Source organism: Hyla sarda, chromosome 3 (genome assembly GCF_029499605.1).
Source record: "Hyla sarda isolate aHylSar1 chromosome 3, aHylSar1.hap1, whole genome shotgun sequence".
NCBI lineage: Eukaryota > Metazoa > Chordata > Amphibia > Anura > Hylidae > Hyla > Hyla sarda.
This window is the reverse complement of record NC_079191.1, coordinates 388,966,513-389,110,691: the sequence shown is the minus strand read 5'-3', so window position 1 is coordinate 389,110,691 and position 144,179 is coordinate 388,966,513. Positions and strand designations below refer to the sequence as shown.

At 44.7% G+C, this 144,179-nt stretch overlaps 2 protein-coding genes across 2 annotated transcripts; both read left to right on the top strand.

The window, feature by feature from the left end:
* Positions 1–1,694: 1,694 nt before the first annotated feature.
* Positions 1,695–18,704, top strand: LOC130362862 (pulmonary surfactant-associated protein D-like). Its single transcript, XM_056567957.1, has 4 exons — positions 1,695–2,003; positions 2,990–3,097; positions 5,509–5,592; positions 18,255–18,704. The coding sequence occupies exons 1-4, from the start codon at positions 1,832–1,834 to the stop codon at positions 18,629–18,631; spliced, it is 741 nt and encodes a 246-aa protein (XP_056423932.1). The 5' UTR covers positions 1,695–1,831; the 3' UTR covers positions 18,632–18,704.
* A 47,103-nt stretch (positions 18,705–65,807) lies between these two features.
* On the top strand, positions 65,808–139,625 carry LOC130362863 (pulmonary surfactant-associated protein D-like). Its single transcript, XM_056567958.1, has 5 exons — positions 65,808–65,864; positions 106,155–106,332; positions 106,928–107,035; positions 111,103–111,186; positions 139,114–139,625. The coding sequence occupies exons 2-5, from the start codon at positions 106,173–106,175 to the stop codon at positions 139,497–139,499; spliced, it is 738 nt and encodes a 245-aa protein (XP_056423933.1). The 5' UTR covers positions 65,808–65,864; positions 106,155–106,172; the 3' UTR covers positions 139,500–139,625.
* The last annotated feature ends 4,554 nt before the right edge of the window (positions 139,626–144,179 follow it).

Sequence of the window (144,179 nt, the reverse complement as noted above, 5' to 3'; positions counted from 1 at the left end):
CATATGCAAATTTTCACTTATGCTAATTTTTATATGCTAATTTTCGCATACACGAATGTTTGCATATGCGAAAATAAAACGTTAATATTACGAATATGCGAATTTAAGGAATATATGAAAAATATTCATCCATATATTCGCGAAATATCACGAATTCGAATATGGCCTATGCCGCTCAACACTATTATTTACAGCTGTTTGCAAAAGGCTTGAATGGATTTGAGAACAGGCATGAGTTAGTGGGGACTGGCAGTAATGTGAATGAGCCCTTAGTGGCAATTACTTTATCACATAAGGCCTTGGAGATTTTAGCTTTTTTCCCATAATGAATGAAACACTTGAAAACTGCATTTTGCGTTTACTTGGGTTATCTTTGTGTAATAATAAAATGTATTTGATGATTTGAAACATGTAAGTGTGGGTTCGATATATCTGGTGTCCAGCACAGTGAACCAAGCCTACAACTGACCACAACTGCTGACAAAGTGCATTTAATCTGCATTCATTATTGTGCAGGCCGGACGAGGGAAAGACAGCATGATGCATACCCCATCCGGATCTCGTTCAGCATATCTGACCATTCAGTGTCCAAATTAAAGGATAGGGAATAAGATGTCTAGCCGTGGTGCAGTGTCGGAGGCTCGTGACATTACGGCCATGCCCCGCTCGTGATGTAACGACCACGCCCCCTCAATACAAGTCTGTGGGAGGGGGGTGACCCCCATAGACTTACATTGAGGGGGCATGGCTGTGAAGTCACGAGCGGGGTGTGGCTATGACGTCACTAGCCTCCGTATCACCCCACAATCAGACATCTTATCCTCTATGCTTTGGATAGGGGATAAGATGTCTAGGGGCGGAGTACCCCTTTAAGGAGCTGGATAAATGTGAACTATTTCCTTTGAACGAATGGGAACAATTCTACAATCAGTTTCCCCACCAGCACTTTCCTACAGCATCAGAGGGAAATGCAGATGGATTCCCGGATATATGTGGAGGGGGCCTTAGTGTGACAATTGTGCAAAAAAAAAGAAAAGAAAAAAGAAAACCAGGAAACGGGACAATACTTTTTGACAGTACTGTATATACAATATATTGCTACTGGGTGCATCCATGTTCAATGGTCCATTTAACAGCTATCCCACTAAATATTAGGGACTGGGGTGTAGGAAAGTGTTTTGAAACCTTCTACCAACCATGGTTTTTGCAATGCAATTCCTGGCCAGGTTTTCTCATGCCAAACAGCAAAGCCATATAGCAAACGTTATTATTTACTTTATTACAATGAAACCTCTCCAGAAGACCACCTCCCTGTTCAGACCAGATTTTGTATAATTAATTTTCAGCCCACCACACATCTGTAGAAGACCACTTTTTAATGTAAATTAGAGTAGTTTTTTTGTTTTCGCTTTCATATTTTCAATGGAATTTTTGTATTCTTTGTATTTCTGTGTGTCTCTTATCTTCTACCAAAGGAAGAAAACAGATCCCCCATTCCAGTACACAATTTATTGTCCAGTAACTTTTGACATATATGTGGGCTTGTTATACTGGTTTGTTTTCCCAAACTAACCCTACCTGTTTATTTACTCTAAGATATCCAAAAAGCCATAGCTCTGCCCACAACCATGATGTAACTTTTCCAATATATATAGGGGCACTTTACATTTGGGCAGTAGATCTTTACTTGAGATCTCTGCTAACATCATTTACTTATTCTAAAGAAAAGTAAGTAGGGAAATTATTCTTTTTGAATTGTATAATATATCTTACCTGTATTTAGTCTACATTATATTTAATTTTGTCCTTATAGGGTGAAATTGCTTGGAAGATGCCCGTTCTGCAGGTGTTCAGCGTGGTTCTGCTTGGCATAGCCTTAGTGTACTCCACTGAGATATGTTATGAGACAGACTATACCCTCATCAAGTGTGGAGCTCCAGGAAAAGATGGGCTACCGGGCACACATGGCAAAAATGGGTTAAATGGGGAAAAGGGAGAGCGAGGTAATGTGCAGAATATTTTTAATAGAATTCAGGCTGACATTTGGAAATGCAGTTTGTGAGACATAGGGGGGTATTCAGGAAAAATGGAAACAGTAAATGTCTTTTTACTCCATTAAATCATGTGGTGGAAACTGTGTAACTGCGCCAAGCTACGCCAAATCTGGTGCTGATAGTATTTCTTACTTCAGTACTCCACTTTGTATGAGGATTCCTCTGCAACTTTATGTGCAACTTTTTAACATGTACGACAAATGTGCACTTTTGTATTAATCCTGACTAGTGTGGCTCGCGAATATTCGCAATGCGAAATTTTATTCGCGAATATCGCATATTACGAATATTTTTTTTTTTTTTTATCACAGTGCACATCACAGTGATCATCCCTCCCTGTTTCCAGCTTGTGTGGTGTAAAAAGGCTCTAATAATACTGTGTGAGACCGGTGTGCGAATCTTCGCATATGCTTATTTTTGTATACGCTCATTTTCGCATATGCTAATTTTCGCATATGCGAAATTTTGCATATGCGAAAATAAAACGCAAATATTACGAATATGCGAATTTAGCAAATATATATGACGAATATTTGTCCATATATTCGCGAATATTCGCGAATTCGAATATGTCCTATGCCGCTCAACACTAATCCTGACCACAGTCAGTTTGTAAGCCAACAGAGAACTGGTGTAGAATTGCACCTCAGTTAGCACAGTTGCACCAAAGGATGCGACAAACTGAAAAGTCGTACACGATACATTTCAGAACACTGCATGATATCAACTGAAATCACCATTTGGTATATTCTTTTTTTTTTTTTTTTAAAGTCTCCTAACGTAAGTTGCAATGAAAATTTTCTAAACACCATCTGAAACAGTGTGGCAAATTAACCCCACATAACCAGGGTAAAAACAATAATAACTTCCCCATATTTCCTAAATATATATATATATATATATATATATATATATATATATATATTTTTTTTTAGGTCCAATAGGACCAGCTGGGCCTCCTGGTCTTGATGGACGTCCAGGACCAAAAGGTGAACAGGGACCACAAGGAGTGAAAGGCGAAAGAGGAGATAGTGGAGCTTCAGGTAAGGACAATTTTTCCCTTTTCTGTTGTATAGTAGTTTCTTTTGTCTTTACTTCTCTTTGAATATTATATTTTGGACAAAGTTTATTAAACAATAGTAACAGAAGTATTATTTGCTCAATGATTTATGTCGTAATATTTTGTTTTTGACAGTTACAGTAAAATGGTTTTATACTAAACAGTACACCAGCTCATTAAATGGGTACTCCGCCCCTAGACATCTTGGATAGGGGATAAGATGTCTGATGTCTGATCTCGGCTGCGGCACCCAGACATCCGGTGCACAGAGCAAACTTCGCTCCTTGGTGGATGACTGGGGATGCGGGCGGAGGCTTGTGATGTGACAGTCATGCCCCGCTCGTGTATTGATGACCCCTCCCATAGACTTTCATTGAGGGGTGTGACCATGAAGTCATGAGCCTCCGGCACTGCACTCGATGCTCTAAACGAACGCCGGGTGCAGCAGAGAGATAAGATGTGGGGGATAAGATGTCTAGGGGCAGAGTACCCCTTTAAGGCTATGTTCACACTAAGGAGTTTCTGCTCGGATATTCCAGTGCAGCAGAGACCCATTGTTGTCAAGGGGATTCCACCGCTGACATTCGTCTGATGAAAGTATGAACACGCTCATTCTTATGAAAAAAAAATACTGTGCATAATATATTGTTAATAAAGTAGACAGTTTAAGAAAAAATACCTGTCATTTGGAAAAAAAAAATTGACATGTCCTAGCAGCATAATCTGTGGGGGAGTGAGTGTTTAGACCTCCGCTGATCAGGAGAACAAGCTGGGAGAAGCCTACACTGCCGCTCGCTTCTCTCCCTGATCTGTGTCACATGATCGAGACATGTTACTTAGATTTACATTGCGAGTTTGTCCCGATCATGTGACACAGAGCAGGGAGAGCCTGAACTTCCCCTGGTTTGTTCTCCTGATCGGTGGAGGTCAGAACACTCAGGCTATGTTCACACAATGACATTTTCGTGCAGAATTCCTTTGATTTCAATAAGATTCTGATGCACTGTTCACATAGCAGAATTTCTGTGCTGGAAGGATCTGGCGTGGAAATTCAAATTCCAGTGTCCACAGAAAAAATGGACACGTATTCTTTCTGTGGACTCTGCATGGAAATGCATTGCTGTCTATGAAACGTCGCATTTCGGAGCAGTCCTAGTGCCTGCGTGTTCTGGCAGCACTCCTCTGTCAGGGGAATGTCCACACAGAGATTTTCCATGCAGACATTCCCCCCGTGTGACCATAGCTTCAGAACCCCCAACAGCTCCCAACACCCCCAACTCCCCCCGATCCACACTCTTGATATGTCTCTAGGATATGTCATCAATTTTTTTTTCCAATTGAAAGAGGCTATTTAAAAGAAAATTCTAAAGGTATATATAATTTATTTATTTTTTTTTTTTTTAAATACCAGAATTAGCACTGCTCTTGTTTATGGCTGTATTTGGTATTGCAGAACTTTTCTCAAATTTTTTGCTTAGACTGATATAAATTGATTTGATTCCTGATATGTTTACATTTGGATCAGAATTTTTAATCTGGTTCTACTTCCAGATCTCAATGTTATATATATATATATATATATATATATATATATATATATATATATACACACACACACATATATATATATATATATATATATATATATCTATATATATATATATATAGATATATATATATATATATATATATATATATATATATGTATGTATGTGGGGTCATATAGAATATACATTTTAAAGCATATTAAAAAACCAAAAGTCCTGATATTAAATAAACTGCTGTCTTTATGCACCACTGGGTATGCTATATATTGCATCTGATCTACCAAAGTATTCTTATAAATGGTTTGACTTAAATTGTTTGCCATACATTTACTGCAATAGCTATTCTGAGATTTAAAGGGAACCAGTTGGTTGTTTCAGGCCAGGCAGCCCCGACCGCAGGCTGCATAAAACAACCACAGGTTTCCTCACTAAAAGACAATGATTTACTTGTTGTGTCCGAGAAAATATAGTATTAAAAAATATATGTGAATGTGGTACACAGCCAAGGTGGGGGCTCTATATAGCTGCTCTCTGTCTTGCTTGGCTTGACACGTCTCTCCCTATGTGTGTATAGGGCAGTGTTTCCCACCCAGTTTGCAGAACTACAACTCCCAGCATTCCCAGCAGCCAAAGACTCTCCGGGAATGCTGGGAGTTGTAGTTCTGCAACAGCTGGAGGTACCCTGATTGGGAAACACTGGTGAAGGGAGAGCTGCCTAATTGGCTGTATACCTGCTCGTCCTGCCACTCATAGTGATGGTGTCACTGCCTGTTTCATGCTTCCCCTTTAATATGTTTTAAAAGTAAGAGTATACTATTAACCTTATAATGCATTTGTTTTTTATCAGTGCTTGAAGCTCTTAAACTCCAACTGGGTCTTTTGGATGGAAGAATCATGAAAATGCAGTCCAACCTGGTATCGCTGAGGAAAGGTTAGTAAGAAATGTAGATTCTTGTTTTCTTAGGAACAGTTCTATAAACAGTAAGGGTATGTACACATGGCGGAATTTGTGCGGAATGTCCACACGGAATATTCCACAAGGACATTCCCCTGCAGCAGAGCTCCATCAATTTCAATGGGTTTCTGCCGTACTGTAAACGGCAGAATTTCTGTGCCAAATGTTTCTGCCGTGAAAATTCCCATTCCAACGTCCATAAAAAGAATAGACTTGGCTATTCTTTTTGCAGATTTCGCTTGGTAATACATTGCCATCTATGAAACTGAGCATTTCCAAGCAGTCCTAGTGCCGACGGATTATTCAAATGTATATTTACGCCCTGCTCCGGTTCCAGCGATATAACGCGGGGTCACGCGGTGACCCCGCATCATATCGGGTCGGTGCCAGGACCCGCGGCTAATACCGGACATCACCAATTGCGGTGATGCCCTGTATTAACACTGATAGCCTTCCCGGCAGCTCAGTGTTGCTGTTCGGGACCGCCGCGGTAAAATCGTGGTGTTTCGAACAGCGTTCAGGACGCGAGGAGGATCCCTACCTGCCTCCTCGCTGTCCGATCGCCGAATGACTTCTCCGTGCCTGAGATCCAGGCAGGAGCGATAACACTGATCAATGACATGCTATTGCATGGCAGTGATCAGTGTAGGAAATCAGTGTATGCAATGTTATAGTCTCCTAAGTGAAAATAAAGTGTTAGTAAATGTGATTTAACCCCTTCCCTAATAAAAGTCTGAATCAGCCCCTTTTCCCACAAAAAAAACTATAAATAATGATATAAACATATGTGGTATTGCCGCTTGCGTAAATGTTCGAACTATAAAAAGATATCATTAATTAAACCTCACGATCAATGGCATAAAGGTTAAAAAAATTCTTAAGTCCAAAATAGCGTATTTTTGGTCACTTTTTCCACCATAAAAAAATGAATAAAAAGCGACCAAAAAGTCAGATCAAAACAAAATAGTAACGATAAAAACTTCAGATCACGGCGCAAAAAATGAGCCCTCATACATTCCCACGTGCCTAAAAATAAATAAGTAATGGGGTTCAGAAGATGACATTTTTAAATGTATTAATTTTCATGCATGTAGTTATGATTTTTTCAAGAAGAACGACAAAATCAAACCTACATAAGTAGTGTAATTTCAATCGTATGGACCTACAGAATAAAGAGAATGTGTCATTATTACCGAAAAATGCACTGTGTAGAAACCGAAGCCCCCAAAAGCTATAAAATGGCGTTTTTTTTTTGTTTTTTTGGGGGGGTTTCCCCGTAGATTTTTGGGTAAAATTACTTTACAAATGTCATTACAAAGTAGAATTGGTGCTGCAAAAAATAAGTCCATATATGGACTTTTAGGTGGAAAATTGAAAGAGTTATGATTTTTAACCCCTTAACCCCTTAAGGACCAGGCCATTTTATACCTTAAGGATCGGAGCGTTTTTTGCCATTCTGACCACTGTCACTTTAAACATTAATAACTCTGGAATGCTTTTAGTTATCATTCTGATTCCGAGATTGTTTTTTCGTGACATATTCTACTTTAAGTTAGTGGTAAAATTTTATGGTAACTTGCATCCTTTCTTGGTGAAAAATCCCAAAATTTGATGAAAAAAATGAAAATTTTGAATTTTTCTAACTTTGAAGCTCTCTGCTTGTAAGGAAAATGGATATTCAAAATAAAACATTTTTGGGTTCACATATACAATATGTCTACTTTATGTTTGCATCATAAAATTAATGAGTTTTTACTTTTGGAAGACACCAGAGGGCTTCAAAGTTCAGCAGCAATTTGGAAATTTTTCACAAAATTTTCAAACTCGCTATTTTTCATGGACCAGTTCAGGTTTGAAGTGGATTTGAAGGGTCTTCATATTAGAAATACCCCATAAATGACCCCATTATAAAAACTACACCCCCCAGAGTATTCAAAATGACATTCAATAAGTGTATTAACCCTTTAGGTGTTTCACAGGAATAGCAGAAAAGTGAAGGAGAAAATTCACAATCTTCATTTTTTACACTCGCATGTTCTTGTAGACCCAATTTTTGAATTTTTGCAAGGGGTAAAAAGGAGAAAATTTTTACTTGTATTTGAAACCCAATTTCTCTTGAGTAAGCACATACCGCATATGTCTATGTTAATTGTTCGGCGGGCGCAGTAGAGGGCTCAGAAGGGAAGGAGCGTCAAATGGTTTTTGGGGGGCATGTCACCTTTAGGAAGCCCCTATGGTGCCAGGACAGCAAAAAAAAAAACACATGGCATACCATTTTGGAAACTAGACCCCTCAGGGAACGTAACAAGGGGTAAAGTGAACCTTAATACCCCACAGGTGATTCACGACTTTTGCATATGTAAAAAAAAAAATGTTTTACCTAAAATGCTTGGTTTCCCAAAAATGTTACATTTTTAAAAAGGATAATAGCAGAAAATACCCCCCAAAATTTTAAGCACAATTTCTCCCGATTCAGAAAACACCCCATATGGGGGTGAAAAGGGCTCTGCTGGCGCACTACAGGTCTCAGAAGAGAAGGAGTCACATTTGGCTTTTTGAAAGCAAATTTTGCTCTGGGGGCATGCCGCATTTAGGAAGCCCCTATGGTGCCAGAACCGCAAAAAAAAAACACATGGCATACCATTTTGGAAACCAGACCCCTCGGGGAACGTAAAAAGGGGTAAAGTGAACCTTAATACCCTACAGGTGTTTCACGACTTTTGCATATGTTAAAAAAAAAATAATAATTTTTTACCTAAAATGCTTGGTTTCCCAAAATTTTTACATTTTTAAAAAGGGTAATAGCAGAAAATACCCCCCAAAATTTGAAGCCCAATTTCTCCCGATTCAGAAAACACCCCATATGGGGGTGAGAAGTGCTCTGCTGGCGCACTACAGGTCTCAGAAGAGAAGGAGTCACATTTGGCTTTTTGAAAGCAAATTTTGCTCTGGGGGCATGCCGCATTTAGGAAGCCCCTATGGCGCCAGGACAGCAAAAAAAAAACACATGGCATACCATTTTGGAAACTAGACCCCTCGGGGAACGTAACAAGGGGTAATGTGAACCTTAATACCCCACAGGTGATTCACAACTTTTGCATATGTAAAAAAAAAAAAAAAAAAATTTTTACCTAAAATGTTGGTTTCCCAAAAATTTTAGATTTTTAAAAAGGGTAATAGCAGAAAATACCCCCCATAATTTGTAACACAATTTCTCCCGAGTACGGCGATACCCCATATGTGACCCTAAACTGTTGCCTTGAAATACGACAGGGCTCCTAAGTGAGAGCGCCATGCGCATTTGAGGCCTAAATTAGGGATTGCATAGGGGTGGACATAGGGGAATTCTACGCCAGTGATTCCCAAACAGGGTGCCTCCAGCTGTTGTAAAAGTCCCAGCATGCCTGGACAGTCAACGGCTATCTGGTAATACTGGGAGTAGTTGTTTTGCAAAAGCTGGAGGCTCCGTTTTGGAAACAGTGGCGTACCAGACGTTTTTCATTTTTATTGGGATGGGGAGGGGGGCTGTGTAGGGGTATGTGTATATGTAGTGTTTTTTACTTTTTATTTTATTTTGTGGTAGTGTAGTGTAGTGTTTTTAGGGTACAGTCGCATGGGCGGGGGTTCTCAGTAGTTTCTCGCTGGCAGTTTGAGCAGCGGCAGAAAATTTGCCTCAGCTCAAACTTGCAGCCGGATACTTACTGTAATCATCCGCCCATGTGAGTGTACCCTGTACGTTCACATTGGGGGGGGGGGGGACATCCAGCTGTTGCAAAACTACAACTCCCATCATGTAGGGTCTATAAGTGCATGCTGGGAGTTGTAGTTTTGCAACAGCTGGATGCTCCGTTTTGGAAACGGTGGCATACCAGACGTTTTTCATTTTTATTGTAGGGGTATGTGTATATGTAGTGTTTTTTTACTTTTTATTTTATTTTGTGTTAGTGTAGTGTTTTTAGGGTACAGTCGCACGGGCGGGGGTTCACAGTAGTTTCTCGCTGGCAGTTTGAGCTGCAGCAGAAAATTTGCTGCAGCTCAAACTTGCAGCCGGATACTTACTGTAATCCTCCGCCCATGTGAGTGTACCCTGTACATTCACATTGGGGGGGGGGGGGGGACATCCAGCTGTTGCAAAACTACAACTCCCAGCATGTACGGTCTATCAGTGCATGCTGGGAGTTGTAGTTTTGCCACAGCTGGAGACACACAGGTTGTGAAACACCGAGTTTGGCAACAAACTCAGTGTTTTGCAACCAGTGTGCCTTCAGCTGTTGCAAAAGCTACAACCCCCAGCATATACGGACAGCGGAAGGGCATGCTGGGTGTTGTAGTTATGCAACAGCGGGAGGCATACTACTTTGGCTGGGGATGCTGGGGATTGTAGTTATGCAACAGCTGGAGACACACTGGTTTGCTACTTAACTCAGTGTGCCTTCAGCTGTTGCAAAACTACAACTCTCAGCAGTCACCGACAGCCAACGGGCATGCTGGGAGTTGTAGTTATGCAACCAGCAGATGCACCACTACAACTCCCAGCATGCACTTAAGCTGTTTGTGCAAGCTGGGAGTTGTAGTTACACAACAGCTGAAGGTACACTTTTCCATAGAAAGAATGTGCCTCCAGCTGTTGCAAAACCATAAGTCCCAGCATGCCCATAAGTGCATGCTGGGAGTTGTGGTGGTCTGCCTCCTCCTGTTGCATAACTACAGCTCCCAGCATGCCCTTTTTGCATGCTGGGAGCTGTTGCTAAGCAACAGCAGGAGGCTGTCACTCACCTCCTGCTGCTGCTTGATCGCCGCACAGGTCAGTCCCGCCGCCGCCGCCGTCGTCGCTCCTGGGGCCCCGATCCCAACATTAACGCCGGGGATCGGGGTCCCCAGCACCCGGGGTGCACGTCCCGCACCCGCTCACGTCCTCCGGAAGAGGGGCGGAGCGGGTGCGGGAGTGACACCCGCAGCAGGCGCCCTGATTGGTCGGCCGGTAATCCGGCCGACGAATCAGGGCGATCGTGAGGTGGCACCAGTGCCACCTCACCCCTGCAGGCTCTGGCTGTTCGGGGTCGTCTCTGACGGCCCCGATCAGCCAGTAATTCCGGGTCACCGGGTCACTGGAGACCCGATTGACCCGGAATCGCCGCAGATCGCTGGACTGAATTGTCCAGCGATCTGCGGCCATCGCCGACTTGGGGGGCATAATGACCCCCTGGGCGATATGCCGCGATGCCTGCTGAACGATTTCAGCAGGCATCGGGCACCGGCTCCCCTCCGGCTAACGGCAGGGGGCCGGGAAAGGACAGGACGTACTCCTACGTCCTCGGTCCTTAAGGACTCGGAAACGGGGGCGTAGGAGTACGTCCATTGTCCTTAAGGGGTTAAAGACAGACCCATTTTTTACCTCAATGACCAGGTCCTTTTTTATTTTATTTGACATGTATCTCTTTAAATGGTAAGAACTTTAGAATGCTTTTTATGAGTGGAGCGATTCTGAGATTTTTCATGACATATTGTACTTTATATAAGTGGTGCATTTTTTGTTGACACATGCAGCACTTTTTGTGAAAAACTCCAAAATATTGTGAAAAACTGGAAACTTTGTGGCTTTTTTAAATTTTTATTTTATGGTGTACACTGTGCGGTAAAAGTGAAGTTATATTTATTCTGTGGGTCAGTACGATTATGGCAATACCCATTTTATATAGCTTTCTATGTTCTTTTTCCTTTTCTGAGCAAAATTATTTTTCTGCCATTCATATTCCAACAGCCGTAACATTTTTATTTTTTGTCCGACGCCATTGAGTATGGGCTTATTTTTTGCGGAATGAGCTGTACTTTTCATTGGTATCATTTTTGCGATATGTGTTACCTTTTGATCTTTTTTATTCCGCTATTTGTACCAAAATTGGCAAATTTTGCACATTTTTTTGTAGTTTTATTTTACTGCGTTCACCGTGCGGGATAATTTACATTATAGTTTTATAGTACACGTTATTATGGACGTGGCAATACCAATTGTGTATATGATTTGTGTTTTGATCTTTTTTGGTGATAATACAAGGCTTTTATTGGGAAAGGGGCATTTTTTTTTTACACTTCATCCTTTTATTGAAGAACTTTTTATTTAATTTTTTACACTTTTTACAGGTTATACTATGCTGCAATACATTTGCACTGCAGCACAGTATGCAGCCTGTGGCTGGATCTCACAGTCTTCTGTAGCAAGCAGACAGGAGGTCATGATCTGACCTCCTGCTGCCATAGCAACAAACAGCATAGGTCCCATCGCGCAAATGTGTCAGGTACTGGGATGTATTCATATGTCCTATAGCGGGAAGGGGTTGAAAAGTGAGGAAGAAAAAAACAAAACTGCAAAAACTGAGTCCTTAACCCCTTAAGGACTGAGCCCTTTTTCACCTTAAGGACCAGAGCATTTTTTGAACATCTGACCACTGTCACTTTAAACATTAATAACTCTGGAATGCTTTTAGTTATCATTCTGATTCCGAGAGTGTTTTTTTGTGACATATTCTACTTTAACTTAGTGGTGAACTTTTATGGTAACTTGCATCCTTTCTTGGTGAAAAATCCCCAAATTTGATGAAAAAAATGAAAATTTAGCATTTTTCTAACTTTGAAGCTCTCTGCTTGTAAGGAAAATGGATATTCAAAATATTTTTTTTTTGGGTTCACATATACAATATGTCTACTTTATGTTTGCATCATAAAATGTATGAGTTTTTTCTTTTGGAAGACACCAGAGGGCTTCAAAGTTCAGCAGCAATTTTGAAATTTTTCACAAAATTTTCAAACTCACTATTTTTCAGGGACCAGTTCAGTTTTGAAGTGGATTTGAAGAGTCTTCATATTAGAAATACCCCATAAAAGACCCCATTATAAAAACTAAACCCCCCAAAGTATTCAAAATGACATTCATTAAGTGTATTAACCTTTTAGGTGTTTCACAGGAATAGCAGCAAAGTGAAGGAGAAAATTCAAAATCTTCATTTTTTACACTCGCATGTTCTTGTAGACCAAATTTTTGCAAGGGGTAAAAGGAGAAAATTTTTACTTGTATTTGAAACCCAATTTCTCTTGAGTAAGCACATACCTCATATGTCTATGTTAATTGTTCAGTGGGCGCAGTAGAGGGCTCAGAAGGGAAGGAGCGACAAATGGTTTTTGGGGGGCATGTCACCTTTAGGAAGCCCCTATGGTGCCAGAACAGCAAAAAAAAAAAAAACACATGGCATACCATTTCGGAAACTAGACCCCTCAGGGAACGTAATAAGGGGTAAAGTGAACCTTAATACCCTACAGGTGATTCACGACTTTTGCATATGTAAAAAAAAATATTTTTTTTACCTAAAATGCTTGGTTTCCCAAAAATTTTACATTTTTAAAAAGGGTAATAGCAGAAAATACCCCCCAAAATTTGAAACCCAATTTCTCCCGATTCAGAAAACACCCCATATGGGGGTGAAAATTGCTCTGCTGGCGCACTACAGGTCTCAGAAGAGAAGGAGTCACATTTGGCTTTTTTAAAGCAAATTTTGCTCTGGGGGCATGCCGCATTTAGGAAGCCCCTATGGTGCCAGAACAGCAAAAAAAAAAAAAACATGGCATACCATTTTGGAAACTAGACCCCTCGGGGAACGTAACAAGGGGTTAAGTGAACCTTCATACCCCACAGGTGTTTCATGACTTTTGTATATGTAGAAAAAAAAATGTTTTACCTAAAATTATTGTTTTCCCAAAAATTTTACATTTTTAAAAAGGGTAATAGCAGAAAATACCCCCCAAAATTTGTAACACAATTTCTCCCGAGTACGGCGATACCCCATATGTGGCCCTAAACTGTTGCCTTGAAATACGACAGGGCTCCACAGTGAGAGCGCCATGCGCACTTGAGGCCTAAATTAGGGACTTGCATAGGGGTGGACATAGGGGTATTCTACACCAGTGATTCCCAAACAGGGTGCCTCCAGCTGTTGTAAAACTCCCAGCATGCCTAGACAGTCAGTGGCTATCTGGCAATACTGGGAGTAGTTGTTTTGCAACAGCTGGAGGCTCCATTCTGGAAACAGTGGCATACCAGACGTTTTTCATTTTTATTGGGGAGGGGAGCTGTGTAGGGGTATGTGTATATGTAGTGTTTTTTACTTTTTATTTTATTTTTTGGTAGTGTAGTGTTTTTTGGGTACAGTCGCACGGGCGGGGGTTCACAGTAGTTTCTCGCTGGCAGCTTGAGCTGCAGCAGAAAATTTGCCGCAGCTCAAACTTGCAGCCGGATACTTACTGTAATCCTCCGCCCATGTGAGTGTACCCTGTACGTTCACATTGGGGGGGGGGGGGGACATCCAGCTGGGAGTTGTAGTTTTGCAACAGCTGGAGAAACACAGGTTGTGAAACACCGAGTTTGGTAACAAACTCAGTGTTTTGCAACCAGTGTGCCTTCAGCTGTTGCAAAAGCTACAACCCCCAGCATGTACGGACAGCGGAAGGGCATGCTGGGTCTTGTAGTTATGCAACAGTCGGAGGCATACTACTTTGGCTGGGGATGCTGGGGATTGTAGTTATGCAACAGCTGGAGACACACTGGTTTGCTACTTAACTAAGTGTGCCTTCAGCTGTTGCAAAACTACAACTCTCAGCAGTCACCGACAGCCAACCGGCATGCTGGGAGTTGTAGTTATGCAACCACCAGATGCACCACTACAACTCCCAGCATGCACTTTAGCTGATTGTGCAAGCTGGGAATTGTAGTTATACCACAGCTGAAGGCACACTTTTCCATAGAAAAATGTGCCTCCAGCTGTTGCAAAACTACAAGTCCCAGCATGCCCATAAGGGCATGCTGGGAGTTGTGGTGGTCTGCCTCCTGCTGTTGCATAACTACAGCTCCCAGCATGCCCTTTTTGCATGCTGGGGGCTGTTGCTAAGCAACAGCAGGAGGCTGTCACTCACCTCCTGCTGCTGCTCCACGATGCCGCCGCGCAGGTCAGTCCCTCGCCGCCGCCGTCGCTCCTGGGGCCCCGATCCCAACAGGGACGCCTGGGATCGGGGTTCCAAGCACCAGGGGTCTTCTGCCCGCACCCGCTCACGTCCTCCGGAAGAGGCGCGGAGCGGGTTGCGCGAGTGACACCCGCAGCAGGCGCCCTGATTAGTCGGCCGGGAAAGCTGCCGACGAATCAGGGCGATCGTGAGGTGGCACCAGTGCCACCTCACCCCTGCTGGCAACCCAATAATTCCGGGTCATCGGGTCACTGGAGACCCGATTGACCCGGAATCCGCCGCAAATCGCTGGACTGAATTGTCCAGCGATCTGCGGCAATCGGGATATGGGCGATATGCCGGGATGCCTGCTGAACAATTTCAGCAGGCATCCGGCCCCGGCTCCCCTCCGGCTAGCGGCGGGGGCCGGAATTGCTCAGGGCGTATCCATACGCCCTCGGTCCTTAAGGACTTGGAAACGGGGGCGTATGGATACGCCCTATGTCCTTAAGGGGTTAAGGGGGTTAAGGGTCTGTTCTGATGTAGCAGCTTCTCATTGTCTTCAATGGGATCCTGCTGCACTGTGCACACTGCTGAATTTCAAATTCTTTACTCCACCCGTAGAAATTTTTTTTGGGGGGGGAGGGGGGGGGGGTGGACATTCCATCTGCAGTAATCGCTACCATCATGAATCAGTGCTATGACCGTGTGGACAGGTGTCGTCACCACTGATGGCAATGAAGTTCTGTACTGTATTCGGAAAAGGAACGAATGTTTTCATTCTTTTGATGAATTACTGCACGGAACTGCGCTGCCATCAATAACCACAGAACACGTCAGCACGATCATAGCGCCAAATTATTACACTGGCATCTGCTACACATTGAACGTTCACCCCCCCTGCTGGGAATAAGGATAGTAATTTTTAAGGGGGGAGGGGTCCCAGTAGCTGCCCAGCGCCCACTTCTACAATCATACTTTTAAAAGTGCATTGTCAGATATAAATACTTTCTATATGTTATATATAGATATAGTTTTTCTAATACTCGTCTTTAAAAAATGTTCACATTTTATTAAAGTGTACCTGTCATCAACAAAAACTTTTTATATAACATAGATAATACCATTATTTGTATATATGTAAGATTCATTGGTTCAAAAATGTGTATATTTTGGTCCCTGTAGCTATTGCCTGTGTGTCTCTATGAGGAGTCCAGGAAGTGAGGGTGGACAAGCAGAGCTCTGTACACTGAGGACAAGCAGGGCTTTGTACACTGAGGACAAGCAGGGCTCTGTACACTGAGGACAAGCAGGGCTCTGTACACTGAGGACAAGCAGGGCTTTGTACACTGAGGACAAGCAGGGCTCTGTACACTGAGGACAAGCAGGGCTCTGTACACTGAGGACAAGCAAGGCTTTGTACACTGAGGACAAGCGGGGCTCTGTACACTGAGGACAAGCAGGGCACTGTACACTGAGGACAAGCAAGGCTCTGTGCACTGAGACTCTATGACCTGCTATGGGCTCACACATGAGAATGATTGACAGGCCAGGAGCCTGGACATAGCCCTGATTGTCCTGTCCTTACTTCCTGTATTAGGACTCCTCACAGGCAATAGCTGCAGAGACAGCACTTTTTCACCTATAAATATACACATTTTTTAACTAATGGGTATTACAAATATACATATAATTGTATTATCTTCATTATATAAAAAGTTTTTGTTGACGACAGGTACATTTTAAAGAAAACTGCTTTTGAAAATCCCACCACTAGGGATCCCCATACCTCCGGGACACTGATGACTTCCACAGCACCATGAGTGTGTCTAAGGGTCATGGACATGAGATGGCTGATTGTCAAGGCTGCAGGAGGAACACAGCCTGCAGCAAGACTGCTGTAACATAACATTTTACCAAATATGTGGCTCCAGCTGCTGCAAAACTACAACTTCAAGCTTTCCTGGACAGCCAAAGGATGTCTGGGCATGCTGGGAGTTGTAGTTTTGCAAAAGTTGTAGGCACACAATTGAAGGCAACACTGCTGTAAAAAAGAGTTTTCCAAACACTGTACCTCCAACTATTCCAAAATAACAAGTCCCAACATTACAGGACTGCCAAAGAATGATACACATGAATGACAAAGGAACAATATATAAAAATTTTGCATTAACAAAGACACTGTACTTTTAGCACTAAACCTTTGCATCAATTTAGGAAGATATAAGTTATACACTTACCATATTTTCTTTTGTGGTAGAGTACAGGCAATCTCCAATAATTATTGGGTGTGTGTGTGTATGCAGCATAAAACTAGAGAGGAAAGGGTTACAGAGCAGGGCTGCCAGGCTCAACTCCGAGAACAGTGAGTCAGCGAGTGAGGAAGGGGGTGGAGTCATCACAGTGCAGGCAAGAGAGGGACACGCCCCCTCCCTCTGGGAAGATGAAAAAGACAGTGGGCAGCTGTAATAGACAATTTTTTGTGTGAAATATCAGTGATCGATACATAAAATGTACATGATCAGGAGGAGGTACCGAGTAACATAACAGGTTTTTTTTGTTGGATCTGACAGGTACACTTTAAGTTTTCATGGCTAAATAATAAGATAAAAGTGTTGGTAGTTGGAATACCCCTTTAAAGAAGCACTCCAGGTTTGCATGATATGGGAAAAAAACACACCCACATGTACACACACTATCATTAGTCTTCAAGCTCCATTTATTATATACCTGCACAGCTGCCGCCATACATTTCATGATTGTAACTGGCTCATGTGATTATCAGTCTGACCCACCTTAAATCACAGTGTTTAATGTGTCAGAAGAAATGGTCTGTCCTGGGTCAGCTGACTTGTGAACTACGGGACATATTTATCACCTATCCCACTGTTTCCCTAACAAGGTGTCCCCAACTGTTGCAAAACTACAACTCCCAGCATGCTGGGAGTTGTAGTTTTGCAACAGTTGAAGGCACCCTGGTTTGGAAACACTGACCTATCATGTGGATAGGTTACAGTATAATTGATTATTATGACACATATAAAGATATATGCTCACATGGGGGGAGATTTATCAAAATATGTGCAGAGGAAAAGTTGACCATAGCAGCCCATCAGATCTCTTCTTTCATTTTTGAAAAGGCCTCTGAAAAATGAAAAGGCCCCCTCCCATAGACATGAATGGAGGGGGCTTGGTGTGACGGCACTAGGGGGCATGGCCAACATGTGAAGTCTTGGAGGCAGCGCCTGGCACAGAATGCTAGGGGCTGCACCAATATCGCGGGGGTCCCCAGCGGTGGGACTCCTGCGATCATACATCTTATCCCTTATCCTTTAGATAAGGGATAAGATGTATAAACCCGGAATACTCCTTTAAATCTTCCCGATGAGTTAACTAAGATTTATAAATCAATGGGGGAGATTTATCAAAACCTGTGCAGAGGAAGAGTGGTGCAGTTTTCCATAGCAACCAATCAGATCGCTTCTTTCATTTTTAAAGAGGCCTGGGAAAATAAAAGAAGCAATCTGATTGGTTGCTATGGGCAACTGCACCACTATGCCTCTAGACAGGTTTTGATGAATCTCCCCCAATGGGTATTTGTTGTATAACACTTTTTTTTATTGTTCAATGTGGCTTTTTTTCTGTTTCAGCTTTCGCACTGTACAAAGGTGTAAAGATAGCTGGTGACAAGATCTACATTTCAGATGGTACACAGGCCGTCTATGACGTAGCCAAGTCAACTTGTACCATGGCAGGAGCTCAACTGGCTTCACCACAGAACAGCGACGAGAACCAAGCTGTGCTAGCCATCCGTACCCAGTATGGAGTTTCCCCATTTCTAGGAATAAATGACATCATGACCGAGGGCACATTTAGGTATTCAAATGGTGAAGTCATAAGTTACACAAACTGGGCCCCCAATGAACCCAATCAAAGTGGAGCTGAGAACTGTGTGGAAATGTATGAGACTGGAAAATGGAATGATAGGTCTTGTGGAGAAAAACGTCTCGTCATCTGTGAATTTTAGTCATTTTGTTTCTGTGTTACATATGTAATGATAATATTTCAATCATGAATGTGTCTTTCCATATAATATACGAATTAAATAACTTAGCATAAAGATCTGTATACATCATATGAAAACAAAATTTTTTTGTCCAATAAATACTGTAATACATATATGATAGCTCTTTTGTTTTTAATAGGGTCATTTGGCTCTGATTCACATCTATTTTGCCTTCAATTACCTGAAATCCATCTATGCAGGGAAATAACTTTAGGGAGTGCCAAATCGCCCGAGACTTAGGCCATGTTCACATGTCCGGAATTTCCGTGCAGAATTTCTCATTGGAATCCCGCCGGAAATTCCACAGCAGCAGAGTTCTATTTTATTCAATGGGATTCTGCTGCATTGTGTACATGGCGACATTTCCATGCCACAAACACGATTTTCGTGTACGCAGAAAGAGTGAACTTGTCCATTTTTTCTGCAGAATCCGCACAGAATGCATTGCCGTCTATGAGATTTTCTGTGTGAACTTTCTGAATGTGTGAACATAGCCTTAGAGTTTGAGGGGGTCCAGGAGGTCTCTCTGTCCCAAATTAGAATCTAAGCTAAAATCAGGGTTAGGCCAAGTTCACACAGCCGATTTTCCAAGCAAAATTTCAAGGGAATATTCATCTTGCAAATTTCTCTGCAGCAGAGTCTGATCAATTTCAATGGGATTCTCCTGCACTGTGCACACAGCAAAATTTTCGCGAAAGATGTTTGTGCCATGGTAATCCTGATTTCGGCGTCTAGAAAAAAGGAGGGTTTTTCTTTAGACATTTTAAATGATAAAACTAATGTGTTATTCTGTATTCCTGCCAGCCCTGTGTGGCAGATGCTGCCTCAATGTCTGTCTTGGGCCCACACTCCTCAGGACTCTATATTTCATAGGATAATGCAATGTTGTGCAATGGTTAATATATTGGTATTTTCTATGTATGTACTTGTCACTTTAAACCTTGTTTTTAGGGAAGTATGCATGTGAACCATGTGACTTATCTGCCCAATGGGACTTCTCAAAACCTGCCCCTTATATAGTGAGGTAGGAGTTCAGAGAGCAGTTAATGCTGAGGTACAGTTGAGAGAAGCCTGAGGAGTCTGTGAGGTGATTCTGAAGGAGGCCTGAGGCCTAGTCCAGCAACCACGCATCTTCTACAAGTTGACCCCTGTGCCTGAGTGTAAGTCAAAGCCTGGAGGTAAGCACTAAATTCTTGGGGATTCAAGTCAAGTCAAGTCCAGCAAGTCATTCAGTCAAGTTAGTCCTTCAATTAACTACAGTCCAGCGTGGGTTGCATACAGCAAGAAAGTCACAGTATCATACCACTACAAGTCCCAGAAAGCCGATAAACTTCCCAAAGTTCACCCTGCATCTCCTTCATGCTAATCTGAGCTATAACGGATTGTACCAACTTTCCAACCACAGTAAATCCAGTTATCCGTAACCTTGCATCAGAGTAATTTTTTGCACCATGCCTGGTACCGGAGAAGCTGGTCTACCTCGGGTGGTGTATAGGTCAACCACGCCCTGGCATCATAAAAAGGTTAATTCACACATTACCCTCACCCGACACCGCAGAAGGATTATCTATATGTTACTCAATATGCCCAAATTTCAATTGCCTTCCTATAACATGCATCCTCAAGACCTGAGAAACTTCTTAGGATTTGCTATTAATCCCGCTGCCCTAAGAGAATTTAATGCAGTTTGTTCTTTTGGCAAATTACTCTCCCAGTAGTCCCTGCCCCCCCCTCCCCCCGAAAAAGATTGTTAAAGGAGTACTCCGGCGGAAAACTTTTTTTCCCTTACGTCCTAACCAGCATCACAAGTGGGGTGTTCTGCCCCTGTGAAGCTGGCAGGACGGTGGAATTTTTAATTCTGCCCAAGCAATTTAAATTAATTAGCCCCCCCATAAAAGGCCTCCTCCCCTAGGCCATATCGCTTTTTTTCTGTCCTGTGTAAGGACAGCAGGACGGTGCAGGCTCCTTTGGAGCCTGCCTGGACGTCTCGCCTGTATTTTTGGGGAGATATTTTGGGGCGCAGTACCTTTTTCCAACTGCCCCCTGTTTTTTTCTTTTTATATTATCTGGGTCTCCAGCCTGGTTTATCTTTAAAAAATTTGTTTTTGACTATTTTCTGTTGCTAGAGGGATCCGGTGATCCCTCCTAGCATTAGGGATGCCGCCGCAGGTATTTTCTTACCCGTCCGGCGTCCCACGTGTCCCGCCGCGCTCTCGTTTCCTCTGCGCCTCCATTACACTGTGCGGGCCGTGGACCGGAAGTACGTCATCTGACGAATTCCGGTCCCGGCCTCACTTTTCTTCAGCGCTTTGCGCTGCTTCTAAAGCACATATTTATGTGCAAATTCAGGCGTGAGCCCCTTCCTAGTTAGGGAAGGGCTCAGTGTATAATTTTAATTAAAATTCCCTTCCGTGTGTTTCAGCCTATTGCAGGCTGTTCTTTCTCTGGAGGGGGCGGGACTTCCGGGTCCCTTTCCATATAAAGACAGCTGAGACCTTCACTCGGTCTCTGCTGCCATCATAGCTAGACCTATTTAGTAGCCTAGCATTAGTGGTTAGAGCTCCTATCTGCATTATAGGTATCTCTCCCTCTATTTGGCGCTAGGGCGATAATATTTTTCTTTATTATCCCTAACTTATTTTATTCCTTTCCATAGTCATGTCTACTCTTTCCTCTAGTGACCCACACTCTGGTGGTCGCAAGCCCAGCGCCAAAAAACGCCATTCAACTTGCGCCAACTGCGGCACTCCGCTTCCGGACGCTTATGAATATAACAGATGTCCCGGTTGCCGTCCACCCGCTAATCCAGCTGAACCTACTGTCCAGGACATGTTCATCTGGATGAAAGAGTTTATGGGAAATTCCATCTCTGAAATTAAGAGTGCTCTTGTTCCCAAAAGAGCTAGAACTGAATCCATTCCTCCTTCTTTGGCGGAAGAATCCGTTATGTCGGTCGACGTATTGGACCCGGGATCATCTGTACAGTCTGAACAGCCGGTTGAGGTGAAGATGTTTCCGCCTCTTTTTCCTGCGGAAAAGACGCAGAGATTACTTAGGTCCATCCGGTCAAGGGACCAGGATGTTGACCAAGGGGAAGCCTCTGCATCCACCTCTAGAGAACCTTGGGTTTTCAAGGTGAATGATGCACGCAAAAAAATGATGAAGGCTGAGTGGAAGCACCCAGATAAACCTGCGCTTGTCACCTTCAAGTTGATGTACCCTCTCTCGGATGCGGAATCTGATTCCTGGATGCCACCTCTTAAGGTCAATATGGGGGTAAATAAATTGTCCAAGAGAGTCTTGGTTCCTGCGAATGATGGAAGCAACCTCCAGGACCCGCTTGATAGGAAGGTGGATTCCCTTCTCAGACGCACATATTCAGCAGAATCAGCATCTGCCTCTGTGGCTATTGCCTCGGGAGAAGTGTCTGACTTCGTGAAGGAGCGCGTGAAGCGCATACAAACCGAGATTGACAACAATGTCCCCAGGGAAGACATCTTGGACAGCTTCAAGACACTCCTCCTTGGTATAGACTTCCTCTGCGAGGTCTCCCAGCAACACCTTAAGCTAGCTGCCAAGTCCATGGCACTCGCTTCCGCTAGCAGACGTCCCTTGTGGTTACGCCCTTGGGTAGCGGACAACATCTCCAAGTTTAACTTGTGTGGGATGCCCTTTGAGCCTACTTGGCTATTTGGTTCTGAACTGGATCGCATAATGGAATATGCTGACAAAAAGGGCAAATGGCTTCCTGTTCAGGCCTTTCGGGGTAAAGGTAGAGCCAGAGGGGGGAAGTCCCAGGGCCCTTCTAGATCCCAGAGACGTCAGTCCTCCCAAAAACGTGGTGGAGGTCGCGGCCACGGTAAAGACCGGAAGGCCGAGCTATGACTCTCCACTGACATCCACCAACGTTTTCCCTTTCCCTTCCCCTCAAGTGTTTTTTGCAGAGAATCTATCTGCCCATCCTCCTCCAGTAGGAGGACGTTTAAGTTTATTCCTTACAACCTGGATGCAAGAAATCCAGGATCCCTGGGTTCTGAAGGTTATTCAGTCGGGGTACAGGATAGAATTTATCTCCCCTCCCCAAAGGAAGTTTGTTTTAACAAAGTTACTTCCTCAGCCAAAACAGGCTGTCATAGAAACCTCAGTTCTCCAGTACTTGAAAAAGCAAGCTCTGGAAGAAGTTCCCCCAGATCAAAGAGGATCTGGCGTATACTCCCCGATATTTTTGGTTCCCAAACCAAATGGCGACTGGTGCATGATAATAGACATGCGCTACCTAAACCGATTTATAAGGAAAAGGCTGTTCAGAATGGAAACCATTCGTTCGGTGGTCAGTATCCAGAACCCTCAAGATCTCTTGGTCACTATAGACTTGAAGGATGCATACCTTCATGTCCCTATATTTCCTGCCCACAGGAAGTTCTTAAGAATTGCCGTCACCATAAAAGGTATGGTAAGGCATTTCCAATTTGCTGTTCTACCGTTCGGCATTACCTCCGCTCCTCCACCTTCACAAAGGTGGTGGCTCCAGTGGTCTCTGCTCTAAGACTAAAAGGCCTAGAGATTGTTCCTTATCTAGACGACTGGCTTTTAAAAGCCGCTACTCTAGACATTCTTCAAGCTCATCTTCAGCTGACCCTAGATTTTCTTCAACGCCTAGGGTGGCTCATAAATTGGGAGAAGTCCGAGATCGTTCCATCTACCTCAAGAAGGTTCCTGGGGTTTGTCCTAGACTCCTCTCAAATGACGCTGTCTCTCACCCCAGAAAGGAGAGAGCGCGTCATAAGAGCCGGAGAGTTTTTGTCGGCACATCGCAGAGTGCCCATCAGAACTCTAATGAAGATGTTGTGCCACATATCAGCATCTGCAGAGGCAGTCCCCTGGGCCCAGTGGCACCTCCGACCTCTCCAAGATCAGGTCTTGACTGCCTGGAATCGCAACCCCAGTGGGTTGGACAAAAGGTGCACCCTGTCGTCCGAAGTCCGTGCCTCTCTCAGGTGGTGGACGAACCTGACAGATGGTAAGTCCTTAACTCAACCTCTGTGGATCACTCTGACCACGGACGCCTCCCTTCTAGGGTGGGGAGCCCATCTGGATGACCATCCGGTTCAGGGTACCTGGACCCCTCAGGAAAGGTTACTCTCATCCAACATGAGAGAACTAAGAGCAGTTCGTCTAGCGCTCCTCCACTTTGCTCCCCATATCTTAGGGAAAGCAATAAGAGTCCGGTCAGACACCACCACCTTATATCAACAGACAGGGTGGCACAAAGTTACCAAGTGCTCCTCAAGGAGGCGGACTTATTCTATTGTGGGCAGAGCTCAATCTATCCCACCTTGTTGCAGTCCACATCAAGGGGGATCTCAACGTAGTGGCAGATCGTCTAAGTCACGGGCTTTCAGTCCAGGGAGAATGGTCCCTCAACGAAGAGATCTTCAGGAGGATAACTCTGAAGTGGGGTACACCAGAAATAGACCTCATGGCAACCCAGCTGAATGCGAAGGTGAGCAAATTTTGTTCCCTTTACAAGGAGGACAATCCGGTGGCGATAGACGCTCTGTCCATCCTATGGAGGTTCAGGCTGGCCTACATATTCCCTCCACTTTCCATGATACCCAGGGTATTGATGAAAGTCAGGCAAGACCAGACCTCAGTGATTGCTATCATCCCATTCTGACAGCATGGAGATTGACAGGACCCTACTAAGGAGTGGGCTTCCTGCAGAGGTCTTGAGAACTATTGCACACTCTAGAGCAGAGTCCACAAACAAGGTTTACTCCAGGATAAAGAAGATTTTCCTTCAATGGTGTGCAACGAAAGAGGTGGTTACCTCAGATCCTCCTCTTTCTGCAATCCTGAGTTTTCTCCAGGATGGTCTTGACAAGGGTCTTAGCCCATCCACCTTAAAGGTTCAAGTCGTAGGACTCTCTGCCTTCCTAGGCAGGTCTCTGTCACAAGAATCCCTGGTTAGAAGATTCCTCAAAGGGGCTGAAAGACTTAAACCTACAGTTTAAGTTTAGACCTATTCCCAGCTGGGATTTAACCACTGTTCTCAGGGGGTTATGCGCTCCCCCCTTTGAACCTCTGGAAGAAGTAGACTTTAGGTATTTGTCCCTTAAAGTCACTTTTTTTATTGGCCATAACCTCAGCCAAGAGAGTGGGTGAGCTTCAGGCCCTTTCGGCTTTCGAGCCTTATACTGTTTTTCTATAGGACAGAGTCCTGTTGAGGTTTTTACCTACCTTCCTTCCTAAGATTCTGACTTTCTCCAACACCAACCAGGTCATTTCCCTTCCAGTTCTACTTCCTAATCCATCCTCTCCTGAAGAAGCGGTTGACCACACTCTGGACATCTCTAGAGCTCTCAGAGTCTATATCTCAAGAACTGGAGAATTCAGGAGGTCGGAACACCTCCGTGTTTCTTTTTCTGGAAAGAACAAGGGTTTCAGTCTCTAAACCTACCCTAAGCAGGTGGATTAAGGAGGCAATCCGAGAGACCTTCATAATCCAGGAGCTAACTCCTCCGGCCTTTGTCACTGCCCATTCCACTAGGGCAGTCTCTACTTCTTTTGCTGAGAAAAGGTCTGTTCCCCTGGAACAGATTTGTGCTCCTGCTTCTTGGAGCACCCACAATACTTTTTTGAGTCATTACAGGGTTAATGCCAAACGATCGGAAGAGTTGGCCTTTGGGCAGTCAATCCTAAGTGCCATTCTGCCGTAGTCCCTCCCTATTTGTGTTGTTACTCGCTAAGTCCCCACTTGTGCTGCTGGTTAGGACGTAAGGGAAGCGTTAATTTTTAACGTAAATTTGTTTTCCCTTAGTCCTAACAGCAGCACACAAATTTCCCGCCCTAACCTTTTTTGTTACTTGTTATTAAGCGATATGGCCTAGGGGAGGAGGCCTTTTATGGGGGGGGCTAATTAATTTAAATTGCTTGGGCGGAATTAAAAATTCCACCGTCCTGCCAGCTTCACAGGGGCAGAACACTCCACTTGTGCTGCTGTTAGGACTAAGGGAAAAGAAATTTACGTTAAAAATTAACGCTTTTAAATTAACTGGTGCCAGAAAGTTAAACAGATTTTTAAATTACTTCTATTAAAAAATCTAAATCCTTCGAGTGATTATTAGCTGCTGAATACTACAGAGAAAATTATTTTCTTTTTGGAACACAGAGTTCTCTGCTGACATCATGACCACAGTGCTCTCTGCTGACACCTCTGTCCATTTTAAGAACTGTCCAGAGTAGAAGAAAATCCCCATAGAAAACATATGCTGCTCTGGACAGTTCCTAAAATGGACAGAGATTTGAGCAGAGAGCACTGTGCTCGTGATGTCAGCACAAAGTTCTGTGTTCCAAAAAGAATAGAATTTCCTCTGTAGCATTCAGCAGCTAATAAATACTGGAAGGATTAAGATTTTTTAATAGAAGTCACTTACTAATCTGTTTAACTTTCTGGCACCAGTTGATTTAAAAAAAAAAGTTTTCCACCGGTGTACCCCTGTAATATTGCTTATTGTGGTCAGTTTTACTTCTTAATAGATTTCGATTCCTTGCTTCCTTATTCATACAGCCATATACAGAGCTTAGGTAAAACTCTAGATCTGGTAAACTGCCTGAAGGTAACACTAGGAGGAGCTCCAAACTTGAGGATTTATAAAGCTCACACAGATCTCAAGTAGAACTGTCATGAAAAACAGCTTTTGACATGTTGATAAGACAGGTCTAACGTTGTTGATCGCACCAGATCTCACTCCTGAGCAGTGGCGGATCCAGGGGGGGGCAACGGGGCAATTGCCCCCCCCCCCGAGATTTCTGCCCCCCGATTTCTAACATGGTGGAGCGGGAGCTGTCAGCTCCCGCTCCACCATTCGCTTATTAATTTACCTTTCCCGCCGCTGGAATGTGATCGGCGATCAACGGCAGGCCGGCGCGATGACGTCACATTATCGCGCCGGCACCTGAAGATCCCGTCACCGCAGCTCGCCGCTCACCAGTCTGCACAGTCTGTGCACATAAGAAGAGAGCTGCTCAGCGCGGGGACATAATATAAGTGTATGGATTTTTTTTTTTACTGTTTGCCACATCTATATGGCACTGGGTGGGTTTAGGGGGCAATTAAAAAACGTAGGGGGCACAAAAAAGGATACATTTGATGTGAGGTGCCCATGACAGGGGGGCATTATATGGGAAGAGCACATGACAGGGGGTCCCCTGTCATGTGCTCTTCACATATAATGCCCCCTGTGCTGTGCCCCTCACATATAATGCCCCCATCATCATCATGTGCCCTTCAGATATAATGCTCCAGTCATGTGCCCCTCACATATGATGCCCCCTGTGGGGCAGGACAGGGGGCATTATATGTGAGGGGCACGTCACAGGGAACATTATATGTTAGGGGCACAGGACAGGGGGCAGTATATGTGAGGGGCACATGATGAGAGCATTATATGAGGGACATAGCACAGGGGGCATTAAATGTTAGGGGAGCATGACGGGGGCATTATATGTAAGGGACACAGCACAGGGGGCATTAAATGTTAGGGGAGCATGATGGGGGCATTAGATGTAAGGGACACAAGACAGGAGGCATTATATGTGAGGGGCACAGGACAGAGGGCATTTTTATTATGTGGGGGGGGGCAGGACGGACATTATTAATATGTGGGGGGCGCAGGAGGGGCCATAATTATTATATGTGGGGGAACAGGATGGCGCATTATCACTATATGTGAAGGCACAGAGTGTTTTGCATTTTAGAGGTATGGGGGGAAATTTATCAGAGCCTGTGCAGAGGAAAAGTTACCCAGTTGCCCATAGCAACCAATCAGATCGCTTCTTTCATTTTGCAGAGGCCTTGTTAAAAATGAAAGCAGTGAGATGATTGATTGCTATGGGCAACTGGGCAACTTTTCTTCTGGACAGGTTTTGATAAATCTCCCCCATGGTGTATATTATAAAGGAATTTCCGGGTTGGTACGATTTTTATGGGCCACAATACATTACAGTATTGTATTCAGAGGGTGCAATGCACGGCAAGGTTATATTCAGATGGTACAGTGTGTGGTAGTATTATATTCAGAGAACGCAGTATGTGGCAGTATTATATTCAGAGAGCGCAGTGTGTGGTAGTATATTCAGAGAGTGCAGTGTGTGGTAGTGTTATGTTCAGAAAACGCTGTGTGTGGTAGTATTATATTTAGTGGGTACAGTGTGTGATAGTATTATATTCAGTGGGTACAGTGTGTGATAGTATTATATTCAGAGAGTGCAGTGTGTGGTAGTATTATATTCAGAGGGTGCAGTGTGAGGTATTCAGAGGATACGGTGTTTAGCAATATCATAATAATTATTGTTTTCATATAGAGGATCAGAATCCGCTGACAAATTAAGGAGCCATCTGTGCGTCATTTTCTGCAGAGAGAAGATTTAGCTGACAAAGTAACAGCGGTATGTACCATCAAAGCTGTCTCCTGTAGTCACTGATATCATTGTGTATTCTCCTCACTATGTCCCTTCAGAGCTGTAGTCACTTGTAAGTTTTGCAGTTTTCATGGGTGAAACAACAACTCCCAGCATAAACTTACCACTACTTAGGTCATACTGGGAGCTGTAGTTTTAAATGGTAAAAACTTATTTAGCACTTTCCCATTCTGTGACAATTGGTATATTTGATTATTATGCTGGAAATTATTTTCTGCAACCTGCTACACTGCGGGCATCACAACTATACTGCCAACCTAATGTGGGAAAACTACAACCTAATGTGGGGGAACTATACTGCCAACCTAATGTGGGGGAACTATACTGCAAACTAAATGTGGGGGAACTATACTGCCAACCTAATGTAGGAGGACTATACTGCCAACCTAATGGGGAGGGGGGGGAACTACAACCTAATGTGGGGGAACATACTGCCAACCTAATGTGGGGGAACTACAACCTAATGTGGGGGAACTATACTGCCAACCTAATGTGGGGGAACTACATCCTAATGTGGGGGAAATATACTGCACACCTAATGTGGAGAAACTACAACCTAATGTGGGGGAACTATACTGCAAACTAAATGTGGGGGAACTATACTGCCAACCTAATGTGGGGGGACTATACAGACAACCTAATGTGGGGGAACTATACTGCCTACCTAATGTAGGAGGACTAGAGGACTATACTTCCAACCTAATGGGGGGGGACTACAACCTAATGGGGGGGGGGGACATACTGCCAACCTAATGTGAGGGAACTACAACTTAATGTGGGGGAACTATACTGCCAACCTAATGTGGGGGAACTATACTGCCCCAACCTTATGTGGGGGAACTACAACCTAATGTGGGGGAACTATACTGCCAACCTAATGGGGGGACGGGACTACAACCTAATGTGGGGGAACATGCTGCCCACCTAATGTGGGGGAACTACAACCTAATGTGGGGGAACTACAACCTAATGTGGGGGAACTATACTGCCAACCTAATGGGGGGGGACTACAACCTAATGTGGGGGAACTATGCTGTCTACCTACTGTGGGGGAACTACAACCTAATTTGGGGGAACTACAACCTAATGTGCGGGAACTATGCTGTCTACCTAGTGTGGGGGAACTGGAAACTATGCTGCCTACCTAGTGTGGGGGCACTAGGCTGCATACTTAAAGGGGTGCTCCACTGCCCCAGCGTTCTGAACATTTTGTTCCAAACCCTGCGGGGGTTGTGATGTCATAGCCACGCCCCTTGTGACGTCACACCACACCACCTCAATGCAAGTCTATGGGAGGGGGCGTGTCGACCAGCGCCTGATACTCTAATAGTGCCCCTCCCGAGACAAGACTCTGGATCCGCCCCTGCTCCTGAGCCCTGCTGTAATTGTGAGTAATGGTCTATTCACATGGCAATATTTCCGCTTCCCCACTCCCATTCACACTTCTGAATTTCTGCTTGCGGAATTCCGCCTCAAATGAAAGCCCATAGACTTCTAAAGGATTCTGCACGCAGAAATTCAGAAGTGTGAATGGGAGTGCGGAATCTTATAGAAGTTTATGGGCTTTAATTTGAGGCGGAATTCCGCAAGCGGAATTTCTGCCATGTGAATAGACCCACACTACATTTTTGGTCGGATTAAATGGGGAAATTTAAAAACTTTGCGCTGCCATATCCCAGTTGGACCGGCGCTGCATCCCTTTCATTTTAATGAGCGGACCAAAGTTTTCAGGCAGGCAGCAAAATGGGATATGGTTAAAAAATGAGCCAACTGGAGTCACAATCCACAATGTGAATGTCACAATGTGAATGTAGCCTTCATAGCCAGGAAAGCGAGTGGCATTAAGCTCTGCTCAGAGCACAATGTCGATCACTTCCCCAGCTAATAACTCATGATTGCAGTGGGGCTCAGGAGTAGACATGAGCGAACTTTTAAAAAATTTGATTCAGCTGATTCGCCGAATTTTCCGAAAAAGTTTGTTTCAATACGTTTTTTTTGCATCAAATCTATATTAAAAAGGCTATTTCTAGCCTACAGACAGCCTCAATAGGGGTATAGAACACTTTACTGTGTTCTAAAATGCATATGGAGTGTGCTGGGGTAGTGAAATAATACTGTTATTCAGAATAACATGCAGATTACCGGCATCACTTTTAGAATCACTGTCGCACAGCAGCACAATGACAGAGCCTGGTGGTGGCATCAGTGTCAGGAGACCATATAGTGGCTGAATGACACAGTGTGGAGGTGTTGGCAGCATGAGGAGACCATATAGTGGCTGAATGACACAGTGTGGAGGTGTTGGCAGCATGAGGAGACCATATAGTGGCTGAATGACACAGCTTGGATGAGGTTGAAGCATGAGGACACCATATAGTGGCTGAATGAAACAGTGTGGTTGTGTTGGCAGCATGAGGACACCATATAGTGGCTGAATGGCACAGCTTGGATGAGGCTGAAGCATGAGGACACTATATAGTGGCTGAATGATACATCGTGGTGGTGTTGGCAGCATGAGGACACCATATAGTGGCTGAATGACACAGCGTGGAGGTGTTGACAGCATGAGTAGGCACTAGGCCTTCACAATCCCTAAGATTAAAAGATGAATTTAGAAATTTAAACCGAAGATTTTGCATAGCGGGTGCTACCTATGATAAAATTTGAATTTTCCAGACCCCAGCCCAGCAGCGGCATCAGTAAACAATATATTGCCTGAATGAAACAGCCTGGAGTTGGCAGATGCATGAGTACACACCAGGGCTTCACAATCCCCCCCAAAAAACAGAACAATTTTAAACATTTTTGAAAAAGATTTTGGATAGCAGGTGCTACCTATGAGAAAATTTGAAATTCCCAGACCCTTGCCCAGCAGCGGCATCAGTAAACCCTATATTGCCTGAATGACACAGCTGGAGTGTTACGCCGAGCGCTCCGGGGAGGAGCAGGGCCCCAGAGCGCTCGGCGTAACACTCCAGCTGTGTCATTCGCGGCAGACCCGCTGACCGGGAACGCTGCACTGACATTGCTGGCGGGGAAGCGATTCGCATAGCGGGACGCGCCCGCTCGCGAATCGCATCCCAAGCTACTCACCTGTCCCGGTTCCCGGCTGTCACGTCCTGGCGCGCGCGGCTCCGCTCTCTAGGGCGCGCGCCAGCTCTCTAAGATTTAAAGGGCCAGTGCATCACTGATTGGTGCCTGGCCCAATCACTGTAATTAGCTTCCACCTGCTCCTTGCTCTTATAACCTCACTTCCCCTTCCCAGCATTGCCGGATCTTGTTGCCCTTGTGCCTAGAGAAAGCGTTTCCTGTGTTTGCCATACCAGTGTTCCCGACCTTCTGCTATCACCATTGACTACGAACCTTGCCGTCTGCCCTGACCTTCTGCTACGTCTGACCTCGCCTCTGTCTAGTCCTTCTGTCCCACGCCTTCTCAGCAGTCAGCGAGGTTGAGCCGTTGCCGGTGGATACGAGCTGGTTGCTACCGCCGCAGCAAGACCATCCCGCTTTGCGGCGGGCTCTGGTGAATACCAGTAGCAACCTAGAACCGGTCCACCGGTACGGTCCACGCCTATCCCTCGCTGACACAGAGGATCCACATCCAGCCTGCCGAATCCTAACATGGAGTTGGCTGATGCATGAGGAAACCATTGAAATGTCAGATTTTTTACTTTTTTTAAATTTGAAATTTAAATCAAACTTTGAATGTCCTGGACCCCAGCGTGTGGGTACAAAGGACCAAATTCAACAAGCACCAACAGGGCTCATGTGGCCATGAGATGTAGGCACAACGTCTCCATTGCCCTGACCGACCATTTTTTTTATTTTAACCTTTGTTTAAGAACAAGCGCATATCCAAGAGTCCAGAAGACTCTATAATGCAGGATGGTGGACCGCAAAAAGACATCTAAAGCAATGTTTTCTGAAATAAAGAAGCAGAGTTCATCCATCTCCGTATTATTCATGAAAATTTTAAATAAAAAATCCCACACAACAAGCGTTCAATGGTGTAATGGTTATTATTCTGGAAAATTCAAGTTTATTACTGAGAAAATTATCAGAAAACTGGAAAAAAACAGTACCCAAGAGGGTTTAATAACCCCATACATTGCACCATAAATGTTGAAATTTAAATTAAGCATGTATGTATCTATTTTAAAAATCCTAAAATTAAAGGCCCAAGCCCAGAAGCATCGTGAAGGCAAGTAGTTCCTGAAAGACACAGGATGAGTCAGGAGCAGGCATTCGCAGTACCCAAGAGGGTTTCATAACTCTAATTGATAACCCAAGAGGGTTTCATAACCATAATTGGGAAGTGTTGGTGTAGCAGCATGGTCAATCTACTCTGAGGCATCTGGCATTGGTGGCTGGAAATCCTGGCTGATCCATCCTTGATTTATCTTGACAAAGATCAGTCTCTCCACATTTTTCGTGGACAGACGAGTTCGCCTTGGGGTGGCTATGGCCCGGGCTGCACTAAACACCCACTCTGATGGCACACTACTGGCCAGGCAGGACAGCTTTTCCAGGGCAAAGTCTGCTAGTTGCGGCCATAAATCAAGTTTGGCTGCCCAGAAGTCCAGCGCGTCTTCAATGTTTGTTGGCATGGCCATGTCAAGGTATGCCACCACCTGCTGGTTCAGGTCCTGCTCCATGTCTACCTGCTGCTGATGAGTTGCTTCACTATGCAGGTGAAGAAAGCTACTCATCAGCGACTGTAGACTCAGGCTGCTGCTGATTGAGCTGGTACTGCTCCTGCCACCCCTCCCCTCCCAGGCAGCCGTGGCAGTGGAAGGTGAGCGCAGAGTGCCCCCCGAGTCAGACCTGCGAGTGGATGGACCATGTTGCTGATAGGCATCGGCCAACTGACTACGTAGGATCTCTCTGTAGTAGGTCAGTTTGTTCTCCCTCTCAGTGGGTGTAAAAATGGCCCCCATTCTGGGACGGTAGCATCCAATAAGGTGGAGATCCAGAAGTTATCCCGCTGACGAATTTTGACAATTCAGGGGTCACTACGCAAGCAACTGAGCATGCATCGTGCCATTTGCGCCAGTGACTCGGAGGGACTACCTGCCTCCATCTCCACTGTATACTGCCACGGTGTGTCTGGGTCCTCTGTCTCGCCTTCCTCATAACCCTCTAGCTCCTCTGGCTGCTCCTGCTCCTCCTCTCCTGTCCAATGACTAGGAACACCGGCCATCTCATCCAACCTAAACTGTGCTCCACTCTGCCCCTCATCCTCCTCCTCAGTTCAGCCCCCACAGGGCTCATGTAGCCTTGAGATGTAGGCGCAACGTCTCCATTGCTGTGACCAGCCATTGTTTCAATCATTTGTTGTAGGAAATGTAGGAGTGGAATTACGTCGTTCATGGCGTAATCCAAGCGACTTACAAATAATGTGGCTTCCTCAAAGGGCCTCAGCAAACTGCAGGTGTCACGTATGAGCTGCCACTGGTTCACATTGAAGTTACACAGGGGAGTACTCCTATCTGCTTGGATCATCAAGAAATGGGATATGGCTTTTCTTTGTTCGTATAGTCTGTCCCACATGAAGGGTGGAATTCCAACGTGTGGCAACGTCACAAATAAGGCTATGTTGTGGGATACCGTTCTGACACTGCAGTTCAAGGAGGGTGTGCTCTGCGGTGTACGAGTGGCTGAAGTGCTTGCACAGTTTCCTTGCCATTGTCAGGATGTTTTGCAAATGGGGTGAAGACTTGAGGAAGTGCTTGACAAACAGATTCGACACGTGTGCCATGCAGGGCGCATGTTTCACACTTCCTTGTCGCAGCACGGACACAATGTTCTTCCCATTGTCGGTCACCATGGTTCCCATTTCCAGATTTCATGGAGTATGCCATACTCTGATTTCTTTACTAATGAACTTTAGCAGTTCCTCCCCTGTGTGACTCCGTTCGCCAAGGCAAACCATGTGAACAACAGCTTGACACCGCCGTGCCCTAAACACATGGTACGATGAAGGGCCACCGAGATTTGGACGTGCAGTGGAGGCCGAGGACACGGTGGAAAATGAGGAGTCGTTGTCGCACACTGTAACAGGACAAACTGCCTGGGAGCGAGAGCATGGAGGAGGAAGTGGTGTGACCTGTCCAAGTTGCTGATGAGGCTTTGCAGGAACCACATTTACCCAGTGGGCCGTAAAAGACAAGTATTGTTACAGCTCCGCTAGTCGGCGCTGCCGTGCCCTTTTGAACACACCGACAGGCTCAAGGACTGGCCCACCTTCTCTTGTAAAAACTTATGGTTTTGCCTTCTTCACAAAGAAATGACGGCTTGGGATTCTCCACCTCGGCTCAGCACAAGCCATCAATTTTCTGAAAGGTGCAGAGTCCACCACTTGAAAAGGTGGGACTGCAACACCAGCAACTTGGACAGGAGCACATTCAAATTCTGCGCCGTTGGATGAGTGGGCGCATACTGTTGTCTCTTGGACATGGCTTCGCCGATGGATTGTTGGCGAAATGGCTGACTAAAAGCGGGAGAAGCAGGAGCGACAGAAGGAGGGTTTGACACACAGCTCCCTTCGGCTGAGGTGGTGGAGCCTTGGCTGGATGAAGGAGGGAGTGGATGGCAACTGGGTGATGCAGCAGGCTGGACCACTACATCAGAGCCACGGCTCTCCCAGGCCGCTTTATCGTGGCAAAGCATGTGTTGACGCAGGGCCGTGGTGCCAACATTGGGACCCTGGCCACGCTTCACCTTCTGCCCACAGATCTTGCATGTGGCTACGTGTACCTCCTCCGGATGCCTTATGAAAAACTTCCACACCGCCGGGTAGCTGATTTTCCCACCCGTAGTCCGCACTAATACACTGCTACTGGCGCTGTCTCCAGGAACCCCTGTTCCACTACTTCCCGGAAAGGTAGGCTGCTGGCGAAGCAGATGGTCTCCCCCGGGCATGTTTGGCTCCTGAATTTCAACTACTGCCAACACTCTGACTGCCAACCGTGCTACCACCTTGATGCCTCAAGGGCAACCTGCAACTCTCTTCTCCTGATGATGATGAAGCCCCTTCAGCACCCGACTCCCAATTGCGATCGGCTTCATCATCATCCACAGGTGTGTGCAAATCATTGATGTCCTCCTCAGGTTCCCCAACAGTGTCTGTTTCAGGACCCTGAACCCTTGCAACACCGCCACCCACGTCACTCTCCGCATCACTACTTGGCCGCCTAGCGGAGCAAGCGGCGCATGTCTCCTCTCCTTCTTGGCTGTCCAGTAGCTGCTGACTGTCCTCTATTAGATCGTCCTCAGTAAATAGTGGGGCTGAACCCACAGCATAAGATACTTCTTTAGGAGAGGGAACAGCATAGGACAAAGGCAATAGGAGGACATGGACTGCTCCCGGGCCATGCCAACTGAGGGTTGTGTCTGAGGAACCCACCGACTGTTGACTGGGGGTGTCAGATCTCACTTGTGATGATGTGGATGAGCGTGTTAACCAATCGACGATGGCAGATGGGTTGCTGGTGGAGACACGGCCGCTGGCTGATAACGGGAGCTCAGGCCTCTCGCTGCGACTCCTGCTGCCACTCACCCCAATTTTGCTGCCAACTCTGCCTGAAGTATTTAGGCCTCTGCCACTCCTCTGTGCACATCCTGGCACTTCACTGCCTGACATACTTAGTGCGTTTATGAGGGTATTACAATACGCTACACTACTCTTTAAACAGTATTTGTCTAGAACAGCAGCAGATGATTACTTACGGCTGTCCTTTCACAGGATGTAGGCCCTTGACAGATTAACAGGTACTAAATGGTACAATACTTGGATGTACCTATGCGGTATGCACTGATGAGGGCAGTAATATGCCTAACTATAGGCAGAAAAAAATCTGTATTTTTGTAAAACACCAGCCGGTGGATACTATTGTTTGGACTTTGACGGTATGGAGCACCTTGACAGCTTAACAGGTACTAAATTGTACAATACTTGGATGCACCTATGCGGTATGCACTGATGAGGGAAGTAATATGCCTAACTATACACAGAAAAAAACTCTGTATTTTTGTAAAACACCAGCCGGTGAATACTATTGTTTGGACTTTGACGGTTTGGAGAACCTTGACAGCTTAACAGGTACTAAATGGTACTATACTTGGATGTACCTATGCGGTATGCACTGATGAGGGCAGTAGTATGCCTAACTATATGAAGAAAAAAATCTGTAATTTTGTAAAACACCAGCCGGTGGATACTATTGTTTGGACTTTGACATTATGGAGCACCTTGACAGCTTAACAGGTACTAAATTCTACAATACTTGGATGTACCTCTGCAGTATGCACTGATGAGGGCAGGAATATGCCTAACTATACGCAGAAAAAAATCAGTATTTTTGTAAAACACCAGCCAGTGGATACTATTGTATGGACTTTGACGGTATGGAGCACCTTGACAGCTTAACAGGTACTAAATGGTACAATACTTGGATGTACCTATGCGGTATGCACTGATGAGGGCAGTAATATGCGTAACTATACGCAGAAAAAACTATTTAAAAAAAAAAAAAAAAAAAACAGCCGGTGAATGCTTATGTTTGGACTTGCACAGTATGTAGCCAGCCCCTTGACAGATTAACAGGTACAAAATGGTACAAATGCACTACAGTCCACTGAACAATCACGTATTTCTGAACAGCAGCAGGACCCAACAGTGCAGCACCACAAAAAAAAAATCCAGGGATTAAACCCTAAATTGCACCCTGTCACACAATTCTGAGTAGCAGAAGATTTGTGGAGCAAAAAAAATAAACTCAATTGGGCTGAAAAATAAGGAGATGAGATGCTTCAGAAAGTTCAGGCAGCTTGGAGATCTGTATGAGGCAGCTGACAGCTATCTGCCCCTCTCTGCTGCAATGCTCAATAACGTGAATAGGAGGTTTAGCTGTCAATGATCCTTCTCAGAGTAACAGCACAGCACTCTGCGCTCCTGCCTTTCCCTAATGCTGATGTGACTAGCAGTTGCAGTGTAACGCTGTGGTATGAGCTATTCACACACACGCAGTCCCGTCCACTCTATCTGAGTGCATAGATGAAATGAAGAGAGGCAACATGGCCGCCGATTATATAGGGGCTGTGACATCTCAGGGGTCAGTGAACACTGATAGGCTGCATCTCACATGTGATTCAGGGTCATCCCGCCTACCTTCATTCCCGCCGCTGTTTCCCGCCCTCCCATAATCCCTTGCCCCATGTACTCACATGTGGATTCGCCATCTTAGGTCTCCAATAGCCTGGAACACTGTAAAATGGAGTTTAATGAAGCGATTTGCACGATAGAATCGAAGCGATATTTGTATTCGTTGCAAATCGAATTTTTCATGAAATTCGTAAAGAATTCGAGTTCGTCAACTTCGATTCGCTCATCTCTAATTTTTATTTTAAAAGCAGTACAGTAATAGAAAAACATGTAACCATGGGTATCGTTTCAATCATATTGACCCATAGAATAGAGAGAACATATTGGTTTTACCATGAAGTAAAAAGTTGCAAAATTGCATTTTTTCTTTTCAGTCCCCCCCCCCCCACATATACTATGTTTTTGACGTTGATTATATGGTAAAATGAATGGTGTCACTGCGAAATACAATTGGTTACTCTCTCTGTGAAAAAAATAAACAAATTAGAAAAACAATAATGCAAAAAAAAAATTTGTCTTTGTCTACCGGGGTAAACCTTTTACTTCAACCCTTTAACGACACAGGACGTATATTTACGTCCTGCGCCGGCTCCCGCGATATGAAGCGGGGTCGCGCTGTGACCCCGCATCACATCATGTCGGTCCCGGCGCTCATCAACAGCCGGGACCCGCGGCTAATACCACACATCGCCGATCGCAGTGATGTGCGGTATTAACCCTTTAGAAGCGGCGGTCAAAGTTGACCGCCGCTTCTAAAGCGAAAGTGAAAGTATCCGGGCTAGTCAGTCGGGCTGTTCGGGACCGCCGCGGTGTCCCGAACAGCTTGCAGGACACCGGGAGGGCCCTTACCTGCCTCCTCGGTGTCCGATCGACGAATGACTGCTCCGTGCCTGAGATCCAGGCAGGAGCAGTCAAGCGCCGATAACACTGATGACAGGCATGTTAATACACGCCTGTGATCAGGATGAGAGATCAGTGTGTGCAGTGTTATAGGTCCCTATGGGACCTATAACACTGCAAAAAAAAGTTTAAAAAAAGTGTTAATAATGGTCATTTAACCCCTTCCCTAATAAAAGTTTGAATCACCCCCCTTTTCCCATAAAAAAAATAAAACAGTGTAAATAAAAATAAAAATAAACATATGTGGTATTGCCGCGTGCAGAAATGTCCGAACTATAAAAATATATCATTAATTAAACCGCACAGTCAATGGCGTACACGCAAAAAAATTCAAAATTCCAAAAAAGCGTATTTTGGTCACTTTTTATACCATTAAAAAATGAATAAAAAGTGATAAAATAGTCTGATCAAAACAAAAATTGTACCGATAAAAACTTCAGATCACGGCGCAAAAAATGAGCCCTCATAACGCCCTGTATGTGGAAAAATAAAAAAGTTATAGGGGTCAGAAGAGGACATTTTTAAACGTATACATTTTCCTGCATGTAGTTATGATTTTTTCCAGAAGTACGACAAAATCAAACCTATTTAAGTAGGGTATCATTTTAACCGTATGGACCTACAGAATAATAAGGTGTAATTTTTACCTAAATATGCACTGCGTAGAAACGGACCCCCAAAAGTTACAAAATGGTGTTTTTTCTTCGATTTTGTCGCACAATGATTTTTTTTTCCGTTTCGTCGTGAATTTTTGGCTAAAATGACTAATGTCACTGCAAAGTAGAATTGGTGACGCAAAAAATAAGCCATAATATGGATTTTTAGGTGGAAAATTTAAAGGGTTATGATTTTTAAAAGGTAAGGAGGAAAAAACGAAAGTGCAAAAACAGAAAAACCCTGAGTCCTTAAGGGGTTAAAGTAAAATGGAATACATTGTGTATTTTCTGTTCATCAATGAAATATTTCAAACTTAAATCTTCTGCAGTAATGTTATTGAAATAATTTATGTGTCCAATAAAATACAAATGTTATCAAAACGTTCTTCTCATGGGCATCAAATTTTTAAATGTTTGGAATCAAACAAATCGTTTTCATTATAAGAATGATCACTTAAATGGGCACAGTCACTTTAACCCCTTAAGGACCATTTTCACCTTAAGGACCAGTCCAATTTTATTTTTGCGTTTTTGTTTTTTCCTCCTCGCCTTCTAAAATCCATAACTCCTTTATACTTCTATCTACAGACCCACATAAGGGTTTGTTATTTTGCGTGACCAATTGTACTTTGTAATGAAACCTCTCATTTTACCATAAAATGTATGGCGAACCCCAAAAAAATTTGCGGAATCTGTAGGCGCTATTAAAATAAAAAAATGAAAACCACAATTTTGCGCATTTTGGAGGGTTTTGTTTTCACACTATACTTTTTACAGTAAAAATGACATGTGTTCTTTATTCTGTGGGTCAATACAATTAAAATGATACACATGGCTAGATACTTTTATATTTTTGTACCGCTTAAAAAAAATCTAAAACGTTTTGTACAAAATCAGTAATCTAAAATTTTGACCACCTATAACTTTTTCACTTTTCCATATATATGGCAGTATGATACCACATTTGCATATATAAAACTTTTAGATCATTTTTTATTAGTTTTTTTTTAATAAAATGTGACAAAAAAGCTGCATTTTTGGAGTTTTTAAATTTTTTACGTTTACGCCATTCACCGTACAAGATAATTAACATTATATTTTGATAGTACGAACATTTACGCACGTGGTGATACCAAATATGTTTAAAATTTACGCTTTTTGGGGGTAAAATGGGAAAAACTGACAGGTTTCATTTTTATTGGGGGGAGAGGATTTTTCCCTTTTTTTTATTTTATTTTTTACATTTTTCAACTTTTATTTTACCCTTTTTATGTCCCCATAGGGGACTATCTATAGCAATCCTTTCATTGCTAATACTGTTCAGTGCTATTTATAAGACACAGCACTGATCAGTATTATCGGTCATCTTCTGCTCTGGTCTGCTCGATCTCAGACCAGAGCAGAAGACCCCGGGAGATGTCCGGAGCCAGGTGAGGGGACCTCCATCCGCCATGCTGGATGACAGGATCGCCGCTGCAGCGCTGCGGGCGATCCGATCATCCATTAGAAGTACTGCACTGCCGCAGATGCCGTGATCTGTATTGATCACGGCATCTGAGTTGTTAATGGCGGACATCTGTGCGATCGAGGATGTCGGCAATTACCGGCGGGTCCCCGGCTGCTACTTGCAGCCGGAACCTGCCGTGTATGATCCAAGCACCGTTCCGATTCTCGCGGGCATACACCGGACGTAAATGTACGTCCTGGTGCGGGAAGTCCCGCCAAACCAGGACGGACATTTAAGTTCGTGGTCGTTAAGGGGTTAAAAAACTTTTGACATGTTGAAGAGACATGTCAAAAGTTTTGTTTGGTTGGGGTCTGAGTGTTCGGACTGCGACCAATAGCTAAAATTAGCTGGGAGCAGAGTGTGCTAAGCGAGACAAACATGTAAGTCTAAGGGTTTGTCTTCGTCAGCCACACATTTCTCCACGGTCATTGTAACGATTGGTCGAGGTCTAAACGCTCAAACCCCGACTGATCAAAATTCCTTCCTCACTCCCCTGTCTCCTCTGTTGCCATAGAGCTCCCTTCCCTACTCCCCATCGCTTCCAAGTTTGGGGACATGAGTAAGGGACAATACATGTCCTTTCCGGCTCACTGGGTGAATGTGGTTCCTGCACACCCACAACACCAACTCTGACAGGTCACACCGCTTCCTCCTCCACGCTCTCTGGCCATTGGTCCTGTGACAGTGTGCGACTCTACCTCCTCATCCTCCACCGTGTCCTCAGCCTCCACTGCCCAGACAAGTCTCTGTGGCCCTTCAGCATACCAAGTGTGCAGGGCACAGCGGTGTCACGCTGTTCTTCACATGGTTTGCCTTGGCGAAAAGAGTCACACAGGGGAGGAACTGCTAAAATTAATTCATAAAGAAATCGGAGCATGGCTTACTCCACAAAAACTGGAAATGGGAACCATGGTGACTGACAACGGGAAGAACATCTTGCATGCGCTGCGACTGGGAAGGCTTGCCCTGGCACACGTGTTAAATCGGGTTGTAAAGCAGTTCCTGAAGTGTTCACCCCATTTGCAGGACATACTAACAATGGGAAGGAAACTTTGCATGCACTTCAGCCACCCGTACACCGCAGAGCACACCCTCTGTGAGCTGCATCGTCAGGACGGTATCCCCCAACATAGTTTGATTTGTGATGTTGCTACACATTGGAATTCCACCCTCTATATGTTGGACCGACTGTACAAACTGAGAAAAGCCATCACCGATTTCTTGATGATCCAAGGGGATAGGGGTACTCCCCTGTGTAACTTCAATGTCAACCAATGGCAGCTCATACATGACACCTGCCGTTTGCTCAGGCCCTTTGAGGAAGCCACATTATTATTCACTAGGAGTACGGGATAAACAACGTCATTCCACTGCTACATTTCTTACAACACGTGTTGGAAAAGATGGCTGGTCAGGGCCCTGGAGACATGGTGCCTACATCTCACTGCCACATGAGCCCTGTGGGGGCTGAACTTGAGGAGGAGGGGGAGGGGCACAATGGAGCACAGTTTAGGTTTCGCCAAAGGGGCGGTTTTTCTAGTAATCTGACAGGAGAGAAGGAGCAGGAGCAGCCAGAGGAGCTAGAAGGTTCTGAGGAAGGCGAGACAGAGGACCCAGACACACCATGGCAGCATGCATTGGAGATGGAGGCAGGGTGTCCCTCCGAGTCACTTGCACAAATGGTACGATGCATGCTCACTTGCTTGCATACTGACTAGAGATGAGCGAACTTTTGAAAAATTAGATTTGTCCGATTCGCCGAATTTTTCGAAAAAATTTGTTTCGATACGAATTTATTTGCAGTGAATCTATATTAAAAATGTCTATTTCTGGCCTACAGAGAACCTCAATAGGGGTGTAGAACACTTTGTTGTGTTCCAACACACATATGGACTGTGCTGGGGTAGTGAAATAATACTATTATTAAGAAGAACATGCAGATTACCGGCATCGCGTTTAGAATCACTGCCGCAGAGCGGCACAATGACAGGAGGTGGCATCAGTATGAGGAGACCATATAGTGGCTGAATGACACAGCATGGAAGTGTTGGCAGCGTGAGGAGACCATATAGTGGCTGAATGACACAGCCTGGAGATGACTGAAGCATGAGGAGACCATATAGTGTCTGAATGGCACAGCCTGGAGTTGGCAGAAGCATGAGGAGACCATTGAAATTTAAGATTTTTAAATAGAAATTTAAGATTTTAAAATTGAGTATTTTGAAATTGAAATTTTAACTCCGAAGTTTTAGTGCCCCGGGCCCTGGCGTGTGGGTACAAAAGACCAAATTTAACAAGGAGTCACATGTCACATGGCAGCACAATGACAAAGCCTGGAAATGGCATCAGTATGAGACCATATAGTGGCTGAATGACTGCCTGGAGTTTGTAGCAGCATGAGGAGACCATATAGTGGCTGTATTACAGCCTGGAGTTGGCTGAAGCATGAGGAGACCATTGAAATTTAAGATTTTTACATTTAAAATTTTGAAATTGAAATTGAGGATTTTAAAATTGAAATTTTAACTCCCAAGTTTTAGTGTCCTGGGTCCCGGCATGTAGGTGCAAAGGACCAAATTTAACAAGGAGTCATATATCACATGGCAGCACAATGACAGAGCCTGGAGGTGGCATCAGTATGAGGAGACCATATAGTTGCTGTATGACACAGCCTGGAGCAGCATGAATAGACACTAGGGTTTCACAATCCCTAAGATTAAAAGATGAATTTTGAAATTTAAATTGAAGATTTATGGTAGCTAGTGCTACCATAAAAATGTTTAGGCCCAGGCCCAGCAGCATCAGTAAACCATATATTGGCTGAATGACACAGCTTGGAGTTGGCTGAAGCATGAGGAGACAATATAGTGGCTGAATGAGACAGCCTTGAGGTGGCAGCAGTAGCATCAGGAGTCCTGAAAGTGACCCTAACACAGAGGAATTATTGAAACTGGGGGCCAGAACCTTAAATAAGTTTTGTAGTCTCCATGGCAGCACAGTGAAGAAGCCTGGAGGTGGTAGCATCAGCATTAAAAGATCATAGAGCGGCACAATTAGAGAAGCTAGAGGTGGCAGCATTAACATGAGGAGACCATATGGCGGCACAATGACAGTGCCTGGAGGCGGTAGCATCAGCATGAGGAGACCATAGAGCAGCACATTGAGAGAGCCTGGAGGTGGCTGCATCAGCATGAGTAGACCATAGAGCAGCACAATTACAGAGCTTGGAGGTGGCAGCATCAGCATGAGGAGACCATATGGCGGCATAATGACAGAGATTGGAGGTGGTAGCATCAGCATGAGGAGACCATATGGAGGCATAATGACAGAGATTGGAGGTGGTAGCATCAGCATGAGGAGACCATATGGTGGCACAATGACAGAGCGTGGAGGTGTTAGCATTAGCATGAGGAGACCATAGAGCAGCACAATGACAGAGCCTTGAGGTGGCAGCAGCAGCATGAGGGCCATGCCAACTGAGGGTTGAGTCACAGGAACCCACCCACTGTTGACTGGGGGTATCGGATGTCACTTGGGATGGAGTGGATGACGGAGTGAATGGAATCAATCACGGCTACTCAGTTGCTGGTCGAGACACGACTGCTAGCTGACACAGGGAGCTCAGAACTCTCGCTGCGACTCCGGCTGCCACATGCCCCTACTCTGCTGCGACCTCTGCCTGCGATTGATGAATATAGGCCTCTGCCACTCCACTGTGCACATCCTGGCACTACTCTGCCTGACATACTTATTGCGTATATGAGGGGAGTACAACACGCTTCACTATGCTTAAAACAGTATTTGTCTAGAACAGCAGCAGGTGTGTACTATTGGCTGTCATTTCACAGTATTTAGGCCCTTGACAGATCAACAGGTACAAAATAGTACACTACTTAGATGTAGGTATGTGGTATGCACTTATGAGGGCAGAAAAATGCGGTACAGTACGCTTAAAAAAACGTATTTTAGTTATAAGCCAGCCGGTGATTACTTTTGCCTGGACTTTCACAGTATCTGGGCCCTTGACAGATTAACAGGTAAAAAATAGTATACTAGTTAGATGTACGTATGTGGTATGCATTTATGAGGGCAGAAAAATGCGGTACATTAAACTTAAAAAAACTTATTTTAGTTAAACGCCAGCTGGTGTTTACTTTTGATTGGACTTTCACAGTACGTAGGCCCTTGACACATTAACAGGTACAAAGTAGTACACTACTTAGATGTAGGTATGTGGTATGCACTTATGAGGGCAGAAAAGTGCTCTACAGTACACTTAAAAAAGTATCTGAGTAACAACACCAGCCAGTGAGTACTTACGCCTGGACTTTAAAGTATCTAGGCCCTTGACAGATTAACAGGTTTAAAATAGTGCAGTACTTAGATGTAGGTATGTGGTATGCACTTGTGAGGGCAGAAAAATGCGCTACAGTAGGCTTAATAAAGTTTTAGCTGTCCTTTCACAATATGTAGGCCCTTGACAGATTAACAGGTACAAAATAGACTACTTAGACTTATTTAAGTAAAACACCAGCTGGTGATTACGTTTGTCTGTCCTTTCACAGTATGTAGGCCTTTTACAGATTAACAGGCACGAAATAGCACACCACTTAGATGTAGGTATGTGGTATGCACTTATGAGGGCAGAAAAATGCGGTACAGTACGCTTAAAAAAACGTATTTTAGTAAAACACTATACGGTGAATACTTTTGCCTGGACTTTCACAGTATCCAGGCCCTTGACAGATTAACAGGTACACTACTTGGATGCACGTATGTGGTATGCACTTATGAGGGCAGAAAAATGCGTTACAGTACGTTAAAAAAACATATCTTTGTACAACATCAGCAATACACAACATCGCTGCAGCACAAAAAATCTGTGTACTAAACACAAAATTGCACTCTGTCAAAGACTATTATAGATGGACTGCTGGGTATTATACCGTCTACAGACTAGTATAACCAGCAGATGATTTGTTGTGGCACAAACACACAGAATTGTGCTAAAAAATTATTCCTGCCTCCTCTGCTAAGGATTATGAAATTGAGGCAGCTTGTTGAAATCTATGAGGCAACACACAGCTATCTGCCTCTCTCTGTAATACAATGCTGTAGAAAGTGACTGGGAGGTTAATGGCTGCAATAAAAATCCTTTTCAGTGAAAAAAATACTGCTCTCTGTTCACCAGAACGCTGATGTGACTAGAATGTGAAACGCTGCTGGAATGAGCTTTTCTGTGTAACACACAGCGATGTCTGTCCTATCTCTATGAAGTAATGAATGATATGATGAGCCGCAATATGGCTGCTGAATATATAGGCCTATGACATCACAGGGGTGACTGGCTGCTGACAGGCAGCATCCTGCATGTGATTCAGGGTCATCCCGCCTACTACCCTTCCCGCCTTGCCTTCCCAGCGTTCCTTGCCCCATGTACTGACATGTGGATATGCCATTTTAGATGCCCTGGAGCCTGGACCGCAGTAAATGGAGTTTAATGAAGTGAATTTTGTAACGATTAGGGTTCGTCAGCTTCGATTCGCTCATCTCTAGTAGTGACAGCCGAATTGTCACCATTCGGCAGCGGGATGACTTCTGGCTCTCCACCTTATTGGACCCTCGCTATCGCCACAAAATAGGGGCTGTGGCTAGAGATGTCGCGAATTGTTCGCCGGCGAACAGTTCCCGGCGAACTTAGCACGTTCGCATCGCCGGGCGAACATATGTGAAGTTCGATTTGCCCCCTATACTTTAACATTGCGGTAAACTTTGACCCTGTGAGTCAGAGTCAGCAGACACATTACAGCCAATCAGCAGCAGTCCCTCCCTTCCAGACCCTCCTACCTCCTCCACGGACGCCATTTTACCTTCATTCGGCATGCTGCAGGCTTAGAAAGTGGAGGGACAGAGAAGCTGCTCCTGCTGTAATAGGGAAAGCGATAGCTAGGTTGCTGCTAGGTGGTGTATCCAGGGTCCACTTTACTCCTAAAGCACTAGTCTAACATCTGCTTTAAGGACAGCACCAAAAAAAGCCCTTTTTAGGGCTCAAATATCAGTCCGTGTGTCTTACAACAGCTGGAGGCACCCTGATTGGGAGGGAACCGCTGGTTAAAAGGGGTACTCCAGTGTAAAACTTAAGTTCTTTCAAGCAACTAACTACAGTATTAAAAGGGCTATAAGTTCAGTCTGTGTGTCTTGCAACAGCTGGAGGCACCCTGGTTGGGAGGGAACCACTGGTTAAAATGGGGTACTCCAGTGCAAAACTTAAATGGGCACTGTCATGAAGTAAAAAAAAAATTATATGTTGTAGTACTTAAGTACTACAACATATCTCTAATATACATTAATTTAAAAAAGTGATTTTAAACCAGTTTAAAATCACGTTTAAATTCGGCCACTAGGGGTCGCCCTCCTAGTGGCCGAATGCATTCTGCAGTGACGTCACTACAGAATTTCGACTCATTGAAGACTGGCAACGAGTCGAAATTCAGTCACTGCGGTGCTTGCTCCTGCTTGTCAATCAGACAGGCGGGAGTGAGCGCTTTGCAGGAAGTGGATGCGCGCAGGCTCCCGGGGACAAGGTAAGGTATAATGCCGGGGGGGGGGGTTGAGTGTTCACCTATACAGTATGCCTCCAGTTTCCCCACTACAACTCCCAGCATGCCCTGACAGCCAATAGGTGTCAGGGCAAGCTGGGAGTTGTAGTGGGGAAACAGCTGGAGGGACACTGAATAGGTGAACTAAGGGGGGTGGGGAGGGGGAGTGGGTTGAGGGGAGCGGCGGGGCCGGGGGGGGGGTTGCAGGCTGCGCTGCGGGGAGGGCGTACTCTGAATGGGTGAACTAAGAAGGAGGGGGAGTGAGTTGAGCGACGCGACGGGGAGGGGGGGGGTTGCAGGCTGCTGTCACTGTTCTTTTGCCGGGGAGTGGGTTGAGCGGCGCGACGGGGCCGTAGGGGTTGCGGGCTGTGCAGCGGGGAGCGGTATGTGCGGCCATCACAGATCCGGTGTTCACCTATACAGGGTGCCTCCAGTTGTTTCCCCACTACAACTCCCAGCATGCCCTGACAGCCAATAGATGTCAGGGCAAGCTGGGAGTTGCAGTGGGGAAACAGCTGGAGGCACCCTGTATAGGTGAACTACGGGCGGAAGTGTCGGTCCCAGCAGGCATCAGTGACGTGGTGCCTGCTGGGGAAGTCTGCCTGGTAGTGACCACACTGCCAGGCAGACAAAAGGCATTTTTAATATGTGAAAAAAAAATAAAGACTGGGAGGGGGTTAGGGATAGATGGGTAATAGGCAGGGACAGAAAAAAGAAAAAAAGTGATGGTGGGAGTTACCCTTTAAGTTCCTTCAAGCAACTAACTACAGTATTAAAAGGGCTATAAGTTCAGTATGTGTGTCTTGCAACTACTGGAGGCACCCTGGTTGGGAGGGAACAGCTGGTTAAAAGGGGTACTCCAGTGTAAAACTTAAGTTCCTTCAAGCAACTAATTACAGTATTAAAAGGGCTATAAGTTCAGTCCGTGTGTCTTGCAACTGCTGGAGGCACCCTGGTTGGGGACCTCTGCTTAAAAGGGGAACTCCGCTGGCAACCTTTTTTGCTCATTGTCACACTGGTGCAAATCACATTTGGTGTGACAGTTGTTCAAATAAAAAAAAAATAATAATTTTGGCTGTGAAATAAAACCAGTGCTGCCTAAAGGGGGCTCTAACGATGTGCTGCCTAATATGGGGGAATCTATGTGCTGCCTAAAGGGGGGATCTAAATATGTGCTGCCTAAAGGGGGGGCTCTATGTGCTGCCTAAAGGGGGCTAAAGCACGTTATTCCAAAGAATTTAGGAATAATAGGTGATTTATGCCCTTTATTGATTAAAACCAGACTCTGCATCAACTATGTAATTTTCCATTGGAGTTTTGCCATGGATCCCCCTCCAGCATGCCACAGTCCAGGTGTTAGTCCCCTTGAAACAACTTTTAAATCACTATTGTGGCCAGAAAGAGTCCCTGTGGGTTTTAAAATTCGCCTCCCCATTGAAGTCAATGGCGGTTTGCCCGGTTCGCGAACATTTGCGGAAGTTCGCGTTCGCCGTTCGCGAACCGAAAAATTTATGTTCGCGACATCACCAGCTGTGGAATTGAGGCAGGTTTGATGGCAATGAAAGGGTGTTTTTTCCAGTCCTTTCTCCTAGGTGAGCCAGCAGAGATGCTCATCAGGTGCCTAAATAATGAAGACAGCAGAATTGTGGGAAGTGTAGATATAAGGAAAGGGAACCGGATAGTTTGTGCTCTCCCCGGAAGACAGCAAGGTGGCTTTGGGGGGGAGAAAGGGGCCTGCGAGGAGCACACAGCCAGGGCTGTGAATGACACCCACAGCAGTGAAGTGGACAAGACAAGGACTCTTAGCACACACAGCAAGAGGCTTCAAACGCTGTGTGTGAACAGTGAGTAAAAGGTTGTCAGAAACATATGTTCACACAGTCAAGTAGTGACACATCACCTACCTCAGGAACCATTGTGTGTTATTTCTCTGGCACACTCTCCCTATTCCACAACTGTCAAAAATATGAGAAGTCTCTGCCTAGTAAAAACTCCACATTAAGCTCTGCACACACTTCCAGCTTATGGCGTGCTGTCTCATAACATGTTTCAAAGTCAAGGAAAATAAAATATGCCAGTCCTCAGTACACTAACTCTTCAAAGAATTATTTGGTATCAGTCTGGGAATGCAAAGGAATTCGATAAGATATACCAAAAAATATATACATTTATTATATGTACCTCAACATATATACATGAGATATGGATATCAAGTGACAATTAAAATACAATTAAAAAAATATTAGTGTTAATATTGTGCCTTACGTGGGGCCCCACGTTGGCACCTAAAAATACAGAACGGATGCCACTAAATAACTTGGTAAAACCAATATGTTAATATGGTCACCAATTGACACAAGGAATAGAAAAAACACACAATGGCTCAAATGAAACCTAGAGAAATTGTGTCCCCTATAACGGGGTAAATTGTCCTACAGTGAAAGGAACAACCTGCAAATGAAAATACAACCTACAAATAAAAATATAAATGTAGTGTGAAACCTGCAAATAAAGTACAAATAAATACAGAATATAGCGCTGATGGTATCAAACAACTGTGGTTTCCAGTGATAACCATATGTTCTATCCTGTAAATGAATAAATCGCACTCTTATTATAGTCCTGTGTGAATAGTGGCCACTTTCATATGTCGCGCATATATTGAAGCAGTCTTTCTTTTTTGCCAATTATATCCACTTAAGGATGGTATTAGGTATACTGTATCAGTGTTTCCGTATGCTGTACTCTCTATGGTTGCTGTATTAATGCTGTATTGATATGGAGCGTAATAGCTGTGAATGAAATTGTTGGCACTTTCGTGCCACTCACCGCTCCTATGGTCTAGCTGGCTGTGTCACGCTCGAGCTGGGGTGGCGATGCACGGCCACGTCTCCCTCAGCGAGCTACGAGGATAGTGCTGCTCGGCCGGTCAGCGTGTTTCTCTGTGGCGTCTGAGGTCAGCAGTCAGCTGATTGCAGGTCAGCTGACTGTTTTGTGGTGGACGCTTGTTTTGAGCAGATATTAGAGTCTTTATCTTTTCCAATAGGATTATTCAGCAGACGGTCAGCATACGGTCAGTAATCCTAGGTGGATATAGGGCAATTCTTTCATTCCTGAGGTATTAATGTAAATAAGTCCTCATAGGTGTTAGCGGGTAAAAGATGCACCAGGATAGGTGCTAAGTGTGAATATGGTTCAGTGGGATCCAGCTTCCAATTCAAACACCAGACGCGTTTCGGGATATGGCAAATTAACACCTCTTCTTCAGTGGTGTATATGAGAGGTATCCAGTTAACCTCGTACATTTTATGTTGTAGAGCTACGCATCCACATTTCTATGTTTCAAAGTCAATTAGAACAGTCTTACCAGGCTCTGGTCGAATCTTCACAAAAGGTATTATGTTCGATATGACTCTGTGACTCTGGATACAGCCAGACCAGTTCCACGTACATCGGGATACCACCCACCATCAACTCACAGGTCCTCACATCCATCCTTTCTGGCCTCCTGACCAGAGGATAATCAGGTGCAAAGACGTCCTCTTGCTGAGCTGCAGCCAATTTCATCAAGGTGCTCACCATAGCATCCATCTTGGCGACAACTGGTTGCTGTCCACGTCTGTTGCTCCTAGCAATGGCATTTCGACGTCGACCCATATTTGCAAAACAAATAATCCCACATGGCTTACTGCAGTTGTGCTGCGCAGGTGGCCCGTCCACCTGTCTCCTCCCCAGAGAGAGCACTCTCTCGCTTGATGCGATCCGTTGCCCCTAGCAACTCTTTCACCTCAGGCTCAGTCCTGCTCTTGTACTCAACAGCTGGGCTTGTCCCACTTGCAACATGCACGGTTGGATGCTCCTGGCAACAACTTCACTGCAACTCGACCATTGGTTGCTCTTAGCAACGTGCTGCCTGCATCCTCCACCAATTGTAAGGATTTCACCCTGGGGATAGCTCTGGGATAGTCCTTGACACTGCCACAGGACACCTTGTCTACTTCATTCAGCAGGCAAACAACAGCTCTTTATGCAAGTCTGGCTCCGCTTTATTAGACAGATTGCAGGATAAATAAAAACATAACACAGGAACAAACAAAATCCTAGACCATCCAGTCACTAACTAAACAACTCAGCATGCCCTGCATGTTTCCTGCAACCTTTTACTCACTGTTCACACACAGCGTTTGCAGCCTCTTGCTGTGTGTGCTAAGACTTGTCCACTTCACTGCTGTGGGTGTCACTTACAGCCCTGGCTGTGTGCTCCTTGCAGGACCCCTGCCTCCCCCCCCCCCCAAAGCCACCTTGCTGTCTTCCGGGGAGAGTACAGACTATTCTGTTTCCTTTCCTTATTTCTACACTTCCCACAATTCTGCTGGCCTCATTAAAGGGGTACTCTGGCCCTAAGACATCTTATCCCATATCCAAAGGATAAGGGATAAGATGTCTGACCCCCTCACGACTCCTCCCATAGACTTGCATAACGGTGGCGGGGCGTGACATCACACATTGGCGGAGTCGTGACATCACAATACTCCGGCCCCGTGGTTGTCATACGGCAGATTGTGTGCGGGCAGCGCGGGGTGCAGCTCCCCTTGCTGGGTGCTGAATGCAAGATGAGATGTCTTAGGGTCGGAGTACCCATTTAATTAGGCACCTGGTGAGCATCTCTGCTGGCTCACCTAGGAGAAAGCTCTGGGAAAAACACCCTTTCATTGCCCTTAAACCTGCCTCAATGCCACAGGGCCTTTTTTACACCCACTGAGAGGGCGGACAAACTGACCTACTACAGAGTCAGTTGGCCGATGCCTATCAGCGCCATCGTCCATCCTCTCGCAGGTCTGAATCGGGGGGCCCCCTGCGTTCACCTTCCATTGACATGGCTACTAGGGAGGGGTGGGGTGGCAGGAGCAGTACTAGCTCCATCAGCAGCAGCCTGATTCTACAGTTGCTGATGAGTAGCTTTCTTCACCCACATAGTGAAGCAACTCATCCGCAGCAGGTAGACCTGGAGGAGGACCTGAACCAGCAGGTGGTGGCATACCTTGATATGTCCATGCCAACACACCTTGAAGATCCGCTGGACTTCTGGGCAGCCAAACTTGATTTGTGGCTGCAACTAGCAGAGTTTGCCCTGGAAAAGCTGTCCTGCCAGTAGTGTGCCATAAGAGCGGGTGTTTAGTGCGTCGGGGGCCATAGTCCCCCCAAGGAGAACTCGTCTGTCCACGAAAAATGTGGAGAGACGGCCCTTTGGGAAGATGAATCAGACACAGATCAGCCAGGATTTCCACCCACCAATGCTTGATGCATCAGAGTAGATTGACCATGGTGCCACACCAACACCTCACGGATATGGATAGTGCCAAACAGATTTAAGGTGCTGCTCCCCAGTTACAAACATTCATCTGCATCAGACCTTTTTTCACCCCCCTTCGTCACTGGGTACTGATATTGCCATGCACCGCACCACTCTATCACCGGGTCACCTTCAGGACTCCTGATGCCGCTGCTGCCACCTCCAGGCTGTGCCATACAGCCACTATATGGTCTCCTCATGCTCCAGCCACCTCCAGGCTGTGCCATTCAGCCACTATATGGTCTCCTCATGCTTCAGCCAACTCCAGGCTGTGCCTTTCAGACACTATAAGGTCTCCTCATGCTTCAGCCACCTCCAGGCTGTGCCTTTCAGCCACTATATGGTCTCCTCATGCTTCAGCCAGCTGCAGGCTGTGCCATTCAGACACTATATGGTCTCCTCATGCTTCAGCCAACTCCAGGCTGTGCCATTCAGCCACTATATGGTCTCCTCATGCTTCAGCCTACTCCGAGCTGTGCCATTCAGCCACTATATGGTCTCTTCATGCTTCCACCAACTCCAGGCTGATACATTCAGACACTATATGGTCTCCTCGTGCTGCTGTGATGTCCCAGTACAGGACATGGTCCTGCACTTTACTTAGGCCCTGTCAGGTTGAGTCCCTCAGTGACTTGGGGCTCTCCTGCAGTGTCTCCCCTGCTGTTACTATACTGTCATTTAATTTAATAGAATTGTAGTCAGTGTATCAATGCATAGTCAGTCTAAAGGACCTGTGAGAGGTCATCTAAAGGACCTGTGAGATGTCACATGTTATGTTTATGTCACATGATGTTACCCAGAGGGCACCAACTTAACACATGACCTGCAGCTTGACCAATGGGCTTTGGCTCAGCCCCCCTCTATATAATGGGGCTGAGGAACAGCAAAAACCAGAGATCTTAGTGCTAGTGTCCAGCTGCGAGGTCCTTCTGTGTTCCTGGCCAACTATCTGGGATTCTGGCCTAGCTGTGAAGATGACACCTGTCTTAACTCAGTAAAACCTCTGTTAAACCATAACTTGGTTGTGGACTCTCCTTTCACCACCTAGCCATTGGAATAGTGGAGATATCCATCGTGTGGTTCCGGCACCCAAAAACCACTCTGGCATCCCGAACATCCTAATGTTGCCACTGGGGTTAATACGATCTGCCCCATCCACTTACACCACTACACCCCGTGGTCCCAAGATCACTGTGGGTCACCACACTGCCACAAACTCCAGGCTGTGCCATTCAGCCACTATATGGTCTCTCATGCTTCAGTCACCTCCAGACTGTGCCATTCAGCCACTATATGGTCTCTTCATGCTTCAGCCATAGGCGTGCGCAGCCTATTGCATTAGGGTGTGCACCCTAAAGCACAAACTCACGCTGCGCGCGTGCATATATATATACGCACACAGTTAGTATAGTTCCCCCACATTAGGTGCAGTATAGTTCCCCCACATTAGGTGCAGTATAGTTCCCCCACATTAGGTGCAGTATAGTTCCCCCACATTAGGTGCAGTATAGTTCCCCCACATTAGGTGCAGTATAGCTCCCCCACATTAGGTGCAGTATATAGTCCCCCACATTAGGTGCAGTATAAGTCCCGCCACATTAGGTTGGCAGTATAAGTCCCCGCACATTAGGTTGGCAGTACAGTTCCCCCACATTAGGTTTGCAATACAGTTCCCCCACATTAGGTTGGTAGTACAGTTCCCCCACATTAGGTGCAGTTCAGTTCCCCCACATTAGGTGCCACCTAATGTGGGGGAACTGTACTGCACCTAATGTGGGGGAACTGTACTGCACCTAATGAAGGGGAACTGTACTGCACCTAATGAGGGGGAACTGTACTGCACCTAATGTGGGGGAACTGTACTGCACTTAATGTGGGGGAACTGTACTGCACCTAATGTGGGGGAACTGTACTGCACCTAATGTGGGGGAACTGTACTGCACCTAATGTGGGGGAACTGTACTGCACCAGTACAGTTCCCCTACATTAAGTGCAGTACAGTTCCCCCACATTATGTGCAGTACAGTTCCCCTACATTATGTGCAGAACAGTTCCCCTACATTAGGTGCAGTATAGTTCCCCACATTAGGTGCAGTACAGTTCCCCCACATTAGGTGCAGTATAGTTCCCCCACATTAGGTGCAGTATAGTTCCCCCACATTAGGTGCAGTATAGTTCCCCCACATTAGGTTGGCAGTATAGTTCCCCACATTAGGTGCAGTATAGTTCCCCCACATTAAGTGCAGTATAAGTCCCCGCACATTAGGTTGGCAGTACAGTTCCCCCACATTAGGTTTGCAGTACAGTTCCCCCACATTAGGTTGGCAGTACAGTTCCCCCACATTAGGTTGGCAGTACAGTTCCCCCACATTAGGTTGGCAGTACAGTTCCCCCACATTAGGTGCAGTATAGTTCCCCACATTAGGTGCAGTATAGTTCCCCCACATTAGGTGCAGTATAGTTCCCCACATTAGGTGCAGTATGTTCCCCCACATTAGGTGCGGTATAATTCGCCACATTAGGTGCAGTACAGTTCCCTACAAAAGCAAAATAGACATGGAGGCCACCAGCATGTGGGGGTGCTACCTTCCTACTGGCAGGAAGAGGGGGTTAATTTGAGGGTACTACCTTCTTACTGGGGGGGGTGTTAATCTGGGGGTACAACCATCCTACTGGGGGGGGGGGTTAACCTGGGGGTACTACCTGCCTTCTCGGGGCCCCAGATTAACCCCCTCCCCCCCCGATAGGCCGGTAGTACCGAAGATTAACCCCCTCCCCCCAGCAGGCAGGTAGTACCCCCAGATTAACCCTCTCCCCTCAGCAGGCAGGTAGTAACCCCCAGACTAACCCCCTCCCTCCAGCAGGCAGGTATTACCCCCAGATTAACCCCCCCAGTAGGATGGTAGTACCCCCCAGTTTAACCCCCTCTCCCCCCTGTAGGAATGCAGTACCCCCCAGATTAACCCTATCTCCCCACCCTGTTAGAAGGTAGTACCCCCCTGATGACCCCCCCCCAGTAGGATGGTAGCACCCCCCAGTTTAACCCCCTCTCCCCCCCTGTAGGAATGCAGTACCCCCCAGATTAACCCTATCCCCCCACCCTGTTAGAAGGTAGTACCCCCTGATGACCCCCCCCCCAGTAGGATGGTAGTACCCCCCAGTTTAACCCCCTCTCCCCCCCTGTAGGAATGCAGTACCCCCCAGATTAACCCTATCCCCCCCTGTAGGAAGATAGTACGGTGCCCCAGATTAACCCCCTCCCCCCAGACCCAGTAGGCAGATTGAAATAACATTCACTCACTCAGCGCGGTAATCCTGCGAGCCGCGTACCGTCACGTCACGCTCTGGGGCGGGCGTCCTTGAATACAGCGTGACGTCCTGATGGTCATGTGACGGCAGTAACGCGCCGTCACATGACCGGACCAACTGAAGGTGAGCCGGAGCGGGGCGGGGCACAAACAGGAGCAGGAGACAGCGCTGTGCGGTACGCCTGACGGACAGGCGCACCGCACAGGGGGGGGGGGGTCTGGGCTGGTGAAGGACGGTCGGGCACAGATGGGGGGTGCTGCGGAGCGTCTTGGTGTCACCCGGTGCGGGCCGCACCGTCACTGGATTAGGGTGTGCCTGGGCACACCCGGCACACCCCGTGCGCACGCCTATGGCTTCAGCCAACTTTAGAATGTGCCATTCAGACGCTATATGGTCTCCTGATGCTTCAGCCAACTCCAGGCTGTGCCATTCAGCCACAATATGGTCTCCTCCTGCTTAAAGGAGATGTCCGATGCTCACTTTTCTTATTGTATTCATTCCAGGCTGCAAAAAAAAAGAAAATAAGCTTTCTCTTGCCTGCCTACGCTCCCCCGGTGCTCCGGTACAGGCGTTCGGTCCCCGGGCAGTATTCTTCTTACTTCCTGTTAGCCCGGCACGTCACACGGAGCTTCAGCCTATCACTCGCCGAGGTGAGACGTCGCTGCGGCCGGTGATAGGTTGAAGCTCTGTGTGACGTGTCGGGCTAACAGGAAGTAAGAAGAATACAGCCCGGGGACCGAACACCTGTACTGAAGCACCGGGGGAGCCTAGGCAGGTAAGAGAAAATTTGTTTTCTTTTATTTTTCAGCCCAGAATGGATAAAATAAGAGAAAAGAGCACCAGACATCTCCTTTAACCCCTTAAGGATCGGGTTTTTTCCGTTTTTGCTTTTTCGTTTTTTGCTCCTTGCCTTTAAAAAATCATAACTCTTTCAATTTTGCACCTAAAAATCCATATGATTGCTTATTTTTTGCGCCACCAATTCTACTTTGTTATTATGTCAGTCATTTTGCCCAAAAATCTACGGTGAAACGGGAAAAAAAATCATTGTGCGACAAAAAATTTTTAAAAACGCAGTTTTGTAGCTTTTGGGGGCTTCCGTTTCTACGTAGTACATTTTTCGGTAAAAATGACACCTTATATTTATTCTGTAGGTCCATACGATTAAAATGATACCCTACTTATATATGTTTGATTTTGTTGTACTTCTGGAAAAAATCATAACTACATGCAGGAAAATTAATACGTTTAAAATTGTCATCTTCTGACCCCTATAACTTTTTTATTTTTCCGTGTATGGGGCGGTATGAGGGCTCAGTTTTTGCCCCGTGATCTGAAGTTTTAAACGGTACCATTTTTGTATTGATAGGACTTATTGATATAAAATGTGACCAAAAATGCACTATTTTGGACTTTGGACTAGCGGTTTAATTAACGATATATTTTTATAATTCGGACATTTCCGCACGCGGTGATACCATTTATGTTTATTTTTATTTTTATTTACACTGTTTTTTTTTTTTATGGGAAAAGGGGGGTGATTCAAACATTTAATAGGGGAGGGGTTAAATGATATTCATTCACTTTTTTTTTTCACTTTTTTTTTGCAGTGTTATAACTCCCATAGGGACCTATAACACTGCACACACTGATCTTTATCATTGATCACTGGTTTCTCATAGGAAACCAGTGATCGATGATTCTGCCGCTTGACTGCTCATGTCTGGATCTCAGGCACTGAGCAGTCATTCGGCGATCGGACAGCGAGGAGGCAGGTAGGGGCCCTCCCGCTGTCCTGTAAGCTGTTCGGGATGCCGCGAATTCGCCGTGGCTATCCCGAACAGCCCACTGAGTTAACCGACAGCTTTTACTTTCACTTTTAGCCGCGCGGCTCAGCTCTGAGCACGAGGCTAAAGGGTTAATAGCACGCGGCGCAGCGATCGGCGCTGCGCGCTATTAGCGGCGGGTCCCGGCTTCACTATGACGCCGGGCCCGCCGTGATATGATGCGGGGTTACCGTGTAACCCCGCGTTATATCACGGGAGCAGGACCAAGGACGTACCTGTACGTCCTTGGTCCTTAATGGGTTAAGCCACCTCCAGGCTATGTCATTCAGACACTATATGGTCTATTCATGCTGCCACAAACTCCCGGCTGTGCCATTCAGCCACTACATGGTCTCCTCATGCTTCAGCCACCTCAAGGCTGTGCCATTCAGCCACTATATGTTCTCCTCATGCTTCAGCCACCTCCAGGCTGTGATATTCAGCCACTATATGGTCTCCTCATGCTGCCACAAACTCCAGGCAGTCATTCATGCACTGTATGGTCTCCTCATACTGATGCCACCCCTAGGCTCTGTCATTGTGCTGCCATGTGAAACGCAACTCTTTGTTACATTTAGTCCTTTGTTACCACACGCTGGGGCCCAGGACATTAAAACTTGGGGGTGTAATCTTAATTTTCAAAATCTTAAATTTCAATTTCAAAATCTTACATTTCAATTTGAAAAAATCGATGTAAAATTTTCAAGACTGAAGCCCTATGGTTGTCTACTTCATATTACCTGTGGAAATTTCACAAGAATCCAATGAAACAGCTTGGAGCAATAACAATGAACCAAAACTGATTAAATGAAACATTCGCACTTTCATAGTCAGGAGGACACTGAGAAGCAGGGGCTGGAACAGATGGAATCTCGCCTGGCAGAGTACCCCCAGCTTGATGCTCACCAGAATGGGTACTCCAAAAATGTAAATAAATTCAAATTAAATAAAATAAAATAAAAATTACATTAAAAAATCTCTTTATTCTCTTCAATTTTGACACTATATGGTCTCTCTGCTGCCACATCGACACTCTGCGGCAGTGATTCTAATAGCAATGCCTGTAATCTGCATGTCATACTGAATAACAGCATTATTTCACTAACACAGCACACTCCCTATTCGTGTTAGGACAAGGCAAAGTGCTCTACATCCCTATTGAGCTTCTCTGTAGGCCAGAAATAGCCTTTTTTAATACAGATTTGCTGCAAATAAATTCGGCCTGAAACAAAAAAAATTCTGAAATTTTGGCGAATCGACCGAATCAAATTTTTCACATTTTTTTTTTGTTACTCTTTTTTTATGGTGAATTGGCTGATACACTAATGCAGAATATATATTATAACAAGAACAACTGATGAAAAAGCACGAACACTCAAGTTCGGTTGCAGATCCAATGGTCGAATTTATTCACATATAGCTACATAAATCACAAGTACGTGGCAGGATGTGAAGAGTTACATCCTGCCACGTACCTGTGATTCATGTATATATATGTGAAGAAAGTCGACCATTGGATCTGCAACCGAGCTCAAGTGTTCGTGCTTTTTCATATTGTCTTCAGGTGCAGTCCACATCTTCTCCGTGCTCAATATCTCGGCAACAGGGTGAGCTGATTCTACCTTCTATTGTTAAGAACAACTGATGCATTTAATAGTTAGGAAATGTTTGCCGTTTATTTACTTCCCTTTTTTTTTTGGTTTTTGATTGTCTCACTCTAATGCAGTGTTTTCCAACCAGGGTGCCTCCAGCTGTTGCAAAACTACAACTCCCATCATCCCATCAGGCTGTCCAGGCATGCTGGGAGTTGTAGTTTTGCAACAGCTGGAGGCACCCTGGTTTGGAGACACGGAGCTAAGGAACAGCTTAACAGAATTTTTAACTGGGCGAAGGATAGGTTGACAACCCAGGCTCTACGGTGAAAATGGGTCGTCATAGAAAAATCACAGCATTAATACAAATTGCACCTGACCAAAATGTTTCACTGTGGATTTTAGTCCCAAGCAGAGCTGATCTGGATCTGCCAGAGGACTTAGGGTCTGTTCACATTACGTTTGGCTATCCTGTTGAAACATCCACTTGACTTTTATAATTTTTTATCTGTTTGTTATGGTTAACCCCTTGGGGACCAAGCCCATTTTTACCTTAAAGGGGTACTCCCATGGAAAAAATTTTTTTTAAATCAACTGATGCCAGAAAGTTAAACAGATTTATAAATCACTTCTATTAAAAAATCTTAATCCTTCCAGTACTTTTTAGGGGCTGTATACTAAAGAGAAATCCAAAAAAGAAATGCATTTCCTGTGATATCCTGACCACAGTGCTCTCTGTTGACCTCTGCTGTCTATTTTAGGAACTGTCCAGAGAAGAAGAAAATCCCCATAGCAAACATATGCTTCTCTGGACAGTTTCTAAAATGGACAGCAGAGGTCAGAAGAGAGCACTGTGGTCAGGACATCACAGGAAATGCATTTCTCTTTAGTATACAGTCCCTAAAAAGTACTGGAAGGATTAAGATTTTTTAATAGAAGTGATTTACAAATCTGTTTAACTTTCTGGCACCAGTTGATTTAAAAGAAAAAGTTTTCCACGGGAGTACCCCTTTGAGGACCAAAGCATTTTTTGCAATTCTGACCACTGTCACTTTAAGCATTAATAACTATGGGATGCTTGTATTTATTAATTTCATTCCGAGATTCTTTTTTGTGACGTATTCTACTCTATTTTAGAGGTAAATTTTTGTTGATACTTGCATCAAATTCAAAAATTTCATGAAAAATTTGAAATTTTTGCGTTTTTATAACTTTGAAGCTCTTTGCTTGTGAGGAAAATAGACATACCAAATACATGATATATTAATTCACATATACAATATGTCTACTTTACGTTGACATCATAAAGTTGACATGTTTTTACTTTTGGAAGACATCAGAGGGCTTCAAAGTTCAGCAGCAATTTTAACAATTTTCAAGTAAATTTCTAAATCAGAATTTTTCAGGGACCAGTTCAGTTTTGAAGTGAATTTGAGGGTCTTCATGTTATAAATACCCCATAATGGACCCCATCAATGAAAATCCCGCTATGCGAATCGCATCCCCGTCGGCAGTGTCAGTGCAGCGCTCCCCGTCAGCGGGTCTGACCGGGGTGCTGCAGAGAGGGGAACGCCGCGAGCGCTCCGGGGAGGAGCAGGGACTCGGAGCGCTCGGCGTAACAGTACCCCCCCCCCCCTTAGATCTCCCCCTCTTTTTGTCTGCTTGTCGTTTCACATGAGACGAGGCCATTGGGAGCGACTCTTGAGTTTCTTTCTGGAAGACAGAGAAGTCCTGGGTAAATTCATCAATGGCAGACAGTCCAGAAGAAGTGGGAATGGGGAGGGGGGGCAGAGGGTGAAGCTTGCCACGGGGCAGAGTGTTACCAGGAAGGGGGCTATGAGGAGGCAAAATCTCTGCTTGTTTTTTGCAAAAAACATCGGCATAGTCCTGATAGGCCTTGGGGAGACCTGGTATAGGAGGAGTCACTGAGGTTTGACTGACGGGACTAGGAGCAGACGTGAGGCATTTTTTGTGGCAAGAAGCACCCCAGCTCTTGATCTCCCCGGTGGTCCAGACAAGGGTTGGAGAATGGCGTTGGAGCCATGGCAGACCGAGGAGGACTTCAGAGGTGCAGTTGGGCAGAACAAAAAATTTAATTTTTTCGTGATGCAGTCCAATGCTCATAAGCAGGGGTTCTGTGCGGAAACGCACAGTGCAGTCCAATTTTACTCCGTTGACCGAGGAAAAGTAGAGCGGCTTGACGAGACGGGTCACAGGGATGTTGAACCTATTAACAAAAGAGGCCAAAATAAAATTTCCCGCAGAACCAGAGTCCAAGAAGGCCACAGCTGAGAAGGAGGAGTTGGCAGAAGGAGAAATCCGCACGGGCACAGTGAGACGTGGAGAAGCAGACTTCATACCAAGAGACGCCACTCCCACGTGAGCTGGGTGCGTGCGTTTCCTAGACGTGGAGGACGAATAGGGCAATCCACTAGGAAATGTTCGGTACTGGCGCAATACAGACACAAATTTTTATCTCTGCGGCGAGTCCTCTCTTCATGGGTCAGGCGAGACCGATCCACTTGCATAGCCTCCTCGACGGGAGGCACAGGGGTAGATTGCAAAGGATACTGGGAGAGAGGTGCCCAGAGATCAAGGTCCTTTTCCTGGCAGAGCTCCTGGTGTCTTTCAGAAAAACGCATGTCAATGCGGGTGGCCAAATGGATAAGTTCATGCAGGTTGGCAGGAATTTCTCGTGCGGCCAGCACATCCTTGATGTTACTGGATAGGCCTTTTTTAAAGGTCGCGCAGAGGGCCTCATTGTTCCAAGATAATTCAGAGGCGAGGGTACGAAATTGGATGGCGCATTCGCCTACAGAAGAATTTCCTTGGACCAGGTTCAGCAAGGCTGTTTCGGCAGAAGAGGCTCGGGCTGGTTCCTCGAAGACACTACGAACCTCAGCGAAGAAGGACTGAACAGTGGCAGTGACAGGATCGTTGCGGTCCCAGAGCGGTGTGGCCCATGACAAGGCCTTCCCAGACAGGAGACTAACCATGAAAGCCACCTTTGACCGTTTTGTGGGAAATTGGTCCGACAACATCTTCAAATGTAGGGAACATTGAGACAGGAAACCACGGCAGAGTTTAGAGTCCCCATCATATTTGTCCGGCAGGGACAAGCAGAGGTTAGGAGCGGCCACTTGCTGCGGAGGAGGTGCAGGAGCTGGCGGAGGAGATGGTTGCTGCTGTAGCTGTGGCAGAAGTTGCTGTAGCATGGCGGTCAACTGCGACAGCTGCTGACCTTGTTGGGCGATCTGTTGGGATTGCTGGGCGACCACCATGGATAGGTTAGCGAGAATTGGCAGCGGCACCTCAGTGGGATCCATGGCCAGATCTACTGTTAGCATTCGGCAGGCTGGATGTGGATCCTCTGTGTCAGTGAGGGATTGGCGTGGACCGTACCGGTGGACCGGTTCTAGGTTGCTACTGGTATTCACCAGAGCCCGCCGCAAAACGGGATGGTCTTGCTGTGGCGGTAGCAACCAGGTGATATCCACCGGCAACGGCTCAACCTCGCTGACTGCTGAGAAGGCGTGGGACAGAAGGTCTAGACAGAGGCGAGGTCAGACGTAGCAGAAGGTCAGGGCAGGCGGCAAGGTTCGTAGTCAATGGTGATAGCAAAAGGTCTGGAAACACTGGTATGGCAAACACAGGAAACGCTTTCTCTAGGCACAAGGGCAACAAGATCCGGCAAACCAGGGAAGGGGAAGTGAGGTTATATGGACGTGGAGCAGGTGGAAGCTAATTAGACTGATTGGGCCAGGCACCAATCATTGGTGCACTGGCCCTTTAAATCTTAGAGAGCTGGCGCGCGCGCCCTAAGGAGCGGAGCCGCGCGCGCCAGGACGTGACAGCCGGGGACCGGGACAAGTAAGTGGATTGGGATGCGATCCGCGAGCGGGCGCGTCCCGCTATGCGAATCGCATTCCCGTCGGCAGTGTCAGTGCAGCGCTCCCGGTCAGCGGGTCTGACCGGGGCGCTGCAGAGAGGGGAACGCCGCGAGCGCTCCGGGGAGGAGCAGGGACCCGGAGCGCTCGGCATAACATTAACCCTTTAGGTGTTTCACAGGAATAGCAGCAAAGTGGAGGCGAAAATTCAAAAACTTAATTTTTTACACTAACATGTTCTTATAGACAGATAATTTTTTATTTTTACAAGGGGTAAAAGCAGAAAAAGCCCCCAAAATTTGTAACCCAATTTCTCTCAAGTAAGGGAATACTTCATATGTGGATGTAAAGTGCTCTGTGGGTGCACTAAAGGGCTCAGAAGAGAAGGAGCAACAATTGGATTTTGGAGAGCGAATTTTGCTGAAATGGTTTTTGCAGGGCATGTCGCATTTAGGAAGCCCCCATGGTGCCAGAACTGGGAAAAACACCCCACATGGCAACTATTTGGGAAACTACTACCCCCAAGGAATATAACAAGGGGTACAGTGAGCCTTAACACCCCACAGGTGTTTGACAAATTTTCGATAAAGTTGGACGTTAAAATGAAAAATGCTGATGTTACCCCAAATTTTTAATTTTCACAACTGGTAATAGTTGAAAATGTCCCACAAAATTTGAAACCCTATTTATCTTGAGTAAGGAAATACCTCATATGTGAATGTAAAGTGATCTGTGGATGCACTAGAGGGCTCAGAAGGGAAGGAGCGACATTGGGCTTTTGAAAAGCAAATTTTGCTGAAATTATTTTTGGGGGACATGTCTCATTTAGGAAGCCCCCATGGTGCCAGAACAGCAAAAAACACCCCACATGACAAACTATTTGGGAAACTACACCCCTCAAGGAACATAACAAGGGGTACAGTGAGCCTTAACACCCCACAGGTATTTGACGACTTTGCGTTGAAGTTGGATGTGAAAATGTTCTTTTTTTTTTTTTTTTTACTAAAATGGGTAATAGGTAAAAATGTCCCCCAAAATTTGTAACACCATTTCTCTTGAGTATGGAAATACCCCATGTGTGGACATCAAGTGCTCTGTGGGTTCACTACAATGCTCAGAAGGTAAAGAGCGACAATGGAATTTTGGAGAGAGTATTTGGTTGGAATAGAAGTCGGGGGCCATGTGCGTTTACAGAGCCTGTCAGACACCTGTGGGATGTAAATGCTCACTGTACCCCTTATTACATTAAATTACATGAGGGGTGTAGTTTCCAAAATGGGGTCACATGTGGGTATTTATTTTTTTGCATTTATGTCAGAATTGCTGACACAGCAGCCACCCCTGTGTACCCCTTGCGTAATGTAATAAGAGGTACAGTGAGCATTTAGACCCCCTTAAAACTTGGGAGTGTAATCTTACATTTCAATTTCAAAATCTTAAATTTCAATTTCAAAATCTTAGATTTCAATTTTTTTTTAAATGTTTGTGTACGTCATATTACCTGTGGACTTTTCACAAAAATCCAATGAAACAGCTTGGATCGATAACAATAAACCATAACTGATTAAATGAAACATTTGCACTTTCATAGTCAGGGGGACGCTGAGAGGCAGGGGCTGGAACAGGTGGAATCTTGCCTGGCGGATGACCGCCAGCTCGATGCTCTCTAGAATGGGTACTCCAAAAATGTAAATAAATTAAAATTAAATGAAATTAAAATTACATAAAAATCTCTTTATTCTCTTCAGTTTTGACACTATATGGTCTCCCATCAACGCTCTGCGGAAGTGATTCTAATAGCAATGCCTGTAATCTGCATGTCATACTGAATAACAGTATTATTTCACTAACACAGCACACTCCCTATGCGTGTTAGGACAAGGCAAAATGCTCTACACCCCTATTGAGCCTCTCTGTAGACCCGAAATTGCTGTTTTTAATACAGATTCACCGCAAATAAATTCAGACCGAAACTAATGTTCTTCGGAAATTTCGGCAAATCGGACTTATCTAATATTTTAAAAGTTCGCTCATCTCTAATTACAATGTGCTGCATTGTGATTTTTTGTTACTCTTTTTTTTATGGTGAATTAACTGATACACTAATGCAGAATATATAACAAGAACAACTGATGAAAAAGCACGAACACTCCAGTTCGGTTGCAGAATCAATGGTCGTCATTATTCATATATAACTACATAAATCACAGGTACGTGGCAGGATGTGAAGAGTTACATCCTGCCACGTACCTGTGATTCATGTACAGTGACCCCCCGACCTATGATGGCCCCGACATACGATAATTTCAATATGCGATGGCCTCTCAGAGGCCATCGCATGTTGAAGGTAGCATCAACATACGATGCCTTTTTATGTCGGGGCCATCGCATAAATGGCTATCCGGCAGCGCTGACTGCTTCAGCTGCTGCCGGATAGCCATTTAAGGTGCCCTGTGTGGTCCGGTGTGTGTCACTCACGATCCGGGGACATGGCGATAGCGATGGAGGGCGACATCCAGGGCAGCGTTGAGCAGCAGGGACAGGTGAGTACTGTATAAACTCCTATACCAGTGGTCTTCAACCTGCGGACCTCCAGATGTTGAAAAACTACAATTCCCAGCATGCCCGGACCGCCTGTTTGATGTCCGGGCATGCTGGGAGTTGTAGTTTTGCAACATCTGGAGGTCCGCAGGTTGGAGACCACTGTCCTATACTTTACAATGCACAGATCCCTCAACATATGATGGTTTCAACTAATGATCGTTCATTTGGAACGAATTACCATCGTATGTTGATGGACCACTGTATATATATGTGAATAAAATCGACCATTGGATCTGCAACCGAGTGTTTGTGCTTTTTCATATTGTCTTCAGGTGCAGTCCACATCTTCTCCGTGCTCAATATCTCGGCAACAGGGTGAGCTGATTCTACCTTCTATTGTTAAGAACAACTGATGCATTTAATAATCAGGAAATATTTGCCGTTTATTTACTTTCCTTTTTTTGGTTTTTGGTCTTCTCATCTAATGCAGTGTTTTCCAACCAGGGTGCCTCCAGCTGTTGCAAAACTAAAACTCCCAGCATGCCCGGACAGCCAAAGGCTGTCCAGGCATGCTGGGAGTTGTATTTTTGCAACAGCTGGAGGCACCCTGGTTGAGAAACACAGAGTTAGGGAACAGCTAAAAAATTTTTTTAACTAGGCGAAGGATAGGTTGACAACCCAGGCTCTATGGTGAATATGAGTCATCATAGAAAAACCACAGCATTAATACAAATTGCACCTGACCTAAAGGTTTCACTGTAGATTTTAGTCACAAGTAGTGATGACGCAAACATAAAATTTTCCGTTCAATAGGCAGGCGAATTTTAAAACCCACAGGGACTCTTTCTGGGCACAATAGTGATGGAAAAGTTGTTTCAAGGGGACTAACACCTGGACTGTGGCATGCCGGAGGGGGATCCATGGAAAAACTCCCATGGAAAATTACATAGTTGATGCAGAGTCTGGTTTTAATCCATAAAGGGCATAAATCGCCTAACATTCCTAAATTGTTTGGAATAACGTGCTTAAGGTGTGTTAAGTAGTACTATTCCTTTAAATGTAATCCCTGTTACATCCCCTATCAGGGGACGTGTATATGGCATTGATTTTAGGAACTGTGAGACGGAAAAAGATGCTTGGTTGGACCTCCTACTTCTAATTTGGGGCACTGCGCGTGAAATCTAATGTGCCACCACATCAGATTGGTGTGTTAAGTAGTTCTATTCTTATCAGTTTAATCCCTGTTACATCCCCTCTGGGGGACATGTATATGGCATTGAATTTAGGAAGCGGGAGATGGAAAAAGATGCTTGGTCGGTCCTCCTACTTCAAATTTGAGGCGCTGCGCGTGCAATCTAATGTGCCACCACATCAAAGTGGTGTGTTAAGTAGTTCTATTCTTATCAGTTTAATCCCTGTTACGTCCCCTATTAGGGGACGTGTATATGGCATTGATTTTAGGAACCGGGAGATGTAAAAAGATGCTTGCTTGGACCTCCTACTTCAAATTTTGGGCACTGCGCGTTCAAAGTAATGTGCCACCAGATAGGAGTGGTGTGTTAAGTACTACTAATCCTATCAGTTTAATCTCTGTTACGTGCCTTTTTTTTGGTTTGGTTTTTGAAGCAACAGTGCAGCACCAGAGGCCAGAAAAATTATGCATGTACACATGGCTGAAAAACTAGGTATTGTTGCAGCCACTGCTGTAGCAGCGGCTATAAAAATTTATGTTTGTTTCCCAGGCAGAAAGTGCCCTAAAACATTGTGGCTTGAACCTTAGTTGGTGGCGGATAAGTCAAGCAAGTCATCCGGCATTCAGAGGTAAAATACAGCAGCGTGTGGACCATTTTTAGCCCAAGGCAGCTCATCTCATCAGGCCTTTTTTATGTATCCCCCACTGTCAGTCGCTACGGGATCCATCCCTCATTCATTTTAATAAAGGTGAGGTAATCTAGACTTTTTTGACATAGGCAACTTCTTTTCTCAGTGACAATACCTCCTGCTGCACTGAAGGTCCTTTCTGACAGGACACTTGAAGCGGGCCAGGCCAGAAGTTCTTTTTTTTTTTTAAAGTAAAATTTATTAAAGTATCGTAATAACACAGATATACGTATATCATGTACAAGTAACATCGGGAACAGTAAAATACAATACAATACAATACACCCCCAATGCATCATAATGGGAAGCTATGAAGGTAAAGGCAACTCTCTGGTGTTGGTGATATCAAGGTGGAGCGAGTACACTTTCAGTAGAATGTAGGGAGAGTTGAAGGGTATGGGGTTGGGACAGGGTCCACTTCACCGTACACGTTATCAGTAGGGGGGAAATAAAAACAGAGGTCACATGTAGCATGAAGCAATGATGTGAAAGGGTATTAAGAGTGTAACATCCATGTTTGGGGGGGGAGACGAGAAGTAAGGGGCTATATGGTAAGGGAGATGGGTGGAGAAAGGAGGTCAGAGAGGGGGTGGAGAAACAGTAATGGGACGGGGGGGAGGGAGAGGGAAAGACAAAGACAAAAAGGAGGATAAAAGGGAGAGAAAAACGGGTAGGGAAGAAAACAGAATGATTGCGGTAGTGTACATACCTCTCGAGCCTGGACATCCACCCCAACCCCTGTGGCGAATCACTCTGGTATACCCCGAGTCTGAAACTCCGAGGAGGACAGAAATCGTAGCCATGGAGACCAGACCAATTGGAATTTAAGGAGCTGGCTCTGTGAGTCCGCTAGCAGTTCTTCCATGCGACACACCTGAGAAACTTCCTTGAGCCAGGCCGAATACGTCGGGGGAGTAGACGATTTCCATAATCGTGGTATGACCGCCCTTGCGGACAACAGGAAGAAGTGGGTTAATTTCGCAGTTGGAGTGGGTATTGCAGAAGGAAGGATGGAAAGCAGTAATGTAGATGGGCATTTCGGGAGTGAGAGGGAAGTGAGAGAATGTATTGTGTGGAGAATCGAGGCCCAGTAACCATCAAGACCCGGGCATGTCAGCCAGATGTGTGTCATGGTTCCCCCTGTGTGTCCGCATCTCCAGCATGTATCTGGGACCGAAGGATACATGCAGGAAAGAAGAGCAGGTACTCTGTACCACCGAGATATGATTTTATAATTGGTTTCGTGTGCGCGAGAAGAAATCGAGGATTTGTGACAGAACCTAAAGGCTCGCGTCCACTCTCCATCCGATAGTGTACGGCCCAACTCCTTCTCCCAGGCAGAGCGGAAGGGGAGTGGGGTAGAGGAGTTCACGTCTAGTAGTAAGGAGTATAAGACCCTGACCGCGTGCGGAACCGCCGCATCTGTTACACACAGGGTCTCAAATCGGGTGAGTGGGCGGTGAAGGAGGAGGGAGTCCTTGTTGGCGGCATAAAAGTGGTGTAGCTGGTTGTATTGGAACAAATGCATTATGGAGTGCGGGGAGTCTCCCAAAATGTCGGGGAGTGGTTTAAGGTTATTGGCTAGTAGCAGTGAATGGAATGTGGGGTTATCTATCCGTTTCAGGGCAAGAAATGTCGGGGCAGAAAGTGCAGGGGGGAACGATTTATTGCCAAACAGGGGTACCAGAGGACCATCTGGAGAGAACAAAGGTAATCTTGTTAGGTATGTTGAGTACGTTTGGGCTATCGAGTCTATAACGGGGGGTAGGGTAGTGGAAGTACGTATGGCGGAGAGGGTATCCGGCAGCCATAGTAGGTTTCTGGGAGCCAGGCCACAGGACTGGCCTTCCAATGTCACCCACTGCTTTCCTTTTTGGATTCGAAAGCTATCTAAGACACGGACCAAGATTGTCGCTAGATAGTAAGAGAGGCAATCTGGCAGTGCCAACCCCCCCCCCCCCCCCCCCCCCCTCCGTCTTACGTCTATATAAAAATTTTCTAGCTATTCTCGGACGGCTGTTGGCCCAGACAAAGCCAGACTGGAGCGCAGCTACCTCTCGGAAGAAGGTGCGAGGCACACATGTGGGGACACAGGCAAAGAGATACAAAAGGCGTGGGAGCACGTCCATCTTGAAGACATTAATACGGCCCAGCCAGGAGAAGTCTCTGCGCTCCCATCTGGCCAGGTCCGAGCGCAACATCTGTAACAGGGGAGGGAAGTTGACTCGGAACGTGGCTGTTAGATTGGCTGGGACGTGAACGCCTAGGTATTTAAGAGACACCGGTTGCCACCTAAAGGGATATAGAGACTTAAGTGATTGGACCAAACGAGGCTCAAGGGAGATGTTCAGGGCTTCACTCTTAGAGGGGTTCAACTTATAATTACTGTAGTTGGAGAATGTAGAGATAGTAGAGAGCAGGGACGGTAGAGAGGTGAGCGGGGAGGACAAGAATAATAGTACATCATCAGCAAATGCCGAGCATTTACAATGGTCACGAGACATGGGCAATCCCTTGATATCCGGGTTATTACGGATGGCTACGAGCAGGTGCTCCATACATAGTACGTAGAGGAGCGGGGAGAGAGGGCACCCCTGTCTCGTGCCATTACAAATCTCAAAGGGCTTGGACAGTTGGCCATTAATACGAATTTGAGCTAGGGGGGATCTATATAGGGCCATGATGCGTTGTGTCATTAAGGAACCCAAACCAATTTGAGACAGGGTGGCCACTAGGAATTCCCAATCCACCCGGTCGAAGGCCTTCTCCGCATCAAGTGAGAGCAGAAATAGAGGTATTTTGCTATGGCGCGCATGATGTATGGCAGCGAAGGCCCGTAGAGTGTTATCTCTCGCTTCTCTACTACGAATGAACCCGACCTGGTCCGGGTGGATCAGGAATTCCATATGGCAGGCCAGTCTAGTAGCTATTAGCTTTGCAAAGAGTTTGGCGTCTAAGTTCAGCAAAGAGATGGGTCTGTAACTGGGGCACAGGAGGGGGTCTTTCCGTTCCTTAGGGATTACCGTAATAAAGGCCCTGAGGAAGGAATGGGGGATGGGGGAGGCATCGAAGACCTCATTAAAGGCGGACAGTAGGGGGGTCGTCAGTTCCTCCCTGAGGACCTTGAAAAATTTTGCTGTGTAGCCATCTGGCCCGGGACTCTTGCCAGCGGGCATGTTAGAGATGGCAAGGTTCAGCTTCTCAGGGGTGAACGGAGCATCAAGTGTGGTAATGACCTCAGGGGAGAGGCGCGGGAGGGCAGTGGCAGCCATGTACTGGGCAAGGGAGGGAAGGGAGGAGAGTGAGGAATCGAGACCCGAAGGTTTAGGAAGGTTGTAGAGGGTCGAGTAATAAGAACGGAAGGACTCTAGAATCTCTGCAGTGAGATATGTGGTCTGTCCAGTTGTAGACCGGACAGCAGGAATGAACAGGGAGGATTTTTTATCTATCAAGGCTCTCGCCAGGAGGCGGCCTGACTTATTACCCCAAGTGTAGAACAATTTGCCTGTGAGTTGGCGATAGTACCTGTGTTTGGTGTTAAGTAGCGCCAGAAGTTCTTGGCGTACTTTGAGGAGGTCGCGAACGGTCGTTTCAAGCTGAGATCGTTTGTGTTGTATCTCTAAATTGTGAAGTTGTTGGAGTAGAGAGTGTAACTTGTCCGAAGCTGCCCTCTTGAGCCGTGCCCCATGCCTCATTAAAGTGCCACGTAACACGCATTTGAGTGCTTCCCACTTAATTAAGGGAGAAGAGGTGTCGTGAGCATGATCTTGAGCAAAGTGAGAGATATCTGACCTGAGATCCCGAAGACACAGTTCGTCAAGCAGTAGAGATTCATTTAGCTTCCATGAGGCCTGGGGTTTGGCGAAAGAGGGCAGCGAGAAGGTGCAGGCCAGAAGTTCTATCGCAAATTGGGATAGCTCAGGACACAGGTCAAGCCTGCACACCCAGTAGTCAAGGGGTTCATCGCTCCTCAGAGTATCGATATCTGCAGTTAAGGCGAGGTAGTCTGCTACCTGTCGGTCAAGTCGTTCTCTGAGGGTGGACCCCGAAGGGCTGTGGCGATGCGAAGGACTTAAAAAGCTCTGCATGTCCTCAACATCAACAATACGTCTGTAAAGCATCCTTTCCTTGCCGGCATGGTCGTGGGAGGAAGAGGATGACTTTCACCTCTTCTCCTGTTAGATTCCCGTTGTGCTGTGACATGACCCTTATACGCTGTGTAAAGCATACTTTTTAATTTATTTTGGACTTGCTGCATCCTTTCTGCCTTGTATTAATTAGGTAACATTTCAGGCACTTTCTGCTTATACCGGGGGTCTAGTAGCGTGGACACCCAGTACAGGTCGTTCTCCTTTAGCCTTTTTATACGAGGGTCCCTCAACAGGCACGACAGCATGAAAGACCCCATTTGCGCAAGGTTGGATGCCGATCTACTCATGTCCCGTTCCTCGTCCTCAGTGATCTAACGGAAAGTATGTTCTTCCCCCCTGCCACGTACAACACCACGGGTACCAGTTAGGTGACAACGAGCACCCTGGGATGCCTGTTGTGGTTGGTCTTCCTCCTCTGACTCCTCTTCCTCACAATCCACTTCCAGCGTTGCCGCAGGTCCAGCAAGCGATGCTGATAAGGCTGTTTCTGATGGTGACGGTGACCACAACTCTTCCTCTTCATGCTCATCATGCTGATCCAGCACTCTTTGCAGGGCACGCTCCAAGAAGAAAACAAATGGTATGATGTCGCTGATGGTGCCTCCAGCGCGACTGACTAGGTTTGTCACCTCCTCAAAAGGACGCATGAGCCTACAGGCATTGCACGTGAGCGTCCAGTAACGTGACAAAAATAATTCCCAGCTCCTAGCACCCCGGTCATACAAATACTCGTTAACGGCTTTTTCTTGTTGGAGCAGGCGGTTGAACATTAGGAGTGTTGAATTCCAACGTGTCAGGCTGTCGCAAATCAAGTGCCTCACTGGCATTTTGTTTCGCCACTGGATAACTGAAAAGTGTGCCATGGTCGTGTAGGAACGCCTGAAATGGCCACACACCTTCCTGGCCTGCTTCAGGATGTCCTGTAAGCCTTGGTACCTTTGCACAAAGCGTTGTACGATCAGATTACACACATATCAACAACTTGCCCAAATTCAATGCCAACAACAAATTTGTTCCGTTGTCACAAACCTCTTTGCCGATCTCCAGTTGGTGCGGAGTCAGCCACTGATCAACCTGTGCATTCCGGGCGGACAGGAGTGCTGGTGCGGTGCTTTCAGGCAAGTCAACCCAAAGATGGCGTGACATTGCCATATCCGGGATGTGGAATAGCACCTGGGGAGCTGGGGGGGTGCCATTGATGTGGAGCAAGACGCAGCAGTAGAAGAGAACTCAGCCGAGGAGGTTATGGAAGAGGATGGAGTAGAAGGAGTAGAGGAGGTGGCAGCAGGCCTGCCTGCAAGTCGTGGCAGTGTCACCAACTCCTCTGCAGAGCCACGCATTCCATGCTTGGCAGCTGTCAACAGGTTTACCCAATGCACAGTGTAGGTGATATACCTGCCCTGACCATGCTTTGCAGACCAGGTATCAGTGGTCAGATAGACCCTTGCCCCAACACTGTGTGCCAGAGATGCCATTACTTCCTTTTGCACAATCAAGTACAGGTTGGGTATAGCCTTTTGTGCAAAGGTACCTTCCACTGCGGTGTCCCAATAGCTAAAAATGTATTGAATGCCTCAGACTCCACCAGCTTGTATGGTAAAAGCTGGCCGGCTAAGAGTTCAGACAAGCCAGCTGTCAGACGCCGGGCAACGGGGTGACTTTGTGACATTGGCTTCTTACGCTCAAACATGTCCTTGACAGACACCTGACTGTGGGCAGATGAGCAGGAACTGCTCAAGGCGAGAGACGGAGAGGCGGATGGTTGAGAGGGGGCAAGGGGGACAGCAGTGGTTGATGTGGCTGAAGATGCTGGACCAGGAGGAGGATGGCGGCTTTGAGTTTGTGTGCTGCTTGTACTCATGTGTTGATCCCAAAGGCATTTGTGATGTGAGATCATGTGCCTTCGCAAAGCAGTTGAACCTAGGTGGGTGTTGGACTTCCCATGACTCAGTTTCTTTTGGCACAGGTTGCAAATTGTATCGCTGTTGTCAGAGGCAGACACAGAAAAAAAATGCCACACTGCTGAGCTCTGCAATGATGGCATTCTGGTGGTGGCAACAGCATGCGTTGATTGGCGTGCTGTCTGGTTGACCCCGGGTGCCGATGCATGCGGTCTGACTGTGCCACTAGCTCCTTGCGACAACCTCCCCCTGCTTCCAACTTGTCTCCTCCTCCTCTCTGTCTCCCCATCTGAACTTTCCACCTGTTCTTCTTCTCTTCTAGCGGACACCCACGTGACATCCACGGATGCATCGTCATCATCAACCACTTAACTTGTATCTCACAACTCAAGAAAGGAAGCAGCAGCAGGTAAATCATCATCATAATCACACCGTACATCCATGTGTGTAATGCTGCCTGACTGAGACATGTCCCTGTTATCTACATCCTCTGGCAATAATGGTTGCACATCACTCATTTCTTCCAACTGATGTGTAAATAACTCCTCTGACGGATCAAGTAAAGCGGCTGTGGTGCCAGTGTTGGTGGTGGTGGCAGGCAGGTGAGTAGTAACTTGAGAGGTGCCTGAAGCTAAGCTAGAGGAGGAGGAGAAAGATGGTGCGTCAAGGTTTTGAGCGGAAGCTGTAGAAGATTGGGTGTCCTGTGTTAGCCAGTCAACTATGTCCTCAGAACTTTGCGAGTTCAGAGTACGTGGCCTCTGAACACTGTCCATTATTCTAGGGCCAAAGGGAATCACAGCACCACGACCACGACGGCCCCTGCGGGGTGGCCTGCCTCTGCCTGTCATTTTTTTTCAATTAGTGGTACTATGCGTGCAAGCTACTGTGACAACAGATATGAGTAGCACTGTGCACTGGCAGAATTTGGCAGAGTAGACGCTGTAGGCCTGACACACACGCTTGCAGACAACTAACTGCTATTCAATCTATTACAGTCAAAATTGTATATATTTTTTTAAATGTACACTACTGTTACACCAGATATGAATTGCACTAGTGTGACACTGAGCCCTGGCAGGCCCAAAAACTCCCAAGTGTGAAGAAAACTGACTAATATTATTTCACAGTCAAAAAAGTTTTTTTTTTTTTTGTTGAATGTACACTACTGTTACACCAGATATGACTTGCACTGGTGTGACACTGAGCCCTGGAAGGCCAAAAAACTCACAAGTTTGAAGTAAACTGACTGATATTATTTCGCAGTCAAAAAAGTTTTTTTTTGGTTACATGTACACTACTGTTACACCAGATATGACTTGCACTGGGTGTGACACAGAGCCTTGTAGGCCCAAAAACTCCCAAGTGTTTTGTAAACTGACTGATTTTATTTCACTGCCAAAAAAGGTTATTTATTTTTTTCAAAATTACACTACTGGTACACCAAATATGACTTGCACTGATGTGACACTGAGCCCTGCAGGCCCAAAAACTCCCAAGTGTTTTGTAAACTGACTGATTTTATTTCACAGCCAAAAAAGGGTTATTTATTTTTTTCAAATTTACACTACTGTTACACCAAATATGACTTGCACTGATGTGACACTGAGCCCTGCAGGCCCAAAAACTCCCAAGTGTTTTGTAAACTGACTGATTTTATTTCACAGCCAAAAAAGGTTATTTTTTTTTCAAATTTACACTACTGTTACACCATATATGAGTAGCACTGGTGTAACACTGTGCCATTGCAGGCCCTGAAATGCACTTTTGTGATGGAAAGTGACTGATATTATTTCACAGTAAAAAAAAAAAAAATTTAATTTATGTACATTACTGTTAGATCACATTGTTTTTACTCTTCTTTCACACTGTTACATACACTTGCACTGCAGTTTTCTTACTCTATTTTTTCTATGTCCTCCCATTCTCGTTCTGCACATGCGTTAGCTGCGAACACCATTGTCCCAGGCAGAGTTGTATACGTAACCATGGTTGCGATGTTCTGAGGTGAGGCGCTCACGCTACACTACGGTTATGTCACGTGTCACATGCCCGTTGCTAGAATACGCTGGGGGCGGCTTTATGCGGCCTCTTGCGTATTCCCGGTCAGGATCCCCATCTGTTGCGCACATCCGGTTAGGGGATTACATCTCCCAGTCGGCGCCTGAGAATCACGGAATTCCGTCACACGCCTCATTATACTGCGTGCATCATTACCAGCAGGTGGGTGAGGAGATAATAATGTATTTTCATTGGCTGGCCTATAATATAAATAGTAGAGGCAACCACCACATGACACGCCCCCTGAGGATGCAGGTGTGTGAAAATGCGTTTGGGGCTGAACAGAGGTGAGGTGTCTAGGCGGGGTGTATTTCTCTAGTTAATCTTGTTATTATCTATACTACTTGTATGCTCTAAATATGATTATCACTTTTGTCTAAATGCTATTATGGCTATTATCCGGTGAACCTGTCTGGAGACCCCTAGAGGCTTATCAGCCACGGATTCCGGAGTTTGTTGGCGACTCCGGATTGACATGGCTGGGTTCACTGAAATTGACTATTTCAGTTATTTTTTTCAGTGACGGCTTGGTCAATCTAATGGTGGAGCAGACGAATCTGTACGCCCAGCAGTTCATCGCCCACAACCCTGATTCTTTTTTGGCCAGGTCCAATGAATGGTACGCCATTGATGCAGCAGAGAGGAGGACATTTTGGGACCTCTTGCTGCATATGGGCCTGGCCAAAAAGCCAAGTGTCAGGCAGTACTGGAGCGGGGACATCCTATACAAGACCCTGCTTTACAGTATGGCCATGACACGAAAACGGTTCAAGGCCATTCGGAAATGCCTTCATTATGCAGATAATGAGGCATGTCCACCCCGAGGTGATCCCACCTATAACCGGCCTTACAAAGTGAGGCCGGTCCTCGATCACTTTGGGGCCAAATTTTTGGAGGCCTACGTACTGCTCAGGGAGCTCTCGGTCGATGAGTCTCTTATCAGTTTAAAGGGGAGACTCATCTTCCGCCAGTATATTCCCTCAAAGTGGGCACGATATGGCCCAAAGCTCTATAAACTTTTTTAGAGTACCTCCGGGTACACTTACAAGTTTAGAGTGTATGAGGGACGAGATTCCTGTATTGAACCCCCAGAATGTCACCCCACTCTGGGTGTTAGCGGGAAACTCGTTTGGGAGCTTGTTCACCCTTTGCTGGATAAGGGTTACCATGTGTTCGTGGACAACTTTTATACCAGCATTCCTCTGTTCACATCCCTTGCCGCCAGATCGACGTCCGCTTGTGGGACCGTGCGGAAAAGCCAGAGAGACCTCCCTCTAAATTTGATCTAGACATCTATTCCCAAGGGTGAGTCCCGTGCCCTTGCCCATGAAAACCTGTTGTTGGTCAAGTATAAGGATAAGAGGGATGTCCTTATGTTGACTATTATTCATGGCAACGGCAGCTCACCTGTCCCTGTGCGAGGTACCACAACACCGGTCCTCAAGCCCGATTGTATTCTGGACTACAATCGGTATATGGGGGAGTTGATCTTTCTGATCAAGTCCTCAAGCCAAGGCCATGCGCAAAACACGGGTATGGTACAAAAAAGTTGCAGTCTACATGGTACAGGTTGCCATTTACAACTCTTTTGTACTGTCCCAGCACTCTGGCAACACAGGGACATTCCTCCAGTTCCAAGAAGAAGTCCTAAAGGCCCTGATCTTTGCTGACTGGGAAAGAGCAGGCAGGAGTTACGAAGGAACTGGAGTTATAGGTGCCAGGATCGACCCAGGCCAACACTTTCCAGGTGAAGTCCCCCACACTGGAAAGAAGGGACGAACCCAGAAAAGATGCAGAGTGTGTTACAATAGGGGGATTAGGAAGGACACCACCACTCAATGTGACACTTGCTCCGATCATCCGGGCCTCTGCATTAAGGATTGCTTCAGGGAGTATCACACTTCCATGGAGTACTAAATTTTCCCTTCTCATTTTAATTTTCCATAATTTGACCCCAATGTACCAAGCCCAGAGTACATTCCAAGTTTTAACCCCATAAACCACTAAATTGCCCAAAATAATGTTTCATCTGAAAAAAAAAAAACTGATAAGACCTCTGTGGATATTTTTTTTTCAAAAAAAATGGGTCATGGGTCATTGAGTCACTGTCCTCGGGGACTTTTTTTGTTGCCTCAAATGCACAGTGCTCTCTCTCCACCTGAACGGGGTGCGTATTTGAGGCAACAGGTTAGGGACAGCCACACACATCACATTCCCAGAATGATGATTCATAGCATAGGGTTTGGGGTGTTCATAATTTTTAGTTTTGGCTATGCTCTGGGTCATCATTCTGGGAACATAACCTGTTTATAATTTTATGTCCCATGTACCCCATTTTAGTTATTTAGTGTACCCCAGTTATTTACTCCCTGTAATGCCCCTTGAGGGGGGGGGTCCCACTGCTCTGGCTCCACAGGAGAAAGCCAAAGCTCAAGGACCCCGACTGATCTCCGGCACCTATGAGACCAGTGTGCATGCTGTTTACGCCAAGACATGAAGTATGTCCTTACTCCAAAGAAATGTATTTACAAATTTACAATGACATTTTCTCCTTTTACCACTTGTGAAAATTAAAAATTTGGGGTAACCCCAGCATTTTAGTGTAAAAAAATCTAATTTTTCATTTTCACATCCCACTTCATGAATATTTATCAAACACCTGTGGGGGGTTAAGGCTCACTGTACCCCTTGTTAAGTTCCTTGAGGGGTATAGTTTCCAAAATAGTATACCATGCATTTTTTTTTTTTTGCTGTCCTGGCACCATAGGGGCTTCCTAAATGTGACATGCCCCCCCATTTCAGCAAAATTTGCAAATGTGACTCCCTATCTTCTGAGCATTGTAGTGCACCCGCAGTGCACTTGACGTTCACATATGTGGTGTTTCCATTTTCAGAAGAGATGGGGTTACAAATTTTGGCGAGCATTTTCTCCTATTACCCTTTGTAAAAATGTTACATTTGGGGGAAAGCTAGTATTTTAGTGAAAAAAATAATAATAATTTACGCATCCAACTTTAACGAAAAGTCGTCAAACACCTGTGGGGTGTTAAGGGTCACTGTAACCCTTGTTACGTTCCTTGAGGGGTGTAGTTTCCAAAATAGTATGCCATGTGGGCACCTGTCCTGGCACCATAGGGGCTTCCTAAATGGGACATGCCCCCAAAAAACCATTTCAGCAAAATTTGATTTGCAAAAGCCAAATGTGATTCCTTCTCTTCTGAGCATTGCTGTCCTGGCACCATAGGGGCTTCCTAAATGCGACATGCCCCCCCCATTTCAGCAAAATTTGCAAATGTGACTCCTTATCTTCTGAGCATTGTAGTGCACCCGCAGTGCACTTGACGTCCACATATGTGGTGTTTCCATTTTCAGAAGAGATGGGGTTACAAATTTTGGCGAGCATTTTCTCCTATTACCCTTTGTAAAAATGTTACATTTGGGGGAAAGCTAGTATTTTAGTGGGAAAAAAAATAATAATTTACGCATCCAACTTTAACGAAAAGTCTTGAAACACCTGTGGGGTGTTAAGGGTCACTGTAACCCTTGTTACTTTCCTTGAGGGGTGTAGTTTCCTAAATAGTATGCCATGTGGGCACCTGTCCTGGCACCATAGGGGCTTCCTAAATGGGACATGCCCCCAAAAAACCATTTCAGCTAAATTTGATTTGCAAAAGCCAAATGTGATTCCTTCCCTTCTGAGCATTGTAGTGCGCCAGCAGTGCACTTGACGTCCACATATTCATCCACATATTCGTCCACATATTCACATATTCAGTGCACTTGACGTCCACATATTCTTCCAGCAGCCCCTGTGGTGACATTCAGGAGAGCCCCCACTCTAAAAAAATCTATTGGCACCAAGCCAGTTAAAACAACACACAAAAAAAAAGATGCTACTAGATTAAAGAAGGGGAGCTTCAGATGTGATAAATCCCATTGCCTGTGTTGTCAGGAAATAAGTCATAGAATGACATCTATTACATTTCGAACTAATGGCAATACTTGTTCCATAGACATGTGCAGAAGAAAAATTTTCGGTTCAGTAATATTTTCAGTTTTGATTTTCAGATACATTCGGTATTCGGGTGTCCAGGTTTAATTTTTTTTCGGATACAATCGTGTGTCCCGGGGGCTAATTTTTTCAGATAAATTCGGTATTCGGGTGTCAGGGGGCTAATTTTTTCGTATACATTCGGTATTCGGGTGTCTGGGTTTGATTTTTTTTTCGGATACATTCGTATTCGGGTGGGTTTGATTTTTCGTTTACATTCAGTATTCGGGTACATTTGGGTAAATCTTTTTTAAGCAGGGGACCATCATCGGAAGTGTGTGAAGGAAAAGAGGGCAGCCGCAGAGATCGGAACATTGGAAGACAGGTAAGACAATATGATTTTATGTGATTTATATTAATACATAATGTAATGTTGAATGAATGAGTGAATGAATGAATGAATGCTGTATGAATGATTGATGTGTTTGATCGATGTGTTTGATTGTCGGGTGATTTATGTATAACATGATGTTATACATAAATCACCCGACAATCAAACGCATCGATCAAACTGTTGCAAAACTACAACACAAATTTATTTTCAAATTCCGCTCGCTTTTGTCAGAAATGGGTTACCAGGCCAATGACATGCATAGTAATTGCCGTGGGAACATTTTTCATTCATAAAACTGCAGGCTTAATTGGATAATTGCCGTGTAGAACGCTTAGGACACCAAACATTCTACACGGCAATTATCCAATTAAGTCTGCAGTTTTATGAATGAAAAATGTTCCCACGGCAATTACTATGCATGTCATTGACCTGTAACCCATTTCTGACAAAAGCCAGCGGAATTTGAAAATGAATTAAAAAGCATTGCGCGAATGCGTGTGTTTGCCAAAGTGTGCCTCCAGCTGTTGCAAAACTACAACTACCAGCATGCCCAGACAGCCGCATGCTGGGTGGGTGTTGTAGTTTTGCAACAGTTTGATCGATGCATTTGATTGTCGGGTGATTTATGTATAATCATGTTATACATAAATCACCCGACAATCAAACACATCGATCAAATACATCAATCATTCATACAGCATTCATTCATTCATTCCTTCATTTACTCATTCATTCAACATTTCTTTATGTATTAATAATTTATTAATACATAATGTAATGTTGAATGAATGAGTAAATGAATGAATGAATGAATGAATGAATGCTGTATGAATGATTGATGTGTTTGATCGTCGGGTGATTGAGGTCAATGACATGCATAGTAATTGCCGTCGGAAAATTTTTCATTCATAAAACCGCAGACTTAATTGGATAATTGCAGTGCAGAATGTTTGGTGTTCTAAGCATTCTACACGGCAATTATCCAATTAAGCCTGCAGTTTTATGAATGAAAAATGTTTCCACGGCAATTACTATGCATGTAATTGACCTGGTAACCCATTTCTGACAAAAGCCAGCGGAATTTGAAAATGAATTAAAAAGCATTGCGCAAATGCCTGTTTTTGCCAAAGTGTGCCTCCAGCTGTTGCAAAACTACAACTCCCAGCATGCCCAGACAGCCGCATGCTAGGTGGGTGTCGTAGTTTTGCAACAGCTGGAGGCACCCAAGTAACAGTAAAACAGTAACTAACAGTCAGAAACAGTGTAGCGCAAGGAACAATTAAAAAATTTGAAATAATTCTTTACTTTCGTTTTTCTACCGCATGCATTCGGTAAATAATTAATGCATTTGTTTTCGGATAACGAATGCATTCGTTTTTTTTACCGCATGCATCCGGAGAATAACGAATGCATTCGTTATGTTGCTATTCGGAAATATTCAAAAAATGTTTTTGTGCATTCGGAACGGCCCGAATGCACAAAAACGGCAAAATTTGGTACATTTGACATTTGTGCCGAACCGAATTGCACATGTCTATTGTTCCATCAAACATCATTTAAGCTGCGAGACATCCTATATAATCTACCTTCTGGACTGCTGCTGTGGGAAGCAGTATGTGGGACGAACTGTCCAAGCCCTTAGATGTATGATCAACACACATCGCCAGAACATTAGGAATCACTTTCAACTTCATGGGTTTTCAAGACATTGCTCCAAACCCTCCCCCTCCCCCCAAGTCAAACGACCGTTTACAGTAACTCCAATCGATCATATTCCAAGCACGACCACTAATAGATTTGAACTACTCCAAAAAAGAGAGGTTTTTTGGATCTACAAATTGGGAACTTTGTCTCCTGAAGGTCTGAATGAGATCACTGAAACCATCATCCAATAAATTAATATACACCCCAGGAGCACGGTACAAACATCCCTTTACCATTTTTTTTTTGTGCCGCCAAAACACCATCAGAGCATTCAACCTGCCGGATACTCCAGTCCTGCATAATAACTGGTGGCTAATACATGCCTTGATTAATTCAATTCACATTTTGCAATCAACAAAATTCTACAAATATCATTAATGAGAGCCTGCTTCCATTTATACGTCCTTATATTGTATATATGCATCTCTATATATTTTTGTCAACTTGGATGCATCCCTCTTGCACATAATTATCAACAATGATTTTGTTAATATGATGGCAATGTAATGTTATCAATATTATCATTTTAGTATACATCCAATTAATTTTTAATTCGCTATAAACTAAAATTACTACTATATATTAAATTTCCCTTTTTTTATTGCACAATTTTGCACAGATATCTATGCATTATTCATATCACTTTCATTTCATGTGATTCCTCATATTCCAAAATCACATTATTAAACTCAATTTTGTGCTATGCATGAGGGTCTAATACCCCGTTATGTAAAACCTCCTTATAAATACAATACAGTCAACAGAATTTCTTCTGATCGCCCTCAGGCCATATAGGGGACATCGCCAACAATTCCCTAGAGTAGTGATACGCTGGTCTACATTTACATGATTAAGTAGATCTAATATGCAAACAACTGTATTATACAGGATTAAGACAAAAATTCCACAGTATGAATATAAAGATCCACAGGATGAATATAAACAGCCATTGGATAAATATAAAGATCTTATATATTTAATGCAATTAATTGCTCTGAAATATTTACTAATGTATGCACTTACCCTGCTGAAAACCGCATAACATCAAAGAATTCAGACTAAGACCCACACACACTCGTGTGATATATCTAAAAATGCAGATGAAGATACACAGCGCAGGGTATTAAATAGAACACATTGCAGCAGCGTATCTTAATCACAGCAGCACATTCTAACTGGCTGCCTTCAACAGACATCTATAAACTCTAAGCGCGCTGTTTGAGCTATTACTATGAATATAAGTTCAGTTATAATCCTTCCTCCCTTTACTATATTATTTACTTTGTCCATTTTAATCAATACTCGCACGTATGGTGCGATACACTTGAAAATACAGGCAAAGATGCGCATATACAGCGCGAAGCAAAAAACTGAATTCCTCACAGCAGTATATTCCAATTACTGCAGCACATTGCATTGGATGCTACTAGAGATGAGCGAACTTACAGTAAATTCGATTCGTCACAAACTTCTCGGCTCGGCAGTTGATGACTTTTCCTGCGTAAATTAGTTCAGCCTTCAGGTGCTCCGGTGGGCTGGAAAAGGTGGATACATTCCTAGGAATGAGTCTCCTAGGACTGTATCCACCTTTTCCAGCCCACCGGAGCACCGGAAAGCTGAACTAATTTATACACGAAAAGGTCATCAACTGCCGAGCCGAGAAGTTCGTGATGAATCGAATTTACTGTAAGTTCGCTCATCTCTAGATGCTACCATTAAGATATCTATGAACTGGGAGTGCGCAGTCTGCGCTAATACCATCAATATAAGTCCAGCTATAATGGGCATCTTGTCCTCTCTTCCCCTACCTTTTTACTTATTGTCAGAAACATCAAAGCAGGAGATATTTACTTCGTCACCTGGGTGTAGTTGTAGAGCGCTCGCACAGTGAAATAGGATGATTGCTACAATGTAACATACAATCACTTTACCATAGGATGATTGTCAAGCAGCACCTGCGGGGCAGCGCTCCTTTGTTCTTTTATGCACTTTCTGCAACTTTGAAATGGGATGAATACTACAATGTATCTCTCTGTTGTAATATACTATCACTTTAACATAGAATGATTGACAAGCAGTATTTGGGCAGCGTCCCCTGGATCCTTTTATGCACTTTTTATAATCTTGAAATTTCCGAATTTTATTCTTCTCTTTGGCCTCAATATCTTGCTAACCTTTTTTTGCATTTTACATGTTTTTATTTCATTCTTATATAACTTTTTTTGGACATTCAATGAAAGTTTTTGTAAGTATGATGTGACACAGGGAATCTTTGTTCTGCCATATTGGTAAACCTTACAATGAAGCCAGGGTTTGGGTGTACCTATTCCCGGGCAAACTCCCAGCCAGTGTAATTTCCAGTGCATACTTATATATGTGCGCTCATTATAGGTTGTAACATGCACATCTTGATAAAGAGCTCGGTCCGAGCTGGAAAAGCTTTGAAAGTGCTTTTAAAAATGTTTTATGCATTATCCTGAAAATAAAGAAAACCTTTTATTGGGAGAAGCGCCTGATTTGGAGTTTACATTTTTTCTCACTACAAGACCAGCTGTATGGATTAGATACTGATGAGATAATACCCCCATATGCTGCATTTATCAGTATACAGTATAATCTATATTGGGTAGGAGGGGGCGTCACATTCTGATATTTTGACCCCCATTATATCATAATGTGCCCCCTCATGTATGGATTAGATAGTGACAGTGCCCCCTGTATGGATTAGATGCTGATGATACCCCCACATGCTGCAATCAACAGTATCTAATCCATACAGGGAGATACTGTCAGTATCTAATCTTTATGGGGAGGGATGCGGTCACATTATAATATTTTGCCCCCCTGCGTATGGATTAGATACTGACAGTGCCCCCCCATGTATGAATTAGATACTGACAGTGCCCCCCCCATGATTTGATTAGATACTGACAGTGCCCCCCCATGTAAGAATTAGATACTGACAGTGCCCCCCATGTTTTGATTAGATACTGACAGTGCCCTCCATGTATGAATTAGATACTGACAGTGCCCCCCATGTATGGATTAGATACTGACAGTGCTCCCCATGTATGGATTAGATTCTGACAGGGATGCGGGGAGGGATGCGGTCACATTATAATATTTTGCCCCCCATGTATGAATTAGATACTGACAGTGCCCCCCCATGTTTTGATTAGATACTGACAGTGCCCCCATGTATGAATTAGATACTGACAGTGCCCCCCCATGTTTTGATTAGATACTGACAGTGCCCCCATGTATGAATTAGATACTGACAGTGCCCCCCATGTTTTGATTAGATACTGACAGTGCCCTCCATGTATGAATTAGATACTGACAGTGCCCCCCATGTTTTGATTAGATACTGACAGTGCCCCCCATGTATGGATTAGATACTGACAGTGCCCCCCATGTATGGATTAGATACTGACAGTGCACCCCATGTATGGATTAGATACTGACAGTGCCCCCCATGTATGAATTAGATACTGACAGTGCCCCCAATGTATGGAATAGATACTAACAGTGCCCCCATGTATGAATTAGATACTGAAAGTGCCCCCCATGTATGAATTAGATACTGACAGTGCCCCCTGTGTATGAATTAGATACTGACAGTGCCCCCCATGTATGGATTAGATACTGACAGTGCCCCCCCATGTATGGATTAGATACTGACAGTGCCCCCCCCCATGTATGAATTAGATACTGACAGTGCCCCCCCATGTATGAATTAGATACTGACAGTGCCCCCCCATGTATGAATACTGACAGTGCCCCCCATGTATGAATTAGATACTGACAGTGCCCCCCCATGTATGAATTAGATACTGACAGTGCCCAACTCGCCCCTACCCCTTATGTATGTGATATTGTGCCCCCTGAATGGATTAGATATTCTGGACTATCTATGAAGGAGATTTTTTTAAAGGGATTTAGAAAGTTTATTTTTCTTAGAAAAGTCGCACGTGCGGCTAAGCAAATTTTTTGTGTGACTTTTGTGGGTAAGCATAAAGTACCATTCAGCCCAACCTAAGCAATTTTCAGCCTTCACTTTGCAGTGGTCGGGAATTCATCAGGTGCGAATGTGGCATGTAGGCAAAAAAAAAAAGTTGCAAACCCTCCTTTAGCCCTTTAAGGACACAGCCTACTTTATTTTTGCATTTTCGTTTGTTCACACACTCCTTCAAGAAATCATAACTCTTTTATATTTCCATCTCCAGACCCATAAAAGGGCTTGTTTTTTGAGCCACCAATTGTCATCACTCATTTTACCATAAAATGTATTGCGCAACCCAAAAAATATTATTTGTGTGGGGACATTGAAAAGAAATCTGCAATTTTGCCAATTGTGGAAGGTTTCATTTTCACGCTGTACACTTTACAGTAAAAATTAAGTTTTCTTTATTCTGTGGGTCAATACGATTAAATTGATACCCAACATTCCTATCTATTATTGTGCAGCTTTAACACTATCAACCAAAATACATGGTGCCCACCGTGGAAGAATAATAGGGGCAGACCCATAAATGGGTAGACCCATTGAGGGAGATTTATCAAAACCTGTCCAGAGGAAAAGTTGCTGAGTTGTCCATAGCAACCAATCAGATCGCTTCTTTCATTTTACAGAGGCCTTTTCAAAAATGAAAGAAGCGATATGATTGGTTGCTATAGCGGGACCGCAGTGATCTGACATCTTATCCCCTATCCTTTGGATAGGGGATAAGATGTCTAGGTGCGGAGTACCCCTTTAAGTCCGGTCACAAAACCAGATATGGGGCAAAAATGAACCGAACGGAGTCACTATCTGACTCGGGTCGGCTCATCAAAGTGAATAGTTTTCAGTGCCGGTGGGATGTGGTTTTTTGCACCCCCGTAGATCCATGCGTCCGCTCTTCCCCCAGCTCTCCGAACATTTCCGAAGCTAGAACTGGGGGAGGGCAGAGCAAGGCGAAGGAGAAGGAGAAAGTTCACGCCCCCTCCCTGAGGACATAGATCTCCACGGCAGGTCCCTCCCTCATCTCCCCCAGCAGTTCTCCACGGCAGGTCCCCTCAAAGGGGGACATACTGCACGGGCTACAGGCTAAAGGGGGACAAAGGAGGACATACTGTACGGGCTAAAGACTGCACAAGCTAAAGGGGGACATACTGAGCTCTATGTGTAGAGGGGGACATACTGCACGGGCTAAAGGGGGACATTTAGCATCTACAGTATGTCCCCTTTAGCCCGTACAGTATGTCCCCCTTTAGCCTGTACAGCATGTCCCCCTTTAGCCCGTACAGTATGTCCCCCTGTAGCCCGTACAGTATGTCCCCCTTTACACATAGAGCTCATTGGGAGCACTGCTCTACGTCCTCAGGGAGGGGAGATGAGGGAGGGGACCTGCCGTGGAGATCTATGTCCTCAGAGAGGGGAGATGAGGGAGGGGCCTGCCGTGGAGATTTACGTCCTCAGGGAGGGGAGATGAGGGAGGGGCCTGCCGTGGAGATTTACGTCCTCAGGGAGGGGAGATAAGGGAGGGACCTGCCGAGGCGATCTATGTCCTCAGGGAGGGGGCGTGCCGTAGAGATCTGCGTCCAGCCGAGCTCAGGGAGATGAGGGAGGGGGCGTGAACCTCCTCCTTCCCCTTGCTCTGCCCTCCCCTAGTTCTAGCTTCGGAAATGTTCGGAGAGCTGGGGGAGGAGCAGATGCATGGATCTACGGGGGCGCAAAAAACCACCTCACAACGGTCCGGCTGGGATATGTGAACTCCCGGTTTTGAAATTTCCGACTGGATTCAGCAGCTGCAGTGACTAAACGTAATGTGAATGCAGCCTTAAAGGGGTTGTCCAGTGAAAAACAACTTATTTTCTGTCCACAGCGCACTTGGATTCTGAAGCAGGGCAATGTTCCAAAATATACCAGCAAGGTTTTGGAGTGGCCTAGTGCCTGGTTGCAGTTGTGGCTGCTGCGGGTGGAACAACCAGTTATTAGATCTAGGCTAGCTTCTTATGGCCGTTGTCACCCGTCCTGCTTTGCTCACGTTTTTGTTGGTAAAAGGACCATACTAACAAATGGATGCAAACGGATGCAAAGGGATGCCATTCAGTGGCATCCTTTTGCATCAGTTTTTCATTCGTTTAACTATGAAAAAATCATCCGACTACAGACTCCCGCACCCTGGGGTACTACTACTCTCATCATGGACAACCTAAAAGAAGTCCTATATACTGTGGTCTAAATAAAATTGGGGAGAACCCAAAACAACCACTAAAAAACCTATAAATACGCCACTACAGCGTATAGGGTAAACCCACCAAGAATAAAAAATGTATATAATAAAATAAATGAAAAATATATTAATCTGATAAATCAATAACCATCAAGTTTAATAATTATAGTTTTTTATTTTACAAAAAATACATATATCATACACAAGCAAAAAAGATTGAAAATAATATATAGCTATATAAGATACATAAAAATAGTAATCATTAGCGCAATTTGATAATGTGTATAATTATTTTAAAAAATTATTTTATATATATATATATATATATATATATATATATATATATATATATTTAAATAAATGAACTTAAAAAATGCAAAAGATGGCAGGGACGGGAAAAGGATGTAAAAAAGAAAAGGCGGGGGTCAACTGATCATCAATGGATCATAAAAACACCTGTTGCTATAAAATACGTGCAATGTGACACTCTATTTAAAGCATAAAAAGTGTGTTTAACCTTAAAAATATAAATATGTATAAAGTGCAATGTGCAACACAGAAATATAAGTGTATACAATAAATGTAAAAAAGCAGTGCAAGAAAACAAAAAATAAGGTGCAAAAAGTGAAGGTGTCCGAATGTAAATACTTGACCCCACATGTAAAAAGAAGATAGGTTCCACGTCACTGCAATCACCTCCAACGCGTTTCGCCGTGACCGGCTTTGTCAAGGAGTATGCATATACTAAATAGGAGCAAGGATATATAGGGTATTCAATAAAGAAACTATTAACACACCTGTGGTATCAGGAAGCGCCTCAGCTAACTACCGGAAATGACCTACAACGCCAAGGATCTCTAGTATCTAATGTAAAAGAACGCACGGGCTACACCAAAATGGCACCCGACACCGTTCCTGCGCATGCGCGTCTACATAAAAAAATAAAAAAATATGTATATATAGTAGGGGGAACAGAGGCTCTGAAAAAATGGCGTCCATGGTCTATACTGCGCACCATGAGCAACGGCTACACAAAAATGGCGCCCGACGCCGTTCCTGTGAATGCACATCTACATAAGGAATAATAGGGGGAACAGAGGCTCTGAAAAGATGGCGTCCATAATCTACACTGCGCACCAGGAGCAGCGGGATTAGATGGTTAATTTAATTTAATATATACTTATAAACAAAATAGATAATAAATTGCAAGCTGAAACCGGACCATAATTCATAAAATAGATATAAAATTAAAAATTAAAAACTGGCCAAGGAAAGGGGAAAAGGAGAGAAGGAGGGAAGACAGACCATAATGAATGTAGTGGTGACATGATGCAAGTAATAGGTGAATTAGTGAAAAAAAATCATTATTAAGATAAAACATGATAAGGAAAAATATGTAATGATAATCATAATATGTGAAAAAGTGAATAAAATCAACATATATATGTGTATATATATATATATACACATACACACACATACATACACATATATATATATATATATAAACAATGCATAGATAAATATATATGTGATTCATACATGTGAACCCACAGTAAATATGTGAATAAAATCAATAAAGAATATCATGACAAGTGGAAAATAAACATAATTATCCAACATGATTAAATACCAAAAAATATACATATACAATGAATGAAATAAGAAAAAACAGTATAACATAAATAATATAGTAAAAAAATAATATAATGAAAATAAAAGATACAATAATACATAAAAATAGGGTGCCCCCATAAAAAAAATAAATGAAAAATATATAAAACAGAGTAAATGTATATACATATAAATAAATACACATAGTGTAATGTCCATGTACATGGGTGCAATAATTGCATCCATATCTATGGATCCATATTACGCATACAATTGAAAATAATCAATAGATTAGTGTAAATGTAAATATAGTGGTAATAAAAAAAAGTGGTTATAAAAAAACAAAAGAAAAACAAAAGGAAAGAGGAAGGAAAGGGGGTAGAGAACAAAGGAGGGAAATAGGCCAGACGGAATACCTGAAAAAAATCAAATAAGGAGAAAAACAAAATTAATAACATACATGACAACAATTAGCAACACCACAAAAAGCGCACATTACAAAAGGGAGAATAAGATAAAAATAAAATATGTATGCATATATACAAAAATAATTAGAAAAAATTAGAAAAAATTATTATTATAAAGACTGCCAAAATGAAATAATAATGATAATAATAACAATAATAATAATGGTAATTATATATAGATGCATATATATATTATATTACACGCATGTGCGCGGAACAAATAATTAATAAATATAGCATAAAAGTATATATAAAGAAAAAATATACATATATAAGGAAATATAAGTAAAAAATGAAGATGAAACAAAAATGGAAAATAATACAACAAGACAGAATACAAGAAAAAAGAAGAAAAGAAGAAAGATTTATACTTACAGGTAAGATGCAAAACTGTTGATCTCGTTTAGTCCAGCTGGTACTTTGGTGCCCAAAACTTCAATCCATCTGCATTCTTTTTGAGCGAGACGTTTTTTCCAATCCCCCCCACTGACTCCAATATATACTCGATCTATTCCCTTAAAACGTAACAAAGAGGGGTCACTATTGTGGTACTCTTTAAAATGTCTTGCCAAAGTTTTCTGATAGAAAGGATCAGGGCCATTTTTAGCAGATTTTATATCGAGTACATGCTCCCGTATTCTTCTACGGAATTCACGAGTAGTGAGCCCTACATAAATTTTGCCACACGGACAGATAGCAGAGTATATTACACCTTTGGTAGTGCAGTCAATGTGATGCGTTATTTTGAAACTTCTTGTGCCACTAGCATTCTCAAAAGTGGTACATTTTTCAACATTTGAACACGCTACACATTGACCGCATGTTGTAGTACCCCACTTCGGTTTTGGCACCTTAGACCCAAACAAAGTAGAAGAAGGATTTGATCCAAGATAATGACTATGTACCAAGGTGTCCTTAATATTTTTCGCTCTCCTATATGTTGCAGTAGGTTTGTTGGAAATATACCCCGAGAGTACCTGATCCGTCCTAAGTAATCGCCAATATTTCTCCATGGCTTTTAACATATTTGAGGTGTGGGAATGATAATTTGTGATGAACCGAACATTATCAGAGTCATTCTTCTCGTATTTCGTCTTCCCCTGTAACAGATGTGTGCGATTGCTATTTTTTGCTCTTCTATATGCCTTATCGATACATGTATTGTTGTAACCCCTCTCTTTAAAACATACCTTCAGGTCCTGTGCTTGATTTTCAAAGTAATATTCATTTGAGTAAATGCGTCTTGCCCTCAAATATTGACCCGTAGGGATATTGGATATAAGGTGCTTAGGATGTCCTGATTTTGCATGCAGTATAGTATTTGCAGATGTAGACTTCCGGAATAGGTCTGTAGATAAAAAGCCCTCATTATCCACTGAAATTTTTATATCTAAAAATTCCGTATGGGGTCCCCCAATGTTGGACGTCGGTTTGATATTCAAATTATTCTGGTTTAATCTCTGAATAAGTTCTTCAAGTTCTATTGATGACCCCTGCCATATCAGCAGGACGTCATCTATATAACGTCCCCAAAAGTGTATCTTTTCGCTACCTGGTACTGGATCAGTTTGAAAGATGCCCCTCTCCCACAGCCCCAGGAACAGGTTGGCATATGAGGGCGCACAAGCCGCCCCCATTGCCGTGCCCTGGAGCTGTAGGTAGAGGGCATCTTTGAAGGTAAAGTAGTTGTGTGACAATACATATTCAAGAGAGGTCACCAGAAAGTCACACAATGCAGGGTCAAGAGAGCTGGACGTAAGAAAAAATCTTACCGCATCTATACCGTCTTTATGGCGTATGGACGTGTACAACGACTCAACATCACATGTTGCCATTATCATATCAGGTTCCAATTGAAGATGGTCCAGTTTCCGCAAAACGTCATTTGTATCTTTCAAATATGAGGGAAGAGTTTCTACAAATGGAGATAGATAATGGTCAATAAAGCGGCATAAAGGTTCACAGAGATTACCACATCCAGAGACTATCGGTCTACCGGGAGGACACAGGTTGTTTTTATGCACCTTGGGTAATAGATAGATTGATGCCACTGAAGGTTCTGAAGATAGTAATATCTCAGATTGTTTAGATGAAATGATTCCTTGCTCCACCGCTCTCTGAAGGATCCCCTGTAATTCTGCACCAAAAGAAGTGGTAGGGTTATATGTAAGTCTCCTATAACAATCTGACTGTCTCAGCTGACGAAACATTTCCTTTTCATACATTATTCGTGGCCAAAGGACCACGTTGCCCCCTTTGTCCGAGGGTTTCACAATAACATCTTTCATAGACTGTATCTCTTGTAAAGCCTTTCGTTGATTATAAGATAAATCAACGAAAGATAAAAGATAATTATCATTCCCACACCTCAAATATGTTAAAAGCCATGGAGAAATCTTGGCGATTACTTAGGACGGATCAGGTACTCTCGGGGTATATTTCCAACAAACCTACTGCAACATATAGGAGAGCGAAAAATATTAAGGACACCTTGGTACATAGTCATTATCTTGGATCAAATCCTTCTTCTACTTTGTTTGGGTCTAAGGTGCCAAAACCGAAGTGGGGTACTACAACATGCGGTCAATGTGTAGCGTGTTCAAATGTTGAAAAATGTACCACTTTTGAGAATGCTAGTGGCACAAGAAGTTTCAAAATAACGCATCACATTGACTGCACTACCAAAGGTGTAATATACTCTGCTATCTGTCCGTGTGGCAAAATTTATGTAGGGCTCACTACTCGTGAATTCCGTAGAAGAATACGGGAGCATGTACTCGATATAAAATCTGCTAAAAATGGCCCTGATCCTTTCTATCAGAAAACTTTGGCAAGACATTTTAAAGAGTACCACAATAGTGACCCCTCTTTGTTACGTTTTAAGGGAATAGATCGAGTATATATTGGAGTCAGTGGGGGGGATTGGAAAAAACGTCTCGCTCAAAAAGAATGCAGATGGATTGAAGTTTTGGGCACCAAAGTACCAGCTGGACTAAACGAGATCAACAGTTTTGCATCTTACCTGTAAGTATAAATCTTTCTTCTTTTTTCTTGTATTCTGTCTTGTTGTATTATTTTCCATTTTTGTTTCATCTTCATTTTTTACTTATATTTCCTTATATATGTATATTTTTTCTTTATATATACTTTTATGCTATATTTATTAATTATTTGTTCCGCGCACATGCGTGTAATATAATATATATATGCATCTATATATAATTATCATTATTATTATTGTTATTATTATCATTATTATTTCATTTTGGCAGTCTTTATAATAATAATTTTTTCTAATTATTTTTGTATATATGCAGACATATTTTATTTTTATCTTATTCTCCCTTTTGTAATGTGCGCTTTTTGTGGTGTTGCTAATTGTTGTCATGTATGTTATTAATTTTGTTTTTCTCCTTATTTGATTTTTTTCAGGTATTCCGTCTGGCCTATTTCCCTCCTTTGTTCTCTACCCCCTTTCCTTCCTCTTTCCTTTTGTTTTTCTTTTGTTTTTTTATTACCACTTTTTTTTATTACCACTATATTTACATTTACACTAATCTATTGATTATTTTCAATTGTATGCGTAATATGGATCCATAGATATGGATGCAATTATTGCACCCATGTACATGGACTTACACTATGTGTGTTTATTTATATGTATATACATTTACTCTGTTTTATATATTTTTCATTTATTTTTTTTATGGGGGCCCCCTATTTTTATGTATTATTGTATCTTTTATTTTCATTATATTATTTTTTTTACTACCTATTATTTATGTTATACTGTTTTTTTCTTATTTCATTCTCTGTATATGTATATTTTTTGGTATTTAATCATGTTGGATAATTATGTTTATTTTCCACTTGTCATGATATTCTTTATTGATTTTATTCACATATTTACTGTGGGTTCACATGTATGAATCACATATATATTTATCTATGCATTGTTTATATATGTATGTGTATGTATGTGTGTGTATGTGTATATATATATACACACATATATATGTTGATTTTATTCACTTTTTCACATATTATGATTATCATTACATATTTTTCCTTATCATGTTTTATCTTAATAATGATTTTTTTCACTAATTCACCTATTACTTGCATCATGTCACCACTACATTCATTATGGTCTGTCTTCCCCCCTTCTCTCCTTTTCCCCTTTCCTTGGCCAGTTTTTTATTTTTAATTATATATCTATTTTATGAATTATGGTCCGGTTTCAGCTGCAAATTTATTATCTATTTTGTTTATAAGTATATATTAAATTAAATTAACCATCTAATCCCGCTGCTCCTGGTGCACAGTGTAGATTATGGACGCCATCTTTTCAGAGCCTCTGTTCCCCCTATTATTCCTTATGTAGATGTGCATTCACAGGAACGGCGTCGGGCGCCATTTTTGTGTAGCCTTTGCTCATGGTGCGCAGTATAGACCATGGACGCCATTTTTTCAGAGCCTCTGTTCCCCCTACTATATATACATATTTTTTTATTTTTTTATGTAGACGCGCATGCGCAGGAACGGTGTCGGGTGCCATTTTGGTGTAGCCCGTGCGTTCTTTTACATTAGATACTAGAGATCCTTGGCGTTGTAGGTCATTTCCGGTAGTTAGCTGAGGCGCTACCTGATACCACAGGTGTGTTAATAGTTTCTTTATTGAATACCCAATATATCCTTGCTCCTATTTAGTATATGCATACTCCTTGACAAAGCCGGTCACGGTGAAACGCGTTGGAGGTGATTGCAGTGACGTGGAACCTATCTTCTTTTTACATGTGGGGTCAAGTATTTACATTCGGACACCTTCACTTTTAGCACCTTATTTTTTGTTTTCTTGCACTGCTTTTTTACATTTATTGTATACACTTATATTTCTGTGTTGCACATTGCACTTTATACATATTTATATTTTTAAGGTTAAACACACTTTTTATGCTTTAAATAGAGTGTCACATTGCACGTATTTTATAGCAACAGGTGTTTTTATGATCCATTGATGATCTGTTGACCCCCACATTTACGCCTTTTCTTTTTTACATCCTTTTCCCGTCCCTGCCATCTTTTGCATTTTTTAAGTTAATTTATTTACATATATATATATATATATATATATATATATATATATATATATATATATAAAATAATTTTTTTTAAAAATTATACAAATTGCGCTAATGATTACTATTTTTATGTATGTTATATAGCTATATATTATTATCAATCTTTTTTGCTTGTGTATGATATATGTATTTTTTGTAAAATAAAAAAAACTATAATTATTAAACTTGATGGTTATTGATTTATCAGATTAATATATTTTTAATTTATTTTATTATATACATTTTTTATTCTTGGTGGGTTTACCCTATACGCTGTAGTGGCGTATTTATAGGTTTTTTACTCTCATCATGGAACAGACTTGATTCCATGATGGGAATAGTAGTTCCCCTGGCTGCGTGAGTCTACGGGCAGCTGGGGAGACTACAGTAGTGCTCGTACTACTACCCTTATCATGGTACAGAGTATGTTCCATGTTAGAGGTAGTAATACAGGGGCTGAGGAACTGATCGCACCAGGTCTCACTTCTGAGACCCACTGAGATCATAAGCTATTAACCAGAGGAGCGGCATACTCCCCTCCCCCGCTATGTATATTTTTCAGTCATGAGCTTTATATTCATGCTTAAATTGTTTTTTTTTATAGCATTTTAGAAAAAAACAATACAAGAATATTTAACAAGTGTCAAGTATAATTATAAAGATAATATGCATTATACAGTGGTAAATACATATTTTATGCAATAATTGTTTTTCTTTTTTCATTCATATTCAAATCCCCCGCCAGAGCCCTGAATGGCCGGCAACAAGTGGCCATTCACAGCTCTCAGCAGGGTTTTTAAAATTCTACAGTGAGGAATCTCACTCCATTCCCCACTGCTCATCTCCGTAGCTTACCCCTGCATCTCAGAGCTCAATCACAGCACACAGCGGGGACATGTCACTCTATTCCCCGCTGCACATCCCCGTATATTATATTGTTTAGCAGGAGACTGCATATGGGTTTCCTCCTAGCATTCTCCCAGCCCTCTGGCAGGGAGCGCATCGTAAGTGTTCACACTGGTGCGGTGCTCTGTGGCTGCCATTGTTGCTGTAAAGCTTTGTCTGTGCCAGGGGCTTGGTCGAGCAGCAGTGGGGCTGCCTGGCCACCGGGTTGTTCCCCCTGTGTGCTTGGTGTCGCTGGGGCAGTGGTTGCTGCCCAGCGCTCTGCCAGTGTTAGATTGGGGACCCACTCTGACTTGGTGGCCTTAACGTGGCAAGTGGGCCTGTACTTTTTGATCAAAATGTATACTAACAACCTGTTAGTTTTTCAAATTATGCTGAGAAACAAGTAGATCAAAATACAAATGGTGGATGTGCGGCTATGTTTCTATTTCTCTATTTTTGTTTTATATTGTTTTGCACTGTAACTTTAAGAAATGTAAAGGATACAAGTCACAGCAAGTCTACAGGGCTAAAAGTCACAGCAAGTCTACAGGGCTAAAAGTCACAGCAAGTCTACAGGGCTCCCAAGGGTTACTCTGCATCTCCTCTGCTCTACTCTGCATTGTGAGGATTGTAACATCTATGCCTCAGTAAAGACAGTGATCTGTAACCTGGCATTGGTGTTAGAGATGAGCGAATCGAAGCTGACAAACCCGAATTCCTTACGAATTTCATAAAATATTTGATTTGCAACAAATGCGAATATCGCTGCAACTTTATCACGCGAATCGCTTCATTAAACTCCATTTACTGCGGTCCAGGCTCCAGGGCATCTAAAATGGTGGATCCACATGTCAGTACATGGGGCAAGAAACGCTGGGAAGGAAAGGTGGGAAGGAAGGTAGGCGGGATGACCCTGAATCACATGCAGGATGCAGCCTATCAGCAGCCAGTCACCCCTGTGATGTGACAGCCTTATATATACGGCAGCTTATCATATCATTCATTACACTGCATAGAGATAGGACGGACATCGCTGTGTGTGTTACACAGAAAAGCTCATTCCAGCAGCGTTTCACATCCTAGTCATATCAGTCACTGCTGGACAAAGAGCAGTGTTTTTTTTCAATGAAAATGATTTTTACTGCAGCCATTAACCTCCCAGTCACTTTCTTCAGCATTGTATTACAGAGAGGGGCAGAGAGCTGTGTGTTATCTCATGCATTTCAACAAGCTGCATCAACTTCATGAACCTTAGCAGAGGAGGCAGGAATAATTTTTCAGCGCAATTCTGTATCTTTGTTCCACAACAAATCATCTGCTGGTTATACTAGTCTGTAGATGGTATAATACCCAGCAGTCCATTCCTAATAGTCTTTAACGGAGTGCAATTTTGTGTTCAGTACACAGCTTTTTTGTGCTACAGCACTGTTGTGTACTGCTGGTGTTGTGCAAAAATAAGTTTTTTTTAAGCAAACTGTACCGCATTTTTCTGCACACCGCATACCACATACCTACATCTAAATAGTGTACTATTTTGTACCTGTTAATCTGTCAAGGGCCAAGATACTGTGAATGTCCAGGCAAAAGTAATCATTGGCTGGTGTTTTATTAAAATACAATTTTTTAAGCATACTGTACCGCATTTTTCTGACTTCATAAGTGCATACCACATACCTACATCTAAGTAGTGTATTATTTTGTACCTGTTAATCTTTCAAGGGCCTAGATACTGTGAAAGTCCAGGCAGAAGTACTCACCAACTGGTGTTTTTATTCAGATACTTTTTTAAGTGCACTGTAGCACATTTTTCTGCCCTCATAAGTGCTTACCACATACCTACATCTAAGTAATGTACTATTTTGTACCTGTTAATCTGTCAAGGGTCTACATACTGTGAAAGGAGCCAAAAGTAATCACCAACTGGTGTTTTACGCCAATAAGTTTATTAACCCCTTAACCCCTTAAGGACACATGACGTTCTCATACGTCTCCATTTCCGAGTCCTTAAGGACACATGACGTATGAGAACGTCATGTGTTTTACCGGCCCCCCGCAACCATCTGGAGCGGAGCCGGTCCCCGATGCCTGCTGAAATCGTTCAGCAGGCATCGGGGCATATCGCCCAGGGGGGTCATTATGACCCCCCATGTCGGCGATGGCCGCAGATCGCTGGACAATTCAGTCCAGCGATCTGCGGCGGATTCCGGGTCAATCGGGTCTCCAGTGACCCGGTGACCCGGAATTATTGGCTGATCGGGGCCGTCAGAGACGGCCCCGATCAGCCAGAGCCAGCAGGGGTGAGGTGGCACTGGTGCCACCTCACGATCGCCCTGATTCGTCAGCCGGATTACCGGCCGACCAATCGGGGCGCCTGCTGCGGGTGTCACTCCCGCAACCCGCTCCGCCCCTCTTCCGGAGGACGTGAGCGGGTGCGGGACGTGCACCCCGGGTGCTGGGGACCCCGATCCCCGGCGCCCCTGTTGGGATCGGGGCCCCAGGAGCAGCGGCGGCGGCGGAGACGACGAGGGACTGACCTGATGCGGCTGGAACGTTGGAGGTGAGTGACAGCCTCCTGCTGTTGCTTAGCAACAGCTCCCAGCATGCAAAAAGGGCATGCTGGGAGCTGTAGTTATGCAACAGCAGGAGGCAGACCACCACAACTCCCAGCATGCCCTTATGGGCATGCTGGGACTTGTAGTTTTGCAACAGCTGGAGGCACATTCTTTCTATGGAAAAGTGTACCTTCAGCTGTTGTGTAACTACAACTCCCAGCTTGCACAATCAGCTAAAGTGCATGCTGGGAGTTGTAGTGGTGCATCTGGTGGTTGCATAACTACAACTCCCAGCATGCCCGTTGGCTGTCGGTGACTGCTGAGAGTTGTAGTTTTGCAACAGCTGAAGGCACACTGAGTTAAGTAGCAAACCAGTGTGTCTCCAGCTGTTGCATAACTACAATTACCAGCCAAAGTAGTATGCCTCCAGCTGTTGCATAACTACAACACCCAGCATGCCCTTCCGCTGTCCGTACATGCTGGGGGTTGTAGCTTTTGCAACAGCTGAAGGCACACTGGTTGCAAAACACTGAGTTTGTTACCAAACTCGGTGTTTCACAACCAGTGTGCCTCCAGCTGTTGCAAAACTACAACTCCCAGCATGCACTGATAGACCGTACATGCTGGGAGTTGTAGTTTTGCAACAGCTGGATGTTCCCCCCCCCCCCCCCCCAATGTGAATGTACAGGGTACACTCACATGGGCGGAGGATTACAGTAAGTATCCGGCTGCAAGTTTGAGGTGCGGCAAAATTTCTGCCGCAGCTCAAACTGCCAGCGAGAAACTACTGTTAACCCCCCGCCCGTGTGACTGTACCCTAAAAACACTACACTACACTAACACACAATAAAATAAAAAGTAAAAAACACTACATATACACATACCCCTACACAGCCCCCCTCCCCTCCCCAATAAAAATGAAAAACGTCTGGTACGCCACTGTTTCCAAAATGGAGCCTCCAGCGGTTGCAAAACTACAACTCCCAGCATGCACTGATAGACCGTACATGCTGGGAGTTGTAGTTTTGCAACAGCTGGATGTTCCCCCCCCCAATGTGAACGTACAGGGTACACTCACATGGGCGGAGGATTACAGTAAGTATCCGGCTGCAAGTTTGAGCTGCGTCAAATTTTCTGCCGTAGCTCAAACTGCCAGCGAGAAACTACTGTGAACCCCCCGCCCGTGTGACTGTACCCTAAAAACACTACACTACCACAAAATAAAATAAAAAGTAAAAAACACTACATATACACATACCCCTATACAACCCCCCTCCCCAATAAAAATGAAAAACGTCTGGTACGCCACTGTTTCCAAAATGGAGCCTCCAGCTGTTGCAAAACAACTATTCCCAGTATTGCCAGATAGCCGTTGACTGTCCAGGCATGCTGGGAGTTTTACAACAGCTGGAGGCACCCTGTTTGGGAATCACTGGCGTAGAATACCCCTATGTCCACCCCTATGCAAGTCCCTAATTTAGGCCTCAAATGCGCATGGCGCTCTCACTTTGGAGCCCTGTCGTATTTCAAGGCAACAGTTTAGGGCCACATATGGGGTATCGCCGTACTCGGGAGAAATTGGGCTTCAAATTTTGGGGGGTATTTTCTGCTATTACCCTTTTAAAAAATGTAAAATTTTTGGGAAAACAAGCATTTTAGGTAAAAAAAAAATATTTTTTTTACATATGCAAAAGTCGTGAAACACCTGTAGGGTATTAAGGTTCAAATTACCCCTTGTTACGTTCCCCGAGGGGTCCAGTTTCTAAAATGGTATGCCATGTGTTTTTTTTTGCTGTCCTGGCACCATAGGGGCTTCCTAAATGCGGCATGCCCCCAGAGCAAAATTCGCTTTCAAAAAGCCAAATGTGACTCCTTCTCTTCTGAGACATGTAGTGCGCCAGCAGAGCACTTTTCACACCCATATGGGGTGTTTTCTGAATCGGGAGAAATTGGGCTTCAAATTTTGGGGGGTATTTTCTGCTATTACCCTTTTTAAAATTGTAAAAATTTTGGGAAACCAAGCATTTTAGGTAAAAAAAATATATATTTTTTTACATATGCAAAAGTCGTGAAACACCTGTAGGGTATTAAGGTTCACATTACCCCTTGTTACGTTCCCCGAGGGGTCTAGTTTCCAAAATGGTACGCCATGTGTTTTTTTTTTGCTGTCCTGGCACCATAGGGGCTTCCTAAATGCGGCATGCCCCCAGAGCAAAATTTGCTTTCAAAAAGCCAAATGTTACTCCTTCTCTTCTGAGACCTGTAGTGCGCCAGCAGAGCACTTTTCACCCCCATATGGGGTGTTTTCTGAATCGGGAGAAATTGGGCTTCAAATTTTGGGGGGTATTTTCCGCTATTACCCTTTTTAAAAATGTAAACATTTTGGGAAAACAAGCATTTTAGGTAAAAAAATTTTTTTTTTTTTACATATGCAAAAGTTGTGAAACACCTGTAGGGCATTAAGGTTCACGTTACCCCTTGTTACGTTCCCCGAGGGGTCTAGTTTCCAAAATGGTATGCCATGTGTTTTTTTTTTGCTGTTCTGGCACCATAGGGGCTTCCTAAATGCGGCATGCCCCCAGAGCAAAATTTGCTTTCAAAAAGCCAAATGTGACTCCTTCTCTTCTGAGACCTGTAGTGCGCCAGCAGAGAACTTTTCACCCCCATGCAAGGTGTTTTCTGTATCGGGAGAAATTGGGCTTCAAATTTTGGGGGGTATTTTCTGCTATTACCCTTTTTAAAAATGTAAAATTTTTGGGAAACCAAGCATTTTAGGTAAAAAAAATATATATTTTTTTTACATATGCAAAAGTCGTGAATCACCTGTAGGGTATTAAGGTTCACTTTACCCCTTGTTACGTTCCCTGAGGGGTCTAGTTTCCAAAATGGTATGCCATGTGTTTTTTTTTGCTGTCCTGGCACCATAGGGGCTTCCTAAATGCGGCATGCCCCCCAAAAACCATTTGTCGCTCCTTCCCTTCTGAGCCCTCTACTGCGCCCGCCGAACAATTAACATAGACATATGAGGTATGTGCTTACTCGAGAGAAATTGGGTTTCAAATACAAGTAAAAATTTTCTCCTTTTTATCCCTTGCAAAAATTCAAAAATTGGGTCTACAAGAACATGCGAGTGTAAAAAATGAAGATTTTGAATTTTCTCCTTCACTTTGCTACTATTCCTGTGAAACACCTAAAGGGTTAATACACTTACTGAATGTTTTTTTGAATACTTTAGGGGGTGTAGTTTTTATAATGGGGTCATTTATGGGGTATTTCTAATATGAAGACCCTTCAAATCCACTTCAAAACTGAACTGGTCCCTGAAAAATAGTGAGTTTGAAAATTTTGTGAAAAATTTCAAAATTGCTGCTGAACTTTGAAGCCCTATGGTGTCTTCCAAAAGTAAAAACTCATACATTTTATGATGCAAACATAAAGTAGACATATTGTATATGTGAACCCAAAAAAAATATATTTTGAATATCCATTTTCCTTACAAGCAGAGAGCTTCAAAGTTAGAAAAATGCAAAATTTTCATTTTTTTCATCAAATTTTGGGATTTTTCACCAAGAAAGGATGCAAGTTACCATAAAATTTTACCACTAAGTTAAAGTAGAATATGTCACGAAAAAACAATCTCGGAATCAGAATGATAACTAAAACCATCCCAGAGTTATTAATGTTTAAAGTGACAGTGGTCAGAATTGCAAAAAACGCTCCGGTCCTTAAGGTATAAAATGGCTCGGTCCTGTTTTTTCATTTTCAATTTTTCCTCCTTAACTTTAAAAAATCATAACTCTTTAAAATTTTCACCTAAAATTCTATATGTTGGCTTATTTTTTGCGTCACTAATTCTACTTTGTAATGACTTTAGTCATTTTACCCAAAAATCTACAGTGAAACAGGAAAAAAAATCAATGTGCGACAAAATTGATGAAAAAACACTATTTTGTAAGTTTTGGGGGCTTCCGTTTTTACGCAGTACGGCAAAAATGACACATGACACCTTATCTTTATTCTCTAGGTCCATACGGTTAAAATGATACCCTACTTATATAGGTTTGATTTTGTATCACTTCAGAAAAAAATCATGAATACATGCAGGAAAATGTATACGTTTAAAATGGTCATCTTCTGACCCCTATAACTTTTTTATTTTTCTGTGTTCAGGGCGCTATGAGGGCCGCGCCGTGATCTGAAGTTTTCAGCGGTACCATTTTTGTTCTGATCAGACTTTTTGATCACTATTTATTCACTTTTTTGTGGTATAAAAAGTGATAAAAAAAATGCGCTATTTTGGACTTTGGAATTTTTTGTGCGTACGCCATTGAACGTGCGGTTTAAAAAGCAGTATCTTTTTTATAATTCGGACATTTCCGCACGCGGTGATACCACATATGTTTATTTTTATTTACACTGTTTTTTTTATTCTTGGAAATGCCGGGTGATTCAAACTTTTATTAGGGGAAGGGATAATTGAAAGGGTTAAGGATTTTTTTTACACTTTTCTTATGCAATATTATAGCTCCTATAGGGGGCTATAACATTGCATTAACTGATCTTTTACACTGATTGATGCATCTCCATAGGAATGGATCAATCAGTGTTTTCGGCGATTGATTGCTCAAGCCTGGATCTCAGGCTTGAAGCATTCATTCCACAATCGGACAGCGCAGGAGAAGGTAAGAAGACCTCCTCCTGTGCTACAGCTGTTCGGGATGCCGCGTTTATACCGCGGCGATCCCGAACAGCTCCCTGAGCTAGCCGGGCACTTTTACTTTCGTCTTGAGCCGCATGGCTCAGCGGCTTAGAGGCGGGTCCCAGCTTCACAATATGATGCAGGGGAAGCCGACTTCTTGACCCCGTCCTCCTACTTCAGCCCCGAAAGGGTGGCTACGTTTCTGAAGCCAGAGCCCCAGCCCATACCCAAATAACCCCTGCAGCTAAGGTAGTATTCAGCGATGAGCCGAAACTGCTGCAGAACATGGAGGAAAATCTGATGCTGTTGCCACTCTGTCCCACCTTCCAAGTCACCGGAGTTGGCCAAGGCTGCTCCTGTCTATGTTGCCCCATGTGAGAAGTTTATAAGTTTATAAGTTATGCAAAATTCAAGATATGTTCCTGGCATCTTGACAAGATGAAACGCTACGCTTTAGTACCTGGTACAATGCCGTGAACTTAAGTTTTTATATACCTTTCTAATTTTGTGCCTAACCACAATAGTGCCTTAAAATTGTGCCAAAAATGTTCTTAGTCAGGATTTTCGAGTGATGAGAGAATTGTAAATTAGATAGTCTTGTTAATCAGTCAATAACTTAACAATATTTTAGTAATGTGTTTTCAGCCAGGATTGCCTAGTGGTAAGAAAATGTGAAACCTAGTCAGTCTGATACAGTAGTCAGAAACATATAATATCTAGTGAATTATAAATATGCTGTATAATCGTCTATATTATAAAATTGTCTCAGGTTAAGATTGCTGTTTGCTACTTGGTATATCATATGAGTGCCCCAGTCCATACATGCCTATATATATATATATATATATATATATATATATATATATATACACACAACTAAAGGATAAATTGGCCAGCACCATTGATCCAAACTATTGTAAAAACCTGACTTGCAGGTGCAAGCTGCTGGGCTAAATATACAGCAACAGGAGAATACAGCAGCACACTGCTAGCACAAAGATATAGATGAAACATGAGTATATAGATAAAACATGAGTATATAGATAGAACATGAAAAGCTATACAGCTGTAATGCAATACATGAAGATATGAAACTATGAAAGTATGAGGTACTTAGCTTGCAAATTTGGCGCCAAATAGCGTGGACCGTCCCACCACGGTAAGGTGACTCCATTCTGGGACGGACCCTACACTGTGTATATGCCTCTGTGTGAACAGTACAACAGGCATTGCAAGGTCTGAAACATCCAAGGCACCTTATATACACCTAATAGAGGTGGGTGGGGTGCAGGAGCCAACATGGAGGTAGCCACTCCCCCGTATGTGTAATACAACCAAAGGATAAATTGGATCTATTTACAGCTGTTTGCAAAAGGCTTGAATGGATTTGAGAACAGGCATGAGTTAACAGGGACTGGCGGTAATGTGAATGAGCCCTTAGTGGCAATTACTTTATCACATAAGGTCTTGGAGATTTTAGCTTTTTTGCCATAATAAATGAAACACTTGAAAACTGCATTTTGTGTTTACTTGGGTTATCTTTGTGTGATATTAAAATGTATTTGATGATTTGAAACATGTAAGTGTGGGTTCCATATATCTGGTGTCCAGCACAGTGAACCAAGACTACAACTGACCACAACTGCTGACAAAGTGCATTTAATCTGCATTCATTATTGTGCAGGCCGGACGAGGGAAAGGCCGCATGATGCATACCCCATCCGGATCTCGTTCAGCATGTCCGACCATTCAGAATCCAAATTAAAGGGGTACTCCGCCTCTAGACATCTTATCCCCTATCCAAAGGATAGGGAATAAGATGCCGGATCGCGGGGGTCACGCCGCTGAGGAACCCCGTAATCTCCCTGCTGCACCTGGCAATCGTTTAGAGCATCGGGTGCAGTGCCGGAGGCTTGTGACATCACGGCCATGCCTCAATCAATCGTGACGTAACCACCACGCCCCCTCAATACAAGTCTGTGATCCCCATAGACTTGCATTGAGGGGGCATGGGTGTGACGTTTCGAGCCTCCGCTCCGCATCACCAGTCATCCAGCGGCGGGACCCCCGAGATAAGATGTCTAGGGGCGGAGTACCCCTTTAAGGAGCTGGATGAATCTGAACTGTTCCCTTCAAATGAATAGGATCAGTTCTACAATCAGTTTCCTTACCGGCACTTTCCTACAGCACTAGAGGGAAATGCAGACGGATTCCCAAATATATGTGAAAAAGGCCTTATTGTGACAAATGTGCAAAAAGAAATAGAAAATCAGGAAAGGGGCAAATACTTTTTGACAGTACTGTATGTACAATATATTGCTACTGGGTGCATCCATGTTCAATGGTCCATTTAACAGCTATCCCACTAAATATTAGGGACTGGGGTGTAGGAAAGTGTTTTGAAACCTTCTACCAACCATGGTTTTTGCAATGCAATTCCTGGCCAGGTTTTCTCATGCCAAACAGCAAGCCATATAGCAAACGTTATTATTTAATTTATTGCAATGAAACCTCTCCAGGAGACCACCTCCCTGTTCAGAACAGATTTTGTATAATGAATTTTCAGCCCACCACACATCTGTAGAAGACCACTTTTTAATGTCAATTAGAGTAATTTTTTGTTTTCACTTTCATATTTTCAATGGAATTTTTGTATTCTTTGTATTTCTGTGTGTCTCTTATCTTCTACCAAAGGAAGAAAACACATCCCCCATTCCAGTACACAATTTATTGTCCAGTAACTTTTGACATATATGTGGGCTTGTTATACTGGTTTGTTTTTCCAAATTAACCCTACCTGTTTATTTACTCTGTTATCCAAAAAGCCACAGCTCTGCCCACAACCATGATGTAACTTTTCCAAAATATATAGGGGGCACGTTACATTTAGGCAGTAGATCTTTACTTGAGATTTCTGCTAGCATCATTTACTTATTCTAAAAAAAAATAAGTTTGGAATTGGAATTTTTTTTGAATTGTATAATACATCTTACCTATATTTAGTCTACATTATATTTTATTTTGTCCTTATAGGGTGAAATTTCTTGGAAGATGCCCGTTCTGCAGGTGTTCAGCATGGTTCTGCTTGGCATAGCCTTAGTGTACTCCACTGAGATATGTCAAGAGACAGACTATACCAACATCAAGTGTGGAGCTCCAGGGAAAGATGGGCTACCGGGCACACCTGGCAAAAATGGGTTAAATGGGCGAGGTAATGTGCAGAATATTTTTAACATAATTCAGGCTGACATTTGGAAATGTTGTTTGTGAGACATAGGGGGGTATTCAGGAAAAATGGAGAAGGTAAATGTCTTTTTATTCCATTAACTCATGTGGTGGAAACTGTATAACTGCGCCAAATTTATTACATGGTGCAGGGCATGTGATAAATCTGGTGCTGATCGTATTTCTTACTTTAGTACTTCACTTTGTATGATGATTCCTCTGCCACTTTATGTGCAACTTTTAACCCGTGCGACAAATGTGCGCTTTTTTATTATTCCTGACCACAGTCAGTTTGTAAGCCAACAGAGGGCTGGTGTAGAATTGCACCTCAGTTAGCACAGTTGCGCCAAATGATGCAACAAACTGAAAAGTCGTACATGATACATTTCTGAACACTGCCTGATATCTACTTAAATCACCACTTGATATGTTCTTTTTTTAAAAAGTCTCCTAACGTAAGTTGCAATGAAAAGTCTCTAAACGCCATCTGAGTGTGACAAATTAACCCCACATTACCAGGGTAAAATCAATAATAGCTTTCCCCCATATTTCCTAAATATATATATATATATATATTTTAGGTCCAACAGGACCAGCTGGGCCTCCTGGTCTTGATGGACGTCCAGGAACAAAAGGTGAACAGGGACCACAAGGAGTGAAAGGTGAAGGAGGAGATATTGGAGCTTCAGGTAAGGACAATATTTCCCTTTTCTGTTGTATAGTAGTTTCTTTTGTCTTTACTTCTCTTTTAATATTATATTTTGGATAAAGTTTATTAAACAAAGGCAATAGAAGCATTATTTGGTCAATGATTTATGTCGTAATTTTTTGCTTTCGACAGTCACAGCGAAATGGATTTTTACTAAACAGTACAACAGCTCATTAAATGGGTACTCCACCCCTAGACATCTTGGATAGGAAATAAGATGTGTCATGTCTGATCTCGGGCTGCGGCACCCCAGGTGCACAGAGCAAACTTCGCTCCTTGGCGGATGACTGGGGATGCGGGCGGAGGCTTGTGACGTGAAGGTCATGCCCCACTCGTGTATTGACGGCCCCTCCGATAGACTTGCATTGAGGGGGCGTGACCATGACATCATGAGCCTCTGGCGCTGCACTCGATGCTCTAAACAAATGCCGGATGCAGCAGGGAGATAAGATGTAGGGGATAAGATATCTAGGGGCGGAGTACCCCTTTAAGGCTATGTTCACACTAAGGAGTTTCTGCTCGGATATTCCATTGCTGTCAAGGGGATTCCACAGCTGATATTCCTCTGCCTAAAGTATGAACACGTTCATTCTTTCGAAAAAATACTGTGCACAATATATTGTTAATAAAGTAGACAATTTAAGAATTTTTTTTTAAAGAGTAGCTGTCATTTTGAAAAAAATTGCAGCATGTCTAAAGTTTTGATCTGTGGGGGAGTGAATGGTTAGACCTCCGCTGATCAGGAGAACAAGCTGGGAGAAGCCTACACTGCCGTGCGCTTCTCTCCCTGATCTGTGTCACATGATCGAGACATGTTACTTAGAGTTACATTGCGAGTTTGTCCCGATCATGTGACACAGAGCAGGGAGAGCCTGAACTTCTCCTGGTTTGTTCACCTGATCGGTGGAGGTCAGAACACTCAGGCTATGTTCACACAATGAAATTTACATGCAAAATTCCGCACAGAGATTCAGCAGCAGCAGAGTTCCATTGATTTCAATGGGATTCTGCTGCACTGTTCACATCTGGATCTGGCGTGGAAATTCAAATTCCAGTGTCCACAGAAAGAATGGACACGTATTCTTTCTGTGGACTCTGCATGGAAATGCATTGCTGTCTATGAAACGTCGCATTTCGGAGCGGTCCTAGCGCCGGCATGTTCTGGCAGCACTCCTCTGTCAGGGGGAATGTCCACACAGAGATTTTTCGTGAAGAAATACCCACGTGTGAACATAGCTTCAGAACCCCAACAGCTCCCACCACCCCCAATATATATGGGGTCATATAGTATATAAAATTTAAAGCATATTAAAAAACAAAAAGTCCTGATATTAAATAAACTGCTGTCTTTGTGCACCACTGGGTATGCTATATATTGCATGTGATCTATCAAAGTATTCTTTTAAATGGTTTGACTTAAATAGTTTGCCATACATTTACTACAATACCTATTCTGAGGTGTAAAGGGGTACTCCCATCAACTGGTGACAGAAAGTTAAACAGATTTGTAAATTAATTCTATAAAAAAATCTTAATCCTTCCAGTACTTTTTAGGTGCTGTATACTACAGAGGAAATGCTTTTCTTTTTGGATTTCTCTTCTGTCATGACCATAGTGCTCTCTGCTGACCTCTGCTGTCCATTTTAGGAACTGTCCAGAGCAGGAGAAAATCCCCTTAGCAAATATATGCTGCTCTGGACAGTTCCTAAAATGGACAGCAGGGGTCAGCAGAGAGCACTGTGGTCATGACAGTAGAGAAATCCCAAAAGAAAAGCATTTCCTCTGTAGTATACAGCCCCTAAAATGTACTGGAAGGATTAATATTTTTTTTTAACAGAAGTAATTCACAAATCTGTTTAACTTTCTGGCACCAGTTGATTTAAAAAAAAAAAAAGAAAAAAGTTTTCCACGGGAGTACCCCTTTAACCCCTTAAGGACACAGTTCATTTTCACCTTAAGGACTCAGCCCTTTTTTGTAATTCTGACCACCTTCACTTTAAGCATTAATAACTCTAAGATGCTTTTGCCAATTATTCTGATTCTGAGACTGTTTTTTCGTGACATATTCTACTTTATTGGGTGGTAAATTTTCGTTGTTACTTGCATCCTTTCTTGGTGAAAAATCCCAAAATGTAATGAAAATTTAGAAAATTTTGCATTTTTCTAACTTTGAAGCTCTTTGCTTGTAAGGAAAATGGATATTCAAAATAAATTTTATATTGATTCACAAATACAATATGTCTACTTTATGTTGGCATCAAAAAATGGACATATTTGTACTTTATGAAAAAATTTGAGGGCTTCAAAGTAAAGCAGCAATTTTAAAAATGTTCATGAAAATTGCAAAATCTGAAGGGACAGATGTTACAGAACTACAACTCCCAGCATGCCTGGGCAGTCTAGGCATGCTGAGAGTTGTAGTTTGGCAACATCTGGAGGGCCACCGTTTGGGCACCACTACGCCACTGATCTCCACCGATGATCGGAGGTCCCCACGGCATCTTCTCTTCAGGTACCCGCCGCCATCTTCTCCCCCCTGTTCTGCCCGACTTCCAGGGGTGGGCAGAGCGGGGGTTTCCATGGCAACCCCCTGTCATGCGCTGCCATTGGTCAGAATTCATTTCTGACTAATGGCAGGGGACAGGAGAAGATCGCAGCACTGCAATCTTGCTGTTACGCCGAGCGATCCGGGTCCCTGCTACTCCCCGGAGCGCTCGCGGCGTCTCTCTCTCTGCAGTGCCCCGGTCAGACCCGCTGACCGGGAGCGCTGCACTGACATTGCTGGCGGGGATGCGATTCGCATAGCGAGACACGACCGCTCGCGAATCGCATCACAAGTCACTTACCCGTCCCGGTCCCCGGCTGTCACGTCCTGGCACGCGGCTCCGCTCTCTAGGGCGCGCGCATGCCAGTTCTCTAAGATATAAAGGGCCAGTGCACCAATGATTGGTGCCTGGCCCAATCAGCCTAATTAGCTTCCACCTGCTCCCTGGCTATATTACCTCACTTCCCCTGCACTTCCTTGCCGGATCTTGTTGCCTTGTGCCAGTGAAAGCGTTTAGTGTTGTCCAAAGCCTGTTTTCCAGATCTCCTGCTATCCTCATTGACTACGAACCTTGCCGCCTGCCCCGACCTTCTGCTATGTCTGACCTTGCCTCTGCCTAGTCCTTCTGTCCCACGCCTTCTCAGCAGTCAGCGAGGTTGAGCCGTTGCCGGTGGATACGACCTGGTTGCTACCGCCGCAGCAAGACCATCCCGCTTTGCGGCGGGCTCTGGTGAAAACTAGTAGCAACCCTAGAACCGGTCCACCGACACGGTCCACGCCAATCCCTCGCTGACACAGAGGATTCACATCCAGCCTGCCGAATCGTAACACTCGCTCCTTTCCTTCAGGATGATGGGGGCTGTCGGTGATTTCAGCAGGCGTCCCGGTCCGGTCCCCAACAAGCTAGCGGCGGGGACCGGAATTCCCACGGGCGTATGCATACGCTCTACGTCCTTAAGGATTTGGGATGCAGGGCATATGCAGGCCCTAGGTCCTGAAAAGGTTAAAGGGAACCTGTTGGTTGTTTCAGGCCAGGCAGCCCTGACCGCAGGCTGCATAAAACAACCACAGGTTTCCTCACTAAAAGTCAATGATTTACTTGTTGTGTCAGAGAAACTATAGTATTAAAGAATATTTGTGATATTGGTACACAGCCAAGGTAATGGCTCTATATAGCTGCTCTTGGTCTTGCTTGGCTTGACACGTCTCTCCCTATGTGTGTATAGGGCAGTGTTTCCCAACCAATTTGCAGAACTACAACTCCCAGCATGCCCAGACAGCCAAAGGCTGTCCGGGAATGCTGGGAGTTGTAGTTCTGCAATAGCTGGCGGTACACTGGTTGGGAAATACTGGTGAAGGGAGAGCTGCCTTATTGACTGTATACCGTGCTCATCCTGCCACTAATAGTGATGGTGTCACTGCCTGTTTCATGCTGCCCCTTTAATATGTTTTAAAAGTAAGAGTATACTATTAACCTTTATAATGCATTTGTTTTTTATCAGTCCTTGAAGCTCTTAAACTCCAACTGGGTCTTTTGGATGGAAGAGTTGTGAAAATGCAGTCCAACCTGGTATCGCTGAGGAAAGGTTAGTAAGAAATGTAGATTCTTGTTTTCTTAGGAACAGTTCTATAAACAGTAAGGGTATGTTCACATGGCGGAATTTGTGCGGAATGTCCACACGGAATATACCACAAGGACATTCCCCTGCAGCAGAGCCCCATTGATTTCAATGGGTTTCTGCTGTACTGTTTACATGGCAGAATTTGTGCGCCAAAAGTTTCTGCCATGAAAATTCCCATTGCAGCGTCCACAGAAAGAATAGACTTGGCTATTCTTTTTGAAGATTTCGCTTGGTAATGCATTGCCATCTATGAGATGGAGCATTCCCGAGAAGTCCTAGCGTCCGACGGATTATTCAAATGTTTTCTGTGGGGACATTCCGCTTATTTTACACCATGTGAACATGGCACTAAAGGGGTACTCCTGAGGAAAACATATTTTTTTAAATCAACTGGCTCCAGAGAGTTAAACAGATTTGTAAATTACTTCTATTAAAAAATCTTAATCCTTGCAGTACTTATCAGTAGTGATGTTGCGAACATAAAATTTTCCATTTGCGAATGGCGAACGCGAAATGTTTGCGAATGTGCGAACCGCCATATACTTCAATAGGCAGGCGAATTTTAAAACCCACAGGGACTCTTTCTGGGCACAATAGTGATGAAAAAGTTGTTTCAAGGGGACTAACACCTGGACTGTGGCATGCCGGAGGGGGATCCATGGCAAAACTCCCATGGAAAATTACATAGTTGATGCAGAGTCTGGTTTTAATCCATAAAGGGCATACATTACCTAACATTCCTAAATTGTTTGGAATAACGTGCTTAAGGTGTGTTAAGTAGTACTAGTCCTATAGGTTTAATCCCTGTTACGTCCCCTATCAGGGGACGTGTATATGGCATTGATTTTAGGAACCGGGAGATGGAAAAAGATGCTTGGTTGGACCTCCTACTTCAAATTTGGGGCACTGCGCGTGCAATCTAATGTGCCACCACATAGGAGTGGTGTGTTAAGTAGATCTATTCTTATCAGTTTAATCCCTGTTACGTCCCCTATCAGGGGACGTGTATATGGCATCGATTTTAGGACCCGGGAGATGGAAAAAGATGCTTGCTCGGACCTCCTACTTCAAATTTTGGGCACTGCGCGTTCAATGTAATGTGCCACCAGATAGGAGTGGTGTGTTAAGTACTACTATTCCTATCAGTTTAATCCCTGTTATGTGCCTTTTTTTGGTTTGGTTTTAGAAGCCAAAGTGCAGCACCAGAGGCCAGAAAAATTATGCATGTACACATGGCTGAAAAATTAGGTATTGTTGCAGCCGCTGCTGTAGCAGCGGCCATAAAAGTTGATGTTTGTTTCCCAGGCAGAAAGTGCCCTAAAACATTGCGGCTTGAACCTTAGTTTGTGGCGGATAAAACATGCAAGTCATCCGGCATTCAGAGATAAAATACAGCAGCGTGTGGACCATTTTTAGCCCAAGGCAGCTCATCTGATCAGGCCTTTTTTACTCGAATGTATCACCCACTGTCAGTCCCTTCGGGATCCACTCCTCATTCATTTTAATAAAGGTGAGGTAATCTAGACTTTTTTGACCTAGGTGACTTCTTTTCTCAGTGACAATACCTCCTGCTGCACTGAAGGTCCTTTCTTTTTTTGTATAACTGTTTATTTAAAGGATTTTGTATCTTAATACAGAAGAAAAATACGACATGTGTACAGTGAGCATGAGTACTTTGCAATATACAAAGCAAAATTTGCAACTTTATATATATAAAGGAGAAACACTGTAGAGATGAAGTAGGAGGAGAGAAAGTGGCAGAAAGTAAAATTAAAAAAGAAATAATGATGAAATAAATTAAAATAAATAAAAGAAAGAATATAAAATAGAGAATCTCGCATGGCCATGGCACATCAGTGGTTAGAGGGGCAGGCCAGAAGTTCTATCGCAAATTGGGATAGCTCAGGCCACAGGACAAGCCTGCACACCCAGTAGTCAAGGGGTTCATCGCTCCTCAGAGTAAAGGTGAGTTAGTCTGCTACCTGTCGGTCAAGTCGTTCTCTGAGGGTGGACCCCGAAGGGCTGTGGCGATGCATAGGACTTAAAAAGCTCTGCATGTCCTCCATCAACAACACGTCTGTAAAGCGTCCTGTCCTTGCCAGCGTGGTCGTGGGAGGAGGAGGAGGATGACTTTCACCTCTTCCCCTGTTAGATTCCTGTTGTGCTGTGACATGACCCTTATATGCTGTGTAAAGCATACTTTTTAATTTATTTTGGACCTGCTGCATGCTTTCCGCCTTGCAGTAATTAGATAACATTTTAGGCACTTTCTGCTTATATCGGGGGTCTAGTAGCATGGACACCCAGTACAGGTCGTTGCCCTTCAGCCTTTTTATACGAGGGTCCCTCAACAGGCACGACAGCATGAAAGCCCCCATTTGCACAAGGTTGGATGACTAGCTACTCATGTCCAGCTCCTCGTCCTCAGTGATCTCACGGAAGGTATGTTCTTCCCCCCCAGCCACGTACAACACCATGGGTACCAGTTAGGTGACAACAATCACTCTGGGATGCCTGTTGTGGTTGGTCTTCCTCCTCCTCCTCAAAGCCACATTCCTCCTCTGACTCCTCTTCCTCACAATCCTCTTCCAGCGTTGCCGCAGGTCCAGCAAGCAATGCTGATAAGGCTGTTTCTGGTGGTGATGGTGACCACAACTCTTCCTCTTCACGCTCATCTACAGCCTGATCAGCACTCTTGGCAGGGCACGCTCAAGGAAGAAAACAAACGGTATGATGTCGCTGATGGTGCCTTCGATGCGACTGACTAGGTTTGTCACCTCCTCAAAAGGACGCATGAGCATACAGGCATTGCGCATGAGTGTCCAGTAACGTGGCAAAAAATTCCCAGCTCCGCAGAGGCTGTCCTAGCACCCCGGTAATACAAATACTCGTTAACGGCTTTTTCTTGTTGGAGCAGGTGGTCGAACATTAGGAGTGTTGAATTCCAACGTGTCGGGCTGTCGCAAATCAAGCGCCTCACTGGCATTTTGTTTCGCCGATGGATATCTGAAAAGTGTGCCATGGCCGTGTAGGAACGCCTGAAATGACCACACGCCTTCCTGGCCTGCTTCAGGACGTCCTGTAAGCAGGGGAACTTATGCACAAAACGTTGTACGATCAGATTACACACATGTGCCATGCATGGCACGTGTCAACTTGCCCAAATTCAATGTCACCAACAAATGTGTTCCGTTGTCACAAACCACTTTGCTGATCTCCAGTTGGTGCGGAGTCAGCCACTGATCCACCTGTGCGTTCAGGGTGGACAGGAGTGATGGTGTGGTCTGACTCTCTGCTTTCAGGCAAGTCAACCCCAAGACGGCGTGACACTGCCGTATTTGGGATGTGGAATAGCACCTGGGGAGCTGGGGAGTGCCATTGATGTGGAGCAAGACGCAGCAGTAGAAGAGGACTCGGCCGAGGATGTTATGGAAGAGGATGGAGTAAGAGGAGTAGAGGAGGTGGCAGCAGGCCTGCCTGCAAGTCGTGGCGGTGTCACCAACTCCTCTGCAGAGCCACGCATTCCATGCTTGGCAGCCGTCAGCAGGTTTACCCAATGTGCAGTGTAGGTGATATACCTGCCCTGACCATGCATTGCAGACCAGGTATCAGTGGTCAGATGGACCCTTGCCCCAACACTGTGTGCCAGAGATGCCATTACTTCCTTTTGCACAGGTTGGGTATTGCCTTTTGTGCAAAGAAATTTCTGCCGGGTACCTTCCACTGCGGTGTCCCAATAGCTACAAATCTTTTGAACACCTCAGACTCCGCCAGCTTGTATGGTAAAAGCTGGCGGGCTAAGAGTTCAGACAAGCCAGCTATCAGACGCCGGGCAACGGGTGACTTTGTGATATTGGCTCCTTACTCTCAAACATGTCCTTGACAGACACCTGACTGTGGGCAGATGAGCAGGAACTGCTCAAGGCGAGAGACTGAGAGGCAGATGGTTGAGAGGGGGCAAGGAGGACAGCAGTGGTTGAAGTGGCTGAAGATGCTGGACCAGGAGGAGGATGTCGGCTTTTAGTTTGTGTGCTGCTTGTACTCATGTGTTGATCCCAAAGGAGTTTGTGATGTGAGATCATGTGCCTTCACAAAGCAGTTGTACCTAGGTGGGTGTTGGACTTCCCACGACTCAGTTTCTTTTGGCACAGGTTGCAAATGGCATCGCTGTTTTCAGAGGCAGACACAGAAAAACAAATGCCACACTGCTAAGCTCTGCAATGACGACATTCTGGTGGTGGCAAAAGCATGCGTTGATTGGCGTGCTGTCTGGCTGACCCCGGGTGCCGATGCATGCTGTCTGACTGTGCCACTAGCTCCTTGGGACGACCTCCCCCTGCTTCCAACTCGCCTCCTCCTCCTCTCTGTCTCCCCATCTGAACTTTCCCCCTGTTCTTATTCTCTTCTAGCGGGCACCCACGTGACATCCATGGACGCATCGTCATCATCAACCGCTTCACTTGTATCTGACAACTCAAGAAAGGAAGCAGCAGCGGGTACAACATCATCATCATCATCATCACACCGTACGACGATGTGTGTAATGCTGCCTGACTGGGACATATCCATGTTATCTACATGCTCTGGCAATAATGTTTGCGCATCACTCATTTCTTCCAACTGATGTGTAAATAACTCCTCTGATGGATCAAGTAAAGCGTCTGTGATGCTAGTGTTGGTGGTGGCGGCAGGCGGGCGAGTGGTAACTTGAGAGGTGCCTGAAGCTAAGCTAGAAGAGGAGGAGAAAGATGGTGCGTCAAGGTTCCGAGCGGAAGCTGTAGAAGATTGGGTGTCCTGTGTTAGCCAGTCAACTATGTCCTCAGAACTTTTCGAGTTCAGGGTACGTGGCCTCTGAACACTGTCCATTATTCTAGGACCAAAGGGAATCACAGCACCACGACCACGTCGGCCCCTGCGGGGTGGCCTGCCTCTGCCTGTCATTTTTTTTTCAATTAGTGGTACTATACGTGCAAGCTACTGTGACAACAGATATGTGTGGCACTGTGCACTGGCAGAAGTTGGCAGAGTAGACGCTGCAGGCCTGACACACACGCTTGCAAACAACTAACTGCTATTCAATCTATTACAGTCAAAATTGTATATATTTTTTTAAATGTACACTACTGTTACACCAGATATGAATTGCACTAGCGTGACACTGAGCCCTGGCCGGCCCAAAAACTCCCAAGTGTGAAGTAAACTGACTGATATTATTTCACAGTCCAAAAAGTATTTTTTGTTGTTAAATGTACACTAATGTTACACCAAATATGATTTGCACTAGTGTGACACAGAGCCCTGCAGGCCCAAAAACTCCCAAGTGTTTTGTAAACTGACTGATTTTATTTCACAGCCAAAAAAAGGTTATTTTTTTTCAAATTTACACTACTGTTACACCAAAAATGACTTGCACTGGTGTGACACAGAGCCCTGCAGGCCCCAAAACTCCCAAGTGTTTTGTAAACTGACCTATTTTATTTCACATTTACACTACTGTTCAGGGGCGGATCCAGAGTGGAGTCTCGGGAGGGGCACTATTAGAGTATTTTGTGTTGGCGGACAGAAAAAAAGATTACAGAAGTTACAATATTATTAAATGTATCATACAGTCCTAACCTTGTTTAAGACTTTTTGGCCATGCTCATATGTCAGAATAATAATCAAATATACCAATTGCCACAGAATGGGAAAGTGCTAAAGAAATTTAAAATTTTTAATTTTTTAAAACTACAGCTACCAGTATGACCTAAGCAGTGGTAAGGTTATGCTGGGAGTTGTTGTTTCACCCATCATAACTGCAGAACTTACAAGTAACTCCAGCTCTGATGGGACATAGTGAGGAGAATACACAATGATATCAGTGATTACAGATGACCTCTTCTCTATAGTGAGGGGAATACACAATGATATCAGTGATTACAGATGACCTCTTCTCTATAGTGAGGGGAATACACAATGATATCAGTGATTACAGATGACCTCTTCTCTATAGTGAGGAGAATACACAATGATATCAGTGACTACAGGTGACGTCTTCTCTATAGTGAGGAGAATACACAGTGATATCAGTGATTACAGGTGACGTCTTCTCTATAGTGAGAATACACAATGATATCAGTGACTACAGGTGACATCTTCTCTATAGTGAGGAGAATACACAATGATATCAGTGACTACAGGTGACGTCTTCTCTATAGTGAGGGGAAAACACAATGATATCAGTGACTACAGGTGACGTCTTCTCTATAGTGAGGAGAATACACAATGATATCAGTGATTATAGTGAGGAGAATACACAATGATATCAGTGACTACAGGTGACGTCTTCTCTATAGTGAGGAGAATACACAGTGATATCAGTGATTACAGGTGACGTCTTATCATTGTGTATTCTCCTCACTATAGAGAAGACGTCACCTGTAATCACTGATATCATTATGTATTCTCACTATAGAGAAGACGTCACCTGTAGTCACTGATATCATTGTGTATTCTCCTCACTATAGAGAAGACGTCACCTGTAGTCACTGATATCATTGTGTATTCTCACTATAGAGAAGACGTCACCTGTAATCACTGATATCATTGTGTATTCTCCTCACTACAGAAAAGACGTCACCTGTAATCACTGATATCATTGTGTATTCTCACTATAGAGAAGACGTCACCTGTAATCACTGATATAATTGTGTATTCTCCTCACTATAGAGATCAGTGATTACAGGTGACGTCTTCTCTATAGTGAGGAGAATACACAATGATATCAGTGATTACAGGTGACGTCTTCTCTATAGTCTTTCCTTATCTAATTCAGCTGGTACATACCGCCAGGATTTGTTCCAGCTAAATCTTCTCTCTGCAGAACTTGATGCCCAGACGTCTCCTCACTATGTCAGCACATTCTGATCCTCTATATGAAAACAATAATTATTATAATACTGCCAAACACTGTATTCTTTGAATATAATACTGGCACACACCCTCTGAATATAATTCTGACACACTGTACCCCCTGAATATACAACACACTGTACCCTCTGAATATAATACCACCATACACTGTACCCTCTGAATATAATACTATCACACACTGCACCCTCTGAATATAATACTATCACACACTGTGCCCTCTAAATATACTACCACACACTGCACTCTCTGAATATAATACTACCACACACTGTGCCCTCTAAATTTAATACTACCAAACACTGCACCCTCTGAATATAATACTATCACACACTGCACCCTCTAAATATAATACTATCACACACTGCACCCTCTAAATATAATACTATCACACACTGTACCCACTGAATATGATACTAACACATACTGTGCCCTCTAAATCTAATACTACCACACACTGCACTCTCTGAATATAACTTGCTGTGCAGTGCACCCTCTGAGTAAAATACCGCAATGTATTGTGGCCCCTAAAAAATGTACCACCCCAGAAATTCCTCATAATATACACTATACTTCTGAAAGGCAAAACACTCTGTGCATTCACATATAGTAATAATGCCCCATCTTGTACCCCTACATATAATAATTATGACCCGTCCTGTTCCCCCCACATAATAATGCCCTCTGTGCTGTGCCCCTCACATATAATGCTCCTGTCATGTGCCTCACACATTTAATGCCCCCTGTGCCCTTCACATATAATGCCCCCATTCTTTGCCCCTCACATATACATGTGCCCCTCATATATAAACCGCCCATCATGCGTCCCGCACATATAATGCCCCCATCATGCGTCCCGCACATATAATGCCCCCTGTGCTGTGCCCTTCACATATAAATCCCCATGTCCTGTCCCCTCAGGGGGCATTATATGTGAGGGGCACAGCACAGGGGGCATTATATGTTTGGAGCACATGACAGGAACATTATATGTGACGGGCGCATGATTGGGGCATTATATGTGAGGGGCGCATGATGGGGGCATTATATGTGAGGGGCACAGCACAGGGGGCATTATATGTGAGGGGTGCATGATGGGGGCATTATATGTGAAGGGCACAGCACAGGGGGCATTCTATATGAGGGGCGCATGATGGGGGCATTATATGTGAGGGGCAAAGAATGGGGGAATTATATGTGAGGGGCACATGATGGGGGCATTATATGTGAGGGGCACAGCACAGGGAGCGTTATATGTGAGGGGCGCATGATGGGGGCATTATATATGAGGGGCGCATGATGGGGAATTATATGTGAGGGGCACAGCACAGGGGGCATTATATGTGTGGGACACAGCACAGGGGGCAATATATGTGAGGGGAACAGCACAGGGGGCAATATATGTGAGGGGCACAGCACAGGGGGCATTATAAGTGTGGGGCACAGAACAGGGGGCATTATATGATATAATGCCCCCTGTCCTGTGCCCCACACATATAATGCCCCCTGTCCTGTGCCCCACACATATAATGCCCCCTGTGCTGTGCCCCACACATATAATGCCCCCTGTGCTGTGCCCCACACATATAATATATATGTGTGGCACAGCACAGGGGGCATTATATGTGAGGGGCACAGCACATGGGGCATTATATGTGAGGGGCACAGGACAGGGGGGCATTATATCATATATTGCCCCCCTGTGCTGTGCCCCACACATATAATGACCCCTGTGCTGTGTGCCCCACACATATAATTTATATGTGTGGCACAGCACAGGGGGCATTATGTGAGGGGCACAGCACAGGGGACATTATATGTGAAGGGCACAGGACAGGGGGCCCCCCTGTCATGTGCTCTTCACATATAATGCCCCCTATGCTTTGCCCTGCAGACCCTCATGAAATATTCCCTTTTCTCTGACCCCCCCCCCCCCCTCCTAACAATGGCGCATATCCCTAATCCCTGAGCATACCTTTACTTCCAGTATGCAGGCCGCGGGGACGGGTCCTCCAGGCGCCGGCGCGATGATGTGACGTCATCGCGCCGGCCTTTAGTGGATCTCGTCCCCGCAGCTCACACGCTGTGTACGCACAGCGTGTGTGTAAGGTTAGTGAATGGTGGAGCCGGAGCTTACAGCTTCGGCTCCACCATGCTAGGGAGCGGGGGGGGGGGCAGCAATCTCGGGGGGGGGGCAATTGCCCCGTTGCCCCCCCCTGGATCCGCCACTGCTACTGTTACACCATATATGAGTAGCAATGGTGTAACACTGTGCCCTTGCAGGCCTGAAACGCACTCGTGTGATGGAAAGTGACTGATATTATTTCACAGTAAAAAAAGTTTTTTTTGTGTTTTTTTTTTTTTAATGTACACTACTGTTACATCATATATGAGTAGCACTGGTGTAACACTGAGCCCTGAAGTGCATTTGTGTGATGGAAACTGACTGTTATTGTTTCACAGTCAAAAAAGTGATATTGTTTAAAATGTACACTACTGTTACACCATATATGAGTAGCACTGGTGTAACAATGTGCCCTTGAAGGCCCTGAAACGCAATTGTGTGATGGAAACTGATTGTTATTATTTCACAGTCAAAAAAGTGTTTTTGGAAAAAAAATGCAGACTAATGTTTGAGCCCTAAAAAGGGCTTTTTTTGGGTGCTGTCCTTACAGCAGAGATTTTGTGGACACTGAATACTGTAGTTGCTTGAAAGAAAAAAAAGTTTTACACAGGAGTACCCCTTTTAACCAGCAAAACACACGGGTGAAAGAAGCTGACTGCTATATTACTGCTATATTGCAAGCTATTGTGACAGCAGATATGAGTGGTGCCACTGGGCAAGTGGGCACAATATACCCTGTGAGGGAGCCTGCCACACACGCTGCCAGGCAGGCAAAAGCAAATAGAGTACACAGGGGGAAACAAAAAAAAATGCAGACTGATGTTTGAGCCCTAAAAAGGGCTTTTTTGGGTGCTGTCCTTAGAGCAGAGATCCGATTAGTGCTTCAGGAGTGTAGTGGACCCTGAATAAACCACCTAACTAGCACTTTCCCTATTAAATCAGGAACAGGTTCACTATCCCTCTTCTCTCTAACCATGCTGCTTCAGAATGAAGCTAAAATGGAGTCCGTGAGAGGGGTGGGAGGGTCTGGAAGGGAGGGTCTGCTGCTGATTGGATGTAATGTGTCTGCTGACTGTGACACACAGGGTCAAAGTTTACTGCAATGATGACGAATAGGGGGCAGATCGAACATCGCATATGTTCGCACGGCGCGGCAAACGCGAACAAGCTATGTTTGCAGGGAACCGTTCGCCGGCGAACAATTCGTGACATCTCTACTTATCAGCTGCTGTATACTACATAGGAAGTTGTAGTGTACTTTTTTGTCTGACCACAGGGCTCTCTGCTGAAACCTCTGTCCATGTCAGGAACTATCCCAGAGAGATTTGCTATGGGGATCTGCTCGCTCTGGACGGTTCCTGACATTGACAGAGGTGTCAGCAGAGAGCACTGTGGTCAGACAGAAAAGAAATTCAAAAAGAAAAGAACTTGCTCTGTAGTATACAGCAGCTGATAAGTACTGGAAAGATACCGATTTTTTAAATAGAAGTCATTTACTAATCTGTTTAACTTTCTAACACCAGTTGAATAAAAAAAAAAATGTTTTCCACCGGAGTATTTATGTCCTGCAATATAACGCGGGGTCACACGTGACCCCGCGTCATATCGGGTCGGTCCCGAGACCCGCGGCTAATACAGGACATCACCGATCGTGGTGATGCCCAGTATTAACCCTTCGGATGCGGCAATCAAAGTTGATAGCCGTGTCTGAGGTGAAAGTGAAACCTTCCTGGCAGCTTAGTGGTGCTGTTTGGGACTGCCGCAGTGAAATCGCGGTGTCCCGAACAGCTTGCAGGACGTGAGGCGTATCTCTACCTGCCTCTTCGTTGTCCGTTCGCCAAATGACTGCTCCGTGCCTGAGATCCAGGCAGGAGCAGCGATAACACTGATCAATGCCATGCTATTGCCTGGCAGTGATCAGTGTAGGAAATCAGTGTGTGCAATGTTATAGTCTCCTAAGTGAAAATAAAGTGTTAATAAATTTGATTTAGCCTTTTCCCATTAAAAAAAACTATGTAACTAAAAATATAAACAAATGTGGTGTCGCTGCAAGCGTAAATGTCTGAAATATAAAAATATATCGTTAATTTAACCGCACGGTCAATGGCGTACACATAAAAAAATAAATCCAAAGTCCAAAATAACGTATTTTGGTAACTTTTTATACCATAACAAAATTTATAAAAAAAGATCAAAAAGTCTGATCAAAACAAAAATGGTACTGATAAAAACAACAGATCACGACGCAAAAAATGAGCCCTCATACATTTCCATATGCGGAAAAATAAAAAAGTAATAGGGGTCAGAAGAGGAAATTTTTAAACATATTAATTTTCGTGCATGTAGTTATGATTGTGGCAAACTCTGCTAGTTGCGGCCACAAATCAAGTTTGGCTGCTCAGAAGTCCAGCGGATCTTCAATATGTGTTGGCATGGGCATGTCAAGGTATGCCACCACCTGCTGGTTCAGGTCCTGCTCCAGGTGTACCTGCTGCTGATGAGTTGCTTCACTATGCGGGTGAAGAAAGCTACTCATCAGCGACTGTAGACTCAGGCTGCTGCTGATGGAGCTGATACTGCTCCTGCCACCCCTCCCCAGCAGCCATGGCAGTGGAAGGTGAGCACAGGGGGCTCCCGATTCAGACCTGTGAGAGGATGGACGATGGTACTGATGGCCAACTGACTACATAGGAGGCCTCTGTAGTAGGTCATTTTGTCCTCCCTTTCAGTGGGTGTAAAAAAGGCCCCTATTTTGTGACGGTAGCGAGGGTCCAATAAGGTGGAGAACCAGAAGTCATCCCGCTGCCGAATGGTGACAATTCAGTTGTCACTACGCAAGCAGATGAGCATGCATCGTGCCATTTGTTTAAGTGACTTGGAGGGACTCCCTGCCTCCATCTCCACTGCATAATGCCACGGTGTGTCTGGGTCCTCTGTCTCGCTTTCCTCATAACCGTCTAGCTCCTTTGGCTGCTCCACCTCTCCTGTCAGATTACTAGAAAAAACGGCCATTTGGCAAAACCTAAACTGTGCTCCACTGTCCCCCTCCCCCTCCTCCTCCAGTTCAGCCCCCACAGGGCTCATGTGGCCGTGAGATGTAGGCGCCACGTCTCCAGTGCCCTGACCAGCCATCGTTTTCAACACGTGTTGTGAGAAATGAAGCAGTGGAATGACGTCGTTCATCCCGTAATCCTGGCGACTTACTAAGAATGTGGCTTCCTCAAGGGGCCTGAGCAAACGGCAGGTGTCACATATGAGCTGCCACTGGTTCGCATTGAAGTTACACAGGGTTGTACCCCTATCCGCTTGGATCATCAAGAAATCGGTGATGGCTTTTCTCTGTTTGTACAGTCGGTCCAACATATGGAGGATGGAATTTCAATGTGTGGCAATGTCACAAATCAAACTATGTTGTGGGATATCATTCTGACGCTGCAGCTCAAGGAGGGTATGCTTTGAGGTGTACGAGTGGCTGAAGTGCATGCAAAGTTTCCTTCCCATTGTTAGGATTTCATGCAAATGGAGGAACACTTCAGGAACTGCTTCACAATCAGATTGAACACGTGTGCCATGCAGGGCGCATGGCTCAGCCTTCCCAGACGCAGAGTGGCCAAGATGTTCTTCCCATTGTCGGTCACCATGGTTCCCATTTCCAGTTTTCATGGAGTAAGCCATGCTCCAATTTCTTTATGAATGACATTTAGCAGTTCCTCCCCTGTGTGAATCTTTTCGCCAAGGCAAACCATTTGAAGAACAGCGTGACACCGCCGTGCCCTGCACACATGGTATGCTGAAGGGCCACTGAGACTTGTCTGGGCAGTAGAGGTTGAGGACACGGTGGAGGATGAGGAGGCAGAGTCGCACACTGTCACACGACCAACGGGCTGAGAGCGTGGAGGAGGAAGCGGTGTGAATTGTCCAAGTTGCTGTTGTGGCTGTGCAGGAACCACATTCACCCAGTGAGCCTTAAAGGACATAAATTGTCCCTGACCGTAGTTACAGCTCCACACGTCGGTGCTACCGTGCACTTTGGTACACACCGACAGGCTCAAGGACTGGACCACCTTCTCTTCCACAAAATTGTGCAGGGCTGGTACTGCCTTCTTCGCAAAGAAATTACAGCATGCCACTCTCCACCTCAGCTCGGCACAAGCCATCAGTTCTCTGAAAGGTGCAGAGTCCTCCACTTGAAAAGGGAGGGACTGCAGCACCAGCAACTTAGACAGGAGCACATTCAGCTTCTGCACTGTTGGATGAGTGAGCGCATACTGTTGACTGGCTGACTAAAAGTAGGAGGAGCAGGAGCATCTGGAGAGGCAGACAGAGGGTATGACACACAGTTCCTTTCGGCTGAGGTGGTGGAGCCTTGGCTGGCTGAAGGAGGGAGCGGCTGGCCACTGGGTGATGGAGCAGGCTGGACCACTACATCAGAGCCACGGTTCTCCCAGGCCACTTTATGGTGGCGAAGCATATGTTGACGCAGGGCCGTGGTGCCAACTTTGGGATCCTGGCCACGCTTCACCTTCTGCCGACATGTCTTGCATGTGGCTATGTGAACCTCCTTCGGAAGCTTGATGAAAAACTGCCACACCGCCGAGTAGATGATTTTCCCACCAACAGTCCACACTATTTGACTGCTACTGCCGCTGTCTCCAGGAATCCCTGTTCCACTACCTCCTGGGAAGGTAGGCTGCCGCAAAGCAGGTGGTCTACCCCGGGCACATTTGGCTCCAGAATTTCCACTTCTGCCACCATGCTGACTGCCAACCATGCTACTGCCTTGCTGGCTAAGCTGCTGCCTCATGGGAAACCTGCAGCTCTCTTCTCCTGATGATGATGAAGCCTCTTCTGCACCCGGCTCCCAATTGCGATCAGCTTCATCATCATCAACAAGTGTCTGTACGTCACTGATGTCCTCCTCAGGTTTCTCAACAGTGTCTGCTTCAGGACCCTGAACACTGGCAACACCACCTCCCATGCCACTCTCCTCATCACTACTTGCATGCCTAGCGATGGAAGCAGCGGATGTCTCCTCCACTTCTTGGCTGGGCATTAGCTGCTGACTGTCCTCTATTAGATCGTCCTCAGTGAATAGTGGAGCTGAACCCACAGCATAAGATACTTCTGTTTCTGTAGAGGAGGGAACAGCATAGGACAGAGGCAAAGGGAGGACAGATGCTGCTCCTGGGCCATGCCAACTGTGGTTGCGTCTGAGGAACCCACCGACTGTTGACTGGGGGTGTCAGATGTCACTTGTGATGAAATGGATGACCTTGTTAACCAATCTACAACGGCAGATGGGCTTCTGGTCGAGACACGACCGCTAGCTGATAACGGGAGCTCTGGCCTCTTGCTGCGACTCCTGCTGCCACACGCCCATAGTCTGCTGCGAGCTCTGCCGGAAGGATTTAGGCCTCTGTCACTCCTCTGTGCACATCCTGGCACTTCTCTACCTAACATACTTAGTGCGTGTATGAAGGGAGTACAATAAACTTCACTATGCTTAAAACAGTATTTGTCTAGAACAGCAGCAGGAGTGCACTTTTGGCTGGCCTTTCACAGTATCTAGGCCCTTGACAGATTAACAGGTACAAAATAGTACACTACTTAGATGTAGGTATGTGGTATGTACTGATGGGGGCTGAAAAATGCTCTACAGTACACTTAAAAAAAGAATCAGACTAAACCACCAGCCGGTGAGTACATTTGCCTGGACTTTCACAGTATGTAGGCCCTTGACAAATTAACAGGTACAAATTAGTACACTACTTAGATGTACGTATGTGGTATGCACTGATGAGGGCATACAAAAGCGCTACAGTACTCCTAAAAACACTGTATTTTTGTAAAACACCAGCCGGTGATTACTTTTGTCTGTCTTTCACAGTATGTAGGCCCATGACAGATGAACAGGTACAAATTAGTACACTACTTAAATGTGCGTATGTGGTATGCACTGATGAGGGCAGAAAAATGTGCTACAGTACGCCTAAAACCTCTGTATTTGTGTAAAACACCAGCCGGTAATTATTTTTGTCTGTGCTTTCACAATATGTAGGCCCATGACAGATGAACAGGTACAAAATAGTACACTACTTAGATGTACGTATGCGGTATGCACTGATGAGGGCAGAAAAATTGTCACGTACCGGCAGGAAAGGTAGTGGATCCTCTGGACCAGAGAGGCGATAGCACGGGTTGTACTGGAGGACCGGTTCTAAGCAGTTACTGGTTTTCACCAGAGCCCGCCGGGATAGACTTGCTGCGGCGGTAACTACCAGGTCGTATCCCTCAGTAACAACTCGACCTCTCTGGCAGCTGATATAGCGTGGTACACAGGGAGCAGGCAAGAGCGTAGTCGGACGTAGCAGAGGTCAGGGCAGGCAGCAAGGGTTCACAGGCAAGTATACGGTAGCAATGGGTTCGGCAACTGGCAAGGCAATATCACAGTAGGGAACGTTTTCTCAAAGGCACTAGGCACAAAGATCCGGCAAGGGTAGGAAGGGGCCACTGTGAGTACGTCTGACCGGGAGACGCCGAGGCCCTGGAGCAGAGGACAGAGGCAGCGGGCGCTCCGGTCTGGAGGTGAAGACGGGAGTGCTCGCTGTGACAGTACCCCCCCCCCCCCTTAGGTCTCCCTCTCTTTTTGGCACCAAGGAAGTTGAGGATGAGGCTGCGGTCCAAGATGTAATTTTCAGGCTCCCAAGACCTTTCCTCAGGACCGCAGCCCTCCCAGTCGACCAAAAAAAAATATTTTCCCCCGAACAAGCTTGGTGGCTAGGATTTCTTTAGCAGTAAAAATATCCAGTGACAGGGGTGGGAGAAAGAAGTTTAGGAGAGAAGCGATTAAAGATAGCAGGCTTTAGAAGGGAGACATGAAAAGAGTTATGAATTCTGAGGGAGGGAGGAAGATGGAGCTGGTAGGACACCGGATTAATGCGGCTCTTGACTTTGAAGGGACCCAAGTAATGAGGGCCCAGCTTGTAACTTGGTACCTTAAATCTGATGTACTTCGAGGAGAGCCACACCTTGTCACCGGGACTGAATTCTGGAGGAGCTCTACGACTTTTGTCGGTCTGGAGCTCTTCATACGGGTCGAGGCCTTGAGGAGGGCTGAGTGGGTCTCTCGCCAAATAGAAGTGAAGTCCACAAGGAGGTCCTCTACAGCTGGTACAGAGGAGGGAGCGACACTCAAACAGACATTTCTCAATTTTGGCATAAAGGCGGTTACTTCTGAGTCGGGTGAGAACTTGCCGGACATGGACTCGATGTTGATCCAGATTGGATGAAAAAATAAGGATATCATCCAGATATACTACAACGCAAGTGTAGAGAAGGTCCCGGAAGATGTCATTCACGAACTCCTTGAAGACTGCGGGTGCGTTACAAAGTCCAAAGGGCATCACTAAGTACTCAAAGTGACCGTCCCGGGTGTAAAATGCGGTCTTCCACTCGTCTTCTTTACGAATGCGGATCAAATTGTAGGCCCCGCGGAGATCCAACTTGGTGAAAATCTTGTCTCCTCTGAGACGGTCAAACAGCTCAGAGATTAGAGGCAGAGGGTAACGGTTTTTAAAGGTAATTTTATTGAGTCCTCTATAATCGACGCAGGGTCGGAGAGAACCATCCTTTTTAGACACAAAGAAAAACCCGGCTCCAGCAGGAGACAAAGACTTCCTAATAAAGCCTCTCTGTAAATTCTCACGTACATAGTCCGACATTGCCTGAGTCTCTAGAGGGGAGAGAGGATACATTCTGCCCCGAGGAGGAGTAGAGCCCAGTAACAGGTCAATGGGACAATCATAAGGCCTGTGAGGAGGAAGAGTCTCCGCTTGTTTTTAACAGAAGACGTCCGCAAATTGATGGTAAGGCTTGGGGAGACCTGGTGGCGCAGGAACTGGCGGGACCCGTTTGATAGGAGCAGGCTTGAAGCACCGGTCAGGGCAAGAGGAACCCCAATGCAGAATCTCACCGGTGGACCAATTCAATACAGGAGAGTGGCGTTGCAACCACGGTAAACCCAGCAGGAGTTTGGAGGAGCAGAAGGGAAGAACAAGAAATTCCAGAGTCTCGGTATGGAATATCCCAATGTCCATCCGCATGGGCTGGGTGCGGTATTGTACCATAGCAGAGAGTTTCTCCCCGTTGACCGTAGAAATAAGGAACGGCTTGGGCAGACAGGTTATACGAATTTGATACTTGTCTACCAAGGAGGCGTGGATGAAGTTGCCGGCAGAGCCGGAATCCAAGAAAGCAGCAGCAGAGAAGAAGGACTTGGCCGAAAGGAACGACTGCATGGATATAATGAGGCATGGAGAGGAAGAATCCACACCTAGTAATGCCTCTCCCACATTGACGAAGAGGACAATCCTTAAGGAAGTGCTCAGTACTAGCGCAGTACAAACATAGGTTCTCGTCTCAACGGAACTCCGTTCTTGAGGGGTCAGGCGAGACCGGTCCACCTGCATGGCCTTCACAGCGGAAGACCCTGAGACAGGTAGAGGTGGACGCTGGAACACTGGAGTCAGACGAGGGCAGCGTTTGGAACGAGCTTTTTCCTTTTCAAGATGGAGTTCCTCTTGTCTCTCAGAGAAACGTTTGTTAATCCTGGAGGCTAGCAAGATGAGGTCACGCAGGGTGGTAGGCAGGTCACGTGCAGCAAGGACATCTTTAATGTCACAATTAAGTCTCTTCTTAAAGGTGGCACAAAGAGCTTCATTATTCCAGTTCAACTCGGAAGCAAGGGTGCGGAACAGGACGGCATAGTCACCCACGGTAGAATTTCCTTGGGACAGGTTTAGCAAAGCAGTCTCTGCGGAGGTAACCCAGGCAGGTTCCTCAAAAACACTATGAAACTCCTGACAAAAACTCTGGACAGAAGCGGTGGCTGGATCAGCGCGCTCCCAAAGCGGTGTAGCCCAAGCCAGGGCCCTGCCGGAGAGCAGACTGAGGATGAAGGCTACGTTGGCTCGCTCAGACGGAAACTGGTCTGATAGTAGCTTGAGATGAAGAGAGCACTTAGACAGGAACCCTCGGCATAGTTTAGGATCTCCGTCGTATTTGTCAGGTAGAGACAAATGGATCCTGGCTCCAGTGGTAATTGCGGGCGGAGGTGATGCAGCAGGTGCAGGCGGTGGTGCAGGCTGTTGCTGAGCAGGCAGGAGCAGTTGCATCATGGCGGTCAACTGGGCCAGCTGCTGACCTTGCTGGGCCACAATGGAGGTGAGGAACCAGCGCACCAATTACCGGTGCGCTGGCCCTTTAAATTTACTGAAGCCCTAGAGAGTGGGGCCGCGCATGCCGGCATCCAGGAGAGCAGAGCGCCACGCGGGGAGCAGGTAAGTCGAACAGGGGCGTGTGAGCGGGGACCAGCCGCCACGCTAGCCGTGTCCCTGCCACTGTGAGACGCGCGCTCCCGGTCAGTACGTCTGACCGGGAGACGGCGAGGCCCCGAAGCAGAGGACAGAGGCAGCGGGCACTCTGGTCCGGCGGTGAAGACCGGAGCACTCACTGTGACAAAAATGTGCTACAGTACGCCTAAAAACTCTGTATTTGTGTAAAACACCAGCCGGTGATTACTTTTGTCTGTGCTTTCACAGTATGTAGGCCCTTGACAGATTAACAGGTACAAAATAGTACACTACTTAGATGTTCGTATGCAGTATGCACTGATGAGGGCAGAAAAATGCGATACAGTACCTTTAAAAAAAAACAACATATTTTTGTAAAATACCGGCAGTACACAACAGTGCTGCAGCCAAAAAAAGCTGTGTACTAAACACAAAATTGCACTCTGTCAAAGACTATTAGGAATGGACTCCTGGGTATTATACCGTCTACAGACTAGTATAACCAGTAGATGATTTTTTGTGGAACAAAGACACTGAATTGCGCTGAAAAATTATTCCTGCCTCCTCTGCTAAGGTTTATGAAGTTGATGCAGCTTGTTGAAATGTATGAGGCAAAACACAGCTATCTGCCCCTCTCTGTAATACTATGCCGAAGAAAGTGACTGGGAGGTTAATGCCTGGAGCTGCAGTAAAAATCCTTTTCATGGAAAAAAACAATGCTCTCCGTCCACGAGAATGCTGATGTGACTAGGAGGATGTTAAACGCTGCTGGAATGCAGTTTTCTCTGTGGTAAAACACACACAGGCTCTGTGTCCTATAATCCTTCTGCAGTGTACTGTAATGAAGTGAGGAGCCGGAATTATGGCTGCTGATTATATAGGCCTGTGATACCACAGGGGTGACTGGCTGCTGATAGTCTGCATCCTGCTTGTGATTCAGGGTCATCCCACCGAATTCCCTTCCCGCCTTGCCTTCCCACCTCCCCAGCGTTCCTTGCCCCATGAACTGACATGTGGATCCACCATTTTAGATGCCCTGGAGCCTGCACCGCAGTAAATGGAGGTTAATGAAGCAATTCGCGCAATAGAATCACGGTGATATTCGCATTCGTTGCAAATCGAATATTTCCTGATATTGCTAACGAATTTGGGTTCATCACCTTCAATTCTCTCATCTCTAATTTTAATTGTCTTCCGCAAGGCCTTACTGGGCCTGCGTAGCGATGTCATTACGCCGCTGAGTACGCCGTTCCTATTGGATGACGGGACGGCGTGCGCAACAGCGTAGTGACGTCACCGGAGAGGGCCGAGAAGACACCGGAGGAACAGCGCTGGACCCGGAGGGCACCCGGGAGCATCGTGGAGGGGTAAGTAATACTCACGGCACCACACGGGGAACATTAAGCTGCTATCCGGCAGCAGCTTAAGCATTTTCCGCTGCCGGATAGCACTTAATGCGATGGCCCCGACATAAAAAAGCATTGTATTTCGATGCTGACATCGACATGCAATGGCCTCTGAGAGGCCATCGTATGTCGATTTGATCATATGTCGGGGCCATCGTAGGTCGGGGGGGGGGGGTCACTGTATTTAATTCAGGATATTTATGTATAGGACCTTAGAGGTTATGTGCCTTTAAATGAATATGTTATGCTAAGGTTCAAGGACCTTTGGGTCATGTGACATGCCCATAGTTCCTTAGGTCAGGACTGACAGGTTCTGCTGACCAATGAGCTTTGTTCCTTCCACCTATAAGGGATCTTCCTCTTTTGTTCTTTGCCCTCTTAGGCCCCGTTCACACTACGGAATTCTTGCGGCTGAATTCCGCTAGCGGAGATTCCGCCTGGTGGCCGCCGCTGAAAATACTTCGGCGCTAGGGCCGCGGGGCACTGAGCCGTCACCATTGACGACTATGCAGTGCTTGCGGAATCCGCGCAAAGAATGAACATGTTCTTTCTTTGCGCGGAACACTTTGAGCGGCGGAAATGTCTGCCGCTGAAATTCCGCAGTGTGAACGGGTCTCGCGGAGACCCGTTCACACTAATGTTAAAGTTCACACCGTGGAATTGCGCCCGCGGAATTCCGCTCGGAAATTCCGCGTCAATTCCATAGTGTGAACGGGGCCTTACCCTCTGGATATTTAAGAAAGCACATCTCAGCACAATTCTGCAATTCAAGCTATGCCTGAAGCCTATTCTTCAGCAGCCACAAAACCGTGAGTTATCAAGCTCAAAACTACAAATCCTGTGTCACTACTGCAACTCAAAATTACCCTAAATTCAGTAGCACAGTGGCTAGCAAACCAAAGCTCATTGTACTCAGAAGTCCCAGCAAACCTGTGAGGAACCTGAACTACGGTCCTCTTCTAAAAGACAGTTATGTTACCTGCAGTTGCATAAAATATGCAGTAAAGTTTATTCCAGTTTTCAACTTCTGCTGTGTACATTCATTTATTCCTCCCTATCGTTTATGGGACAGTTGGCGGTAGGACTATTACATTGAGGAAACCGCACCCTGGCATCATGACAATAAAGGGTTAATACCAGCACCCTACATTACTACCACTCGCAACACCCCACTGCATCCTTCCACCAAGACTACCACACTAATATTCTTCTTTAAAAAAAAAATCACATTTTATTAAAGTGTACCTGTCACAAAAACGTTTTATATAACGTAGATAATACCATTATAGGTATATATTTGTCATATACATTGGTTAAAAAATGTGTATATTTTTGTCCCGGCAGCTATTGCCTGTGTGTCTCTATGAGGAGTCCAAGTAAAATACAGGAAGTGAGGGTGGATAAGCAGGGCTCTGTACACTGAGGACAAGCAGGGCTCTGTACACTGAGGACAAGCAGGGCTCTGTGCACTCAGGACAAGCAGGGCTCTGTACACTGAGGACAAGCAGGGATCTGTGCACTGAGGACAAGCAGGGCTCTGTGAATTGAGGACAAGCAGGGCTTTGTGCACTGAGGACAAGCAGGGACCTGTGCACTGAGGACAAGCAGGGCTCTTTACACTGAGGACAAGCAGGGCTCTGTGCACTGAGGACAAGCAGGGCTCTGTACACTGAGGACAAGCAGGGCTCTGTGCACTGAGGAAAAGCAGGGACCTAGGCACTGAGGACAAGCAGGGCTCTTTAAACTGAGGACAAGCAGGGCTCTGTGCACTGAGGACAAGCAGGGCTCTGTACACTGAGGACCAGCAGGGCTCTGTACACTGAGGACAAGCAGGGCTCTGAACACTGAGGACAAGCAGGGATCTGTACACTGAGGACAAGCAGGGCTATGTGCACTGAGGACAAGCAGGGCTCTGTACACTGAGGACAAGCAGGGCTCTGTACACTGAGGACCTGCAGGGCCCTGCTTGTCCTGCCCTTACTTCTTGTATTTGGACTCCTCACAGGCAATAGCTGCAGACACAGCACTTTTTCACCCATAAATATACACATTTTTTAACCAATGTGTTTTACAAATATACATATAATTGTATTTCCTACATTATATCAAAAGTTTTTGTTAACGACAGGTACACTTTAACACCTTAAGGACCCAGCCATTTTACACCTGAGGACCCGGCCATTTTTTGCACATCTGACCACTGTCATTTTAGACATTAAAAACTCTGGAATGCTTTTAGTTATCATTCTGATTCCGAGATTGTTTTTTCGTGACATATTCTACTTTAACATAGTGGTAACATTTTTTGGTAACTTGCATCTTTTCTTGGTGAAAAATCCCCAAATTTTATGAAAAATTAGAAAATTTTGCATTTTTCTAACTTTAAAGTTCTCTGCTTGTAAGGAAAATGGATATTCCAAAAAATCTTTTTTTTGATTCACATAAACAATATATCTACTTTATGTTTGCATCATAAAATTTACGTGTTTTTACTTTCGGAAGACACCAGAGGGCTTCAAAGTTCAGCAGCAATTTTCCAATTTTTCACAAAATTTCCCAAATCACAATTTTTCAGGGACCAGTTCAGGTTTGAAGGGGATTTGAAGGGTCTTCATCTTAGAAATACCCCACAAATGACCCCATTATAAAAACAGAACCCCCCAAAGTATTCAAAATGACATTCAGTCAGCGTTTTAACCCTTTAGGTGTTTCACAGGAATAGCAGCAAAGTGAAGGAGAAAAATCACAATCTTCATTTTTTACACTGGCATGTTCTTGTAGACCCAATTTTTGAATTTTTACAAGGGGTAAAAGGAGAAAATGTATACTTATATTTGTAGCCCAATTTCTCTCGAGTAAGCACATACCTCATATGTCTATGTAAAGTGTTCGTCAGGCGCAGTAGAGGGCTCAGAAGGGAAGGAGCGCCAAGGGGATTTTGGAGAGTAAGTTTTTCTGAAATGGTTTTTGGGGGGCATGTTGCATTTAGGAAGCCCCTATAGTGCCAGAACAGCAAAATAAAAAAAAACACATGGCATACTATTTTGGAAACTAGACCCCTTGAGGAATGTAACAAGGAATAAAGTGAGCCTTAATACCCCACAGGTGTTTCACGACTTTTGCATATGTAAAAAAAAAAAAAACATTTCACTAAAATGTGTGTTTCCCCCCAAATTTCACATTTTTGCAAGGGTTAATAGCAGAAAATACCCCCCAAAATTTGTAACCCCATCTCTTCTGAGTATGGAGGTACCCCATAAGTTGACCTGAAGTGCACTACTGGCGAACTACAATGCTCAGAAGAGAAGGAGTCATATTTGGCTTTTTGAGAGCAAATTTTGCTTGGGGGGCATGCCGCATTTAGGAAGCCCCTATGGTGCCAGGACAGCAAAATAACCCCAACATGGCGTACCCTTTTGGAAACTAGACCCCTTGAGGAATGTAACAAGGTGTACAGTGAGTATTTACCCCCCACTGGTGTCTGTCAGATCTTTGGAACAGTGGGCTGTACAAATTTTTTTATTTGCACAGCCCACTGTTCCAAAGATCTGTCAGACACCAGTGGGGTGTAAATTCTCACTGCACCCCTCATTACATTCCGTGAGGGGTGTAGTTTCCGAAATGGGGTCACATGTGTTTTTTTTTTTTTTTTTTGCGTTTGTCAAAACCGCTGTAACCATCAGCCATACCCGTGCAAATCACCTCAAATGTACATGGTGCACTCTCCCTTTTGGGCCTTGTTGTGCGCCCCAGAGCACTTTGCGCCCACATATGGGGTATCTGTAGTCGGGAGAAATTGCATTACAAATTTTGGGGGGCTTTTTTTCCCTTTTACCTCTTGTCAAAATGAAAAGTATAGGGCAACTCCAGCATGTTAGTGTAAAAAATTTATTTTTTTACACTAACATGCTGGTGTAGACCCCAACTTCACCTTTTCATAAGGGGTGAAAGGAGAAAAAGCCCCCCAAAATTTGTTAGGCAATTTCTCCTGAGTACGGCGATACCCCATATGTGGCCCTAAACTGTTGCCTTGAAATACGACAGGGCTCCGAAGTGAGAGCGCCATGTGCATTTGAGGCCTGAATTAGGGATTTGCATAGGGGTGGACGTAGGGGTATTCTACGCCAGTGATTCCCAAACAGGGTGCCTCCAGCTGTTGCAAAACTCCCAGCATGCTTGGACAGTCAACGGCTGTCTGGCAATACTGGAAGTTATTGTTTTGAAACAGCTGGAGGCTCCATTTTGAAAACAGTGGCGCACCAGACGTTTTTCATTTTTATTGGGGAGGGGGGCTGTGTAGGGGTATGTGTATATATAGTGTTTTTTACTTTTTATTTTAATTTGTGTTAGTGTAGTGTAGTGTTTTTAGGGTGCAGTCACACGGGCGGGTTATTACAGCGAGTTTCCAGCTGCGAGTTTGAGCTGCCGCGCAAAATTTGCTGCATCGCAAACTTGCAGCCTGATACTCACTGTAAGCACCCTGCCCATGTGAATGTACCCTGTACATTCACAGGGGGGGGGGGGGGCTCCAGCTGTTGCAAAACTACAACTCCCAGCATGCACAGTCTATCAGTGCATGCTGGTAGTTATAGTTTTGCAACAGCTGGAGGCACACGGGTTGGGAAACACTGAGTTAGGAAACAGACAATGTTTCCCAACCAGTGTGCCTCCAGTTGTTGCAAAACCACAACACCCAAACATTCTCAGGCATGCTAGAAGTAGTAGTTCGGCAACATCTTTAGAGCCAGATGTTGCGGAATTACAACTCCCAGCATGCTTGGAGTTGTAGTTTTGCAACATCTGGAGGACTACAGTTTGCAGACCACTTATAGAGTGGTTCCCAATCTATGCCCTTCCAGATGTTGCAAAACTACAACTCCCAGTATGCCAAAACTGTCCAGGCATGCTGGGAGTTGTAGTTCTGCAACATCTGAAGGGCCAGATGTTACAGAACTACAACTCCCAGCATGCCTGGACAGTAAGGGCATGCTGAGGATGTGTAGTTTTGCAACATCTGGAAGGGCACAGTGGTCCCAAAACTGTGGACCTCCAGATGTTGCAAAACTGCAACTCCCAGCATGCTCAGACGCCAAGGGCTGTCTGGGCATGCTGGGAGTTGTAGTATACAGGGTCCCAATACCGCAATGCATGTTGCTTTACGGCGACGGCTGAAGATCCACTCACCTGTCGCCGCCGGGATCCGGGTCTTCAGGGACGAGGTAAGTACCGGGGCCGGGCCCCAGCACTCCCCCCGTACCCCGCCGCGTCTTCCGGTCTTCCTCCCATCCTCTCCGGACTTCCAGGAGCCGGGCAGGGCGGGAAGACGTAACCGCCCCCCCCCCCCCCCCCTGCGATTGGTCGGTTAGCTAACCGACGGATCGCAGGGGATAGGAGGAGGTGGCAGGCTTGCCACCTCGCTCCTAGCCTCCAGCATGGTCCTGGCTGTCTGTGACAACCGGGAACATGCAAAATTACCGGGCGGTCGGGTCCCAGAGACCGGATCAGCCCGGTATCGCCGCAGATCGCAGGGGCGATTTCCCCCGCGATTTCCGACGATCGCCGACATGGGGGGCCTACATAGCCCCCCTTGGCGTTTGCCCTGGATGCCTGCTGAAGGATTTCAGCAGGCATCGGGTTTCGATCTCTGCCCGGCGCGCGGCAGGGACCGGAATACGCCAGGACGTCACAGGACGTCCTTGGTCCTTAAGGAGTTAAAGAAAACTGCCTTTGAAAATCCCACCACTAGGGGTGCCCATACCTCCTGGGACACTAATGAGTTCCACAGCAGCATGAGTGTGTCCATGGGTCAAGGACATGAGATGGCTGATTGTCAAGGCTGCAGGAGGAACACTTTTTCATTTTACCAAACATGTGCCTTCAGCTGTTGCAAAACTACAACTCCAAGCATTCCTGGACAGTCAAAGGATGTCTGGGCATGCTGGGAGTTGTAGTTTTGCAAAAGTTGTAGGCACACAGCTGAAGGCAACACTGCTGTAAAAAAGAGTTATCCAAACATTGTACCTCCAACTATTCCAAAATTACAAGTCCCAGCATTACAGGACTGCCAAAGAATGATGCAAATGAATGACAAAGGGAAAATATATAAAAATGTTGCATAAAAAACACTGTACTTTTATCACTAAACCTTTGCACTAATTTAGGGAGATATAAGTTATATACTCACCATATTGTCTTACAGGCAATCTCCAATAATCATTGTGTGCGTGTGTGTGTGTATACAGCATAAAACTAGAGAGGAAAGGGTTGCAGGACTGTCAGGCTCAATTCCGAGAACAGTGAGGAAGGGGGTGGAGTCATCACAGTGCAGGCAAGAGAGGGACACGCCCCCTCCCTCTGGGAAGAGGAAAAAGACAATGGGCAGCTGTAACAGGCAATTTTTTTGTGAAATATCAGTGATAGATACATGAAATTTACATGTACATGATCAGGAGGAGGTAGCGAGTAACGTAATATATATTTTTTTCTGACAGGTACGCTTTAAGTTTTCACGGCTAAATAATAAGAGAAAAGTGTTGGTAGTTGGAATACCCCTTTAAAGAAGCACTCCAGGATTGCATGATATGGGCAAAAAACAATCACATGCACACACACTATCACTAGTCTTAAAGCTCCATCTATTACGTACCTGCACAGCTGCCGCCATACATTTCATGATTTTAACTGGCTCATGTGATTATCAGTCTGACCCACCGTAAAACACAGTGTTAAATGTGTCTGAAGAAATGGTCTGTCCTAGGTCAGCTGACTTCTTGTGAACTAGGGGATAACATTATCACATAATCAGATTTTTGGCTGCTCACAGACTCCTCCCCTCTCCACCCAGATTCTTATGCTGTGTCTGCTACTAGTATATATAGTAGTCATATACCTCCCCTGAGGCTGTGTTCACACATTGTGTTTTTTTCTGCATTTTTGTGATTTTTCACAAATAGCTTGATGCCAATATTTCTCTAAAAATGCCTGTTGATTTAAAAAAAAAAAAACACATCAAAATGTGATGTGAACAGACCCCAACCTTAATTCAATCCTCAAATCCACCTCACTGTGGATGTGTATTGAGGGAAAAACTTTGAGACATATTTATCACCTATCCCACTGTTTCCCTAACAAGGTGTCCCCAACTGTTGCAAAACTACAACTCCCAGCATGCTGGGAGATGTAGTTTTGCAACAGCTGAAGGCACCCTGGCTTGGAAACACTGACCTATTATGTGGATAGGTTACAGTATAATTGATTATTATGACACACATAGAGATATATGCTCACATGGGGGGAGAATTATCAAAATATGTGCAGAGGAACAGTTGACCATAGCAGCCCATCAGATCTCTTCATTCATTTTTAAAAAGGCCTCTGAAAAATGAAAGAAGCGATCTGATTGGTTGCTATGGGCAACTGGTCAACTTTTCCTCTGCATAGGTTATAGGAGTATTCTGGCTTTATACATCTTATCCCCTATCCAAAGGATAGGGGATAATATATATAATCGCAGGGGTCCCACCGCTGGGGACCCCCACAACCTTTGTGCAACCCCTGGCATTCTGTGGCAGGTGGTGCCTCCGAGATGGGGACGTGCCACCGCCAAGCCCCCTAGTGCCATCACGCCCCCTCTCATAGTCATGAATGGAGGGGGCTTGTCGTGATGGCACTAGGGGGCATGGCCAAGACGTGACGTCAGAGACGTCACAGAATGCCAGGGGCTGCACAGAGATCGTGGGGGTCCCCAGCGGTGGGACTCCTGCAATCATACATCTTATCCCTTATTCTTTAGATAGGGGATAAGATGTATAAAGCCAGAATTCTCCTTTAAATCTTCCAGATGAGTTAACTAAGATTTATAAATCAATTGGGAAGATTTATGGAAACCTGTGCAGAGGAAGAGTGGTGCAGTTGCCCATAGCAACCAATCAGATCACTTCTTTCATTTTTAAAGAGGCCTGGGAAAAAATAAAAGAAGCAATCTGATTGGTTGCTATGGGCAACTGCACCACTCTGCCTCTTGAAAGGTTTTGATAAATCTCCCCCAATGGGTATTTGTTGTATAACATTTTTTTTATTATTCAATGTGGCTTTTTTTCAGCTGTTTCAGCTTTCGCACTTTCTAAAGGTGTAAAGATAGTTGGTGACAAAATCTACGTTTCAAATGGTACACAGGCCGTCTATGGCGTAGGCAAGGTAACTTGTAACACGGCAGGAGGTCAACTGGCTTCACCACAGAACAACGACGAGAACCAAGCCGTGCTAGCCATCCGTACCCAGTATGGAGTTTCCCCATTTCTAGGAATAAATGACATCGTGATTGAGGGCAAATTTACGTATCCAAATGGTGAAGCCATAATCTACACAAACTGGTCCCCCAATGAACCCAATAAAGATGGAGCGGAGAACTGTGTGGAAATGTTTGATACTGGAAAATGGAATGATAAGTCTTGTGGAGAAAAACGTCTCATCATCTGTGAATTTTAGTCATTCTGTTTCTGTGTTACATATGTAAAGATAATATTTCAATCATGAATGTGTCTTTCCATATAAAATACGAATTAAAGAACTTAGCATAAAGATCTGTATGAATCATATGTAAACACATTTTTGTCCAATAAATACTGTAATACATATATGATAGCTCTTTTGTTTTTAATAGGGTCTTTTGGCTCTGATTTACATGTATTTTGCCTTCAATTACCTGAAATCTATCTATGCAGGGAAATAACTTTAGGGAGTGCAAATTGCCCGGAACTTAGGCCATGTTCACACGTCCGGAATTTCCGTGCAGAATTTCTCATTGGAATCCTGCCGAAAATTCCACAGCAGCATAGTTCTATTGTATTCAATGAGATTCTGCTGCACTGTGTACATGGCGAAATTTCCATGCCACAAACCCGATTTCTGTGTCCGCAGAAACACTGAACTTGTCCATTCTTTCTGCAGAATCCACACAGAATGCATTGCTGTCTTTGAGATTTTCTGTGTGGACATTCCGGATGTGTGAACATAGCCTTAGGGTACGTTCAGACGTCCGAATTTACAGCGTATTTTACGCTGCAGATCCGCCGCTGAAGGACCTCTGTATGGTGCCTTTACATGTGGCTGCTCGGAGTAGCAATACACCGCTACATACAGACACACTGAAGCGATGTGCCAGTCGCTGCGCATGTACGGTGTACTTGCACACATTGTGGCCGCTCCCCCTGCTCAATGAGCTAGGCTGAGAGCTGCCACGATGTGCGAGTATATTGCCGCTCCGAGCAGGCACATGTAAAGGCAGCATATAGAGGTCCTTCAGCGGCGGATCTGCAGCAAAATACGCGCGGAAAAGCCACTCGTCTGAAATTACCCTTAGAGTTTGAGGGGCCCCAAGAGGTCTCTCTGTCCAAAATTAGAATCTAGCATCCGCAAAAAAAAGGAGAGTTTTTCCTTTAGACATTTTAAATGATAAAACAAAGCGTGGTGACTCAGTACAGAATAAAGTGTTCTTCAGTATTCCTGCCTGCCCTGTGTGGCAGATGCAGCTTCAATGTCCATCTTGGGCCCACACTCCTCAGGACTCTATATTTCATAGTAAAATGCAATGTTGTGCAATGTTTAATAAATTGGTATTTTCTATGTATGTACTTGTCACTTTAAACCTTAAACCTGTTGTTAAGGACCTTGTTTTTAGGGGAGTATGCAGTGGTGAACCATGTGACTTATCTGCCCAATGGGACTTCTCAAAACCTGCCCCTTATAGAGTGATGTTAGAGTTCAGAGAGCAGTTAATGCTGAGGTACAGTTGAGAGAAGTCTGAGGAGTCTGTGAGGTCATTCTACCTGAGGCCTAGTCCAGCAACCACGCATCTTCTACAAGTTGACCCGTGAGCCTGGGTGAAAGTCAAAGCCTGGCGGTAAGCACTAAAATCTTGGAGATTCAATTCTAGTCAGGTCCAGCAAGTCAGTCAGTCAAGTTAGTCCTTCAATTAACCACAGTCTAGCATGGGTTGCATACTGCAAGACAGTCACAGTATCATACCACTACAAGTCCCAGAAAGCCGATGAACTTCCCAAAGTTCACCCGGAATCTCCTTCATGCTAATCTGAGCTGTAGCCTATTGTACCACCTTTCCAACCTCTGTAAATCCAGTTATCCGTAACCTTGCATTGGATAAATTATTTGTCCTATGCCTGGTACAGGAGAAGCTGGTCTACCTCGGGTGGTGTATGGGTCAACCACGCCCTGGCATCACAAAAGGTTAATTCACACATTACCCTCACCCGACATCACAGAAGAATTATCTATATGTTACTCAATATGCCCAAATTTCCATTGCCTTCCTATAACATGCATCCTCAAGACCTAAGACACTTAGGATTTGCTGTTAATCCCACTGCCCTAAGAGAATGTAATACAGTTTGCACTTTTGGCAAATTACTTTCCCAGTAGTCACTGAAAATAAAAATATTGTCCAAATATGCGGAAACCTACCTAAGATGGGGTTTGAGGGGTAAACAGACGTATTGGAAAAGACGGTCTGGGGTAAAAATGAAAAATGAGTTTTATCTTTTGTAACAGCAGTCAAGGGGTTCCTACCAATATCATTTAGTCAGATCAGGGGTTGAGACAAATCTAGCATGGCCTAGTTTCTCAATCAACTCATCACCCCTTGGTAATAGTTACGCATCAAACTCTGACATTTCATTAAACTTACAGAAGTTATTACAAAACAGTAGTGTGCCAACTGGCTTCGGAATAGGGATCTATCACAGAGCTTTTACAATCAATAACGTTTGTCCAAATATTTGTTGAGAAGGTACTGGCTCCCGGTTAGCACCCCCCCTCCCCCCGAAAAGATTGTTAATATTGCTCATTAGGGTCAGTTTTACTTCCTAATTGATTTAGATTCCTTGCTCCCTTATTCATACAGCCCTCTTCTTCCTTCTCTTTCTCCTCGTGTCCTACTGCCCCCTGTCATGTGCCCCCTCCCCTACCATGCTGTCCGCTCCGGGGGCTCTCTATCAAGAAGTCTACATGATAGACGGATTTAAAAATAAATACATATATAATAGTTTATTTTAAAAAAAATACCTCTCTAGATAAATACTAGTACATATAAAAGCAATAATACTCACTGTGTAGCCAGGGGCACAAAGTGGGTGAGATATCTGATAAATTACAAGTGTGGACCTCCAAAAGGATAATAAATAAATAAAGGAGTGTATCTGACTGACAGTAATGGCTGCTATATTCAAAAAGTGCGAGTGCATAAACGTAATTAAAGAACTAATCAGCACACTGTGATGCAAAAGGTGCAAAGTGCCAAGCATACAATAATGCAAAAATGGTGCAGTAACAGGTAAGTGCCGACAAGGGCCAAATATTACCACAAAGAAAGTGCAACAGGCATACAAATAGCAGCAAGGAGTAAACACACGTGGACAAGACTCGCCCCGGCCCCACTACAGACCTTCGACGCCTTTCGCCAACAAGAAGGCTTTCTCTAGGAATATGGAATGGGGGATACGAGTGCAGTATTTGTATGATGCTTATCCAATGAAAAGAGGCTAATTCACCTGTCCAAAATGAGCTGCTGGGACAGAAATGACCTATGACTCCACAACACTCCTCGATATGAGTGTGTGGCGTGTACTGGTATATAAGAGAAAGCGGCCCCATAAAGATGTCCGCAATATTGCGCATGCGCAATGCATAAAAAGTTATAGGGGGAAGGTGGCCTGCCAAAAATGGCTGCTCGGCAATGCTGATATAAATAAAATGTATATGCCGCCTCAGGACTAGGTGCGGGGTATTTAACCTGTTGGGGACTGGTACTTAAGGACGAAGGGCGTATCCATGATATCTATCAGCAGGCACCCCATGCAAATGCCCAGGGGGGGGTCATTAGACCCCCCCATGTCGGCGATCGGCGCAAATGAATTCACACTTGCGATTTGCACCGATTCCGGGTCATTACGGGTCTATGGTGAACCGGTGACCCGGAATATAAGGGGGATCATGGGTGTCCAAGACACCTACGATCCCCCTGAAGGGATAGGAGTGAGGTGGCAGAGGTGCCACCCCTCTTATCGTTGCTATTGGTGGTCTAAATGCAACCACCAATAGCAGATCGGGGGCGGGGGGGTTTATTTTCATTTTCCCCGTCCTGCCCACCCACAATAGGCGAGGCAGAAAGGGGGAAACGAAGGGGACCGGCGCCAAAGATCCACTTACCTGTCCAGAGGCAGCGGTCGACGGTGATCGGCGGGTGGCGACGTCGTGCGGCAGAAGAGGACGGCTCCCTGGATCCTACGGAAACTGGTAAGTTGCCTAGCAACATCTGGAGGGCTACAGTGGTCTCTAACCTGTAGCCCTCCAGATGTTGCATACCTACAACTCCCAGCATGCCCAAACAGCTGTTTGCTGTTTGGGCATGCTGGTATATATAATTTTGCAACAGCTGGAGGACTGCAGTTTGAGACCACTATACAGTGGTCTCTAAACTGTATCCCTCCAGATCTTGCAAAACTACAACTCCTAGCATGCCCAAACAGCTCTTTGCTGTCTGGGCATGCTGGGATTTGTAGTTTTGCAACATCTGGAGGGTCACAGTTTGGAGATCACTGTCCAGTTGTCTATAAACTGTAGCCCTTCAGATGTTGCAAAACTGCAAATCCCAGCATGCCCAAACAGCAAAATGCTGTCTCGGCATGCTGGGAGTTGTAGTTGTGTAACTCCAGCTGTTGCAGAACTACATCTCCCAGCATGCCCTGTAGTTTTGCAACAGCTGGAGACACACTGGTTGGAAAATACTGAGTTAGGTAACAGAACCTAACTGAAGGTTTTCCTACCAGTGTGCCTCCATCTGTTGCAAAAGTACAACTCTAAGCATGCATGGTTTGTCAGTACATGCTGGGAGTTGTAGTTTTGCAACAGCTGGAGGCACACTGGTTGGAAAATACTGAGTTAGGTAACAGAACCTAACTGAAGATTTACAGTTAGTTTCCTGCTTCAAGTTTGGGCTGCGGCAAATTTTTTGGCGCAGCGCAAACTCCTATCGGGAAACTCACCGTAACATGCCAGTACGAATGTACCCTAAAAACACTACACTACACTAACACAAAATAAACGGTAAAACACTACATATACACCCCCTTACACTGCCCCCCCCCAATAAAA

Coding starts and splice junctions, on each gene's coding strand:
- LOC130362862 (XM_056567957.1), top strand. CDS start 1,832: ATGCCCGTTCTGCAGGTGTTCAGCGTGGTTCTGCTTGGCATAGCCTTA. Junction 2,004..2,989: donor TGGGGAAAAGGGAGAGCGAG/GTAATGTGCAGA, acceptor ATTTTTTTTTAG/GTCCAATAGGACCAGCTGGG. Junction 5,593..18,254: donor CCTGGTATCGCTGAGGAAAG/GTTAGTAAGAAA, acceptor TTTCTGTTTCAG/CTTTCGCACTGTACAAAGGT.
- LOC130362863 (XM_056567958.1), top strand. CDS start 106,173: ATGCCCGTTCTGCAGGTGTTCAGCATGGTTCTGCTTGGCATAGCCTTA. Junction 107,036..111,102: donor AGGAGATATTGGAGCTTCAG/GTAAGGACAATA, acceptor GTTTTTTATCAG/TCCTTGAAGCTCTTAAACTC. Junction 111,187..139,113: donor CCTGGTATCGCTGAGGAAAG/GTTAGTAAGAAA, acceptor GCTTTTTTTCAG/CTGTTTCAGCTTTCGCACTT.